Raw genomic sequence first — 141,766 nt, forward strand, 5'->3', positions numbered from 1 at the left:
CATTTGGAAAGGGGAATTATTTCTGCCTATCGGTTCGTAGATAGAGAACTCGGAATCTCACATATTCCTTTGTGTGTAATCCAGTGCCTTCTTTACAAAATCGGGAAATTATAGTAATACATTTGAGCATGGCTAAAGCACACTTAACCAAAGAGTTGCGCAAAGTGCAACTTTAAAATATCTTATTATCCCTTAATAAATTTTAAATTTCAGCAATATCTCAAAATATCTCAAAAAGCAAACAATAACAATAAAACAATAACCAAAGCGCCGTGTTTTCTCTTTCGACGTTGTATAGATGGTAAACGCGAAGAAGTACACACGTTCGAGCTCTGACATTCCAAGATATTATTTTTTTTTAATTGGAACCTTAGCAGATCTAAATTCAGATAGTTTAATGAAATATTTTAATAACTTAGGTAACTCCATTTTTGTTTTATGCGAGAGCAGTTAAACAGAAGCCAATAGGATGGCCGCAGGTAAGAAGGGATCAGGAGGCGTAGTGCCAAATAATTATTTTACCAATTTTCTTTTATTAACTACTAGCTGACCCCGCAGCCGTTGTCCTGCGTGAAATTATATGCTTTGAAATGAAAAAAAGTTGAAATTATATTGTGTCGAAAATGATTTATTTTCGATTTTTCTACATTTTTTTAATGTAGCGCAGCTTAATGAACATAATTTTTTTTATTTCTGTTCTGGTGCGTAAATATACAAAGGAGATGGGTTTCCAACTCGTCAACACGCCACATATATCTGGCCAATTTTCCCTGGAAATTGAATACGTTTGAAATGAAATGGCTGTCCCTTGTATTCGATAACTGCGTCATAATCAGTCGGGTTCCATTACACAGTTTCGGCGCATGAAGATTGTGAAACATAATAATGACAGATCCAACTTTGAGACGCAAATGATGCTGGGGCATACCAAGGCTCTCCAAAGAATTTGGAAATTCCACTGGATAATTTACGGTTTCGTCTTTCTTGTCAAGACGATCGATCGATTTATATGAGCGCAAACCTCCCGAAATTTGACTTTGAATCTTCTAGTTTAAGTCAATAACATCAGCAATTGCAGTTACGATAATTTTGCCAATGTGCGGATAAACATTCGTGATGAGTTCATCTTCCGTTGAAGTGAATTGACAAAAGGGAGGTGAAATTGATATCACACCCCTGGAAGTACATATAAAGTGAAATTTTCCCATCTCCAATTCTTAGCGAATACAATGTAAAATGTCATCGGCAATGTCATTTTTTCGTATCCCATAATTAACGCGAATTTGATGGCTGATATGTCGAAATGATCTTCGCGAAAACTAGAGTAAATATCCTACAAAGCGCTTTATTGCGGTTCACATATCGACCCATTTGATACTGCTGATCTCATATTGTTCAAGGCCAATAACCGCTATGTTGCTTTCTTTGGTGACGTACTTGCAAACGTATTTGATCGATTTCACCAATCTACAATATTCAACATTGACATGAGTTTTGAATGTGAGTTAGGCAAAAGTGCCGAATATGGTACGATCCATGTGTTGTCAACTTCGATGTGTTGTTAACGTCGATATTCACGCCTCTAAATGCTAAATATTCTGCCATTGTCGTCTGGCGAGCGACGCCGATACAGTGAATATCCGTCATTTCCCATTTCCGTTTCCGAAAGAAAAGCACATGAGTAGTGTTTCGTGCATTTATTGTCGGACATACAAACCAAAGTGGGATTGTAAGGTTCCCAAAGTTCATGAACCATATTGGTTTTCACCACTTCGTATAATTCTGGATCTATCTCTGAATCCGGAATTTCCGCTGAAATGATTTCATCAATTTGATCTGGTGTAATCACCATCCGCATCCAAAGAAGAATGTGTGCGTGCGGCAAACCTCTTTTTTGCTACTTAAGAGAATACATTCAGCATCTAACAGCACCATATATACATACATACATACATACCATAGGTTGCTTCAAGATACAGACCGTCAAACATCGCAGCTATTGTTTAAAAAGTCTTGCTGTGATATCGTTACGATCGCTAGCTGATTGACCGCGATCCATAATTCCGCACGTATGTCATCGCATTTTTGGAGTACTTCTTGATGGCAAAAAGAACGCCGACAAATATTAGCGCGACCTCTTCGTGGCTTCGTAACAGATTTCAATCAGTAATTGATCACTTCGTCTGAAACACACATAAAGTTTTCACTGAATAATTTTCAATCATTTTTCCTTTGTATAGCCGGAATAAAAAAGCAAGCGACCGCAATTGAACAATTCAAATAATTTACAAATTAAAATATTGAAAAACAAAACAGACAAAAATTGAAAAAAATGTGTATGAAAAATGTTACTTTTAGGAATTTTCCAATTTTCCGACTTCTCCTCATGAAAAGTATAAGGTATTTGTTTCTAAACCTTTCCCGATCCACAACAAACAACCTTTAAAAATTTCATCAACCGTTCTCTTAGTGTTACTAACAAACAAACATTCATTTTTATATACATACATATGTATGTACATATGTATGTATGTATGTATGTATGTAACGTTTGTATGGGGAAAAGAAAAAGGCTGTTTTTAGGGGTTTTCCGGAAATTATTCGAGTTTTTCTCGCTGTAAAAACCATCTTTGAACTTCAACGAACATTTATGAAAAAGAATTGGGCAAATTGGTCAAGGCGTTATTGAGTTATGAGCGTACATACATACATTTTGGCGATTCATTTTTATTTACATATACATACATATACATAAGTAGATTATATAGATAAATTATATTTTAAAATTTATATGAATATTTATGTGTGTATGTCACCTGAAATGCAAAATAACGTATCATCAAAAAATTCAAAAGTTTTTTACTGATTACGATTCACCACATCATATTACATATGTGTCGCAAATTTTAAGCTTCTGCGATCAAAAATACCCAAGCTATATTAAAAATTCAAAAAAAATGTATCATCAAGTGCTTGATTTCGTTAAACAAAATAACGTATCATCACTAAAGTATGTAAATATAACAGAGTGTTTTCTTGTTTTATATCGAAGTTAGCCTTCATTTATTGTTTATGTTTATTTTTAGTGATTAAGTTCAATGTGCTTTGGTAAGTTTAGGCTACATCGTTGATCGAACGTGGACTACTATATACATATATGTGCATATGTAGTCCTTTGTGAGGCCATAGAAAAGAATAACTCCTGTGTTCGAACTTATAAATTAACAAAACGCTTCCCGCCAGTTCGGTGGGATGTCTGAAGGTATGCGCCCCAAAGTGATTAAGTCCTGACCTTCCTAACTCAAGACAGCCAAGAAGGAAGCGTTGAGTTGTTTCCACCTAATCTTTTTCCATACAGCTTCTGCAGATGGCGTCTGGTAAGACTCTTCTTGCTAGCTCATGTTTCCTGCAATTCCGCTGTGGTCTGGCACTATATCATTCTTATCACAAAGGCACTCGATGCTACTGATAGCGAGGTTAGGTCTTCGATCAGCTCTGAATTCTCTCATTGTTAATGAGTTCAAGGCTGGAATCGCCGCTCTGCTATCTAGTCGATGGTCACTCCTCTGAAGGAGGGTGCACTCCGGAGTAGTAAATCCACTGCTACCTTAATGGCTCCAATCTCGGCCTGGAAGACACTGCAATACTTAGGAAGTTGGAGAAACTGGAGTTGATAGAGAGCTCCTGACAGTAGACCCCTCCACCTTTGACCCATCCATGAAGAAGCTCACTGTAACTTTTCTCCAATGGCTTCTTCCCACTCACAACTCCCTCGGAATATGGGTAGAGAAGGAGCCGCCAGAGTTCGGTTTAGGGACTCCATGATCCAAGTAATCAGACCCGTGCTTTTGTAGGAATTCAGCAGCCTATTCTATTGCAAAGTTTAACAAATAACTAAGAAGAAATGGCAACATCTGCAGGACCTAGAAGCTTTAATTTCAGTAGACTGTTATTACTTTTATGATAATATACCTTTTGAATAATTAGTTATTAAATAAATAATAATTAAACATTATCCTCATTTTTTAGCTTGAAATATTTAAATTTTTTCTGGTACTTATGTACATAATAATAATAAAAATAACATGAAATATTAAAAACTTGCAACTGTTTTTATTTAAAATTAAAAAAAAGTATTAATATTCAAATTTTTAATCTTTATACAAATTTAGATTGATCATACGTTATTTTGTTTCAGAAATGAAAATTCAAAATAACGTAAGACACCTACTATAAAATTTGCTTAATTTTTTCATTATTTTTTTTCTAAAATATACTTATATGTTCATGTTAATTCAGATTTGAAAATTTTGTTTCAATATCTCAAGTGGTTTTCTTTTTATACGGTTTTTTGCTTCTCCTGTAAACCTACGAAAAGTGATGTTACGTTATTTTGCATTTCAGGTGACGATATATACTATTACATTGTGCACATAATGCTTAAGGGGCTATACCAGTTGAATAGTTTAAACTTTAAACGCGTTTTTCTCGAAAGGACATTTTTAAGAATTTCTGACATCCTAATTCAACGAGAAATTTACCAATCGTCTTCAAATTGAACTGACTATTCTTGAATATTTACTTCACAATGACGATCATTTTGATTGGTTGAAAATTGTCAATTTGGTATTAAAAAACGACCCTTTTTTCATAAAAAAAACTAATTTTTTTTCCAAACTACACAGTTTACTAATTTTTGATATTTTTTCAAAAAAAAATAATAATTTTTTTGTTTTAGCTATTCTTCGGATGGAATCATGTCAATCAAATAAAAGAACAGTTTTCTTTAGTTTATATGAGAACGCAGTATTTGAACTTGGGATTTGGCGAAATAAACATTTTTACGCAAGTGGTGAAGATTTTTGTGGGTCTAAAAATTTCCAATTTTTATTCCCAAAAAACTCTTGTTTCAAATAAAAAGTCCTTCGTTCAAGTATGAGATATTGTAGTTTTCAAGTAGCCCGTATGCTTCTCTTTTTATCAAAATAGGTTTAAATATTTTGTCACTATACAACGATGCTTTATAACAGAACTTTCTGTTTATTTCGTGTTCCGTCAATTATTTCTAGAACGTCCGCTTAAATGATATTTTGTTTAAGTAGATAGAGTTTGCATCAACTTCTTTGTAAAATATAGTCGGACGAAAGCATGCCCGACGATTGAAATTTAAGTGTGATCTGCCCAATCCACAAAAATGGGGACCCCACAATCTGCGCCAACTACCGTGGGATAAGCCTCCTCAACACCGCATGTAAGCTTCTATCGAGCGTACTGTGTGAAAGATTGGAGGCCACCGTCAACAAATTGACTGGACCTTATCCGTGTGGCTTTAGGCCTGAAAAATAAACCGCAAAACTATTACGGCTGTGTAAACTGCCGTTGAGCAATACTAAAAGCTCTGTCAGTATCGGAAAGAATCTTTTCGAGCCGTTCGATATCAAACGAGGTTTTAGACCAGACGACTCGCTATCGTGCTACTTCTTCAATCTATTCCTGGAGAAAATAATTCGACCTACAGAGCTGAATAGAGAAGGTACAAGTGCTGTCAGTTCTGGATAAGGAAGCAAGCCAAAAGGTTCTGGCGTCAGCTAAGTCATGTCGTCCGAATGGATGAAAAAATCTTGGTCTATTTGCTTGTTCTTCTATTGCTCATAGATAGGTATGGATATTAACGAAAAACTAAAACATCTAGTAGCTTGAAAATATCCATTGGTATACCTATACATACACCTAGTAAGGTATAAGGATAATATTATAATTATACAAGGTCTGTCGCAAAAGAAACAAGATTGTTAAAAAAAACAACAAAAAATTAATATTTTTCAAAAGTTATATTTTTTTATTCAAAGTAGTTTCCTTGTGCTTCGATACAGCGTTTAGCCCGGTCAATTAGCATTTCAAATGAGTGTTTAAGGTCGTTTTTCGGAATGCTCTTGAGAATATCGGTCGTCGCCTTTTGAATAGCTGAAATGTCCTGAAACCAGTGTCCTTTCATGGGCAAATGAAGTTTTCCAAATTGGTAAAAATCACAGGGTGCCAGATCAGGTGAGTAAGCTGAGTGATTAATGGTTAATATGGAGTTTTTTGTCAAAAAATCAGTGACAAGCGTCGACGGATGACACGGCGCATTATCGTGCAACTGGCGCCAGGACTCTGCCTCACGGTATTGTGGTCGAGCACGACGAATGCGTGACAAAAGACGCTTCATAACACCAAGGTAAAACACAGTATTAATCGTTTGGCCAGATGGGACGAACTCTCGGTGTACAATACCCTCGGAATCGTAAAAACAAATCAGCATTGTCTTTATTTTTGACTTCTGAAGACGACCGACTTCTGATCGTCACAGAGGTCCTCACGACCTTCTTGGAATCGCTTAAACCACTCATGCCCATTACTACGGGATAGGCACTGATCACCATACACTTTTTTCATCATTTGAAATGTTTCAGTAAACGTTTTCCCAAGTTTAAAACAAAATTTAATATTTGCTCTTTGCATTTTACGACCGATGACCAAAAGTTGCTGTCACTTATTGATCGATAACATCGATTGTAGTTATCCAATTGTCTTAAAATTTTTACGAAATGTCAACAAGAGATCAAACTTTTTATTTCATATACCCACCAATAGGTGGCGCCACCAGAAACAGTTATATTTAAAAAGTTCTGTTTCTTTTGCGACAGACCTTGTACTATACGTATAATATATACAGATTAATATACTCAAAAAGTCGAAATTCGGTGATTTGATCAGACGTATATATAAACAAATATTAATATGACCGAGATTTTATACTCTTGCAACATATTGCTAGAGAGTAAAATAGTTTTGGTCGCCTTACGGTTATACGTATCACCTAAAACTAAACGAGATAGATATAGGGTTATACTTGTTTATACATAAATGATCAGGATGACGAGAAAAAGTTGAAAGTCTTCATGAAAGTTGCTACACATGTTCCTTAGCAAAAATTTAGGGAAATGGTCGTATATGGGAGTAATCGGACCACTGCGAAGCGCACAAAAACGCCATTACATGAAACCCTAATTTTTTTTTTGCGGGTGAGGGGGTGGAAAATGCCTTCCGCATCATCGGTGATATCGTCACAGCAGCGGTATGTGCCACTTGCAGGTCACTAAAAACCCCCCCTCTAAGGAACCGTCACCCACCCTGAGACCGCATTTGCATTACTTCAGGGTGGCGTTCCATTTTTCTCATTGAGAGATTGACATTTGCGCAGCTTTTTGATGCGAAGCAAGTTTGCTGCGAATTTCTTGATAATCTCCCAGTTTGCTTCACTCTCCAACACGACGCTGACTAAATTGTCCACGTTTATTGGGCCAACCAGGTTTTCTACGGCGGTGCGTTCTCGTTGCCAACGCACACATTCAAAAAATGTGCGCTCAGCGTCGTCTTCTGTTGTGTCGTTATATAGGCATGACGGCTCTCCGACTTTTCCCATTCTGTGGAGGTACTTTTTGATGTATCCGTGACCGGACAATAGCTGGGTTGTGTAGAAATCGACTTCTCAGAATTTACAGCTTGTCCATAAGTCTAGATCTTTTATTAGCCTGGCCGTCCATCTGCCGCGACTTTCATTCTCCCATCTTTGTTGCCATGTTGTTATTGTATCTTTCCTTATTTGTTGTAATTCGCTCTTGTTATTATCGGATGATTTCTTTAGCTCCGCTTTAGGAGCTTTCTCTTTTCTTGGCTGCGGCCTCTTATGTTGGCCATTAATCGGCTCAGTTGAGAGGTAATCTTCGCTACCTTTCCTGCGGCGTGCTGGATTTGTACCCAAAAGGTTAGTCTGGGGTCCAGTCGTACGCCTAGGTAGTTTACTGCTTCTTCTGTGTCCTAAGAATGTCCGTAGTTGTATGCATGCTTATCTCGAGAGGTATGTGCTTGTTTGTTAGTAGTAGTAGCTCTGTCTCTGCAACTGGAGGTTGTGTGTGTCGAGCCATGCTTGCGTCCGTATCATGATCTGATTCAGCTTTCTTCGCGCTTCTTCTGTATGCCTTGCTGTGATTACTGCCGCAATATCGTCCGCGAGGCCAATTATTTCTAGTTTTAATATATCGTCATAGCTAATGTTCCATAAATCTGAGCCAAGAATGGATCCTTGTGCTGCTCCTGACGTAATCGCTATCTGTCGTGATCCTTCTCTAGTTTCATACAGCAGTTTTCTGTTGCTGAGGTAGCTTCACACCACAGCCCTGAGGTAGTCGGGTTTCTTGAAACTTTTTCGTCGATCATGTCCACCCATCTAGCGCTGTTGAAGACGTTTCGGACATCTAAAGTCGCCAGTAGCGCAGTTCTGTTATATTTATGCCATCTACGCTGCGCTGCTTCTACGCTTTCAATGACGCATTTTATAGCTCCTATAGTTGATCTACCGGGTCTGAAGCCATGTTGTCTAGGGGACAGTCCTCCAGTTTCGTTCCAGGGAATATTCCGGTTTCAAAGATCTGCGAAGGCGGAGGCATGTGCGTCTGAGTTATGCGATATTTTCAGTCCACCCGTGAATTGCTGCCTTATGTTTGCTGTGGGAAGCCTTGGTCATTGATTTTTGACAGGCTCTTGTTACATTAAGCATTGTGTGCTCGAAAATTTTTTTTTGCATTTTTTGGGGAACTGCTAGATGGGATTTGGTCGTCTATTGCGGAGATCAATTTCGAAGTATTTAGCTTCGAAATGTTCCACTTCCGTGTTGCAGTGTTTTTCCTGTACTGGTTAGCGTTTGTTCCAGTATCGATAGTGATCGCTGCCAGTGTAATCCTCCAGGACTTTTCATTTCTTTATTGAGCCTGCCATGCGTTCTGATGATAGAGTAATAACATGAAACCCTATAAAGTGCCATAACTAAGCACTTAAATAAGATATAGAACTGTAATCTGGCAAAAAGGGCTGTAATAGTAAGGAGCACCTGTAGTAATAGGTTTATTGTACTTATTTCCTTGACCACTGCAACTACAATAGCTAAATTAACTTAATACAATTCTTAAAATTTACCAACTGCCACCCGTGTGAAAATGAATGAAATCGGATGATACATACCTAGCTCCGGCCACTCCACATATAACGGTACTGTCAAAAACTACTTAAAGCACGATAAATCAATAACTAAATACGACATAGATATTACATTTAACTTCCGAGAAGGTACGACTGTGCTTTAATATAAAAATGGACGATAGGCGTGGCACCGCCCCTTTTAGGTGAAATTACATATCTCGAGACCCGTCCGACCACCAAATTCGGTAAATGACATGCGAAATTTTTATATTACAGTATTAAAATCGGCGGAATCGGGCTACAAGCATGCCTACTTTCCATATAACACGATTATAAGTTCCACTTGATTCTTTCATTTTCCTGTGTTCAAATAAAGAAGCAATTAATACATATAACGGGATAAAACTTTGCACGAATAATCTTTAGAGTGTTTCACCTTATAACCAAAAAATCTTCAAATCCAGGTAAAACTTTTCAAGAGCCTAGGTACCGAATATTTGGACCCCATTACCTATGGTTGACTTTTTACCGTGAATATCGGCCAATGTGTGAGATATATAATTCAAATTCAGGAACAATTTTTTTTCTTGACAATTGTACATATGTATGTCTTCCTGTCAAAAATGGGTTGAGTGAATGGATTTTTAAACTTCCAGGTGACACTCTTTTTTCACCTCAAAAAAAATTCTCAAATTTTCAAAAATGAAAAAAATAAAAAAATAAAAAAATATCGGCCCACTCCGGGAAAATGGCGAACTTTCAAAAAATGGCGAACTTCCAAAAAATGACGATTTTACCTAAAAAAACCGATATATCGATATTGATCGTGTATTTTTTCGAAAAGTTCATTCAAAAACAAAAATTTAAAAAAAAGGTCCTCAAAAGTCAATTTCGACTAAAGTTATGGCTATTTGAAAATAAAAATGCCTTTTTTTGAAAAATTCGTAACTTTTTTTGAAGTTGGACAAAAAATTTAGAAAAATTCTCAAAAATGTTTTTCAAAGGGTAGAAAAGGATGGATAAGTTTCAGCAAAATCTAAAGGGGTAGGGTTCAAAAGTGGTCGATTTGGTATGGAATACCCCATATGTACATATATAGTTGCTTAAATTCCTATCCTTGGTTGACGGTTTGCATCTTAAGGTATTTCCCTGACCTTGATTCTTGCTAGTAAAATGTTCGGTTACCCACTTACTTGTTTCACTATATAAGTACATAGTTGCCATGTCTATCGACGAAGGGTCGGGTAAATTGCATGACAACTCTTAACGACTCAATCGCTCACTGAGTGTAATATATGTATGTATGTAAGCTAATAGTAGCATAACCACATATTTAATTATTGGTATGTTTGACTGAATATTTCGTTGTATGGGTATTTATTACATACATACTTATGTATGTATGTATGTATTTCGTATCGATTCGTTGGTAACACTTTGTGGTAGGTAAGTCGTTGTCGAAACTTGGAAATACTCTTTATAACCTTTTCTGTACTCTACACAATTAAAAATTTACAATTTAAAAATAGAGGGAACAAAAACCTTTTCCTAGTGACAACATTTATTATTTAAACAAAAGAGTAGGTTCAAGGTTTATGCAAAAAATTGTGAAATTCATTAAAACCAAAGGAAAACTTAACTCCAAATTATTATGTCACAATATAGTACAAGTATAAGTATCAAGTTTTCCGCAGATAAATAATTTTTAAAATAAAGATAAGAACATATAATAACTATTATTATTTGCAAAATCTTTGCGATCCAGTAGTTCAAATTGCCGAATGTTCACTACCTCTATATAGAAATGCTGAAGTACACAGAGGCGTAGTAAAACATATGATTTATAATTCGTTTAAATAAGTATTTAACATTACTTATATGTGTATTCACACATCTTTTTCATAATTATTCATTGGAACTGATTGGATAAATTTCAATGATCAGCAAAATTCTACGATTCTAATTGATTCATCACATTTCTTCTCTAATTTAATGGGTTTAAATTTTTTTTAAATAATACTCATACCAATACCTAACAAACTAAGCTAGTGTGGTCATTCTCTTTTTTTTCCATAGTTATTGATATTTTATTTATTCTACAAACATTGTATAAACCCTGTCCTTGGTATAAATATACATTGTGAACACCTTGAATTGACCGACAAAGATAATGCTTTGACCTTAGTTTTGTTCACTTAATCAAAATATATTCCTCTAACTAAATATATTCCTGACTACACTGACTAAGCTTCTGTATTTAAAAATATTCATATACGCATGTACATATACATATGAGGGTGGTATTTATATAACAATATGCTAGCTGTAACTATTATACGTACATTAGTTTATGGTCCCTGCTGTAAAATGTATAGAGAGCATTCATAGACTAGTATTTTCTTGCGTGCCATATTAGATGGTAGCTGAAATTAAAGCTCAGAGCACACGTTATATTAGTATATAGTATTTTTATAAATGTACTTCTTTTAATTTAATTTAAAACAACGCAAAATCTAGTATATATAGTGAAAGTTAATTGGATTTTTTGATGTGCTTTTTATTAAAACGTTGATATTCTTTATATCGGTTATTTACATAAACGTAATTTAAGTGAACTACCTGTTTATTCACGATTTGTAAATATTCAAATCAAGAGATTACTATTTAAAAATTATTATTTATTTATTTTTTAAAACAAAACGCTAACTACAACCATCTTTTACAACATGCGTATCCGAAAATAATGGATCCGATTACCATGAGGAATAAGAAGAGGTATGTGAACAAATATACTATATGTACAAATTTATATACTTTAAGTGTAATGCAAAAGGCGAAAGTTGCAACGTACGTAGTAATATATGATAATGTATGTGTTAACACAACTATTGCGGAATTCTATAGAAGAAAGTCTACTTGATAACAGCAGATAGCAACCCGAGTTAACATTTTTGGAACCGTTGTTCAAAATATTTGGTAGCATTGCTGAAATGTTTGACAGAAATCATAAAAAGAAACATAAAAAATGAAAAACAACAACGTTCATTACAATTTAAAGTAGTTGTTTGGACAGATTTCATCTTGCCTCGTCATACTGATCATTTATATATTTATACACCGGTGGCACACTAATTAGCACACCCTTACATATTCCAATAGTATTGCTTGAAAATTAAAGATAACGGTATTTTAAGAGATTTTTTTTGCATATTATTAATATAATAAGTGTCAATTTGCCGTTATAAATCACGCATCAGTGAAAATTTAACGGTAGCTTTCAAAGAAGTATGCCTTTATTTCGTAAAAGCTTTCAATTTAAGCTGGCATTTTAATCGGAAAAGTTTTTAGTAAATCGTTTACGTTTAAGGTTGTGACATTTTGCAAATAAAAAGAGATCTAGACGCAAAAAGACCACAAAAAGAGAAGATCCCCTTATTGTTCGGCAGACGCTTAAAGATCCTTTTGCAGCTTCCTCACAAATACGAGCTTTAATGCACGAAAAATATGGCGAAAACATTGCCAGTAAGACTGTTAGACAGCGACTTTTGGAAAACAACCTTCGGGGATGCCAAAGTTTAAAAAAGCCAAAAGTTACACACAATAATCGAAAGGCTCGATTGGTTCTCCTCTTACTTTTTGGAATTCTGTAGTTTGGAGTGACAAATCCAAAGTCAACTTACACGAGCCGGATAGAAGAACTTATGAGCGACGCCCTTCAAGTAAAGAATTGTCCACAAAATATGCAAGGAAGACGGGTAAGTTCGACGGGGGAAGTGTCATGGTGTGGGATTGCTTTACGAAGCATGGTGTTGATCCTATAGTGCAGATAACGGACAAGCTATAATCCTAAGCATACCAGAACTTGCATAAAAATAATCTCGTACCGTTTTAGGAAGACTTACTGTTTTTTGTATACACCTTCGCAGTTTTCCAACAGGACAATGCGCACTGCCATAAGTCAAGGCCTGTAACCCAGTGACTTCAAAATCAGGCAATTCCATTGCTGAATTGGCTCGCCTTATGCCATCGGAAATGCCCTAACGCGAAAAGTAGAAATTGTTTTTGGACCGCCTCTAACTTGTCAGATTGGATTTGTTAACTAGGGCTTCAAAGTTGTAAAAAATGAATTAGTAACATACTGATATCTAAATTCTTTAGACCAAACTTTCTCTAGTAAAGTAGTATCTACGAGAAAAGCACATCGTCTTACATTTTTTGAGATTCAATAGCAAATCATTTCTGTCACACTAAACTATCAAATTGTTTATCGAAAGCTCTGCTAAAATAGTGTATATAACATCCGTATGCTTGTGGTCTCTAAAACTCAATGATAGATGTTTTAGAAATTCAAGTAAATTTGTTAGAGTAGATTGCCTTTTATCCATGCTGAGAAGAAGAAATTAAACCGGTTTAGTTGATACTTAGGTTACCTTCTATCCCCCCCTTCCCCTTTTCCCTTGTCGTGAGATAGTTGCCTATATCTAATAATCATTAGTGGAACATGCTGGTCCCACATGTTGCGTAGACATTTGACTGTAAAAAAATGTCACGTTGGATCCCACACAATTGGTCGATCGCTCACAAATAGGGCCGTACCGATTGTCAAAAAATAAGAGAGCAATGCTTCGAAACACGTCTATGAAATCGTGAAAGATGATGAAATGTGGATTTACGCGTAACGTGGATCGGTTTTCCAGTTGTCCCAAGAAATCTTGAAAACTAACAACCGAAGGCGGAGTGCTACTCACCACGTCAATGGAAACACTTGCGCATCGACTGAAGCAACTGCAATTTTGAAAAAGAGTAAAAGATGAAATAATAGGACAACGTTTGTCGCCACATGACGAGGCGGAATGCATGTTTTGGAGATACCAAAAGTATATATTCCCTAATGGAGAATATTTTGAAAAACAAATAGGGATTTTGGTGATTAAAATTTATTTGTATTCTCTAATTCCGAAATATAAAAGGCAACCTACGTATTGTAATAAGTTTCAAAAATTTAAAATATGAAAAACATTATAAAAAATGTAATCTTTCAAGTCATCAGTGTTTTCTTGTATAATTAATTGGAGCTGTCACCTGTCATCTTAAATTATATTCAAAGTTATGGAGCTACCTCTATAGGTTAAACGAGGATTTGTAGTAAAATAAATTATTAACATAGTTTTCCACAGATTTACTGTTCTTAGCTACTACTTCATGGCATGGCCAAGCTTTCAAGTCATTGACACCAAAATAACTTTAATTGAAATATCGAATTTCGAACCAATGATCACATTAATTAAGAGCATCTATGTTTTCCTCCCTTAATAAGCTCAATTTAAATATCAGACAAACTTGTGGAAAACGTTTCTCTCTAGCATTTAATCATACAATGAATGCCCCTTCTCTATATAAATACAATATAATGCAGAAAACTACAATAGAAGGAATGAGTCAGAGAACTTTTTCACCCCAGTAATCACTTTTTTTAAGTTCATATCAGATTTTTTCTTCTATTTCATCATAAAGACTTGAATTCGGTTCACTTTCAATTTGTTTTATCATATAAATATAAACCCACTTATATGTACATATATGTTAATATAAATTATTTACGATGCCTGAAGATGGACTTCTCGCCTCAGTCTCGAATCTTGTAAGTAAAAAGTTTTACAGTAAATGACATATAAGTATATGTATTAAAAACAATATGTGCATTTGTACATATGTATGTGTATCTATGTATATATGTACATATATATATCACAGTTTAAGAATTTACTTAATAATAAACTATTGTAGCCAAGTTGCAGCGTGGTTCAAATGTTGGAATATGATGAACGTTGCGCTTATGTACGTGAAACAACAACGTGCAGTCGTATGGGCAATTTCGGAAATTATATAGAAATTTTGTACTGCCAATTGAAACCACACAATGATACCGAACAAATTTTATGCTCTTTTCTTCTAATGACTATTTGCATACTAATCTATATTGTGTTGGGATGTACGGTTGAAAATATGTATGTAATTTTAGGTACTATATATTTAATCAATGCAAGTGAAATTTCTTCAGCACAAGATATGACTAACGCATCAGACCCTTTTAACTTTATACTCTAGTTGTACACCTGAAACTAAACAAGATAAGTTTATGAATATGTATATGTGTATTACGGCTCTTAAGATTTTTCGAATATACTGAAAACCGATTATTCGAATATCCGGTTTGTAACCGTTCGTATGGACTGGTCGTAACATTGCGACTATTCCAATAGTTACTCTGCTGCGAGTATATGAGTAAATGAAAATTTGTTTGAAATCTAAACAGCTTTTTTTTTTGCTAGTTTTAAATTTGTGAAAATGCCAAATATGCGCGTATATACCGCAAAGCTTCTTTTAACTGATATACGTAGACAAAATTTGTAGAAGTTGAACGCTTACTTAATCGAATAGTCGCCGACTTACGACTATCCGGATACTGCAAACCGAATATTATTATTCGAATAATGCCCTAGTCGAATACCAGGAGCGCTAAAATATATATATATATACATCTGTATATGAAACTGACCAGGATTACGAGACGAGTTGATTTCCGACCTTCGTTATTTTTATATCTACATCACAAGTTATGCCTCTCTTTAATTTGGTATCTAATATTTGTATTATTATTTTTTTTAATTGAAATATGAAGTTAGGACAGCAAGTATGCACTTTATAATGTAAGATATTTTAAGAAAATTAAATTTGCAGTTTCTTATACTATGCTTGGGGTCAAATCAAATATCATTCTTAAACCAAAGCGACTTTATAGTTACAACGCGGTAGTAGCAACAAAAAAAGCTATAACCCCTTCACAGGAGTATGGCATATACTAGCGGAATACTTTTCTAGCCATGTTTTTTGATATAAATAAACTTTTAAGTCGAATTTTAGTTATCTTATAAGGAAAAAGTACTAAGTATTATCTTGATTTTTATCCGTCAGTTTAGATGGCAGCTATATAAAGATCCGATCTGCCTGGAATACTCTCCAGGGACTAATTCGCGTACATGCACATATGATTTATAGGGTCTCCCACATTTCTTCCGGGTATTTAAGTAAGTTTTATATACCTACATTTTATTAATATATACAATAATTGTGCTTAGAAGTTTCACTTCTATCGACGCATGATGGAATAATAATACTGAGGTGATAGTATTATAATGAAATTATTCATGAACATTTAATTAATGTATTATTACTACGTGTGTGTGCGTACAATTAATGAGCTTATGCGTATGGTACTTATGTAGTAAAAAGTCTCATATCTCGGGACTCGTCTGACCGATTTCGAATAAATTTAGTACGCGGAATTCATAGCACAAAATTTAAATACCATTTGATTCTTTCACTTTTCCAGCGCCTGAGGGAATTTCCCTGCCTTTGATTCTTGCAAGTTGTAAGAGTACAGAATGTTCGGTTACACCCGTACTTGGCCCTTCCTTACTTGATAATATATATATATATCTTACTTGCAAGTACACCTATAAAACTATCTGAAAAAAAAGATATATGTACTTAGTACCTGGCTAAGTCAGGTATCCAGTAGTAGGTATACTAGGGTGCTTCAAAAAAGTTTTTGAATTTTTTTTTCAACTCTTACCCCCTCAAATGTTAGTGATAGACAAACAAAAAATCCTCCCTCAAGCCAGGCGCTGTAGCTTAACTCTAAGGGGTCGCTATTTTTTTTAGGTTCCCATACATTTTACATAGGAATTTTCGTTTTTTCATTCAAACTAAAATTTCTCCAACTAATTTTCGTTTCTCGAAAATAACCTTCACATATTCAGAAAGTTCACTTAAAAAAAAAAAACAAATTTAATTTCTGCTACAAAGTTTGATTATCTCAATTAGACGATTAAATATAGTGATTTGAAAATTGGAATTTTTTCAATAAAAATAAAAAAAGTTTCTGACAATAATAATTTTGTCGCGGGAATATTGAAAGTTTGAATAGCCAACTTTATGAATATGTGATGGTTATTTCTGAGAAACGAAAATTAGTTGGTGAAATTTTATTTTAATGAAAAAACGAAAATTCCTATGTAAAATGTATGGGAACCTAAAAAAAAATAGCGACCCCTTAGAGTTAAGCTACAGCGCCTGGCTTGGGGGAGGATTTTTGTTTGTCAATCACTAACATTTGAGGGGGTAAGAGTTGAAAAAAAATTCAAAAATTTTTTTTTGAAGCACCTTCAGGTATACGCATTAAATTATGGCATATACTGAGTGGGGCCATTTTATATCAAAATTTTAAAAACGTTATTATACTATCGATATCTCTGTGGTTTATTCCATCATGATATATGTAAATGAAAAATATAATTTCTCAAACCCATAAAAAGAAAATAATATAATTTTTGATGTAAGTATAAATACGTTTTCTTTGTACAGTTTTTGTCCTGCTTTGAAAGTCGTTTCAAAAATGTTGGGCCTTAACGAGCATTTAGCTGGTGTTACTCTATTAGCGTTTGGCAATGGATCTCCCGATCTAATTGGCACATTCTCAAATTTAGACGGGGCTGGTCCTATGTTCCCAGATTTGTTTGGAGCTGGTGTATATGTGGTACTTCTTGTTGCAGGCCTGATTTTCGTGTTTTATCCTTTTGAAATACAATGGCATAATGTTCTAAGGGATGCGTGCTTTTTAAGTTTCGGAATCATATACGTTGATTACTGTTGTGTATCGGATGGAGTTGTCACACGCACTGAGTCTGTATGTAAGTGAAAAGCCAACAAACCAGAATTAGGATGTAACCAAATTAATAATAATTAATCAAAGTTTTCTACTTCTATAAGTACAGTAGTTGAAGAAAGGTCTCGCAAAAGTTAATTCTCGAAAAATTAAAAGGCTCGACTAAGTTAACTGAATTTCAGCATTCACATACTTTACAGCTAAAAAGTTAACTTTTAATTTATTTATAGCCAATTCTCATAGAACTTCGCTTCGACATTTGTCTTCACAGAATATTTCGATGTACCGTACGCTTATGTATGAGTACGTTCACATAAAAAATTTTCGATGCGAAGGCGAGCAGAATGTTAGGCAACTCTCATTGTTTTATTTATTAGAGAGGCACACTGAAAGCAAAGCGTTCATTGTGGCTTATGAACTGTCAGGCAAAACGAGGAAAGTTGTGCATATGTGAATGGGTCTTTAACAAGTTAACTTATGAGTTTCATAGTGTACTAATTTTTTTCAAACCAAGCTTGGAATAAGGCTAGTATGTATCAACCAAATTTATAATTCGAAAAAGTTAAATACCCTTGGAACATTTTTTCAAGATTCTACTGTACTTGCATATGTTTATGTAAATTATACGACCACATTTAAACTTCTCTCAATTTAAACTTCTTCTATCCAATTTTTTTAGTGATAATGTCGGTGTATATATTGTATCTTATGGTAATATTTATCGAACTGTTTCTACTCAAACAAACTGTTAAATGTGAGTATATTTTAATAAAATTCGAATATAACAATCATTCGATTTTTCTTTTCATAGTGTTGCAATCGAAACTTAAGGACAGAAAGTACGCCACAGGTAATATTTCCTTGACAATGTTGTGGTAAATATCGAAGTTACATAATAAATGTTTCCGTTTGTGAACATGCTTACACTTGTATACGGAAACAAAAGTAAAGTTTGACAAGCAAGTTGCTCATAAGAAGATTATATATTTCATTATAGATTGTCAGATATACACTACATTCTAGAATCATTACTTAACCTTAAAAAAACACTAAAAATCGGCTTTGATCCCTTCAAGTTTCAAGATTATAAAATGTTCGGTTACACCGCACTTATCACTTCCTTACCTGTTTATATTAGGATCAAATAAATGAGTATATCCGCACACATAAAGAATTGAAAAAAATTATTGCAGATCTTTTATATAAAACTCAGTTTTTGTCGTCTAGGTTGTTTTGACGGTTATGACGATAATGACATTTTTTTCTAAACATATATAACTTACTCATATTAGCGGCAAATCTTGCGAAATTGGAACAATTACGAGCAGAGGCCGGCATAGAAATTATCGATCGTACCTCACGATTATCAATAGATGTAAATAGAACACGAACAATGTCTTTTGATGCAATTTTGAATAAACCCAATAAGGATCTTATGAAACAATTTTTTGAGTCTCTTAATCCTATACAAAAAGAAGAATGGTTGGAGAGTGGGATTGCAGGAAAGCTTTATATTGCCATTACGGTGCCAGTGCTTTTTGTTCTACAAGTATTTATACCTGTCGTAGACTATGAGAAGGAACGTCATGGATGGTCAAAACTTTTGAACTCTATCCAAATTCCTTGGGTACCAATGATACTAATATATACATTATGTAAGTACTGAATTTAACTCTCACTTATAATATTCTATACATTGAATTAGCTAACCTTTGTTTTATCCACAGCTGATAATTTGTTTATATTAGGTATACCGTTGTATTGCTATACATTATTGATTACAGTCCCCATCACTATCTATATGCTTTATACAACGCGAACAGACATTCCGCCTAATTATCACCATGTTAGTTTCCTAATTTGTTTGTATATACATTTTAAAAAACTTTTCTTAAACTATAGATCACAGCGTTATATGGTGTCGTTTGTTCAATTTTAATAATTTACTATTCCGCAAGTGAATCAGTTGAAATATTGCGAGTCATTGGTATTGTGACCAATAGAAGTAACTCATTTCTCGGATGCACTTTACAAGCTTGGGGAAACAGTATCGGTGATTTGGTATCAACTATAGCTTTGGCACGTCATGGGTATCCGAGAATGGGCTATGCTGCTTGCTTCGGTGGTCCATTTTTCAGTAATAAAACTAATGACCTCAGTTTTTCATTTCATACAAATTTCTTTTTTCAGATTCAATTTCTTCATTTGGTGGGGTTTTCATATATGAAACATTTCGTTCTGAAACCCCTATTTTTGTAAGTGTATACCTTCTACTACTTGACTAGGTATGTACATTTCATATTAATAAATAAATCATTTAAGGTCCCTCAAGGTAGTTTGGGCGAAAATTGTGTCGTTTTTCAATTTATAGCAACTATATCAGTGTTAATATGGTCTACGTTAACAAATTTCTCTGCTCGACGAAGCATTGGCATTTTTAACTTCATTCTATATGCAATATTTCTAGTTTTCGTTTTTTTGGGAGAATTGGAAATAATAGAAACTTTCGCACCTGAAAATGAAGAAGAAATAATAGATGAGTGACACTATATAGCACTGAAAAGTCGCTGTCAATATTCTGTATTATGAATGCAAATAAAATTATATTTGTTAACTAAATTCACAAACATGTATATACTTGTATTTTACAAATAACACTATTAACGAAAGGTAAGTTTGAGTGCAGCCAAACCCTAATTATGATTTAGAATTTTATCAAAGGTTTTATATCCATCATGATTTGTTTCGATATCTTTCTAAATGCGGAAATTATACAGTTGAAAATGAATTGAAAACAAAAGACCTTGTGGATATTTTTATTATATGTGCCCTGGTCTACGAAAAGGCGGCTTAGGTGTCAAAACTAGTTTTCTGGGAAAAGCTGTTAAAAATAATCGTCAGTTTCTCGTTATCTCATTAATTGTTCTCCTTTTTTTTTGACACCTAAGCCCCCTTTTCGTAGACCAGGTCACATATACTGTAATTAATCCTTTTCTCATGGTAGATACGGGATAAATATCAAAAAATCTAAATTTTTATTAGTACTATTATTTAACTAATAATTATTAAATATAATTTTCATAATGTTCACTAGCAGGTAAGCGTGGGTGACGCATTTTTCAGTATATCTCATGGACAGATACCATATAGTACGAAATTAGTGTGTAAGAACCCAAACCGATTTAACATTATGTTAAAATCGAATTGTACTTAGCACTCAGGATCATTGCTGTTGCAAAAGAGGTTTGGAAACGAAGATCCAATCCCTTTTTGTGATGATATCCTGTGTATGATGTGATGGTGTCTGTAGGCGAATGTTTATTTTATTAGGATATGCCAGTTTTTACCGGATAGAGTGGTGTGGCATGTTATTATCGGGGACAGAAAATAAGTCATTGCATAATTTTTGACTAAAAAAGTATATATGGGAAATGGCCATAAGTCAACCAAGCTTAGTAGAATGTTTGTACTACTGAAGCCTTACCATGGCAACACAAAAATAACAACCACCTTAAAACAATTTGGTGGTTGGTTGTTATTATTATTATTGCTCAAAAGCAATACTATAACGCCCCAGCCTCTATATTCGCCAGACATAGCTCCGTATTTCCAAAATAAAGAGAATTTTAAAGGGCCGTTTTTTAACAAAAAACGGTATTGCGACGATTGGAAGAAGCGCTGGCATAAGTGCATAATATTGAATGGGGACTATTTTGAAGGCGACAATCTTAATGAATTATTTTTTTTCAAGCTATTTTTTCAGTTTTTGAGATATCGATCTCGTGCATATGTTCTTTTCTCCCTAATAATCTGCTCATTTGTCGGAACGGACAATATCAAAACAGAATTACAGTCATGATTAGGTTTCTGCGAACCTTTTCCGTACATGTAAACGTCATGTGATTTTTAGTCTCAGACTTCTTACCGAAAATTTAGCGGAACCTTTTAAGGTTTTAATAAAACTCAAACGTGGAGATATCTAGAATTTCAGTCTACTCAATTCAGATTTCACTATGGTTTCAGAGGTAAATTGCATCAACTACTTAGAAATCATGATGTCGTCAATTACCTAGATATTGGAACAGTCTATCAATGAATGTTAATAATAGGATGAAGCTTCTGCACAAAAGTTGTTAAACTTGTTTGATTTTGGAACAAATATTGAAGGTGGTTTTTAAGTGTAATGGTTCAAAGGCCGATTTCAGGAAATTCTGTTGCAATATTCATATATATTTTAGAACTTGCGCATTGATACCTTTAAAATTGGTACGAATTAAGCAAGCTGTAACTTGAGTAAAAACTAAGCCATCTTGATGAAGCTTAGTAGACATAGGCTTTGGCTATAATAAATTTGGTATTGTAGATGGGTGAAATTGGACCACTGCCACGCCCACAAAACGCTATTAACGTATAAAGTGTCAGAACTAAGCCGTAAATAAAGATAAAGAACACAAATATAACACAACGAATTACAATTGTGGGCTTGGCCCATCCCCTAATAAGATTAATGTACATATCTTCCAAGCCAATAAATCTATATCACCCACATTCACACAGGACAAATATATTTAAGCACTCTTATGACAATGTTAAATAGGGGAAATCGGATGATAACCCTGTCCACTTCTCATATAAAGTTTTTTTAAAAACTACTAAAAGCCTACTTAAACCTACTACTACTATATAACACAAATTAAAACTCCATCTGATTCTTTCATATTCGATATAAAAGTAAAGCACCGTTTTATAAAACAGGATACAAATTACTAGATACTTAACATGTTGGCCCCAATGACTAGTTGACTTTTAATCAAAAATATCGGTCAATGTGTGAGATATATAATTGAAATTTGGTTAGAATCCTCTCCTGAGAGTATAGTATTAAAAAAAATTGGAATTATAGATATGTAATATAGTTTTTACTCAGTTTCGTCAAAGCTTGTGAAATAATATCTTGATCTACTAGTGTGTATAATATTTCATGCCAAATCTGCAATGAGTTCAGGGGCATAGTGATATTCCAATTTCAACTATGTACCTAAAACATAGTTATTTAAAATCACAAGTCTTCCGATTTTTTAACAAGGTTTTTTATTTTGATTGCCTAAAAACTTATACTTCCAAAGCACTGACAATAGAAATATGGAAATTAGGAAAGTAACTTCTGCGTGGCATGGCGTTCGAATATATCGAAATTAGTTGGGAATAAAATTAAAAGTTATGTGCATTAAATTTTATTATTTATATTCTATAATAGATATGCTATAACAATGCAACTTTAACTTTAAGTCTTTAATATTTTGTCTGTGGTGAAAATAGTCATATGTATATAGATGCATATGGACCATCAAAAAAGTACTTTATGCACAAATTGTTTTCAATTGGTCTTTTTTTATTGAGCACAATCAATTGTCGTTGAATATTTATACTTTTAAATTACAACTACAAGCGGGCAATATACCATAAATAATGTAACCTATCCTCTAGGCATATACATTATATTATAGAGCATATTTAATTTTATATAACACCTATTATTAAATACGACTAAAGTGTGCCCTGTCTTTAGTGGATTCAATTGTTTCGTTTTTCGGGTGGATTGTGTAAGTTCGTCCTAATGCATTAGTTGAGAACACATCTGGATGTCAATCTACTGATTAGCCTTGCTTTCTGCGCAACTATTTCTTCGACGATGCATTCCATGTATAATATCAGGGTATTTCCGAATAGAGCAATGTTCTCGCAAACGGATCAGTGACGAAAGTTAAGAAAAAACTCGTCAATGTTAATTTTGTTGCTGGCGGTGTTTCCACTGGCTGTACTGTATTCCTTGGGTTGAAATACACTCTTCGGCCATTCTCCAAATAAACTGCGAGACGCACAACAGTCGGAAAACGTTCATGAATTGCAAAAGTAAATATCCTACAAAGCGCTTTATTGCAGTTCACGTATCGTTCAAGACCAATAATCGCCATGTTGCTTCCTTTGGTGACGTACTTACAAACGTATTTTATCGATTTCACCAAACTGCAATATTAAACATTGATATGAGTTTTGAATATGAATTAGACAATACTGGTGAATATAGTACGATCCATGTGTTGTCAACTTCGATATTAACTTTTGTAAGTTGATTACTGAATGTTCTGTTATCTGGTGAGCGATGCCGATAGAGTTGATATCCATCATTTCCAGTTTGTGTTTCCGAAAGAAAAGTACGTGGATAGTGTTTCATGCATTTATTGTCAGACATACAAACCGAAAAGATGAACCATATTGGTTTCCACCACTTCGTATAATACTGGATCTTTCTCTACATCAGGAATTTCCGCAGAAATGATTTCATCTATTTGATCTGGTGTAACCATCATCAAAAGAACATTGCGGAAAACCTCTCCTTTGCCACTCAACAAAGTACATCTAGCATCCAACAGCACCACATATACGTTGCTTCAAGATAAAGTCAATCAAACATAGTAACTGTTGTTTGAAAAGTCATGCTGTGACATCGTGACGATCGCTTGCTGATTGACCGCGATCCATAATTCCGCACGTTTGTCACCGCATCCTGGAAGTACTTCTTGCCTTGCCTTGCCTTGGGCGACCTCTTGGTGGCTTTGTAACAAAGTTCAATTTGCAATTGACCTCTTTGTGTGAAACACACGTAAAGTTTTCAGTGAATAATTTTCAATAATTTTTCTTTTGAATAGCCGGAATAAAAAAGCAAGCGACCGAAATTGAACGATTCAAATAATTTACAAATCAAAATATTGAAAAACAAAACAAACAAAAATTTAAAAAAAAATTGTACTTTTTGGAATTATCCAATTTTCCGACTTTTCTTTATGAAAAGTATAATGTATTTTCATTTCTAAACCTTCCTTGATCCACAACGAACATCTTCTGAAAATTTCATCAAGATTGGTGCAGCCGTTAGCGTTACTAACAAACAAACATTCATTCGTTTGTATGGGAAAAAGAAAAGGGCTGTTTTTAGGGGTTTTCCGGCAATTATTCGAATTTTTCTCTCCTTAAGAACCATCCATGAACCTCAACGAACATTTTACAAAAAAAATTATCAAATTTGGTTCAGTCGTATGAAAGTTATGAGCATACATACAGTTTGGCGATTAATTTTTATTTACATACTAGCTGACCCCTCAGCCGTTGTCCTTCGTGAAATTATGTGTTTTGAAATGAAAAAAAGTTGAAATTATATTGTGTCGAAAATGATTTATTTTCGATTTTTCTTCATTTTTTTTTAACGTAGCGCAGCTTAATAAACATAATTTTTTGATTTCTGTTCTGTTGCGTAAATATACAGAGAAGATGGGTTTCCAACTCGTCAACACGCCACATACATACATATACATATCTGGCCGTGTGAAAAACATAGCATTTCCCGATTTCCTTGTGTCCTGTTGATTGTCAACGCAAAGGCAATTTTCCCTGGAAATTGAATACGTTTGAACTGAAATGGCTGTCCCTTGTATTCGATAACTGCGTCATAATCAGTCGGGTTCCATTACACAGTTTCGGCGCATGATGATTGTGAAACATAATAATGATAGATCCAACTTTGAGACGCAAATGATGCTGGGGCATACCAAGGCTCTCCAAAGAATTTGGAAATTCCACTGGATAATTTACGGTTTCGTCTTTCTTGTCAAGACGATCGATCGATTTATATCAGCGCAAACCTCCTGGAATTTGACTCTGAATCTTCCAGTTTAAGTCATTAACATCGGTATTTTTGGCAACTAAAATTGCGCGTGCACTCAAGCAATTGCAGTTACGATAATTTTGCCAATGTGCGGATAAACATTCGTGATGAGTTCATCTTCATCTTTGAAGTGAATTGACAGAAGGGAGGTGAAATTGATATCACACCCCTGGAAGTACATATAAAGCGAAATTTGCCCATCTCCAATTCTTAGCGAATACAATGTAAAATGTCATCGGCAATGTCATTTTTTCGTATCCCATAATTAACGCGAATTTGAAGGCTGATATGTCGAAATGATCTTCGCGAAAACTATGCGAACTTCAGTGGCATGCGAAGTAATTATCGCATATCGTCTGTTTCCAGTGATTATCATGTTCCAGCAAATGCAACTGCTGGCATGCTTCTCAAAAAGTTGCACAAACTCTACCATTCACAATACGCAATGACTTAAATGAAGATGAACCGCGAGACGCACAACACAAAGCGCTTTATTGCAGTTCACATATCGACCCATTTGATACTGCTGATCTCATATTGTTCAAGGCCAATAACCGCTATGTTGCTTTCTTTGGTGACGTACTTGCAAACGTATTTGATCGATTTCACCAATCTACAATATTCAACATTGACATGAGTTTTGAATGTGAGTTAGGCAAAAGTGCCGAATATGGTACGATCCATGTGTTGTCAACTTCGATGTGTTGTTAACGTCGATATTCACGCCTCTAAATGCTAAATATTCTGCCATTGTCGTCTGGCGAGCGACGCCGATACAGTGAATATCCATCATTTCCCATTTCCGTTTCCGAAAGAAAAGCACATGAGTAGTGTTTCGTGCATTTATTGCCAGACATACAAACCAAAGTGGGATTGTAAGGTTCCCAAAGTCCATGAACCATATTGGTTTTCACCACTTCGTATAATTCTGGATCTATCTCTGAATCAGGCATTTCCGCTGAAATGATTTCATCAATTTGATCTGGTGTAATCACCATCCGCATCCAAAGAAGAATGTGTGCGTGCGGCAAACCTCTTTTTTGCTACTTAAGAGAATACATTCAGCATCTAACAGCACCATACATACATACATACATACCATAGGTTGCTTCAAGATAAAGACCATCAAACATCGCAGCTATTGTTTAAAAAGTCGTGCTGTGATATCGTTACGACCGCTAGCTGATTGACCGCGATCCATAATTCCGCACGTATGTCATCGCATTTTGGGAGTACTTCTTGCCTTTCTTTGGGCTGCCATACGTTGATGGCAAAAAGAACGCCGACAAATATTAGCGCGACCTCTTCGTGGCTTCGTAACAAATTTCAATCAGTAATTGATCACTTCGTCTGAAACACACATAAAGTTTTCACTGAATAATTTTTCCTTTGGATAGCCGGAATAAAAAAGCAAGCGACCGCAATTGAACGATTCAAATAATTTACAAATCAAAATATTGAAACAAAACAAACAAAAATTGAAAAAAATGTGTTTGAAAAATGTTACTTTTTGGAATTGTCCAATTTTCCGACTTCTCCTCATGAAAAGTATAAGGTATTTGTTTCTAAACCTTTCCTGATCCACAACAAACAACCTTTAAAAATTTCATCAACCGTTCTCTTAGTGTTACTAACAAACAAACATTCATTTTTATATACTTACATATGTACATATGTATGTATGTATGTAACGTTTGTATGGGGAAAAGAAAAAGGCTGTTTTTAGGGGTTTTCCGGAAATTATTCGAATTTTTCTCGCCGTAAAAACCATCTTTGAACTTCAACGAACATTTAAGAAAAAGGATTGGCCAAATTGGTCCAGGCGTTATTGAGTTATGCGCGTACATACAGTTTGACGATTCATTTTTATTTATATATGTAGATATGTATGTATAGATAGTATAGATATACATAGATTGACAAAATGCATCAAAGAAATTCAATGCTTGTTCAGGAATATTTGTCATGATCTTATTTGTTAGGAAAAAGCAAAAATTTTGCTCGCCACTGCAAATGAATCCATGAATTATGTTTTTTCATATATTCTAACATTTTAGAGGCTTTTGGTTATTAATAAAATTTTAATCTTTTAATATTTATGTGAAAATAAGATGCACATTCGCTTACTCAGCCATTTACATACACTTTCATATAGCTAAATAAAAATATATGATATGCCGAAACCGTTACTAAACAACCAAATTTTATTTACTTATAGTAATAACCACAATAAGAATCGTTCATTTTCTGAATCGGATTTAACAGGTAGTAAAATAAATATATGTTTGTTTTTATAAAGAATATAACAGTACAGAGCTTTTATTAATAGATCCATATAGACTTTCCAGTTGGCTTGGCATCAAATATCTACATGAGTATATTTCCATAGACGATCTTAATATTTTCAGAAGAAAGAAGTATCCCCCAGGTAAATACAATTTACTGAAAATGTATGTAATAAAAGAGGTTTATAAAATAAGTATATACTATTTTCATGTAGAAACAAAGTAAAATCTGTCGCAAAATTTTAAATCTATTTAAAACAATACTACAATATTTACTTAACTACATATATATTGATACCAATACTCTCCTCTTACAGGCTTCCACACCAAAAGCATTATACACCCGCAAACAATTGATGAATCAGGGCTTTCATTTAACTCCCTTGAATCCGAATACAGTTGTCAATTTAAAAAGAGATATTTTAATTCGAAGCCGAGTATTTTAAGACGATCTACATCTTTACATTTAGAAGGATTGATGCAAAATAAATCTGAACACCAAGAGCAATTTCAACCATATACGTTTGAGGACTACAAACTGTGAGTAAAAATGAAAAAAATATCACTCTGGAAACAGTAGTGATTAGCTTTTTATTTTGTCATCAATTCGAAAAATTCTAATTTGCATAAGAGAATGTACGCACACATGGGGAAGGTGTATAATTATATTAACATTTAAAGAGACTACCACCAGTCGCAGACACACAAAAGGACGTGTTTATTTCTTTTGGCAAATATAATTTTTTTTTAATAAACAGGGTTGAGTTTAAGTTGTTCAAGATATATGAGATAATTGTACTAATTGACACGGCAGACGGAACTGTGAGCTTACGCGCTACTGCAAAATTCCTTTATGAATTTTATGTGTAAAAGATATTTTCGGTATTTCTCTTATTTTATCATTTATTTTTAAGGTCCCGTGGCAGTCTTATTAAGAAGGCAGAAAATTTATGTATGAGCGGCATTATCAACATGGAACCAGAATATCGTTCATCTTATATTTCTTATCCAATGGTTAACCGCACCTCAAAAATTTTACCTCGAGAAGCGTTTCGTCTCTTTTCTGACCCTACGGATAAGAACCCTCACCCAGAAGAGGTAAAGAATACTATAAGTAAGAAGCTTATAGTTGATAAAATTACTAGTGAAAACAGTCTACAACAAATTTGTGTTGAAACGAAATATAACACAGCCCCATCTGAGTATAAGCAACAGTTTGTACGATTTCCTATTGAAAAGGCGTGCTCAATTCCACAAATAAGTCACCTGAAAATAAAAGGGGAATTTGGTGGTGTGCCCGAATATAAAGACAGTTTTAAAACCTACGAAACCTACTTAAAGAGCGCACCCATTAAAAAAGGCGATAATTTGCGAATGCCTGGTGCTCAAGAAGTTGATGTCGAAACAAATGCGATTTTAAAATTTACAGAGCATCGCGCGAAATTAAAAGATCCCACCGAATTTACATCAAACGAAAAATTACTGAAAGTCAATAAGCATATAAATCTATGTGGTCAATTCTCAAAAGATCTACCAGAATATTATGAAAGTTTCCGCGATCCTCAGATCAAACATATGCCTGAGCGTAGCAAATGTCGTGAACCATATTTACGACTTAAAGGTAAAATTGAATTTAATCCTGAATATAGAAACACTTTTTTGGATTTTCCTCGTTCACGCCCCGTTATTCGAAAACCAGTTTCCACATTACGCTTGTCAAACGCATCAAATACATCAAAAGGGGCAATTACGAAAAATATCAAACAGTCACTACGCCCAAAATTGGAGTCATGTTCAACAAATGTACACCCAAAGCATGAAAACCAGCTCTCAGATATCATCATAACACCAGAATATCGTCGTGCCAATTATCAGTATCAGATGCGTGAACGGACGCCAGTTAGGAATCTAAACGAGAAAAAAGGTGGCGATTTTGAAGTGGGTCGTGAATCAAAAACCAAATTTGTATCGATTATGACAGATCGAAAAAACTCTTTTCTTTCCACGAAAATGGCTGGTAAGCAGAAGCGACGTATTTTGTCTAATCGATTAAAACCCACTGAGCATCAACAAGGAACAGGTTCGGAAAAAGAGGTCCCTTGTGCAACGAAAAATGCCCCAAAATATGGTAGACGTGCTTCCGTACTTCCTAATTCATCGGTATTCGAGTCCTCTGTTTCTGATCAGGCAACTAGCGACAACCCCTTTGTGGTGTTGAATGAACCTTATAAGCAGTCTCCCTGGACGAAAAAGTCGTGGTATGAATCATAAACATTATTCAATAACAACAACGTTTATGAAATATGTGTAATTTTTTGTTTTCTTAAAAATACAAAGTTCTTTGTTATGGAGTCAAGATTCAATTAAACAATTTATGGATTCACAAAAAATCTGTATATAATATATTATTATTGTACACACACATAATAGGAAGAAGTAAGAGGTATCGGTTGCTTATGCTTCCGTTTTGGCAGTCACGTTTTAATAATGCATTTAATATTTGTAAAAGTTATTATCTCCTCTTTGGTAATACTTACTTTTAGGATTTACATATATGTGTAATGAAGAGGTTCATGTTATTATGTTCAATGAAATTATTTAGTAATTATTAATTCCAAAAAAGCAACACGTATGTATATTTATATGTACAGCTGCAACAATAGCATTAACTATGGCAGTTTTGTATAAATATATTTAGCAACTTTAAAAATATAAATGTTTACTTTAAAATGTTCTGATAAGTCAGTAAAACTTATCTAAACATCAAAATGTTAGTAAAATATGGAAAATAAAGGCAAACTTCAGCTGCAAGCACGTGTTTCAAAGAAACATTCAAATAGCAGTGTTTCAGAAATTATTTTAACTTTTAACGGAAAAATACGAATATATGGCATTTTAACAAATAAAGTAAGAGTGAGTAAAATATTTTTTATTTGTGGTATTACTAGGATAAAATTTAAAACACATTTTGTTATATGGGGCTTTAGTGGGTCGCGGCATACCCCGTACCAATGGTAAAATATTATTTAATTCTTTTAAAATCCTCCATTTTCCAGGAAAATTATTTTAAAATGGAGGAATTAAAATTTTACAACTATGTATATTCAAAAGCCTCTTCGAAGAAAACCAGGAAATAAGGTGCTAAAAAAGAAAAACAATCGCCAAGTCGGACCCTTTTCAATCGGCTAGGCAGATAAAAGCTAAACTAAATCAAGTCCACTTAATATTCTTTATAAATTAAATGATACTCCCAGGATCTGATTCGGTATTCGGTGACTGTTAAATTTTTCTCTTTTGGTTTTATTTACAGTTTTAATACTTAGAATAATATAAAGAGCATTTCCTATCTTTTTCAAGATTCAGAGTCGGTAAATAAATAATGTTCTTCAATGTTATTAGGTACATACCCACATACATATGTTTATGTTTACTCGTGATTTCCATAGCTATGGTTCATATTATATGTAACAGATAACCAAATTTATTTCATATGATTATGAATTTCATCTTATTAAAGATCTAAAGTCCACCACTAAAACACCCACCTCTTAAACTAATTATTACTAAATGGTGAACCACCCCAAAACCGCACCTATTTTGATTTTTTGCCCTTATTTTCTGATTTTTAATTGTCATTTATTTCATTCTCAACCATTTTTTTTAGCAAACAACTATACGAACTATTTCCCTTTCACATTTACATTGTATACTCCACATTTTTATCAATTTTCGGCATTCAGGCCCAGTGTTTGGTTTTTCCCATTTTTATACTCTTGCCACATGTTGCTGCAGAATATAATATAATCAAATAAGGCACCAATTAATACAATGGATAAAACTTTTCATGATTAGTGCTCTGAAGTAAGCCATCTTATGACCAAATATGGTGTCTCGGTGTTTTCATCTGATGTCGATACACCTTTCTTGAATTGAATTATGATATGTACGCGTATTTATATCTTAGCAACACAATTATTTTGTTTACTGTCATGATTTTATTTCCTCATATGTATGTACATATTTTTCTCGAAACAATTTATGCATCTAGACGTTTATTGGTGCTCTTATTTATCGTTGGAATAAACTGATAAAGAGTCCGTAAAATGTGTTCGAAGGATCAATACAGTGAGATGAAAGATAAATTTAAACCACCCAAATTGAAACAGCCAACAAGCAAGTTAAAAAGAAGGAACAGTTCTCAAATTATAGTTAACTTATTTTTCATTATTGTTTTCAGCTACACGAGCCCGTTGCTATGAGCAATTCCTTTGGCAAGAGCTTTACAACGAATATATTCGTTACAATGACCGTTTAGTTAATGTAAAGCCGGACAAAGCAAATACAGAATATTTTGATGAATATTGTAAGAAGGTTCCAAAGGAAGATATGGCTAAAAAGGAGCGTTTGATTAACGTTTACCCGTTGTACAGCACTAGCGCGATAACCATGTGGAATAACAATGGTGATATAACAAGAGATTTTAAAAAGCGTTACATTATAACACGCCCGGTGCAAGAACAAGCTGAACAATTCGGATAATATGAGCGTCTAGAGTCAAACTGTATTTTTAAATAATAAGTTAGTATATGTATGTACATATACACTAACGCTTATATGGCTCATATGTTCACAAATTGTCTTTCCCAATTTCAAAATTTAAAACTGGAAAATTGTACACGATTAAAACATAGCTTAATTATAATTTTTACCTTAACTGAGTCAATGATGCTCGTTACATATGCATGTACATATGTATGAATATAATTTTATGGTAAGAGCAACTACTGATTTAAACAAACTCCAAATTATTTCTACTTAAAGAGTTGAAGAGGTATACATACCATTTTTATGTTCATGTGAAATCTGGTCTCTATCAAGAACGATAAAAGACATATTATCCTTATACAAATCTACTATCTATTATCTAGAAGAGGAAGAAATTGTAATTTTTCTGAAAAATATCTTGCCACATGATATCTAATGTTTTTCCAAATGGATATAAGTATTAATAATAAAATAATTCGCTTTTGTTTCTTTTGTACTAGATTTAGAATTTTAGTGAAATTTACCACTTTATATAAGACAATTAGTGTCTGTCTGACATCTGTTTGTTTACCACGTTTGTCTAATGATTTATACCATGGAAAAAAATTAACAACGCGTTAGTTTGAAATTTTGCGTTCAAAGCTAATTAAGGCCAGTAGCGGAAGTAACCTTTTAGAGTAATTTCCAACATCCAAAGTGAACGTTTACAATAAAACCAACATGGCCGCATCTGATGAGTAAGGGTGCCGAGAAATCAAAACGGTTTGCGGAAAACAAAAAACGCTGCAATATATGTATTTACGTATACTTTGGGCATTTTTTAGTATTAAACGTTGTCAACGACGATATCAACATGTAAGATTTCAGAATACACTTGTTGTAATACCATTTATTTCTTAAATTAATTTGACTTGGCAACCGTTCGAACTAGTCACTTGGAAAATAAAAGAGACAACTGATCATTAATGCGACGCACTAGTTGTTGTTCTCGCACTTACATAATTCCAAAACAAAAATTCACGTTGACGTGTCTGTCAAATTTCTTCAGTGTCCAAAAGCAGATAATTAATTTTCTTCAAAGTGCATTTAATAAATTCTAAATAATTTGGTTCGTTTAGAAAGTGTTTCATAATGTACATATTGGGTAAGATATTTTAAATAAAATTACTGCTAAAGATACCCTTAATATAATTAAAGGAGTGTTTTTTATAAAAGCCGGTTGAGAACTTTCACGAATGACTTCCTCTACCACTTGCTGAGAACTCGTTTACCGGCGGCATATCTGCTTATATACATACATACATTAAACTAAAATTTTCAAAAAGTAAATAATTATATCTTTTTAGTACTGGTATACGCTGCGTTAGCGTTGTCTTTAAGTGCGACAACAATGGGAGCGCGTACTGTACAAGATTATCTAGGACAAAAAGACATTAACCGTTTGCAACGAGTATTTTCTGAAGGCTTAAAATCGAATGACTTGCAGGCCATTTACTACTCTTCCTTAAATCTTAAGGACTTGGATATCAAAGAATCAGCGGATTTATGTTCCAAACTGCAGAAACTTTACGAAGATTCTAAATTAAATGTAAGAAATGAACTATGTCTACTATCATTAATCCATTTATATATATTTTATTGCAGGCTTATGAAAAAGACTTTTATCTAATTGGAGCAAGAAAGAATTTACTTTGCAAAGAAAAATTGCCTGAAGCATTTTTAGGGAAAATTTATTCATCGTTTAAGGCAAACCCTAGTTCTTCCCAAGAGATTTTTTATAGAGTCCTCAGCCATAAGCTTTTGGGGGTACAAATTGAAGAACAAAATACCGCATCCATTTTAAAAATACTTCAAGATTTGTTAAAGAAAGATGATTCTATAGTTAGTCTTGGGTATGCATTTCATATTGCCAGCGAATTGGGTGGTGGTGCAGCATTTGTGGCAGATCGTGTTGAAGACGCAATTGTTCAAGGTGATGAAGTTGATGGAAAGATGTTACAATTTGAGGGAGGTCTTAGCATAACTGCTTTGGTTGTGACTGGAATATTCCGAGTGACAAATATTTTCAAAAAACCAATACCCCTTGATTCAGAGCAAGCAGTCAAATTTGCTACCTATTTCCTTAATCGCCGTTCCGTACAATCAGCTAAAGGTGCTCATGTCCTAATTGAAGCATTGAAGACATTAAATAGTGCTGGGAAAAGTACCCCAGTCTGTATTCAACTGATTGGAAATGGACAGTTAGATTCTGATGATCCAGTACTGAATGTGGCCGTTCTGGATTTGTTGGGAAATCCTATAATACCTCCACCACAAAACATATACGGAAAAATACTTTTAAAAAAAGACAACAGTGTTCTTGCTGAAAAAGTTCAATTAACACCAAAATCTTCAGACAAAAGTATATTTGCAGCCCAACTATCTAACTATAAACCAACTCGCGGTATATATTCCGTAGTTATCAATGTGGACAATACGTTCACACAAACAATGTTTTTCAAAGTTCTTGGCCGTGTAAAAGTACACTCTTTGGAAATTGGTGTGGCTGAAGCCGACACAAGTTCGTCTGTTAAGAAACAAAGTGTTACGTATCCTCAAACTCTACCTGAAACTTTAAAGGCCGATAATACTCAAAAAATACTACTTAAAACAGTTCTCACTGATGAAAGCACAACGAAGGTAGTATTCATACACAATTTGGATGGATTTAATATTTTAATTTTATTATAGGTAATAACAGTTCATCAAGCCTTCGTTCTTATGTTTAATGTGGAAACGGAAGAAGAAATAATTTTCGTTGCCGAACAAGACAGTAATAAAGCTTACAAATTTGATATGGATGTAGGATCGCACGGAGCTGATTTTAAATACAAATCTGGAAATTATGAACTCCATTTAATCATAGGGGATTCATCAATTTCGAACTCGTTCAATTGGCATGTGGCGAACGTTGAATTGAAATTTCCCCAAGAAACAGGTAATATATAAAATTATATATAAATTCTTGTTTATATATTTCTAGTTTTATTTTCAGAAACATCAATGAAGCTGCCAATCCGTAATACGCTTCCAGAGATAGAGCATATGTTTCGTCCTCCTGAAAAACGACCTCCGCGTTTTGTTTCTGATGTTTTTACCGGTCTGTGCTTAACTCCGCTGGTATTATTACTAATTTTTTGGGGAAAATTGGGCATGAACTTGTCTAATTTTACTTTCGAGCTCAGCACGTTAGGATTTCATTCCGGGTTTGGTGGCATACTTGCACTATTTGCAGTTTTTTGGGTAAATTTGAATATGTTCCAAACTCTACGTTTGCTTATCCCCATCGCAGTATTCACTTTTATTTGCGGCAACCGTCTTTTACGACGTATATACGCACAAAGATTAGGAAAGCCAACATCATCTTCATCGAGTAATGCTTCCACCTAAAATCTACACTTAATTTCAAACTAAAGATATATAATATTTGCACAACGGAAGGCGTATTGTATACGTTCCGTTTTACTGTCATGTTTTTCGCATATACATATGTAATTTTTATTTGAGGAAAACTAAATAAAGAAAGAATCACAAAAATGTTTTTGTAGATGATGTAAACATTATTTGGATGAAATTTAATATACATATTTTATAATGAAATTTTAATAATTAGTTCAAAAATTGTTTTTATGTACAGTAGAACTCCAATTATCCGAACTCCGACTATCCGAATCGCCGATTATCCGAATCACAAAAAATTGTCCAAAAAAAGTCTAAGCGCGCTATTATTCTTCCCCCCGCGAAGCCAGTGTTTGCGCGTCAAGTCTTGACTTGACTTGTCTGAACTTGCCGTTGAAAAGAAGAAAATGAGAAACAAGAATATGGAGAGGATGATGATGAGGAAGATGCGTTGTCACTAGAGGAAATAAGAAAAATGATTGTAAAAATGCCTGGTTGTACAGAAGTAAGTGCTGAAGATGTAGGAGAGTGGATGGCTTGTGACACGTCTGACCCTAGTTTTCAAATTCTCAATGACGATTAAATTGTTGTAAGTGTGAGAGAAGATGTTGAAGTGGAAGTGGAAGAAGAACTTTCTGCTGATGTTGAAGTAGAAGCTGGACCATCAGCTAGTGAAGCATTTGCCGGCCTCGAGACTGCTTTGAAGTGGATGGAGCGTCAGCCCGAGTGTGACCACTTGCAACTGCTCACCGTCAAGCGAATGCGTGACCTGGCTGCCCGAAAACGGTTGAAGACTGCAAAACAGCTAACATTGACGTAGATGTTTAAAAAACAATGATTTTTATTTCTAAACTTGTACATAAGTACATTTTATTTATATTTGAAACATGTGAAAATTTCATGTTTCATTCATTTAATTCAATAAAAAAAATAGTGCAAGATCAAAACGTAGCTTTTATTCTCTCCAATGGCAATTTAAAAAAAAAAAATCCGATTATCCGAATATTTGATTATCCGAATGGGTCCCGGTCCCCATTAATTCGGATAATTGGAGTTCTACTGTATAAAAATTAGCATTTATTAATTTTTAACGCTCTATGGTTGATTTCTGTAAAAGAACCTTATGTGCCACGTGATATTTTTTACACAACCTCTGAAAGAAATCCTTCATTTTCTTCAGTTACAATAGCATCAATATTGTAGAATACAGCGTGCAGTGAGATTACGAAACAAGATGCGCCTATTAAAAAATAATAACATTGATACTTTCCTGCTGTACCAGAGAAGAAAATTACCTAATGTCCAAAACAATGCGGCACCCGCACCTGCCAAGTACAAAATTGGCACAGAGGCAAAATTAATAACCATTATTTGATGATTAGTTCCCAGCTGCTGTCCAAAAATAGTGATAGGTATTTGAGCTTTCTTAATTTTATGGCATCCATATACCACAGCACCCAAAATTAGTAGTAATAACGGCGATGTGATTCTTCAGATTAATTGACAATTAAAAAAAAATTAAAAGCATATTTTTTTTACAACAAACTTACAGACAGTATATCATCAGTAATACAAATATAAATATGTAATTGCTTTGGAAGTAACTTATATTGCGCACAAATCGATTCGTTAAACGTGGCATACTCGCTGCTGTTTTGAAATTTGAAGTATTAATAAATTCAGACCATGGACGTATATATTTCCTTGTCATCTGTATGAGATCCATTGGGCTTGGAATTTTTTGAAAGTTAGTGAAACTATGGAATATAAAAATCATAGCTAACATACTTAATATAAATGTATTTATAAATGACATGTACCTGCTAAAATCCAATTGCAGTTTTTGTTGCTCATTGGGAACATTCATTTCGCCACTAATTTCAACTTTTACTTCCTCTATTTTAGACATTTTGTATGTTGATAAAAAAATCGTTTTAATTTGAAGAAGAACTGCATAAATTTATAAATTTTACGTTCTCGGCAAGTTTGATGTCAATGGTTGGTTATACAAAAAAAAAAACACTATAACGCAATATTGTATTGCTGACGCAATGTTTTGTTTTGTTTTTCTTTTGTTATACATCATTCTTATTCTTCATAATCGTTAGATAATGAGTAATAAGAAATAAGTAAGTTTACAGTTTATTGTGCATTAAAAGACGAAATATGATTGCTTTACAAGATTTTTAATTTTAATAATGTATGTCTCGGATTAATTTTCTTGTTTTCCATAAAATTTGTAAACATGTAGGACTGTATTTAACACATACAGAGTTGCCAATACAAATAAAATGTTAAAAAAAAATGTTAATGTGGCTGTGCACCGAACGGTAAAATTTTTAACCAGAGGTAAAGAGATCCCCAACTCTCCTGTCACTGGAAATGTGAGAACCGCTCACCTACCTAATTTTACATTATAGTAAATTATTTACATATGGATAAGGAAGCGAAGCAAATGGGTCTGGTGGTGAACGAGGGCAAGACGAAATATCTCCTGTCATCAAACAAATAGTTGTTGCACTCACGACTAGGCTCCCACGCCATAACTTTGAAGTTGTTGATAGTTTCGTATATTTGGGAACCAGTGTAAACACCACCAACAATGGCAGCCTCGAAATCCAACGCAGAATAACTCTTGCCAACAGGTGCTACTTTGGACTGAGTAGGCAATTGAGAAGTAAAGGCCTCTCTCGACGAACAAAGACCAATCTCTATAAGTCACTCATTATTGCCGTCCAGTTATATGGTGCAGAGACATGAACGATGACAACATCTGATTAGTCTATGCTACGAGTTTTTGAGAGAAAGGTTCTGCGGAATATTTCTGATCCATTGCGCGTTGGTCAAGGCGAAGCTGTATGAGATATACGAAGACATTGACATACATAGTTCAACGAATTAAAAAACAGCGGCTACGCTGGCTCAGTCATGTCGTCCGAATAGACGAAAATATTTCAGCCCTGAAAGTTTTCGACCCAGTACCCGCCAAGGGAAGCAGAGGAAGACCTCCGCACCGTTGAAAAGACCAGGCCTCGCTTGGAATCTCCAATTGGCACCACATAGCAAATAGGAGAAACGACTGACTATAACCGCGTAAGCGGTGTCTAAAGAAGTAAAGAAGAAGAAAAACAACTTGTGTATTGTAGAGGATAAAATTTAGTGAGGTAAATAGAAAATGTTATGTGAAAATATTTTGGTAATTTTCAAATAATTACATTTATCTGTTGACAACATAATTGCCAATTAAGTGAATGATTAAGGAGGTATTCTAGTCTAGGATTTTGAAAAAAACCCGATTTTTTTTTGCATATTTTGGAACCTTGCAAGGATTTTTCAAAATTCGACTTATTTTCGGAGATACAGCCGATTTTGTGTCATGGCGTCCGTGTCTCCTAAACTTTAAACGCGTTTTTCTCGAAACTACCTTTTTTGAGGTGGTTGACATGATATCTCAAGTTCTACTGAACCGATTTCTTTGAAATTTGGTATATATCTTCTTTAAACAATGCTCTATCGTGTCTGCCTTGGATTTCCAAAAATTTTGATTTGAAGTATTGTATTTTTAAAAAATTCGAAAAGATCGAAAAAATCGGGTGAAGTCGACGCCATTTTGTTATTTATTTTTTATTTTTTTGAAAATGGTCAACCCGATAACGACATCCTTCCTAATGAAGAATCTTCTTGTTTTTTTTGTGTTTTACGTACCGTTTTTTTGAAGCCCCCACTCCACCGGCCCGTTACTCGACGAATTTTGGTTTTTTTTTTTGCAATTTTTTTTTATATTATTAAAATGTCAATAAAAAAACATATAAAAAAATGGATAGTAAAAATGACAAATGAGAAACCGGTGTCTACGCTAGTAAAGAAGATACTATGTATGACAAGATGTATAACATTAGTCTTTCAAATTCCAAACTCGAATAACAATATTGGATTGATTGAAATTCTAGGAATATCATACCTATAGAGACAAAAATGTGAATTTCCCCTGTCCCTATATTTTTCCTCCTCTTCCTCATATAAACTAAGAGTTCACATCATCCGCAATAACATTTTAAAAATATCTATAAAACTGATGTGAAATAAGAATTGCAGCAGTATTCCGAAATAATTAGTAAAATGGAACAATTTTATGCGCATATGCATGTTATCTAAAATGAAGTGATGTGCTTAAAAAGCAAATTCACGAAATCAAAATATTTGTATATCAGTAATATAAGTTTTTGTAGTTATTTAAAAAAAATTATTTATCGTCGTTCGCTTCGTTGAAATATGAAGATTACATTAGATGGCTTCTTCCTGAAGTTCAGTCAATACAATAAATTTTGTGAAATCGACGTTATTTTGCTTTACCCATTGAATACATTCTTCATGTTTAATTTTTAGATTCCACTTGATCATCAACCTCATCTGTTGAACCCGTTTATTCAAATCGCCGACTGAGAATTGAAACCGAAAATATTTAATAAAAATATTTATTTTAAAGATCTAAGCATACACATATAACTTAATGTTATTTACATTTCGAAAAACCGGATTCAGCAATTTAATTCCATTTCTCATTGGTAAAGTCATGGCTTAAGAATGACAAAATAAGAAAAGCACCATCTTCAACGATAATACTCTGCTTTAACACTTAATTGATAAGGAAAGAAATACAAATCATGAAAAAAACACTTAGGGTCAATAAAAACGCATAACCAAATATAATTGAAATAAGATTACAAGAGCAATTTGTTTATAAAGATAGAATATTACAGCCATTTTTATTTGTTTCGCCACGTGGTGTACCAAAAATTTACTTTCCATGATATTCATGGTTAATTAAAAGAAAGTAATTGGCGTACTCACAACCCGTCATAAAGCATCGTAAAACCATAAAATTATAAATTTTTACACTGGTTTAAAAAATTGTTGTTGGATTACATACAAAAAATTAGTTTACACATTTACAATTCTCAATTCTATGTTTTCGGATCGTTATAACTTATAACTTTATGAGACTATGTGAAACCCCTAAATGTGAAGTGTCGCTTAAGACCTTTACCTTCCACTAACGGTAGAAATAAGCATAATAATAAGTAGGCCCTTTTAATAACGAGTATTTCCTTCTTTAGCCTCAAAAACTGCCGTGATCCTTCAAGGCATGGAATTCATTAGGACCTCAATTGATTCCCTTATAACGGGACCATATACACCAATATTGTATAGATGTTTTTGTTTCCAATCTAAATAAACGACGGCATGACCCTGTGTCATCGTGGAAGATTAGGCGGTATAAGGATAATGCTCTTCAATTACGGGTTCTAAAAAATTGTCGCCGCTGTCGGATATATTGGTGCATTTAGTATACCATCAACAAGGTGCAGAGCTCCCAAACATGGTTCGATAAGCAGCCCCAAATCACTTACCTTTGGGGAAACTTATATTTTTTAATACACAATTATCCTTGAACGTTTACGCTTACCTTTGAACGGAGTAAAGCAAATTTTGTGAGATAAGCAAATAAAATTTGTTTTTGTCAGACCACATAATCTAGTGCCACTCATTCTAATCCCATTTTTGGCACTTTTTAGCCCAAGAAAGTCGTACAGTCTTCATTTTGTGTTGGCGTTTTCCATATCTCTAAGCCATCCCCGTATGGTTCGACACTTTAATCCAATTGGTGAAGATTTTATATCTCCGCCCTTATAGAAAGTAATCTGTTCTTTCAGTTGACTTTCGAGGACGACCTGATCCCTTTTTACGCTATAAAACGTCACTATTCTCTTTTTTGTTGTAAAAGACGAACAATAGTTGAATGACTACAACCAGTTCCAGCTGCTATTTGCCGAGATTCGGAATTTTGAACAACTTTTCAAATACACACCCAAAACACCACTATAACTCAACAATGTTCAGCCAATATCATAAAAAAAAAATGTATTTCTTAGCCACCACATATTTGCTACAGTATGTGGTCAGAATTCCAGAACATGGCCTGCCGATACCTCACAGAAATTTGGAAATTCTCAACAAATCTTTGGTTCAAGCTGCGTCGTCAATACCAATAGAAACTGTGCATGCTGATATTGATCAATGGCCCGATCGTTTGAGAGATATTTCTTTTTTTCTGTACCTAAAGTGGATAAAATCGGTTCTTAACTTCTCCTAACACTATATTCCTCCATCATTTATTTTCTGTTTGAAAGTTTTGAAGATGTATCGCAATATTTATGGTAACTCCACTTAAGGGGCTATACCAGTGTAACGCAGTAAAAATTAGGCGATTTCGTGAATTTTTTTAAAAGAAAGTATGAACTCGATTGAACGTTTCGAACTTCATTGGACGTAATAAGGTATATTTTAAGAATTGTTTACAAAAATGTTGGAAAATAACGGAGTTATGTGCAGATGGAGGTGCCAAAAAAAGTACCCCAACTGCTGGCATGATTCTGACCGAAAAAAATTCAAAAGGTTTATTAAACTTAAAGAAAGAAAGTATCGGGAATTTATAAATAAAACCTAATTTTTTCAATCATCATCCAAATTTATTTTATCGCCTCAAAGTAACATCATAGGCATATAGGCACTTTCCGGGATGGCCTTCAACCCTCGCGTCGAATTTGTTTTGATGTCTACAATGACCTACAAGTTTTCAAAAATATCTACAATTAACAAAATGCAACAATGCAATTTTGAAAAATGTCGTTTTGATAAAACGCGTTTAAAGTTTCACTTTTATATGCCATCCAAAAACTTTTCAAGATACGACCCGATTTCAATATTTTCGGAAATACAAGCTATCGAAACAGCAGAAAGTGTCACACTGGTATAGGCCCTTATTTGCAAGATAACAGATTTTTGTTTTCATGTAACTCTCCACAGTTAAATTATTGAATTGAGACAGGCGACGCGTGCACATACAATATGTATATTAAACAGATAAAATACATAACTAGCTATATTTATAATTTTATAAGTATATGTATATTTATAAGTTCAATTACACATTTAACATTTATAATTTTACTTTAAATTATATTGTTATCCCAACCTCATATATACATATGCATATTTGATTTAAACATAATTAATTTTATTTTAATTAAAAAACAAGTACACGTACCTAAAAATAATTGTTAATGTGTCTACATTCCACAATATATCTATATATCTGTTTATATTTATAGTCAATTAAATTTGTTTAATGTATGCATGTTTGTATGCTACATGTTTATGTGTTTCTACACATGTACAAATGTTAATATGTACTTATAGTATGTATGTACGCAATCAAACCTTAAATTCAGTAGATCCAACGACAAAATTCATAACAGGTATTACATTTGGTTTATCCAACTATATCATACTTCAAAATATATTTATATTTTTATAGTTCCCACTAGTTGTACATGTATTTCGGATAGAGATGAATACATTATATGTATTTTACTTATATTTTTGAGAAGGTTTGCCCTTGATGATCTACAAACCAATCTCTCGCATGGCACTGCGTAAACATGAATTCTTCATACATTCTTTTGGTCCAAGTTGTTGGCTTAGAGTGCCACGCAATATCATCAATATAGAACGAGCCGCCACTTGACAATCATTGTTGTTGCCACAAATAGAATCGACCTCGGCCAAATAGTGATAATCACAAGCCATTTGCGAAGTTCCCTATAAAATAACGGTTAAGAATGCCTAATTTACATATTTACTGTTTCCTAACACTTACACATAAATAACAGATCTGGTGTACTCCACAAATGGGCAAGAGGTTTTGATTGGTATCCCCACTTAGAAATTCAATACCACTACAACGTTCTGCCATTGCTTCAATTAAAGGACACTTATTTGATCCAATTACGTAGTTTTTATTGCCCAAATATGCATCGTTTAATGTCTCATAAAGTCCAGCACCGACATCCTTGTCGCTATCGTCGTTATCACTAAAATTATTGGGTAACTCCGGATAACGTACATAACCATTAAATTTCTTCTTCAGTTTTCTTAAATTTTCCGAAAGATCACGATTTTTTAAGCCGGCCTTTTCATTGGTAGAATAAGCACGGCTGTTGTCTGTCATCGTTTTCGTGTTAATCTCCTTTGTTATGTCATTTTCCGAGGATATACTGTTAAAATAAAAATGTACATCCATACATTCGCTCAATTAATGTAGGCAAGTTTTTTTATATGAATTTACCTATTCATTTCCATATCTTGTTCAGCCGGCTGTTCCTTCTTAACTGACAATCGTTTTTCTAATCCATTTTCACCACTATCGTCCGGTTCGATTACATTGCGCTGTAAATGATCATCAGTTTCAACATATTTCCTCAATTTTTCCAAAGCACGACGCATTTTTTCCAAACTGTACGCTGTAGCTAAACGTGAAAGCACATGATCCTTCAATCGCCTTATTTCATCAGGATTTGCTATACCTACAACAACAAAAAATTATATTGATTCATATAAAATACTGATGTTGTCTTCCACCCAGCTAACCTTCATGTGCACCTGTATATTTTATGGTTTCATCGATGATGAAGTCTTCAATCGATTGTAATTTTCTATCCATATTTCTTATTTCTTTAATATTTAATTCTCGTTTTTTCTTTTCCTCTTCCTTTTTATCATCTTCCTCCTCACTAGAATACAAAGAAACACTTAACTCAAGAAAATTGTGATTTTAAATTTTGGAAAATGGAAACGGAAGGAAAATAGGATAATGTTACAAGTTTACAAATATAAAGGTTTTCAATTGACCTGTGCTTTTAGGTTTCTTTTTTTCATGCATTTTTATTGTGGAATACGAAATGCAGAAATCATAAACGGATTTCATTTAAATACCATTATATAATAATAGGTTGTCAAAAAAGTCTTGTGGTATTTTCGCTAGTTGGCGCCGAAAGCGCGTAGTTCTAGTTTTATTCGTCTCATCGGGTCATGCTATACCTTTGTGGAAAGCTCATTTCACGCGCTAACGTGTGTTTGATTGATTGTCGTTTCTTTTAAGTCGTTCGTGAGTTATAGCGTCGCAAACATGGAGCAAAATAAAGAAAAAATACGGCATATTTTACAGTACAACTACGATAAAGGCAAAAATGCATCTCAAGCCGCCAATAAAATTTGTGCAGTTTATGGACTCGATACAGTTTCCATTTCCACCGCACAACGATGGTTTCAACGTTTTCGTTCTGTTGTAGAGGTGGTCGAGGATGCGCCACGCCCCGGAAGGTATGTCGTCGAAAATAGCGATAAAATCGCTGAATTGGTCGAAAGAGACCGGCATAGTAGCAGCCGTAGCATCGGTCAAGAGCGGGGCATGAGTCATCAAAAATTCATTTAAATTTCAATAAAAAGAATCAATAAAAATACTGCAAAACTTTTTTGACAACCCATTATATTACTAATATAATATTCTACATATAAGAACATACTATTTCCATTCTTTACCAAAGCTGTTTGGTGATTTGTAATGTTTTGTTTCATGGATTTAAGAAAATGGAAAAACTAAACATTATTTTTTCTTACTTTAGACCATTAGTAGATTTCTTTTTGCGATCTATCCCAAAATATGTTGACCAGTCTATGGACTTTTTACGTCTCAGATTACTAATGCGTGCTGATGGAAAAGGGTCATTTCGAAGAAATTTCTTTGCGATAGTTAATTCTCGCTTTTTCTTTCGGTTTTCTAGGTCTTCTTCTTCGAATTCTTTGATAAGGCGAATTTAGAGCATTTTAAAAGTTTCTTTATTATTAGGGTATCACTTTAAATTTAGAAAGATCTCACCTTCTTCGTCTTCCTCTTCACCTTCTTCTTCTTCTCGCTCTTCAGATTCAGTGCTTCCCTCATCCTCTTCATGACTCTCATGAGAGCCATGACGATCGCTGCGTTTTCGGTGCTTATGTTCTTTTTGTGTATGGCCAACATGGGGACTATCGTGATCATTTTCAAAGCTGTGATGATGAATGCTGTGTTCGTCTAACAATACCGTTACATTTTCTTGTTTAGACGGAACTTCCAATAGCGTACCATTTCCAATAGTTGGCCCTTTAGGAGAATCATGGATAGAAGTTTGTGTTTGTTCATCAGTGGAACGTTTCTTTTTCTCTTCGCTTGCTGCAGACGAAGAAGACCCAAACAATTCGCTCAACTCTTTAGCCACTTTTTCATCAGTTTTTCCCAGATTCATATTTTCACTGTAAGACGTTTTAGTTGAACGTTTCGCGACTGGAAAGCGTTTCTTACGTTCTGAATATGGTAACCATGGAAGTACAGGATATGAGCGTTTCTTTTGCATTAGCATATAGTAGGGAGGCATTCGCATGCGTTTTTTTTCTTCGAGGCTATTGTCTTCAATATCATTCTCCTGCTGTTGATATTTCTCCCATAGATTACGCAATGTTTCTCTAAAGCGATCTTCGCGTTCAAGTTCCTGGGCATCTTCGATTTCACTTAAGAACTCTTTTGTTAATTCAGAACGTTCAGGAACTGTAATGCTTGCAGGAGTCTTTTGGATCTCACGTTCTCGAAATACCGAAGTGGGTTGAAAGTCTGAAATTGTTTAATACAGTCTTTAAATCTTCTTTCAATATATACACAAGGTTGTATGTATAGGATGATATGATAAATTCACTATTCAATAATAATAATAGGATTTAATACTAAATAGAAATATTTGAAACTCTGACTCATGTCCATAATTCTACTGCACAGTTTAAATTATTCAGGAATACTTTAGTCACTTTTTTTAGATAAATTTGCAAACATGCCAATAAAAAGATTTTATAATTTCTGAAAATATCTATTGTTCGACTGCGACCAAATTTACCTTTTCCCTTACTTGTTTCGCATAGTTTTAAATTATTACCAAACTTAGAGATAGGTTCGTAGTCTGAAACATATCATTTTGTTACTTGATTTAAGCGTATTCCTTATCGACAAAGCTTTCCGCAAAGTAAAACATAAAGATGTTTTTCAATTGACCAAAAGTTTAGAATATTTTAAATGAATGTAATAGAAGAGGGTTTGTCCGGAAAGTAATAGGACTGAGTCGATTTAAAGAAATTATTGAACCAACCCTTACAATTCTTTAAAAACTTTCGAAATAGGCTCCTTTTGTGTCGATGCAGCGCTGCCAACGCGATTTCCAAGTATTGAAGGCGTCACGAAAGGCAATCTCTGGAATAACCATAGACAATGAGCATCGTTTACACTTTGGATTTGCTCATTCATCAGTGACCTCTTACCAGCCTTCCAAAACGGCCTGGTGCCACCGAAACACACTACTTCGCGCGAAAATATTTGTCCTGACTCTCCAGGTGCTCGGAGACAACTATCCTGCGGCTCGTTCGTTAGCTGGGAACGCCTTCTACCGAATCCAGTCGGTGCGCGCACGCTCCGAAGTACAGTTGCGGCGGATAAAAGTCCTTACTTTCCGCACAATATATATTTTTCCCGTAGTTCCTAGGTGGAACATAGGGCCTCAAATCCGCACAAACCCTGTATATATACTTTAAGGCCAACTACAATAGCTTAATTCAATTTATCCTATTGTTGTTGGAGAAAGTCTGAAATATAATAAGTGATTGTATGTGAGGAACCTTAACGAAATCTTTGCACCATTCAATTAGCCGTTGACCTTTTAATTGCATGAAGTATTGGCAAAAAATATATAATCTCGGGTCAATACTATCTTATATATACCTTGGTCCTGGCAAGTTACAAGAGTATGAAATGGTCGGTTACACCCGAACTTGGTCTTTCCTCATTTATTTAATATAAAGTTTTGCTACCACCTGAAGGTATTTTCCGAGGTTTGATTCTTGCAAGTTGCATAAGTAAATGTTCGGTAACACCCTTCCATACTTATTATAATTTCTCTTTGAAACATGCCCCAGTTTGCGCGGGAAATTCTAAATTTTAGGAGATACTTATATATTTCAAAGTGGAAGTTTGTTTGAAGGGAGATTGATCACTATCTCTGTGAATAGAGGAAGCTTCCCAACTAATTCTGGAGGAGAACTAGGGAGAGGATAGAGAAAGGTCGATTCTCCTTAGGGACGAATGGGTTGAAAAAAGTGTAGGAGCGCTATTCTTAAATCGGATAATATTGTGTTATTTGATTTTCGGGAACCTCAAAGTGGGTTCACGCATTGAAATCCCCTGACCACAAAACCGATGGGGATAGTTGGGAAAATAAATCGTTTAGATGAGTTTCGTTAAAAATGTTACTTATTTAAAAAGATCTTAAGCTGATCTTCGGGAACTCATCTCAAAAACAATATTTTATAGCGACCTTTATATCTCTGAACAGGATCCTCTGAAACTAAAAAACCAAACAGATTTCGTGAAAGAAATGTTAAATTTAGTCATGAATCGAAGGAATAAGCAAGATAAATTTTTTTAACAACATAGTGGTTATTCAAAAAAAAAATTCGATGTTTGACCAAAATTTCGATCTTAAATTTTTTATAAAAAAAAATATTTATCGGTGAAATAAATTAATCTTCTTGTATTTGAGCAGTTCGTGTTAAAATTTGAGACTAATCAGTTCAGCCGTTTTCGAGTAATGTTGGTCACCGACTTTGAAATCACCATTTTGAGAAAAACGCGCTTAAAGTTTGGAATCCACTTCCAAGCACTCTTAAGCGCTTTTTTAAATTTGTATTCTTAAATATATATATATTTTTTTTTAATTCTAACAATATATAACCCTTTAATATGATGCATTTCACTTCTCTTTCGTATGGATAACATAGACTAGAAGAGTTTGTGCGGATACAGTTTTCTACTTTTAACTGTTTGTTTGTTTGCTTACAAATGTTATTGTAAGACTCGAAACCCGAGGTAATAGAAATAAAAAATCTGTCCGCCTTCTCGAAGTCGATTTCTCGTTTCGAAAATAAAGTTATTTTAAAAACCTTAATGACATTTTTGGAAGAAATAAGGGATACAAACCCTTAAGGAAATAAATGATATTTTGCAACAAGGTATAAAAGCCACAGATTCATACGCGAAAGAGTTTCTCCAATGGAAGTAACTCTATTATCATATATCCCTTGTCATCTGATGATGTCTAATAAAGTCTTTTGTATTTGGCAAATATTTTATGATTTATTGTAGTCGAAATAACCTACAAGAAGAACAATAAATTTGAGTATACATCGTAAAATAAAATGTTCATGTGACTTATGTTTAGATATAATAAAAAAAAGAATTAAAACGCAGTTAAAATACATATTTGAAGATTATGATTTTTTTTGTTCGCATATTTTTGCGTTTTTGGTCATATTATAAGCGTTTGTTTTAACATTTTTCATTCTCTGCTCATCAAAGAGCAAAATCTAAAATTTGTATTCAAGAAACACATATCCCAGCTACTCCCAGCAATAATATTTACTTTCTTAAGTAATATAGCGGTTATTTTTCAAATTTACATAACATTCAAACCATTAAGGCGTTTGTATTTTAATAAAAAAAAATTTTGCCAAATGAAATTATAGATTTCAATTTCAATCAACAATAGATCTTAAAATCCAATGACACAACACCTTGAAAGCTGAGCTCATCTACTATTTCCTCCTCTAATAATTGTTTCGAAATAGAGCAAAACTAGAAAAATAGATCATGCCCTCTACGTGGTTGAGAGTTTATAGGGTGGCTGCTATGGAACATACATATGTCATGAATTTTTTCGCCACTCCGATATTCTTAACAAGAAGAAGCAATTTTCAATCTGGAAGGATAGGTATGGTGTGGACGTACTGCTAATTTGCTGAATTACATTATAAGTGATAGTTCAAAGCCAATAATTTGCAAGAATCTTATTCTATTGAGAATTTTGATGTTATTTAGAGGAGGAATAGAATCTTCAAATAAGGAAATATGTATGTAGGGTCCTCTCAACTTATCATAAAGCATCGTAAAATCTTAAAATCATAAATTTTTGCACTATTATTAATTATTTTTAAAAAAATTGTTATTATACTATTATAAATAAAATAGCGTGCAATGCTCGATATGTGAAAAATATGTCACAAAGAACCCCACGCTTTTCTCACAATAATGCAGGAATTTTTCCTTCATTATTATTGTTAGTTTATACAAAGAATTATTTTTCACTTTTTAGTTTGATATGTTTTAAAAGCGTCTTTTTTAGTTTTTTTAAACTATATTTATTTTTAATTTTTTGAGAAACCCCAAATTTGTAAAAATATCAACTATGACATGTAGTATTGGTTAAGTAAATCGATAATTAGGCAGCATTCAATATCTACTCGTAACCTTTCATTGACTAATTGTTATATTATTTGCGACCAAGTTCTATTGACGACTTTACGAATTACTACTTCTTAATCGAATCATTTTTTCTAAAGCTTCACTATTACATGGGGTTTTACCTGTCAACTTTGAACAGTCTAGTTCTTCAATTTGAATACCGTCCAAAGATCTACAACGACTAAGTGCTACATAAGCATGTCCAGCAGCAAACAGTCGAGAGCCCAGATAAATTACTGCATGATCTACTGTACAACCTTACATCTTATGAACGGTCGACGCCCAACTCAGTATGCTATTCAAATGTCACCAAAACAAGTTTTATATAGATGTTGCATACTTTTAAGCGCATCTTTTTGGTGAGCTGCTTAAACTTACTATCGGCTTCCTACAGTGTCGCTCAAACATTCTAGGTTTCAGTACCACTTAAAAAAGCTACAAACAAACATACATACAAGTGAAGCTAATAAACGCGTATTAAAAGGGCTAAAGTAGCCCAAATTCATAAGCCGCGATGGAATATACATACATACATATATTCATAGGTACTCAGAAACGGGATGAACATCAATCAATTATAATTGATAATTATGAAGGTATTCAAAAAGAGATACATGAGAGGTTTGTAGATAAATTGTGGACATAAAATTTCTTATTCTAAAAATATTATATACATATGTATGTATGTTCGATATATCCTAAAGCATTGCACTAAATAAATGGAGATATAGTAGGGTTTACTATCTTTATTAGAATAAGTACATATAGTATTTATAAACACCCAACTCTTTTTTTACACGGATTTGAAGTTACACGGCTGAAAAAAAACATTATAACAAATTTTTAATCTCGTACGGTTTTAAAATCACTGTCTTGTAACTATGTTTGTTTTTACCACACTTAGCACCATTGCTGGAATGAACACACATAGTAGTAATTGGGAAGTCCCCTTATTCGATAAGTTCGCACGATATTTACATTGCTGAAATGGACATCTCAAGCGATGATACCGAGTTTAGTCCAGTTCGTCGCAAACAATTGCGCTTGTTATCAAGTAGCGACGAATAATTATGTACCTATGTAAATAATTTTCCTTATTTCTATTCTAATTTTTCCGTTCTTAATTCTGGATTAACAGGACATTTCTTTTGTTTTTTGCTCAATCTACCAATTTTTCACCAGTATGAATTATGTATTTTAAGTTTCAATGCTCAATAAAATGCCATACGAACATACAATTTGTATGCATATCTGAAATTTTATAATTTTCAAAATTTTTACACGGGTTTCCGAAGAGTATAGATAGTTCTTTATTTCATCTTACACGGTTTTCAGATGACATAGAACGTATCCCCCATTTTCCTATAGGAAATGCCTCTTTTTTTACATGGTTTTTTTACACGGATTTCAGAGGAACGTGTAAAAAAAGAGTTGGGTGTATATTATATTATTTTTTTATTTTACTATTTATTTTGTAAAAGCGTTTATTTACCATCGATCCAATAATCTTGCTCGGCACCAGTGTTGAAAGCACCATTAAAGTAGTATTGTTGTAAAGGTGGTGCATTTAATGGATATTTTCCGACATCCCGATGATGTAACTCGTCCACTGCTCCCTGTAGGGAATAAGGTGACCGCTGAACCAATGAAGCACTTGCCACACAAAATAGTTGTATTAAAATAATAAAATAATTAGCAACATTCATTCTGTATGCAATTATTTGCTTAATTCGATACTTCTTTCTGAAAGCTATGAAAGACTCTTTGAATACCTGCAATTAGATAAATGTGTATAAAGTTTATGTTATTACTTTTATTTGTGCTTAATTTTGTAACGTAGTTATTACGCAGTTCATACATAGCATTTCAATAACATAAATCAAAAGTAATAGTCATAAGGTTATACATACAATTTGACTTTATAAGCAAGCATCGGTCACGGTACAACAAAACAAAGAAGTCTGAATGCTTAACATAGCGAGATAGTACGGGGCTCTAAACCTGATTTTTCCATGAAAATCGCATTTTTTTTGTATTTGTCTCGTAAGTTACAAGAGCTACAGAAAAAATGTTCATGACAAATTTGTAGAAAATTTGATTTGCTACAAAAAAGGTTCGAAGTCAAAAACGCGTTCATTAATACTTCTTGAGATATTCAGCCATTTAAGTAAGGCTGTATGGAATTTTCATAGCTTTTTTATTACATTCCATCTACGAAAATTCTATAAAGCCTTACTTAAAAAGCCGAATATCTGGAGAAGTGTTAATGATAGCGATTTTTGCTACAAGTTTGTCATGAACATTTTTTCTATAGCTCTTGTCATTTACGAGATATATAAAAAAAAATCGAATTTCGTGGAAAAATCAGGTTTAGTGCCCTGTACTACCTTCCCGATGTGAGTTACGACTTTGTTGCACTGGGCACTTTTGTGGAGTGAGCAATTTTTAGAAATATGCGTCTAAAGTCAAAGCGATGCCATAAAATACCTCTGATCTGTAGGAATTTAAAGACAAAAGTCACGATTGTAGCCTATTTTCTATGGAAAATTTTTACATGCTTTGGTCCAGTTCTTAATGTTAACATTAAGGGCCAAAATTTTTAGGGAATTTTTTTAGGATATTTCCAAGGGAATTTCGAGACGAGATTGAAAAATATTAATAGTTAAAAAACACCCTAGTACGTATGTATATGTTTTATATATGAATTTGGAAATTCTGTTTGGCACAAGTAGAAATGTTTTTGATGCAAATTAAAAAACAATTTTATTCAAGAATTAAGATTATAAAAGCTTCGGTAACAAATTATTTATAACGTTACATACATAAATAGGAAGTTAGATATGGAACGCTGTAGCTTGTTCAATCTGAATGTTTCATTTAAACTGAAGTGCAAAGATATCACTATATCAGATATATTGGGGTTAAGATAAAGGTAAGATAGGGTCTTCCTCCTAATTTCATTAACTTTTAACATTACTCAAATGTACCCGAGATCATGTCTCCATAGTCCGGCTTCCCCATTTTCTCAATTTAACATAAGAATGTTTTAACCAATATGCAGCAAATTTAGGAATATCGGTCGAGAAGTTACTGACATATAAAATTTTACCTAAAGGTAGGCAGAGTCACGCCCATTCTCTAATTTTTATACCGATTCCTATGAAGCCTCAAGTACCATCTTAGAAATTTATTGCCTCTTACCTAAAGTTATCACACTTATGTATAGCAGTTTTCCACATAAACTTTGTATGATTATCATCCGATTTCACCTATTTTCACACTCTCTGGGGAAGAGCCGGTAGGAAGAAATAATACACTGAATACGGTACATTAAGTTTGTCACGAAGTTTGTAACACTCTGAAAAAAGCGTTGGAGACCCTATAAAGTACATATATAAATTACCGGCGTAACGAGCTGAATCGATTTAACCATGTCCGTCTATATACCCTTGAACTTTTCTCCCCTGGAAGCTGGTAGGCTGTGACCTACTAAATCAAATTCTTGTTTGGAAAACTTTGATATTAGACAAGACAACTTCACGAAATTCGGCAAAGTTTATTATTCAAGACACCGTTACAATCTATAAATTGTTCAGATCAGACTACTATAGCATATCACAAAAGCAATATAAATACATATATGCTATAAAGTAATGCAATAGTTTCGGTGCAACCAAAGGTAACGTTTTTTCTTGTTTTTATGTGTATACATAGGCATGTACGCATGTTTTTTTGAATGTGATATGAATAAATAGTATATAATAGTGTTTTTATATAGACCTCAACTAATGGTCATATCTCTTCAGAAAATATGGAAGGCATAAGATACAGCGATTGTCCGGAAAGTAATAGGACTGGTTTTCTTCCGCCGCGACCATAGATAACTTGATACGAGTCTCTTTGGTTCGAGGGAGAGCTGTCAAAACTCGCATTTTTTATAACATTTGCCAATGATGCCACTGCTGAAAAATATTAGATTGGGCATTTTATAAACAACTTTTGTGCATTTTGCAGTTTCCACATTACCACTGAGGTATGCAAATAGCGCGTTACCGATATTTTTTTGAGTGCTCGGTTCCCCAATAGGCCTATATCACTCATATATATCAATAATTTTACGCACTACTGACATCTAATTTTACAAAATTTTAACAACGCAATAATTTTGGCAGTTCGTTTTAGCGCTGTTCTTCTGGTATCCCGCCTTTTTCATTAACTGCTGAGTGACGGGACCCTGATTATGTTTTGTTGCCTGCTCAGGAAACAGATCAGGGTTCTCTGCCAGCTGACAAGCGAGAGAGCAAGAAAAGAGATTCTGATCAATTTATCTATGCCGCGTCTGTACTTCGGAGCGTGCGCGCACCGACTGGATTCGCTAGAGGGCGTTCCTAGCTAACGAAGGAGCGGGTGGTCAGTTGTCTCCGAGCACCTGGAGAGTCAGGGCAAACATTTTCGCGCGACGTGTTTCTGTGGTGCAATCCGAAAATGCAGCGTTTGTTAGAGCAGAGGTACGCAATTAAATTCTGTGTGAAACTCGGTAAATCTGCGGCAGAGACGTTTGATATCATCAAGCAAGCTTACCCAGGCCTATTTGGAGGGCCGGGAAGAGGTCTCTAAAGGAGACTGCGCTGGGAGAACTGTGTCTTCGACAAACACCGACAATGTGACTCGTGTGCGAAAAGTTTTGCCTGAAAAAGGTCGATGAAAGTCAAGCATTTTGAGACGACAGAGCGGATCCAAGCAGCTTGCACCTCGGCTCTCAAGGCTATTCCGGAGAATGCCTTCCGTGACGCCTTTAATGCTAGGAAATCGCGCTGGCAAAATAATTTATTTCACTAAGGGAGTTTTTAATATTTTCAATAAAAAGTACTAATATTATATTAATAAAAATTGGTGCGAATTTTGAAAAACCAACATTTAGATACATATGTACTTATATAGTAGATATTTAGGTATATTACTGTTGATTGCCGCATTCCTCTATTCAATATCTTATTATATGGTACACGCGCTAAGTTACCACCAGCCATCACGTTTGACGTTACTTCGGAATCTCACTAATTAAATTCCTTTGAATTCTTTATGGGAAATGTACATACATACATACATACATACATATGTTCGTGCAAGTATGGTTTGTGCATAGTTTACATTGTTGTACTATATACGTAGGCATACTTATGTATGTACGTTTATTGGCATTAAACGGAAGATATTCCTCAGATTTTAACAATAGTAAAAATATCTACCTACATACATATGTATATTCATTTAAATCATAACTTAACTTTTGGTGCCAACTTTTGAAGAAGAACATTTTCTGTTTTTAACATTTATTAACTGACGAAACTGTGAATGAATTAAATAACATTTGTTCAAAATATTTGTATTATAATCAACCTTAGGTTAAGGTCAACCAGAGAATTAAAAATCATAACATAAGTGATATGAAATTTAGACCACGGCCTAGATCAAAATCATACATATTCAGCGTTAAGCCACATTTTATTTAAGAAAATATGTCCTTTTGAGTTGATTAAATATCAAACATTTTGACCAACACGAAATGTTTAAAGTGAGGGGAAAGGCGAAATCCATATTTCAAGAATGTATCTTCTATATTGGCGTAGACACCGCTTACGCGATTATAGCCGAGTATAGTATGCTCGACAATATCTTCTACGTAACTTTATAAAGATAACTGACCTACATATTCGATATAAAACGTCCTAGTTTAATAAAGTCCTTGTATGTAGTATATTACACGAGATTACGTCTGAAATTCCATAATACACATATCTCACAGATTGACCATTAGTTTCGATGAAAAGTCAGTCATAAGTATATACTGGAATAAACATAAACGATATCTGGGGGCTTGAACAGTTGGGGTCGGAACAATTTTTGGACGTAAGATGGCATGTCCTACAAGTTGTGAAAGTATGAAATGCTTACGCCCGAACAGGTTAAGCTTTACTTGTTAATATAAACAAAAATGGTATTGAGGAGGTGTTTGTACACTCCACACATATTGCACTTTTTTCTTGTACGTTTTATAAATATGTATACACATGTACTTACATACATTCTTACATATGTGAATATAATTAGAAAATTTAAGATCTTTATATTTTAGACAAACTCTTTTTACTATTAACCCGGAAAACGTTACAAACAAACTTTTCATATATTTATATGAGCGAACATATGTATGTATGTATATACACTTTTTTATTAGACATAGGCAATTTGTATCCAAAGTGTATTACAAACACACATACGTATATTGTATGTATTACCTTTTTAACGTTTTTAAACGTTTTCTATGATTATAATATGTAAATATAATATTAAAGACCTCTCTCAAACCTACACTCGTTAAACGGATATACAAATTATAACATTTGATTGATTTCTTAATATTTCGATTTATGTGATATAAAATACTTCGCAAAAATATTAATCAGTGTGTTATCATGATGAAAAGGATTTCGCAAATGTTCCACTTTTAATAAGGCAAAAAATATTACTCAATAATTTACTCACCCAATATGAACAATATCCTGCAAATTGTATCACTTTTTTTATTTATTTTTTTCACCTTTATGAGAAATGGGAGTATACGTCAGCAGTCACAATTAGTCAATATCCTTACTGTTCACATTCTAAAATGGTATTCGTCTTCGTAGATACCGCATTTTATACCTTATACAAGTATAATTATACATAGATATGTATGTATTCACTTGTAAATCGCGCCGTACAGAGCCCTCGTGAAAGCTCAATCACTCGTTAGTGCTTTCGATTCATTATTACGGCGCTTTTGTATATCGACTATCAGCTGTTCCTTTTTATTTTGATTCTTTTTCATACCAATCATTGTAAACAAATTTACACATACATACATATAAGGTGTAATCAAAAGCATACTTACTAATCCCGAATACCAAATTAATTGATTTGTTTAACAGATGTTTTGGTGGATTATCCTAAAATAGATGTCGAGATTTTGGGAGGGTTATAAAAGATTTGTTTCACAACTGCGAGTAGCTGCTAGCTATCAGGATGAACAAGAAAGCAAGTTACTCTCACAAAGAGCGAAATAACGCAACGGTAAAGAAACATAAAACTAACAGAAACTATCGAAATTAACAAGAAAAATCAAAATGTTGTTTTTATTATCACATCATATCAACACACATCATATCAACACGTTTCATCATATGGCAGCAGCTTTTTTCTGCTAATAGAAATTTCACCAGCAGAAATCAAGAGCTCTCCCTGCTTCTTACGATTTCAACCTGTGCTCTCCTCTGCCAGTTTTTTGGATTAAGAGACGCTTTTCCAGCAGAAATTTTACAAACTAGTAATATTAGCAGTCTAGGAACGAACCTAATATGTACTAGCTACTCCACCGCTTTTTCTGGTTAAGAAACGATTGGGAGGAAATTGAATATATAAATTATGATAGTAAAGTTGCAAGAATCCAACTACTTTTGTATTTTGCCAAGATTTTATGTACGTATGTTGACATTCCACTTGAGTTTAATGTATGTATATTCCTTTTTTTTTATTTTTACCTCCTCATATTTAAGGAATAGAAAAGGAAAAATTATTTTGCGAAATTACAAAAAATCACACGTACTTTCCATTGAGTGGTCATAATATCATCTTCATATTTTAAACAACCTAAAAATTCTCAGCGATCTTTGCAACACCAGAACACAAAGATGGGTTAGCTTGCACACTGAAGGGCTTTTCAATTTGAGTTTGAGTTATGCATTGCCCAAATAGGCAACCAGGCAACTAAGATAAAATGCTTACAATGCAACAAGTTAATAACATTGTTTGAGAACTAATAAATTCTCCAGCGATACGCTTATATAAACATGTACTACATATTAAATATGTATGTATACAGGTATCCCCTCAATTTTTTTACAAATATAAACATATGTATGTAGTATGTGTGTAGGTACATATATTTACCATCGAAAATCTTGAAGTTTTTGTCACTTCCTTTGTCGTTATACGTATGTATATACATACATACATACATATGTGAAAACTGAGGCGAACAATTTCCAAACGAGGAAAAGCTCACACGTTGAAATCATTCCGTATATTTTATAGTTTCCCGAAAGCTATGCATGCTTCTGTCCTGCGCAATTGCCGTGCGACGTCTTTTATTGTTGTATGTACATACTTACATATGTATGTGTATATAACATGTGAAATTATGTGTAGACACATACGAGTATTCGTATTTTTAGAGTAAGAGAATTGCTTCTTACTTAATCATTTCAGAGACACCTGTTACGTGCAAATTTTTGCTATCAGAAACTTGTAATCATTTAATTTTGATAATTAATTTGTTACTTTTGAGGTTATTTTTATAATATTGAGAATGAATATTTTTTTTTTTTTGTTACATACATTTTATTTGCAATCTATTTCAGTAAATAATAAGCAAATTTGATAACAAAACCATAATTTGACTTATATTTTTGGTCTCCCATGAGATCAAAAATAATATGTAACAATATGTTCTAAATATAAATGTTTATATACAAATTTTAATTATACATTTAATTTCGTAGTAACATATATAATTAAACATTTACTTAATTCCTAAATGGGAGATCTAGAACATGTTGTCTTTTAAGTCTAATAGTTTCATTACTATCATCTAATAACATGACTGCCAAAGGATTGTCATGATAACTTATCCTGTGCAAATATGCTGAACTAAATCTTTTAATTCCATCTTTAACAAAAGGTACATTCAGATCTGAATGAATGGCTTTATTTGCTATGAACCAAGGCGCGTTTGTAATTAATCTTAAAGTTTTCGATTGGTATCTTTGTAGAATTTCAATATTTGAATTACAAGCAGTGCCCCAAAGTTGCACACCGTATGTCCATATAGGTTTTAGTATAGATTTATATAACAGTAATTTATTTTCATCCGAGGCTGGTTGTAGCTCTTCACTGGGGGTGTTTTTTACGTGGCGGGTCCCAAACCCAGCGCACAACCCTTGTAGGGAATGTTTCGCCTTCTCACTTTAGCTCGCCTTCGAACGGATGTTCTTAGGCTACCCAGAGGATACTTGGTCAAAGACCGGAAGTAGTGAGCTGCTTGAGCCATGTGTAAAAGAATCGTTTCTGGCCACTCCCAAGTTAATGGCGATCAGAGAACTTTCCTCACTTGCGTGAACTTCTACACATGACTCCATCCAGAATTGATTTTCAAGATACAGTAAAACCTGTAAAGTTGGACACCCTTATAACTTGGACACTCGATCAAATTGGACAAAAAGTTCTGTACCAAAATAATATAGTACAAACTATCCATATATTCACTGCTTAATTTGGACACTGTCTATTTTGGAAGTTGGACAAAATTTGTCTAAGTTTTTAAACAGCAAGCATTAAAATGCCTTATATCTTGTACAATACATTTAATATGTATGCATATTTGTATGCTATTTACTTACATAAGTACTAAATATACCTATGTATATTACACACAAATTTTGTATTTCGGCATCAATGAAATTTTTCATACGTTGCAATGCCGTTATTTTTGCAAAATTATGTATGCATGTATGGAGTTATCTCTGAAAATTAAAAGTGAGATATTGAATGAACCGGCTAATAAAAGCCTATCTACTCGTATAAGGAAATTGGCAGAAAAATATGGAGTTTCCAAATCAACAATCGCTAATATTAAAAATAAAACGGAACATATTACAAAAGAATTAGAAAGCAACCCCGATCCGAACGCAAAAGAAAAACACGTATAACTGATTTTGAAAAAACAAATGAGGGAATGAAATCGTTTTTTGAAAAATGCAGGTCTAAAAATATTCCGATCAGTGGCCCAATAATTCAAGAAAAGGCTAAGCTATTGGCTTCTGAGTTACAAATACAGAACTTTAGAGCAAGCAATGGGTGGTTAGAATCTTTCCGCTTGAGACATAACATTCAATTTAAAGCTTTAAGTGGTGAAGGGGCGAATGTAGATCTTAAAGCTGCCTCAGATTGGAAAGAAAAACTACCAACACTTTTAAAAAATTATTTACCTGAGAATCAGTTTAATGTGGATGAAACTGGATTGTTTTATCGTCAATTACCTACTCGAAGTCTCGTTGCAAAAGGCGCAGTTTGTGAAGGAGGTAAACTGGCAAAAGAAAGGCTGAGCGTATTGTTTTGCTGCAGCAGTTCAGGAGAAAAGTTAATGCCGTTGGTTATAGGTAACGCTGCGAAGCCGCGAGCTTTTCACCGAAATAAAATCGACACTCAAAATTTTATTGTGCAATGGGTTCACTATAAAAAGGATTGGATGACAAGCATTGGTCCAGCATTGGCTCAGTTCTATCAATGACCAAATGAAGAAGCAAAATAGAAAAATTATTTTGTTAATTGACAACGCTACAAGCCACAGTTTAATAAATGAATATTCAAATGTGTTTGTAAAATTTCTGCCACCAAACCTAACGGCAGAAGAATTTCTGTTTTGGATGCTATTCGATGGTTGGTTTCCTCGTGGAACGAGTTAGACCCTCTTGTGATAAGAAAATGCTTTCAACATGCTGGATTTCCTTGCCACGATTTACTGGAATGTCCACCGCAAGAAAATCTGAATTATGGAAGTTTGATAAATCACAACTATCCTGAACAATATTAAAATGAATTAGTATCGGCCATAGTTGTGGAAAATATGGAAAAATCGATAGATACATATATGTACATGAACAGGTGGGTGATTCCCATGAAACTATTTTTAAAAACGTGGTAGAGGATTTAAAACACATCTCCCAAGGAACTGCTTCAAGAGAAAGTGAAGATGAGTGCACTGAAAACTATAATCTTCCCACTGCAAAATAAGCTTTATCAAACATGAACGAAGTCATTCTTTATGTATCAGCACATCAATCAACTTTGCTGCCGGAGTTTTTAAAGTTAAAACGAAATTGGAACAAAATATAAGCTTATCAAAATTAAAACAAACTGAAATAGATGCATATTTTTCTAAAACATAAGTTGTACATACATATATCCGTATTCTAAAATGTGTTAATTTTTGTTTTTCTATTACACACTTATATATTGAATACAATGTACGTTTTTATACTCTCGCAACAATGTTGCTAACGAGAGTATTACAGTTTTGTTCACATAACGGTTGTTTGTAAGTCCTAAAACTAAAAGAGTCAGATATAGGGTTATATATACCAAAGTGATCAGGGCGACGAGTAGAGTCGAAATCCGGATGTCTGTCTGTCCGTCCGTCCGTCTGTCCGTCCGTCCGTCTGTCCGTCCGTCCGTCCGTCCGTCCGTGCAAGCTGTAACTTGAGTAAAAATTGAGATATCATGATGAAACTTGGTACACGTATTCCTTGGCTCCATAAGAAGGTTAAGTTCGAAGATGGGCCAAATCGACTCACTGCCACGCCCACAAAATGGCGGAAACCGAAAACCTATAAAGTGTCATAACTAAGCCATAAATAAAGATATTAAAGTGAAATTTGGCACAAAGGATCGCATTAGGGAGGGGCATATTTGGACCCAATTGTTTTGGAATAGTGGGCGTGGCCCCGCCCCCTACTAAGTTTTTTGTACATATCTCGGAAACTACTATAGCTATGTCAACCAAACTCTACAGAGCCGTTTTTTTAAGGCATTTCCATATACAGTTCAAAAATAGAAGAAGAAATCGGATAATAACCACGCCCACCTCCCATACAAAGGTTATGTTGAAAATCACTAAAAGTGCGTTAACCGACTCATAAAAAAACGTCAGAAACACTAAATTTTACGGAAGAAGTGGCAGAAGGAAGCTAAATCCAGGCTTTTTTAAAAAATTGAAGATGGGCGTGGCGCCGCCCTCTTATGGACCAAGAACCATATCTCAGGAACTACTAGACCGATTTCAATGAAATTCGGAATATAATGTTTTCTTAACATCCTGATGACATGTACGAAATATGGGTGAAATCGGTTCACAACCACGCCTTCTTCTAATATAAAGCTATTTTGAATTCCATCTGATGCCTTCTCTGTATAATACGAGTATAAACATTAGGAACCAATGATGATAGCGGAATAAAACTTTACAAAAATACGGTATTTGAAAAATATTTAAATGACGAATAATGAAATCTCGATTATCACTTTATCATGCGAGAGTATAAAATGTTCGGTGACACCCGAACTTAGCCCTTCCTTACTTGTTTTAACTAGTTTTTAAAATAAAGTCAATAAAATAAGAAAAGAATCATTTCTTTATAACATGGACACTCGCATAAGTTGGACAAAAAGTGATGAACCGCAGGCGTCCAACTTAGACAGGTTTTACTGTATAACTGCGATGTATGCCCAAGTAGCCAATAAAGTTGTTTGGTTTTTATTTTTAATTGTTTATTTTTGGCTTGTATGTGCTGTTTCCAAGTTAATCGTTTGTCCAAGTGCATGCCGAGGTATTTAACGCAATCACTTTTAGGAATAGTATTACCATTTAAAAGCAAAGGAGGGCAGTCGCTTCGCCTTAATGTAAATAAAACGTGTACGGATTTACTCACGTTTGCTTTCATTTTCCAGCAATCTAACCAAGTCTGAATCTATACGACAATAGAGCAGTGTCATCAGCATAAGTAGCAATTAATACATTTTCAGTTTCTGGAATGTCAGATGTAAAGATGGTGTATAGTACAGGGCCAAGAACGCTTCCCTGTGGTACTCCTGCATTAATGAATTTTATGTCAGACGTATCGTCATTTATCTTTACACAAAACGACCTGCTTGTTAAATAGGACTAGAGAATTAGATATACTTGAGAGGAGAATACTTTTTTTAATTTGTATAGTAGACCATGATGCCAAACTAGCATCAAATGCTTGTTGTATGTCTAAAAACGCAGCTGAACAATATTCTTTACGTTCTAAAGCATCAATAATGTGATTAATTACACGATGGCATTGTTCGGGAATACCATGATATCGACGAAACCCAAATTGGTGTTCAGGTATCACCTTATTCTCTTTTAGTATTGGCAAAAATCTGCGCGAAAATATTTTTTCAAATATTTTGGAGAATAAAGACAACAAACTGATTGGTCTATATGAAGTGATTTCGTTCTCAGATTTAGCTAGTTTAGGCACCATCACAATTTCAGCACATTTCCACTGGGTAGGGAAATGGTTAAGCCTTAAAATAGAATTAAATATAAGTGTTAGCAACATAATTCCTTTTTTAGGTAAGCATTTAGCTACTTTGGCATCAATTTTGTCATATCCTGGGGCTTTCTTGTTAGACAATTTCTCTAGTTCAGTACGTATTTCAGCGGGTGTAATATGCTTCAGTGGTAAAGGCATTTGACATGCTATGTCAAGGAATTCTAATATTTCAGCATCATTGTTCCTGCCACTGTTATCAAAAGGAGAGAAAGTTGTTTCAAGATATTTACTAAATGCATTTGCTTTACTTTTATCTGTTCTACACCAAACGTTGTTACTGTCTTTGATAGGTACATTTCTTTTTTTAGGCCGTTTTATGTATTTTGTAGTATTCCATATCCTATGGTCTTCATTATTTCTATAATTTAAACTCGCAATATATTCGGATATCGATTTATTTTTGAAATCAGCTCATTTTTCTTTCAGCTCCTTTGTGGCTTTGTTTAGAATAGTTTTGTCAGTTGGATTTCTGCTGGCTTGCCATTTTTTTCGTAAACGTCTTTTATTCTGTATTAATGCTCTAATTTCTGTAGACACATGAAATGAGTTGTGAGGCGAGAATTCATTCCTCTTTTGGGGAGTAGCAGCAAAAGTAGCTTCATAAATTAAGTTTGTAAAACCTTCAACTGTATCATCCAGTTCAGCTGAAGTTTTAATAGAGGTGTTAACTGTGGGACGGCATTTCAAATTCCTTACGTACAGCTGCAACCGAAACCATTGGTTTTCGGAAAGAGCAAAAGAACAGCTTGTACGACAAGGAGTGCCGTGTCGCAGCGGAGAGAAAACAGGCTGCCTACCTCGCAACGTTACGATCGACCACTACACGTGCGGAATGGGATAGATACCGAGAGTTGAAGAGGGAAGCGAGACGCATTTGCAGACAGAAGAAGAAAGAGGCCGATATGCGTGAGTACGAAGAGCTTGATAAGATGGCCGACAGGGGTAATGCTCGAAAATTCTACGAAAAAATGCGGCGGCTTACAGAAGGTTTCAAGACCGGAGCATACTCTTATAGAACCCCCAAAGGTGATCTAGTCACTGATGCCCAGAGCATAGTTAAATTATGGAGGGAACACTTCTCCAGCCTGCTGAATGGCAGTGAACGCACAACACCAGGAGAAGGAGAACCCGATTCCCCCATCGATGACGATGGAGCAGACGTTCCATTACCCGACCATGAAGAAGTTCGAATAGCAATTACCCGCCTCAAGAACAACAAAGCGGCAGGTTCCGACGGACTACCGGCCGAGCTATTCAAACACGGCGGCGAAGAACTAGTTGGGAGCATGCATCAGCTTCTTTGTAAAATATGGTCGGACGAGAGCATGCCCAACGATTAGAATTTAAGTGTGCTATGCCCAATCCATAAAAAAGGAGACCCCACAATCTGCGCCAACTACCGTGGGATTAGCCTCCTCAACATCGCATATAAGGTTCTATCGAGCGTATTGTGTGAAAGATTAAAGCCCACCGTCAACAAACTGATTGGACCTTATCAGTGTGGCTTCAGACCTGGAAAATCAACAACCGACCAGATATTCACCATGCGCCAAATCTTGGAAAAGACCCGTGAAAGGAGAATCGACACACACCACCTCTTCGTCGATTTCAAAGCTGCTTTCGACAGCACGAAAAGGAGCTGCCTTTATGCCGCGATGTCTGAATTTGGTATCCCCGCAAAACTAATACGGCTGTGTAAACTGACGTTGAACAACACGAAAAGCTCCGTCAGGATCGGGAAGGACCTCTCCGAGCCGTTCGATACCAAACGAGGTTTCAGACAAGGCGACTCCCTATCGTGCGACTTCTTTAACCTGCTCCTGGAGAAAATAGTTCGAGCTGCAGAACTAAACGGAGAAGGTACCATCTTCTATAAGAGTGTACAGCTGCTGGCGTATGCCGAAGATATTGATATCACCCTGGAAATCCAACGCAGGATAACTCTTGCCAACAGGTGCTACTTCGGACTGAGTAGGCAATTGAAAAGTAAAGTCCTCTCTCGACGAACAAAAACCAAACTCTATAAGTCGCTCATAATTCCCGTCCTGCTATATGGTGCAGAGGCTTGGGCGATGACAGCAACCGATGAGTCGACGTTACGAGTTTTCGAGAGAAAAATTCTGCGAAAGATTTATGGTCCTTTGCGCATTGGCCACGGCCGAATATCGCATCCGATGGAACGATGAGCTGTACGAGATATATGACGACATTGACATAGTTCAGCGATTTAAAAGACAGCGGCTACGCTGGCTAGGTCATGTTGTCCGGATGGATGAAAACACTCCAGCTCTGAAAGTATTCGACGCAGTACCCTGCCGGGGGAAGCAGAGGAAGAGGAAGACCTCCACTCCGTTGGAAGGACCAAGTGGAGAAGGACCTGGCTTCGCTTGGAATATCCAATTGGCGCCACGTAGCGAAAAGAAGAAACGATTGGCGTGCTGTTGTTAACTCGGCTATAATCGCGTAAGCGGTGTCTACGCCAATTAAGAAGAAGAAGAAGAAGAAGTTAAGTACTATATTTTGAGTTAACCAGTTTTGAAATATGCAAATATTACTTTTGTTGTTTAAAGCAGAATATTTTCGTGGTTTAACATTGATTAATGTGTTGTAGCTGACAATAATTGGCTTAGTTCTTCTGAGCTAACCGCATCTAAAAGCTGAGTTGGGATACCTTTATATACAGCAAAATCTAAGAGGTCAGGAATTTTCAATGGATCACTTGGCCAATAGGTTGGCTCACCACTTGACAGAGTTTTTAAATTATTCTTTATAATGCATTTGTAAAGCTCTCTACCCTTTGGGTTTAGAATACGTGAGCCCCACCAGGGATGCTTAGCATTGTAATCTCCTCCTACAAAAAATCTTGGACCGAGACCACTAAATAAGCTTTCGTACTCAAAAGCAGATATATTGTGTCTTGGTGGTGAGTACAAAGCATAAATACATATATACATCATTATTGTTGGTTTTAACTTTTATTCCAGCAGCTTGTATTGAAGGTGTTTGAATTGGTTCAAGAACAACATAATTGATAGAAGTTTTAATTAAAACAGCACAACCAGCATGAGCCCTGTTACTGGGATGATTAGAAGTGACTATATTATAATTTTTAATTCGTAAAAACGTTTTATTTGTGAAATGTGTTTCTGACACTAGCATAATGTCAATATAATTCTCATTTAAAAATATTTCAATTTCTTGAGCGTGACGGGATAAGCCATTGGCATTCCATATTGCTAATCTTAAGTTCATTTGCATAACTTATTAATAAGTAGAGACATCATGTTAAGTAGAGTGTTTGTTAATTCTATTTGTTTTGCTAGTAGCTCTTCAATTTTTTTCATCGTAGTTTGTTCATTTTTCTCATTTTGGTTATCTGTAACATTACCTTTTAATACATTAGCATAAGTCTGCTCAGTGTTGTTATTTGTCACATTGTTAGTGTAATTTGATTTAGGTAACCCATTACCTAAGCTAGGGAAGTTTTGTTGATCTATATGTTTGATCTCTTTTCTAATGCTTGCAGAAAGCGGTTTATTTCGAACGAGTTGTTGGTATACAGCGCAGCCTTTGTAATTTGCTGTATGGTTTTGTAAGCAATGTACACATATAGGTAATGTGTCTTTGGATTTAGTACATTGACTAGTAGGATGCATTAAATTACACTTAACGCATTTATACGGTTTTTTACAATAAGTTTTGGTATGCCCAAATTCCTGGCATCGATAGCATTGAATAATGTCATTAGTTTGACGGGGAGCCTCTACCTTAATGATAGCATTATTTAAATGTTTAAGCTCGTAAATTTCCTTATTGTTGGCGTTGGGCTCCAAATCAACAAAGAACATTGATAACGGTTGCTTAGTTATCCTGCTTTTAATATTACTTACATTTCTTACTTTATGACCTAATGAAGTAATATTACTTTTTATTTCATCCAAAGCAGTGGAAAAGTGAATACCTTTTATGACTACTCTGTATGATCGATCTTTTATGACTGTCTAAATATTTTACAATTTTTCTGTAAGAATCTATATCATTTATGATAACTCTAATTTGGCCATCATTTAACGATTTATATCTAAAATCTTTTTTGGCAATTACGCTAGCAATAGAGTTTATCATTTCACTTATATTAAAAACACCTGGTATAATCAACGGCGGCGGTTTTGGAGCATTCAGCACTTCTGTTTCATGCACTGTCACATCCTCTCAGCGATCGGAAAAGTGTTTTCATCATCACTTAGGAGGTCAAATCTATTTGGATGTATGAGAATTTGTTTCTTCTTTTGATGGACTTTAGGAGACTCATTGTTTGAACGTTTTCCATTTTTGATTGAAATGCTTTGCCATTTATGTTTTGCATATTCGTTGTCTTCATCTTCTCCTGATGCATTCATTTTATAATGCAATTCAGGTAGATTCAGATAATAACAATCACTCTCACTAATATACTATATATTACACAGGATAATACACTTGGAAACAAGCGAGTAGCGCGACTGATCAACACAATATATTGCAATAAAATATTTTATGAAATTGAGAATGAATATTTGAAGCAAATATATTTTAAAACTATTTATACATATGTATGCATGTACATATGTACATATATGTGATATATTAACTTTCATATATGTATTTATATAAACTAGTAAATAATGCGGACATGAATATTCATACACAATTGTAGTTGTATTATTTAGAATCTCAATCAATTTATTTAGAATCAATCAAAACCGTGTACAAATTGGACAAAACTTTTAGTAACAATTTAAGAGCCAAATTCAAGAAAAATTAGCTATAAGTAAGTATATATGTATGTATGTACATATGTAAAATTTATTTCTATGTGTAACCTTATATTACACATTTAGTAATTATTTCTGTATATATTTTATATTTTTATTAACCCAAAATAGCTCCGATTATTGGACTCCTTTAAAATAGCATTTCTATCACTATGAAAATCACGTAAATGAATTGTTTCATGTTCTTTCAGGTAGATAAGACCGCTAGTGTGGCAAGTATGAATCTTGTGTGGCATGTTCGTTGGTACAGTATTTAAACATTGAAGAAATGGCTTATGACCATGAAATATCACAAATCCATTCTGATCATGAGTATTGTTGTAACAAACCTGCGCGTATACGTAATAAAGGCCCGTTTCATATACTGTTAATACGCCATTTTCCACTTTGAAATACTTATCGACGTCAATTTCATTTGGCCAACTGGGATGACCAATATAAATATCGCCGGAAAAAGCTATTAAACACAAATAAAGCAATGATTAAAATTACATGTGTATTTTGCTTGAAATACTGGAGACTTATAAAAAAATCTACGCAACAGGTTACAAGACTATAAAAAATTTTGAATTATGCAAACAAAATAAATTCTAAATACAAATTAAATATTTGTAACGCTGTATAAGCTGTATATTAAAAGTTTGTTACCTATGAATGTACATACATACATACATATGTATGTATATCCATAAATACTTACAATCGATTCTAATGCTGGCAAAACGGTCTGGGATTTTGTGGTTCAAATGAAAGTGTGCGGCGGGAGTGTTCGCTACAGCTTCTATTTGACGCGCGGACTTAGCTGCAAAAAAATATGTAAATATGGAAAAAAACGTCAGCTCAAGCTAGTAAATTACAGACATTTGTGTACTAAAATGTAGTTTTTCATAGGAACGAATCTTTCATTTTTGGATAAAGGAATCCACCAACTTAACCTTAGCAACCTACCTTTTTTAACAATCGAATTTTTATACCTTCGGTGATTCATTCCTCTCCTTTGAGATTGTTTTGAACTTTTTTGTTCCATTGGTGAAATATTTTCTTCATGTTTACCATCTGATAACTCTTTGCGTAAAAGTGGCAGTCTAAAAATTATATTATATGTATATGGGTATTATATTTTGAATATGTATATGCATACATACATAAGTATCGTATTAATAATATGTGTTTTATAATATTATCTTCGGAGGACGATTTTATAAAATACTTCCAGTTTTAATTTTTTAATTGCGAAATACCTATGTACATAAATAATGTGAGCAATAGACTATTTGACATCATAATTATCCCACTCTGATATGTTATGGTATAACATTGGGTAGTAAGCTGCCATATGCTATTCCACACCAGTAAACAGTTTCGACTATATAATACCGCTATTCTGAATGACGACTAAAGTGCGGAACACATAGAGCGCGACAGACTGCAAACTACATCTGTCAAATATTAAAATACACACGTTCTTATGGACACTGTTATTTTGACAGCTGCACGACTACACGACTGCAGGCCGACAGTTGTCGTTCTCGCTAACTTCAATATCCTCCTATATTTGCCAACGACAGTAGAGTTGACAGTAGAATGGAAGATAGAAAGAGGAGGTAGAGTGGTGATGCCACTAATATGTAAAATGTAAAATTATTCACAGCTCTAACAAACTTGACGTTATTTTGCAAATAAAAGCATAAAATAGCTCTATTATATCATTTGTAATAACAATTGATAATTTACTTATTTTTTGCATACAAATTTTCACTTTGAACAAAATATTAAAATTCCATTGAAGTGCAAGGTATTAGTATGGCCACAACGAAATTGTGTACATGCAAAATGGACAGCTGTGTTGTTTTGTGTTGAATGTTCATGTAGTAAGAAGCACAACGCCATTTTCAGTTCACTGTCGTGCTGCTGCAGTCTGTCGCTGTCATTGTGTTCCGCACTTAATGCCTCAGTTAGTGACAGACGTGCCGCCCTTCCGCAGTGACAATGTAGTTTTTGTTGTTCTCTTTTGATCAATAAATGAAAACTCACCACCGCTTCCACCGTCCGTAAAGCAGACATTTGAGCAAATTAGATCTCTCATTCGCAGGGTTGTCAGTTTCGATATTTTGTAGTAATTAAAAATGAACTTGATTATATATATTTAAAATATTCTTAAGTTAACTTAAAATTACAGTCGAATACAATTATTTATTAGTAGTATTTTTAATAATTGGGTTTTAGTTTTAATGTTTTACATTACATTTACCAATTATAACTGGAAACTACTGTTTTTGTCAAAGCGCAGAAGTTCTATGAGAATCAGCCATAACACTAGACTAACTACTGAACTTAAATAAAAGCAGCAGTGGCAAAATACTGTCAAAAATTCCTCATGCCCATAGATTTTGTATAGCGCATATTTAAGCGCGTTAAAAACTAAAGATGGCTACAGAAAACGAAGAAATTGTAATTCTTAAGAACTAAAGTTGGGAGCTTCCACTTTCCAGTATACAAATTTATCGATATAAAACTTTGCACGAGTAGTGCCTTTCAAGTGGAATCAAATCTATTCTAGCCCCGGATACGGAATATGTGGACAGCAGTTCCTATTGCAAACTTCTTATCTAAAGTAGCGGTAAACCTGTCAGATAGTACATGTATTATTAAAACTCTAAATGAGTTTTTTCCAGCTTTGATACTTGCAAGAGTATAAAATTTTCGGTTACACCCGAACTTAACTCTTCCATACCAGTTTTATTTTGAGAATTATCACATCATACCTATATTTCTGATTCTAAAAAATAATACAACTCGTTATAAAAGTATTAAATTACAAAAATGGGCATTGAAAAGTAAAATTTTTTTGATAACCGAATTACCCATAATAAAAAACTTGCCCTCTCATTTTCATTAAAAAAAACTTTTTCCCCGAATTTCAATAACATATGACCGATATTTTTGATAAAAAGTCAGCCATACGCTTTGGGGTCCACATATCCGGTATGTGAGAGTCACCAGTTATGGATCGATTTTGATTATAATCCAATTTCATAAATTTTCACATATTAAAAGACACATTAAAAGAATTGTTATGAGCGGTTATCATTGGAGGTTTCATCATTGTAGCTTTAGTGTTTTAGGAGATACATAAGCACATATGTACCAAATTACGGGTATTATGGCATTTTATTTGGTTTTCGTTTAACGCCATTTTGTGGACCTGGCAGTGGTCCGACTACGTCCATATACGAACGTGTCCTCACTTTTGCCATGGAATACTTGCACCAAGTTTCACTATGATGTCTTAATTTTTACTCAAATTATCGCTTGCACAAACCAACGAACGGGCGGACAGACAGACAGACAGTCGCTCGGATTTCAACTCGTCTCAATATCCTGATCATTTATACATATGTATGTACATATACATATGTATGTACATATGATATGTATGTACATATGTATATGCACACCTAGCGAAACAAAAAAAGCCGCAGCAAGTGTTTTTTGCAAATTCATTGTAAACGGTATTAGGTTTTGCTCGAATTCCCACAAAGCGGGCAATCAATCGGCTCTTCAGGGAAACATTTTAAACATTTTGCTTAACATTTCATTAACTTCAAAGCATACGCTTGTGTGATTAACTCTTGTAATTCGTGTTTTCTTTTAAATAAAACAAAATTATGCCTAAACAAACCAAACTTTCTTTGTCACAAAATGGTTGATCAAAAAAGCACAAACCCAATCGTGACCACAGAAATGAAAGAAAAGCGTTTAAGTTCGGTTAAAAATAAACTTAACTGGCTGCAAACCAAGTGAAACTGTAATTATTTCCGACTAGTTGAAGTTTAACCTTATTGAACCTGATGGTTATAAAGCAGTTCGCCACAGACGCGATGCTGATGAATAAAAAAAAACTTTAAAGGAAGGGGCGATACCCAGTTTTGGAACCCCTAAACTAAAATGATCCAATCCCGGCAGTGAAACTTTACAAAAAAATAGAGTGCTTCATTTTTTGTTTCGCTGGGTGTTTACACATACAGTACATACATATTTTAAGTGGGAATGAATGTGATTTTAACACGTTAAGGATCAGGACGAAATATTAATCGGCGTAATTTGTATACTCAATTATTCCTGCAAGACAATATGTATTACTTAAGTAAGCTAATATAATTTACGATAGAGGACGTTCTGCAATGAAAATCGTTTATATACCTACCTAAGTATCACCATATTCTTAGGGTGATTAAGGACATCCATAGATTTATCAGCACGTTTTCTTAAGCCTATGATTTTAGATTTCTGATCGTCTTTGCTAAATAGTTCTGATTCAATGGCACGTGGATTACGCGCACTGAAACTGTAAATGAATATTTTTTGTTTGAAGTATGGATAAGTTAAAAAAGAAAATTTTGTACCTTGTGTTATTTTTTCGTGAGGCATTGAATTTGGAAAAATCTTCATATAAATCGCTATCATCTGATATTTCCATTACGTTTTCATCATCTCCATCGTCATTTCCTTTAGAATCGTCATTAATAATGTAATTTTTTGCTTCATCATCTTCATCCTCGTCAAAGTTCATAATGGGTAACTGGCTTCTAAACTCAGTATAATCAAATTCATTTTCGTAATAATCAACATCCGCTGTATATTGTTCATCTCCTTGGCTCAATTTTCCTCCACCATTTTGTGATATTTTTGGTTGATCAATAATTACGGTATCGTACTAAATTATTTTCAAACATAAATATTTACATATGTAAATAAATGAAAGCGCAGCTGTTAAATAAATGGGATATTATTTTCGGACCGAATTCTATAACGAAATGAGCCTAACAATTACATTTTGGTGGGTAAATTAAGGAAATTATATATACTGATAAAAGTATAGTAAAATTAAAATTGGTCCGACAAGATGGTATTCAAACAACGCAGTTGTAGTTGTTATAATCCTTTAATTCTACGCTAAATACCATCAAATTTTCGACTGTATAACCACTATATTCGAGGAAGTTCTCCCACATTCGTGACTGCGCACAGAGAGGAAGTCCTTGACTTCACCATGTCCTCGAAAGTGATTGTACTCATGGTCTCGAACTCGAAGGTCTCTAGGGACTACGCCTAGTTTGCTCACTTGGCTCCCAAGACGAATATTCTGTTTATTAAGTCCAGCCGGCTTTTTATAGTAATACATTGAGAGGCCGTCGATTCGTTTAATCCTGATCATTGTCCTTCCACCCATTATTAGTTTTAATTTGCATTAATTTAATTTAATGCAATGTTTATTTACATATAATTACCTCATTTCCATAATCGTCCAAATCGTCCAAATTCGTCAGGCCCAGACGTGCTTGCATTTTCAATATTTTTTTCGTCAAATGTTGAACATTCGCTTCAATTTGAGAAATACGCCGAAAGTGAACATACTGAAATAAATGTATAGTATATACTACATATGTACATACATTTATAAAGATCAATTCTTTTAATACGAGTATTGTTTGCTGTTAAGATAACAAATTAAATGCACGTACTCTATTTCATAGAACTCTAATTATACATAAATACATTCCATTGTAAATCACTGTTAAATAAAGTTTTTATCACACGAATTTTGTGATGAGTATTCATTATGTTGGTGTACCCTCATTAACAATATACATATGTACATTTAATAATTATACTCTTGCAACCAGTTACTACAGAGTATTATAGTTTTCTTCACCCAACGGATATAGTATCACCTAAAACTAATCGAGATAGATATAGGGTTATATATATGTATATAAATGGTCAGGATAACGAAAAAGTTGAAATCCGGTTGACTAACTGTCTGTCCGTCCAACCGTTGAAGCTGTACCTTGAGTAAAAATTTAAATATCTTGGTACAAAAAAAAAATTCGAGTTTGTAGAAACCCCCTAACAAGTTTAATGCACATATCTTCAAAACCACTCAAGCTACAACAAGCCAGGGAAATTCTTTGAGGTGTAAAACCAATCATATGAGGTAAAGTCAGCCGGTTGTTCGAAAATTCTGATATGTATTAGTTATATAGTGGCTAGGCCAAGTTTATATATTTTAGGCACAAGGATACAATGTTATGAATAAAACACGCTCTCTCATTTTCATGGGGATTACTCACATATTGGCCGATATATTTGATACAAAGTCACCTGTATGTTCGAAAATCTTTATATTAAATATATGGGGACTAAGGGAAGTATTGGTCCGATTCAACCCATTTTGACATACAGACATACCATTATAAAAGAATGATTATCCCTTAATTTCAGTTATATTTATCCACAATGACCGAAATTTTCGATAAAAAGTATAGCTATCGGGGTCCATATATTCGGTACCTAGGGGCTTGAACGGTTTTTATTGGATTTAAACAATTTTTGATCATAAGGTAGCACACACTAATTACATTATTTGTACAAAGTTTTATTCTGTTATATTAATTGCTTCTTGATTTCTGTACTGGACTGAACGAATCAAGTGGAATTTAAAATTGTGCTTTATGAGAGGTAGGTGTGGCTGTAGTCCGATTACGTCCATTTTCACAATGTAACATAAGAATGTAGGAACAATGTCATATACTAGATTTTGTCGAAATCGGTTTGGTCGGGTCCCGAGGTATGGGATTTCACCAAAAACTGAGCGGTGCCATGCCCATGGTTCAATTTTCACGCATGCTCCCATACAACTTTCTTATATCATCTCTTTGGTAAAATCTAATGCCTCTGGCCTATTTAGTTCTTGATTTATGGCGTTTTTAGTAGTTTTTAACAGTACGGTTATATGGGGAGTGAGCGGGGTTACCCTCCGATTTCATCCATTTCCGCACTGTAGCTTAAGTGGTTTTGGACAAACTCGAAATTTTTTTTTGTGCTAAGGAATCCACATACCAAGTTTCATCGAGATATCTCAATTTTTACTCAAGTTACAGTTTGCACGGACGGACAGACAGTCTCCCGGATTTCATTTATATATATATATATATATACTGTGCCCAAAAAATAAGGTGACATTGTATTTATTTTGAAAATTCTTTATTTACTCTTCCAAATCAATTTCATCCCCTTCAAAGTAATTCCCTTCCGATGCAATGCACTTATGCCAACGGATTTTCCAATCTTCGAAACACTGGTTGTAGTCACTTTCCGGGATGGAACTCAGTTCCGTCTTCGCTGCGGCTTGAATCTCCTCTATCGTATAAAAACGGTGTCCCCGGAGCGGTCTTTTGAGCTTGGTAAACAGCCAAAAGTCGCACGGCGCCAGATCAGGTGAATACGGTGGTTGCGGAACGATATGGGTTGAGTTTTTGGCGAAATGATCACGAATTACGAGGGCAGTATGGGATGGTGTGGAATGGTCTTTCCACAATTCCGGCCTTTTTAGGCGGATAGCGTTACGCAAACGACGCATAACGTTCAAAAAATATTCCTTGTTGACTGTTTGACCGGTTGGAAGGAATTCATAATGTACAACACCACGATAATCGAAGAAAACAGTCAACATGACCTTGATTTTTGAGCGACTTTAGCGCGATTTTTTTGGTCTCGGCTCTCTTTTGACACGATATTCGCTCGATTGATCGGTTGTTTCGGGGTCGTAAGCATAGATCCAAGTCTAATCGTAAGTTATAATGCGTTTCATGACACCCTGGTAGTCGGAAAGCATCGTTTCACACACTTCAACGCGACGCCTTTTTTCCAAAAAATTCAATGTTTTCGGTACCAGTCGAGATTTGACGCGCTTGAGGCCCAAAACATCCTTCAAAATGGTATTGGCTGAGCCTTTCGATATGCCAAGTTCATCAGCAAGGTCTCTAATTGTTATTCGACGGTTTTTCAACAACAAATCTTTGATTTGTTGAACGTGAGCTTCGTCGGTTGAGGTTGATGGTCGCCCTGGACGCTCTTCGTCTTCGACACGTTCACGGCCGGCTTGGAACTCACTATACCACTTGTAAACATTTTTTTTAGACATAGCCTCATCACCAAAGGCTTTCTGCACCATCCTGAACATATCCGCAGCAGAAAATTGATTGATTCCTCTATCTATCTCGATTAGTTTGAGGTGATACGTAAAACCGTTAGGTGAACAAAACTATAAGCAACTATGTAGCAACTGGTTGCAAGAGTATAAAAAGAGGCCGGAATTATGGACCGACAACCTTTTGAGTCAATTAAAGACAATAAAAGTGAATCGCTACGCGTTTTGAAGGCTAATAAATGTATCGAGGATTGGCAACACGTTCGGACGCCATCGATTAAATTATGAATTTTAAAATTATGAACAAAGTCGTAGTATTTTTTGCTCATTTGAGAATTTGTATTTAATAATTATTTTGCATTTTCCCTTATACCCCTAGAATTAATGTAGAAACCCACTTTACCATTGGAAGGTTTCGAAAAAGGCCTAGAAATAATAAATCCACTCGACGTTCGGAGCGCTCGGAGTGCACAACTCAAACTTTAAAGGCGTTTTTCTTAAAACACATGTTTTAAAAGGCCCAGAAATAATAAATCCGCTTGACTTTCGGAGAGCTCAGAGTGCACAACTCAAACTTTAAACGCGTTTTTTCTCAAAACACACTTTTTAAATTGGCGGACATGATTCCGGTCGAACTACTCAACCGATTGTTTCAGATGATCCAAACATGAGGAATCGTGTCCGCCAGTGAAAAAACCATTTCTCCGACAGATGTCATCAAAAAATTCCAAAAAAAAAATGTTCATACGAGTATACTCCACGATATATGTATGTATCTCATGATATGTGAAAAAAGTCCTATTGTAGAATAAAAATGTCTATGAAAAAAAGTAAAAAAACATGCCAGATTACCCTACTGACCCCATAGGTATTACAGCTGAAGAGAGTAACGGGCAAAGCTATTAAATAAGTTTTTGAAGATACCGGGTCTTAATATACTTAATCAATTAATTGATAAACTCACCATAAAACCAAACAAACATAAAAAGAAAACCACAGCAAATGTGCCGAAAATTATCCGCTTAAAGTTGAAGCCTGGTTGACAATGTGATGTGGTGCTCAAGCGCATTGTAGTAACGCTATCCGCTCGGCGGGACGTTGATAGAAAGGGCTTAAGTGTTTCCGTTGTCATAATTAATATATAATATAATAATGCAAAGCACAAAAGCAACAATGTTCTTACTTCACATTAAAAGTCCATTTACGTACTAATGTTTATAAGTTTTAACACTTGCAACCCACTAATTATGCCATATATTGTATGTATTGTTTCATAATTTGATAGTCAATTTATCTATTTCTATAATATAATAATAATAAAAAATATAAAAATGTCGGAACCAAGATTCACGTTGTATTTTTATGTGTTTACATACAATGTCTTATCAACAATTTTGAGCTTCACAAGATTCTTCTATCACCGAAACTATCAGTCTTTGACATATACATATGTAGCATATGAGTCTGAATACAAGCTTAATATATGTACAAGTATGTGCATCCATACATATGGCTCAAATTTATCAGTATATGATGATGAGATCGGCAAAGGCCTATTACAAATACAAATATTTTGGACTACTCATTTATTTAATTTGCAGCTGTTTAACACTCAGGAATTGTTGTTTTTATTGCACTTGTGTTGTTGGAAAGTACGACGTCCGAACTGCTAAATACTTCGCTTAAAACTGAATGGAATCTCTTGAGTACATTCACTTCCTACGTAAAGAAATACTAACATGCATATGAAGATAGGCCTCTGTTTATGTATTCTCATAAGTACACTGCAGTGAAGCATTTAAATAATAAGCAATAATAAAACTAATTTACAATTAGACTTTTAACAAATTCGTACTATCCAGAAAACATTAGATGTCAACGTTGTAGTGCAATTAATTATATCAAATTTTTAAATATTTAATTTAAATCTTTTTATTTTAAGCATTCGATATGTATGTACATATGTACTATATCACTATAAAATATTAGGATGCTAAAATATAGAGAAGCTAATTTATGACTAGTGAATTTCTCTGAAGGGAAATTAAAAATGTACATATTGATATTTAACTATAAGACATGCATACAAATACATTATATGACATAAGTATGCTATCGCTCCAGAAGGAGTGTGATGTTTGCTCACACAGGTATGTACACATTAATACAAAATACTATACAGTTTATGGTATATATAGTACATTTATTATATGTATGTATATATGCATGTAATTGATTGCAAAAAGCATTAACTTATCCGGAGTATATACATACATACATACGTATTTGCATATGTTATACGTGCATGTAAATATTATTATTTCATATGTTTTAAACATTTTTCTAAAGTTAGAGCATAAATTATAAGGTTGCAGAGCGAATAATTCATAATACAATTATTTTCAAAGGCTTGAGCTGTGTATTATTTTTATTTTATTTTTTTGCTTTGCTCCCATAAAATTAGGTCCAGTATACAAGTACTTTGTGAACAGCGACCGGCGACCATCAGAAGAAAACGCTCCTTTGATTGACATATGCATGTAAATATTGTTTTCTTGCTTATATACATACTTATGTATAAAGCTATTACATATTTATCACTTCTATACTCAGGAAATTAAAAGGTTTAAAAACGTATCATTAACCAATGAAAGAAATATCATTTACTCTCTGGAAAAACAACACATTGAACCAGAGATAACCCTAAAATAACGGTAGTATTTTCGGATTATTAAGAGTATCTAACTCGAAAATATTATAATAATTAGCATCCGAAAATAAAGCGGCAACTTTGCGACAAATTCTCACTTAAATTCCAAAATTAGTACAAAAGAAATAAAAAGGAAAACGATTTTATTTATTAATAATATTTATATCCATTTTTACAAGCATTAAACAACGCGCGATAAGATATTTTTCAGAAAAATTACAATTTCTTTGTTTTCTGCACCCAATTTTACTTTTTAACGCTCTTTCAAAATATAGTTTTTTCAACGCTCACCCTTGCCGCCTTGTTTATTAAGGTATGAGTTTTATTTAGGGATGTGGAAACTCCATTAAAGTGGTAAAACCGCTGTCTTCAATGTTATCAAGTTTTCTTTCGAATATTTAAGGCCAGTTTTATAATTGTGATTGGGTCAAATGAAAAATTATTCTCAAAACTTAAAATAAAATTATTTTTTTGGCGGTGAAAAACTGAAGATGGAATACATTAGGGGTATTCGCTTGCTCTTGCAAAATTGCAGATTGCAAAAATACTATACCAAAATAGACAATTGCAGGAGAGCACCCATTACAGAATCTAGTGATATATGTATGAACGGCTGATTCGATCAATTTATTGTGAATGACTATTATGCATGGCTATTGTGAATTGGCGCCCCTTCTGCATACATTTTTAACAAAAAAACTGTAACAAATCTTTATAATTTAAATAGAATTTATAAAATCTATTTAAAACTTACCCTCCTCAACAATTTAACGACGTAATATGTCTTTATGTAAAATGACAGCTAAAACAGGGTTGGAATTGTATTGTTACGTAACATTGAACGCAAATATACATGGGTTTTGGTCTGACATATTTCACAGCCATGGCAAATAATTTTCTGCGTGTTTTTGTTGCTGTACCAGTGCACCCAGAGGAAATAGTACATATATGCAATTCTTGCACCATGCAAGAGCAAGAGAATACCCCTATTATATATTAAAATATAAAAAATGCAATAACTCCCCTGCAAGACGGGTAGCTGTTAGCAAACGTGTAAGCGGCTTGTTATTGTTCACTTTTGCATTCGCTAAAATATTTGTTACTTTTGTTCAGAGAGTGGGAAAAAAGTAACACAAAGCTATTTGATGTTCAATGGTTATCTCGCTCTAACCAATGGCAAATATCGCATGCTGCCTTGTTCTAACAGAATACATGCATTTGTTAGCAAATCTCTTCACAGTATGTTACGGGTAACAAATTCTTTTGTTAGCGCATTGCTTACCTATGTGTTATGGATAACAAAAAGTATTTGTTACCCGAATATCTGTTAGTGTTATTATTTTCGTTATCAGTTTGTTACCTATAACATATACGCATGTTAGCAAGAACAAGCAGTAACAAGATTATCTGTTACCCATTTGTTACTTCCAGCAAATTCAATTCTTTTAAATAAAATTCAGTTTTTTTTTATTATTTCGCTTTATTTAATAATAACATCACAATAATCAAATATTTACTTAAACTAATAGCGAGCTCCACGTAATGCTCGTCCTCCAAGTCACCGGTGATGCGGCTAATTGAATGGTGCGTCTTTGTTATACGCATCCAAACGCTCCAAATGATTTCTGTAATATTAAAAATTGTAATTACTCACACGACATTCAATTCACAATGCTTACCTTTTTCTCGTTGTTAATCTTTTTCGTTTACTCTATATAAAAGAAATTAATAACATATATAAATGTATATAAGAAATTACGTATAAAATATCAAATAATGAAATAACGAACTTACCTCTTTAAAAACCAAAATAAACTGTGCTTTTCGTTTTCTTCTTCTTGAAAAATTGGGCATTCGTCTCTCCTATTCTAGCAAGTTAATATTACAATATGTTTAGAATGTCGATAGTTTTTCTCTATCTTACTTACGTATTTTCCCATTCAATTGATAATTCCAGAAAATGTAACAGTGTTAGTGAACAGCTGAAAATGTTTCAATATGTTTGTGCAATCTGTTACCTCCGTCTTGCAGGGTCAGTACTAATTCAAGCTAAAAATAGTAGCTCTAAATAGTTCTTATTGCGCTCGGGAACGGGAATATTTTTCTTACACAAAACTTTACCCTTCATAAAAACTGTGTAAAATTCATTGTTTCTGCAAAATCAAAGTTCAAACTTCTGAAACTTTCATAAACGCTTATTTTAAAGATCACAGTCTATTTTGGGGAGGATGGAGTCATGTGTAGAAGTTCACGCAAGTGAGGAAAGTTCTCTGATCGCCATTCACTTGGGAGTGGCCAGAAACGATTATTTTACACATGGCTCAAGCAGCTCACAACTTCCGGTCTTTGACCAAGTATCCTCTGGGTAACCTAAGAACATCCGTTCGAAGGCGAGCTAAAGTGAGAAGGCGAAACATCCCCTTCATAGGGTTGTGCCTGGGTTTGGGACACGCCACGTAAAAAAACACCCCCAATGAAAAGGAACAAGCCTCGGATGAGAGACCCCCCTTTTGATGACGACCATGGCAAACGAAATAAGGACTACGATGTCAGGGCATGCACCTGGAATGTCCTGACCCTTAATTGGAAAGGTGCCGCTGCCCAGCTGGTTGATATCCTCGCGAAAATGAAGGCTGACATCACCACCGTCCAAGAAATGCGATGGACGGGACAAGGACAGAGACGAGTAGGTCCTTGTGACGTTTACTACAGTGGCCATATAAAGGAGCGCAAGTTTGGTGTTGGATTCGTGGTGAGAGAGAGACTCCGTCGCCGAGTACTATCATTCACTCCGGTGAATGAACGTCTAGCCACAATCCGCATCAAAGCGATGTTCTTCAACATATCGCTGATTTGCGCCCACGCCCCGACGGAAAAGAAGGACGATGTGACCAAAGATGCCTTCTATGAGCGCTTGGAGCGCGCTTATGAGAGCAGCCCCCGCCACGATGTCAAAATCATGCTTGGCGTCATTAACGCCAGGGTGGGCAAAGAAGGTATATTTGGCACTACGGTCGGTTCATTCAGTCTCCACGACGAAACATCCCCAAATGGGTTGAAGCTGATTGACTTCGCCGGGGCCCGAAATATGGTTATCTGTGGTACTAGATTCCAGCACAAGAATATACATCAAGCTACCTGGCAGTCTCCGGATCGAAAAACCACCAACCAGATCGATTATGTTGTGATAGACGGAAGACACGTCTCCAGTGTTCTAGACGTGCGTACGCTCCGAGGACCAACCATCGACACGGACCACAATCTTTTTGCAGCCAAGATTCGCACCCACCTCTGTGCAGCAAAAAACACACGTCAACAAACACAAGGAAAGTTCGACGTCGAGAAGCTGCAATCACAACAGACAGCAAAACGATTTTCTACTCGGCTCGCACGAGTGCTCTCTGAGAGCACTCGTCAGCAACTCGGTATAAGGGAACTGTGGGACGGTATTCCAAACTCCTTACGTACAGCTGCAACCGAAATCATTGGTTTTCGGAGAATGCAAAAGAACAGCTGGTACGACGAGGTAGAGGACGATAAGCTGGTCGACAGGGGTAATGCTCGAAAATTCTATGAAAAAATGCGGCGGCTTACAGAAGGTTTCAAGACCGGAGCATACACTTGTAGAACCCCCAAAGGTGATCTAGTCACCGATGCCCAGAGCATAGAGGACGATAAGCTGGCCGATAGGGGTAATGCTCGAAAATTCTATGAAAAAATGCGGCGGCTTACATAAGGTTTCAAGACCGGAGCATATCCTTGTAGAACCCCCAAAGGTGATCTAGTCACCGATGCCCAGAGCATACTTAAATTATGGAGGGAACACTTCTCCAGCCTGCTGAATGGCAGTGAACGCACAACACCAGGAGAAGGCGAACCCGATTCCCCAATCGATGACGATGGAGCAGACGTTCCATTGCCCGACCATGAAGATGGATTACCGGCCGAGCTATTCAAACACGGCGGCGAAGAGCTGATAAGGAACATGCATCAGCTTCTTTGTAAAATATGGTCGGACGAAAGCATGCCCAACGATTGGAATTTAAGTGTGCTCTGCCCAATCGATAAAAAAGGAGACCCCACAATCTGCGCCAACTACCGTGGGATAAGCCTCCTTAACATCGCATATAAGGTTCTATCGAGCGTATTGTGTGAAAGATTAAAGCCCACCGTCAGCAAACTGATTGGACCTTATCGGTGTGGCTTTAGACCTGGCAAATCAACAACCGCCCAGATATTCACCATGCGCCAAATCTTGGAAAAGATCCGCGAAAGGAGAATCGGCACACACCACCTCTTCGTCGATTTCAAAGCTGCTTTCGACAGCACGAAAAGGAACTGCCTTTATGCCGCGATGTCTGAATTTGGTATCCCCGCAAAACTAATACGGCTGTGTAAACTGACGTTGAACAACACGAAAAGCTCCGTCAGGATCGGGAAGGACCTCTCCGAGCCGTTCGATACCAAACGAGGTTTCAGACAAGGCGACTCGCTATCGTGCGACTTCTTCAACCTACTTCTGGAGCAAATAGTTCGAGCAGCAGAACTAAATAGAGGAGGTACCATCTTCTATAAGAGTATACAGCTGCTGGCGTATGCCGATGATATTGATATCATCGGCCTTAACACCCGCGCCGTTAGTTCTTCTTTCTTCAGGCTGGACAAGGAAGCACAGAAAATGAGTCTGGCAGTGAACGAGGGCAAGACGAAATATCTCCTGTCATCAAACAAACAGTCGTCGCACTCGCGACTTGGCTCTCACGTCACTGTTGACAGTCATAACTTTGAAGTTGTAGATAATTTCGTCTATTTAGGAACCAGTATTAACACCACCAACAATGTCAGTTTGGAAATCCAACGCAGGATTGCTCTTGCCAACAGGTGCTACTTTGGGCTGAGTAGGCAATAGAAAAGTATAGTCCTCTCTCGAAGAACAAAAGCCAAACTCTATAAGTCGTTCATAATTCTCGTCCTGCTATATGGTGCAGAGGCTTGGACGATGACAGCAACCGATGAGTCGACGTTACGAGTTTTCGAGCGAAAGGTTCTGCGAAATATTTATGGTCCTTTGCGCATTGACCACGGCGAATATCGCATTCGATGGAACGATGAGCTGTACGAGATATACGACGACATTGACATAGTTCAGCGAATTAAAAGACAGCGGCTACGCTGGCTAGGTCATGTTGTCCAGATGGACGAAAACACTCCAGCTCTGAAAGTATTCGACGCAGTATCCGCCGGAGGAAGCAGAGGAAGACGAAGACCTCCACTCCGTTGGAAGGACCAAGTGGAGAATGACATGGCTTCGCTTGGAATATCCAATTGGCGCCACGTAGCGAAAAGAAGAAACGACTGGCGCGCTGTTGTTAACTGGGTTATAATCGCGTAAGCGGTGTCTCTAATTAAGAAGAAGAAGTTTATTTATGGATTTCAAGTTTATTTAATGTTCTATTGTATACTAAATTGTAAATAATAGTGAATTCACTCTTAGCCTGATGAGAATAATATGTATTTTTTTTTTTTTAATTTTAAAACTATTTGTATAGGGCTATGTTCGTAAATGCATCATGACTTGCAGCATAAGCAACAGTAGCAACACTGCAAGTTTGACGTTTGATACTTCTTATACAATTTTTGACAATTTGCAAATACATTTGTTTGCATTTTTGAACGCGTATGGTACTAAAATGGAAATTTTGCTGAATCTAACACTAGACGAAATTTGTGAGCAAAGAAATGATAGATTTTCTTTAAATTTAAGAAAAAGAAGGGTATTGAAGTCAAAAAGAAAAATTTGTAGGTACAAATGTTTGTCTTTAAAAAGAAAAATACCTAAAAACAAATCATTTATTAAAACAATAAAGTCGTTTCCCGAGGACATATTCAAACGTACTCTCAGCAATAACTGCGTCTCCGCATTACGCGGAATTTTCACTAAAAATTTAAAAATAATAATTTATACAATTATTATTAACATAATTTAACTAAATTTCAATACAAAAATTAAAATAAAACAGTTTTGCACTTTTCGTCCGACATCGTAGTTAAATGCAGTAAACAATTTTTTGATAGAAATTATGTATGTATGACAGTTGATAGAAGTGTTGCTTTTTTGAACGCTTGATTATTGCAGTGTTGCAATATTGCATTTCTGAACGTTCTGTTTGTTATGCAATCGTCATGATGCGCGTCATGATGCATTTACGAACATAGCCTAGCTGTTCCCGTATTTTTATTCAACCTTTCTTTATTAACAGTAAATTGCAAAACCGAGTTGCACGGCTTTTGTAAACGAGAGGACCTCATCTGAACGCCGTCTTTATATGAATTATGCTTTAATTCAACTGATACTACATAATTTATAAGAGTGCAATGCAAATGAACACTCACCATCGCTTCTATCGTTCGTTACATGGGATATCCGCGAAAATTGGATTTTTCCCATAGGAAATGAGCGTATTGCTTTCTTACAACGCACGGTTGCCAGTCTCGATATTTTCTAGTAATTAAAAAACTCAAACATTCAAATTTTTTACAAACTTACCCGAACGTTACACGATCAACAAATTGCTTCAACTTGCAATACTATCACACTTTGGCAACATTTTTTCAATATCCCGGATTTAACACGTTTAAGAAACTTATTTTCCAGTTGCAATACACCACATTTTTCGAACCTGAACGCGTCAATGGCAAGCTGAGAGCATTTACTAGTGAAACTATTTTTTATCATATGAAAAGCTGTTAAAGCACACGCGTATGCAAGCGATATTTGACGCAATTATTTTAATTTTGTTTTAAATTTTTCTAGATTGAATTTCAAGTGTTGATATAAAATTATAGTAAAAAACAATATTCTGATATCTTCCTACTAGGTTCTGCTGGTTTTCCATTTCATTACTTTTTCATTGTTTTTTCTTTGTGAGAATAACTGTTAATCTTTTTCTTCCTGGTTGCTGTTAAGACACAAGGCTAGCAGACAAAAAAGAGATCCTTAACTCATCTTTCAATAGAAATGAGACAGCATCTGCAAAACCTTAAAAACTCCAGAATTTTGTAAGTTATTAGTTGACAGAGTTCAGGAGGTTTTGACGTTTCACAACTGAAAACAAGGGACGGACAGATTGAAATCCTGCCCAAAAATACGTAAATAGTGAGATTTGTTGGCGCCGGTCAAGACCAATAATAAAAAATGTAGAACAAATAAAATGCAAAATGTAAATATGTTTGATGAAACATTTTGTAATGTAGCGCAGTATATTATTAATTTTTCATTCAAAATTTTTTAAAATATTTATTAATTGAGAACTAACCAACTTAAATGGGTTTATTAACTATTGAAAGTTCAAAAGTCAGTTATTTTAACATACCATAAAAATATTTAAATAGTTTCTCACATATTAAACAACCACTAATGGTAATTTATAATCGTAATAGATGTTTTAATTTAAATTATTATTATTGATGTTTTTGTGCGAGAATATATTGCCTTGACTGTTGACTACCATAAATGCTGTGCCGCCCCATTGGGTAATATTGCCGTTGATAAGATTAACGCGATATTAACTATTACGTGTAGGGACGGAAAGTAATCATTACATATCAGATATTTATTACCGACAGTTCCTACCATTTATATGAAATGAGCGTAGTTCAATTATTTTTTTTAATATTACTAACACAATTTAGTAGCATTATCCATTATTCAAAAGCCGATGACGTGCTAGGATGTGGAGGCTTTATAAAAAGTCATGCAGAAATTGATTTTTCCAAGGTAGAAGTAAAGTTGTAAGTAAAATCAATTGCACCATGATGTTCACATGATTTGTCACTTTACTTTTGGCTACTAACCTATAACATTTAAATAATTTACTTTTAATTAGATTGACAAAACAAGGCTCTTTAAAGGATAAAACCGATTGTTCTCCTTCAAATGGATATTATTTTTTGCCTATTTACGATAAGGGTGAATACCTCTTACAAGTCTCGCCGCCTCCAGGTTGGAGTTTCGAGCCACAACAGGTGGAACTTAATTTTGATGGAAGAAATGATATTTGTAGTCAAGGCAAAGACGTGAACTTTGTGTTTAAAGGTTTTGGTATTACTGGAAAAGTAGCCCTTGCTGGTCGAGATAATAGTGGTGTGCAGGGCGTAAGCGTTCATTTAATTTCGGAAGCTGAAAGCGAGGAACGTCTTGTTGTGACTAATACATATGGAATTTTCTCCTTTACCCCCATAATACCAGGAAAATACAAATTGTATGCTACACATCCGAGATGGCATTTTTCAAAATCGGAACACAACGTTTTAGTGGAAAGTGGCAATACTGAATTGCCAGATAATTCATTGGTTGTAGGAGGTTTTGATGTACTCGGGCATTTTAATTCGAATGGTCAATTGATCGAAGGCATTAACTTGGCATTATTCAGAGAGAAAGGGGTAAGATTATATTATTGTACGTGTATGTGATTACCTAATAATCTTGATTTAACTTAAAAGCAACAACTTTCATTATTGTGCGACCAAGGAAGACATGTTGAATTATCAGTTAATAATTTAAATTATGAAACACATTCGTCTTGCCAAACTTCAGTGGATAAGAAAGGTAATTATATATTCAAAGGAGTTCCACCGGGCAAATATTTGGTGGAACCAACTGTGGAAAATTCCACAAATAAATTACACATAACACCAATATTGATAGAATTGGAAGTGGACAAAGACACACTCTTCATAAGAGACGAATTTAAAGTAAGTTTAACTTATTTTGATTTATTAAATGGTAATAATAAAACTGTTTGTTAGATTACTGGTTTTACTGTAGCTGGGAAAGTACGTAATTCACATATTGGATCACCTATAGAAGGTGCCTTAATAATTTTGAATGATGAAGTTGTAGCAAAATCGGAAATAGATGGTAGCTATACGTTGGAAAATATAAAGCCTGGACATTACAAACTTCGAGCAGAATACCCACACTATCAGTTCAGTGAACGAGAAGTCGATTTAAAGATAAATACAACAAATATTGATGCTATAGTGCCTATAGCTTTCGAAGTTTGTGGAAAAGTAGTTTCACAAAAATCGTATGTTGTTGGTATTACAAAGCATTCATCCGGTTTTCACACAACGGTTTCGAGCAAACCTGAATCTGGAGATTGGTGCACATATTTATCAAGTGGAAAATACAATATTGAAGTCCTGACAACAGACTCAGATAAAACCAGTGGTGTACAATTTTTCCCACTACAGCAACAAATCGACGTACAATACCAACCGCTCAAGGATATTTTATTTTCACAACTACGTGCGACTTTGTCTGGAGAAGTAAAATGTCTTCCTGATGCTCCTGAGGCATGCACTGCAGCAGAAATTACACTGCATTCATTAAATTCAGAAGGGCAGCGAACAGGGCAAGTGGAAATGTTAACAGCAAAAGGTAATTATTTTGAGAAAAAAATGTAACATATGTAATTTACAATTATATCCATAAAGGTGGCAAGTACTTATTCAAAGACATACTTCCGGGTGCGTATGAGTTAACTATAAGTCAGGAGAACTTGTGTTTTGATTCCACAACGGTCTTTGTCAACGTTGCTACAGTTACACAAACTGCACCACCCTTTCTTCAAAGAGGGTATGAGGTTACTGTAATTTCGAGCCATCGAGCTATTGTAAGGTGAAATGAAATGAATGGATTTGATAAAAACCTAATACACACTTTTCTACAGATGAAATATTCTTACACAGGCACAGCAGTTTCCGTTCAGCAACAACAGTTATCAGTAGATACTCTGAAATTACTTACAGGTGTGAACACATTTTGTGTTCCTATATTCGGGACATACAAATTTAAATTGGAAGGTTGTCATTTATATGATGACAATCTACCTAAAACGTTTAATACTGCGGATAAAAAACCGGTTATAGTTACTGCTATGGCCCATAAAATAGGTGTGCGAATACTTTCTTCAGAGGCAAATATAGATACTCTACGTTTAATTGTGGAATCGAAAACTCTTGGCAAGAATGTTATAACACCATTCGCTGAGACTCATAAAGTGGATGGAAAATATGCATTCCGATATGATACTCACTTGCAACCCCAAGAAATAATACATATTACACCACAAAGCGATTTGCTACTTTTTTCTCCTCAAACTAAGGAATTAATAGGAAGTAATGATTGTGTAGACATTGCATTTAATTTCATCGCTACACGAGGCTTAATCATAAAAGGAAAAGTTGTGCCTGCTCTAGCAAATGCTACAATTATTTTAAATCATCCAGAGAATCCAGAACTGGCTGCACAAATTTTGCATAGCAATATTAACGGTGAATTCACATTTGGACCTATTGACGAGAATCTCAAATATGAATTAAAAGCTGAGAAAGAGTCATATGTTTTCTCCGAATTCAATTGGGAGACATCTTCATTTCAAGTGCATAAATTATGTGAGATTATTGTGAATGTCAAAGATGATGATGGCAAAATATTAAGTGGTGTTTTACTGTCGTTAAGCGGTGCAGAAAGTTATCGTAGGAATTTGATTACCACAGAAGAGCCTATTAATTTCCATTCACTTTCACCATCACGTTATTTTTTACGACCCATGATGAAAGAATATAAATTTGAGCCTTCATCGAAAATGATTGATATCAAGGATGGGGAAACTCTTAAATTACAATTTATGTAAGTATTAAAAATAGAATTTAAAAAAGTTAGTATTTTAGTTTGATTGCCTCAAATATTGTTTAGCGGAAAACGAGTGGCGTATTCCATTTTTGGATCGATAAATTCGCTAAATGGTGAACCTTTCGGGCAAATAAATATCGAAGCCTTATCTGACGAAAATTGTCAACATCAGCAAGAAGAAACCACAAGTGAAAATAACGGGCAGTATCGTTTACGGGGACTGCAACCAGGCTGTACTTATGTTTTAAAACCCAAAGATGTTGATAGGCCTGATTCAAATATTGCACGCTCAATTCCTGAAACTCGGATCGTAGAAATAGCGCAAAGTGATATACGCGGAGTAAATTTTATCGCCATAAGTCCTATAAAATTCGTTGATGTAATAGTACGTATTAGTACTACCCTAAATGATCACTATAAAACATTTAGAATTTTGATGTACCGTAAAGGTGCATCTGATTCACCGATTTACTCGCAACGTATTGAAACTCCTTTAAACATGAAATCAAATTACAATCCTGGCATTATGGTATTTCTTCCGCGCATACCGCTGGATGGTAAGAGCTACACAGTGGAACTGAAATCGACGCTTTCCGATAAGACTTATTCTTATATATTACCATCGGAAACATTTGTGGCAGAAACTAGCTCTATATTTATTGAAATGAACTTCAAACCAGAGGTTCGCACAGCTGAAGCGGATTTGAACCAAAATTCAATTTCAGCTCTAATTTTAGTGGCTTTAGTGTCAATTGCTTTCTTTAAACAAGATATTGCTATGGACTTCCTAAATTTTGTTTGGAATAAAGGAAATGACATAGCTCGGGGTTTTGCACAAAAGCAGGAAAGCAGCAGGAAAAAGGAACTACGTAGTGTGGAACCAATAAATCAAAAAAAAATTGATAAAATTGCTGATCAAATAAATTCAGTAACCAAAAAAAAAGCTAAAAGAATATAATCCTAACCCAGTATCAGTCGTTTGCAGTACATAGAATTATTTTCGATTATCTAAATAAAATATTGACGCAAATTAAGTGTTTTAAATTTATTATCCAATGTATAAAAATAAAAGTACACTTTTAGACAAAATAAATTATTTAGATCAAACCACTAATCGTTTTTCATTAAAAAAAATTAAATACTGCTTAGCTTTAGTTAGCAAATATATATACATATATATATATAGTACTTAAGTTTAACGATTATATAAATAACACATTAATAAATTATTTTTAAGTTTAGTGAACAACGTGTTCTAATGGCTATACATATGAACATATATAAGTTAATTTAGAGTTGTTCGTACATTCGGGTAATCAGTTTAATATACGTTTCGTTTCAATATTTTTTGAGCCATCTAGATTACTATGTCTAAGGAATTTTATATACCTACGTTCCGCTTGTAAATTCCCTTCATTTTGAATTTCCACATTAATGCTAGGATTATTAACTTGACTTTCTTCTGAACTGCCGATAATTTCATTTTCATCTTGAGTGGCAGCAGCACCGCTGGATTCTTCTGGATCTTCCGGTGATACCGGATCCGAGGAATTTTGCTCTATAAATTTACACTCTGAGTTAACCGCAGAGCATTCAGTGAATGATTTCGCCCGACCAAGTTTATTGCGAGCATTCATGTATTTTTCAAAAAACCCACGACCCAAAATTCGAAAAGCCATACCGCTAAGTGGATTAAGTCGTGATCGAAACTCCATCTCACAGATGAAACGTCGTCGACAAGCCATTGAATCCAGGCCTAAGAAGTCAAACATCAATTCGGCAATTCTGAAAACCGAAATTATTGTAAATAATATTTAAAAATAAGTAAAACCGAATAAATCTTATATGATAACCTAATTTTGCCGTTTTTGCTGATAGAAACGGTAATGCCTCTAACCAAGATCAGCGAATGCATGAACATACCTATCCTCGGTTTTTCCTAAATATTGTTGACGTTTCACTCTTGTAGAGTAATTCACACTCCTACGACCGACCCTGTGAGTGTCTGCTGCCGTTGGCGGTACTACTTCTGCAGTAGCCGTAATATCTTGGGAATACGATCCAGCGTAGGCAGAATAAGGATCAACAGAGTCTGAATTGGAAAATGAATGATCGAATTGGTGCGAATGATCGAAGGAATAAGGCACATGATCGTTAGCAAATGCAGGCCTATGGAATAAGTATGAATCGTCTTAAACTTTTTGCATTTGAATTATTTTGTTACAACTTACGGCGGATGATCATAAACAATTGTGGGGGAGTCATGAACGATACCGGTAGAACATTTATGAGGCCAGGCATATCGTAAAGCTACGAATATCGCACTGCCAACGAAGAAGCCCACAACAATAAGTTTCACTTTAACCCAATAGGCAATAGCCAAAGCATGCCATCCCCAAAGGTACCCTGAAAATAAAGAAACATACATTTAAATATTTGTATATACATATCTGGTATCTTTGATCTTAAGAGTATTACTTATGTATGTATGTATACATATTTTTTAAATTTATTGCTAAATAGTAATATCTAACCGATTCCTAGTGCAATTGGCAAAAATCGGCCAATGTCGATCCTTTAAAAACTACCTTAGTATTTATTAATACATTGTTTCGTACTGCTTTTCTATTCCAAATAAAATAAATACTTAATTCGGAATTACATATTGTAGTTATTTCTTTCTGTAAATTTTAAAATAATGTTATTAATTACTGTTATAACATAACACTAAACTTAGTTCTTATGTTAAAAGGAAGATGCAAATCACAATACGTATGTACATACATACATACATATATGCAAATTTCTTTCTTTTTATTAATAGTCAAAAATTAATAAGATAATATTATAACGAAGAAAAAAACATATTTTTGAGTTTTCTCCAACCAATTTGGAAATCAATCGCTATATACATATGTACGTATGTACATATGCATGTATATACAAGGTCAGTCGCAAAAGAAACAGAACTTTTTAAATACAACTCTTTCTGGTGGCGCCACCTATTGGTGGGTATATGAAATAAAAAGTTTGATCTCTTGTTGACATTTCGCAAAAATTTAAGGCAACTGGATAACTACAATCAATGTTATCGATCAAAAAGTGGCAGCAGCTTCTGGTCATCGGTCGTAAAATGCATTTTGAACAAAGAGCAAATATTAAATTTTGTTTTAAACTAGGGAAAACGTTTACTGAAACATTTCACATGATGAAATGTAATGTGCATGAGTGGTTTAAGCGATTCCAAGAAGGTCGTGAGGACCTCTGTAACGATCAGAAGTCGGTCGTCTTCAGAAGTCAAAAATAAAGACAATGCTGATTTGTTTTTACGATTCCGAGGGTATTGTACACCGAGAGTTCGTCCCACCTGGCAAAACGATTAATACTGTGTTTTACCTTGGTGTTATGAAGCGTCTTTTGTCACGCATTCGTCGTGCTCGACCACAATACCGTGAGGCAGGGCCCTGGCGCCTGTTGCACGATAATGCGTCGTGTCACCGGTCAACGCTTGTCACTGATTTTTTGACAAAAAACTCCATATTAACCATTAATCACTCACTCTACTCACCTGATCTGGCACCCTGTGATTTTTACCTATTTGGAAAACTTCATTTGCCCATGAAAGGACACTGGTTTCAGGAAATTTCAGCTATCCTAAAGGCGACGACCGATATTCTCAAGAGCATTCCGAAAAATGACCTTACACACTCATTTAAAATGCTAATTGACCGGGCTAAACGCTGTATCGAAGCACAAGGAAACTACTTTGAATAAAAAAATATAACTTTTGAAAAATATTAATTTTTTGTTGTTTTTTTTAACAGTCCTGTTTCTTTTGCGACAGACCTTGTACATATGTAGATGTCCTGCAGCGCTAAAAAACTATTCGGAAAAGTATTTTTTGGCAAAATTTGAAAATATTACTATCAAGCGGAACGATTGGTTAAGATATATGAATCAAACAAAGTGAATAGCAGGCGTCCAATTGAACCTCTTGACACAGTCATGAAAGTTCCAAAGGTTATCATTTTGGACACTTTTCACGTGATTTGTTTGCGGTACTATACGTTTTCGATTAGTATCGTCGAATGAACCTAGTTTTTTTTAATATAGTCTCACAAATATTAGTTTCCATATCATATATCTTAGAAACATGCAATTCAGGATTTGCCTTAATAAACGCAAAATACTGTAGTAAAGACTCTGTGAAATTTCGAAATAATCAAGTCTATACATTGTAAATATATATCATATTCAAATTTTAAATTAATATTTCCAAATAGTCAGTCTAAATATAGCCGATCAATTCAAACTGCTTAATCTGTGTATCTTTAAGCGCATTTACCTCAAAACAACTTTTTCTTTTCAAATTCTCTGGAGTTGTATTCTGTATTCTGCATATTTTTCTCTGTACAATGATTCTTCAATATTCAATTGATAAATCTATATGTATATTTAATGTATATGATAAATATAAATCATAGAAAATTTGAAAAGATTTTATACTGTATTTGGCGGTCACACTACGTATGCCCGGAACTTAACTTAAACTTATCTTCTGATTCAACATTATCGGTATGATCTATGATAAAAGATCTTAGTACGACTAATTTAAATATTTTAAACTTTAACGCAATTAACAAGTGAAAAAATAAATACCTAGAATGCCTTCCAATTTAAAGTGACCGATGCCGATGTAAATTAATCGGTCGGGCTCTATTAAATTTGTTATTAAATGATTAGTATATTTTTTTGTATATTTTATTGTTATGATGTTAATGCAAATACTTGTAAACGGCTCATTAAATTTTTTTTTCATTTTTGCCATGGTTATTAAATGCTTAATATACTTAAATATACATATTTATGTATATAAATTAATTAATTCAATTAGTAAATATTCTTTTTTATTGGTTGACAAACTTTCAACATATCATATCAGTAAACATCGTAACATGTTTACTTTTTCTTATCATATATTAAAAAGGTACCACTTCACTTTCACCTTTCACATTGATACCAACAACTAATATCAAGTCTCTCATGTATTCATACTGTAGATAAATAAATTTGTACCGATTACCTGTGATTTGCTCTATCTTTGATAAAAAGATTTCACATGTGTAGCCATAATAAATAAACATGCACGAAAGTAAGCTAGACCATTATTGAAAGTGAAAAGTGATAATTAATCAACAAGACCGCTTAAACTTTTCCTAAAACTGGTAATCGTGACACAATATTTATAAATGTAACCACGGAAACCATCGTGGTCATCACACACATTGTGAAAAAAACTATTACGTGAGTGAAAAGAGTTAAAATATATTTTTTGAGTTATAATTAGTAAGTAAATTTTGAAATCAAAATATTAAAAAATTAATCACGAAGTAAAAGTCGGCGACACTGAAAATTAAATTTTGCACACGTCTTTTTCTACCCAAGCCACTGACTGGTCAAACTCAAGTACAAAATGGAAAACTTTTTATTTGTCAAGGTATAAATAGCTTATAGCTGCCACGCTAATTACTACTAAGAACTGCTCACGCCCTTCCAATGTTTTCTTAAAATCAATTAAGTAATTTCTTACATAATTTATGATGATGATGATATTTCCTTGTCCTAGCTTCGAACTGTAAGTCTGTAATATGGCTTCTATATGACTGGCTTCCTTCAATTTTTAACGAATTTTCTCCGTGCACCATTGCAAAATACACAACAAGAATTAAACCCAACAATATAATTCTATTCATTTTGTTAAATCACTATCAAACAAATCATACACATATAACTTTCAGAATCTCTTATAATTTTACTAAGCCTTTACACAGATTTTCATCCAAAATGCAAAGGGCAACAGTTACCACTTCACTGACATCCGGTAAGGAAATGTACTTTGTTTTTATATCCGATAGCATTAACGTGAAAATATTTAAACCACAGGTGATAATTCCGCATCTAATTGTTAAGCAAATAAAACTTGTTCATATGTACGTGTTATCACTTTTGCGATCGCGATTCTGTGGAAGCCCTAACAAAAGCTACGCAGCGTGTACAACTCATCAACGATCCACTAAATGTTAATAGGTATATTCGTTTTATGATTTGTATTGATATTGATTTCGCTCTGTATGTAAGTATAAAACATCGACTAGTTAAATTTAACGCTTATTGAGTGAACGAATACTATATATAAGAAATACTGGCAATGGTACTTATTGCTTATTACCTGACTCTTATATAAAATAATTTTCGTCCTTTATACTATATATTTTTTACATTATTTATAACAACTATGTTTTGCTTTGTTACTTTCAATAATGTCGTAATCGCATGTTATATTTTATAATGAACTAGCGGTCCGCCCCGGCTTCACATGGATATCATTGAATCAATCATTTCAAAAGTTATATTTCCCTGTAAACGATATTTGTTATATTATGGCAGTTGGTCATGAGTAAAACATTATTTTCGTGGGTCAATCCCTACTAATTCGAAAGTCTGGCCTTGGGACTTGTTTAAAATTAAAGCGAAAAATGTTTTTACCGGAAATTGAAGCCGTTTAAATGAGATTGGCAGATCACTTGGAATCTTCGGTATATGAGCTAGTTGACCTGCTGCTGGGCCGGTAATAATTGTTGCTACAATTAAATTGTCCTTGAATTTCTTAATAAGCAGCCTAGTCCCGTTGCACAAGCTTGGAGGACTTAAATTCCTCAAAAGCATAATTGGAATTCCAATTTTTAAAGCCAATTTATGTGGAGGCAGTCTAGAAGGTTTGAGGTTTAATGAATTTAAAAACTCCTAGAGATAATGAGTCATTTATTTCGTTGACACTGTCATACCTGGGTGACATTATTGCCCAAGAACACAACCATTGAAATTCCTTTTCGTGCAAATTCTCGATACTGCACCTATTAAAATTTCTAAACTATTGACTATTTGGCCTAGAGACTCATCCAGAAGAATATTACAATTGCTGCTTAAGTTTGGAGTGGAAAAAATTCCTTGCCCAAGCTTAAGGATTGCTGTGTTAAATCACTGTCATGGATTCCATGAAGATGAACTCTCATATTCGTAATTCGTTATTTTATATTTTCAAACGAAGTCCATAAGGGCGACGGTATTAAGCATGCTTTGATGATATCTGCTCGCGTACCTCTGTTAACGACATAAAGAGTCTGTCTGAAATCTCCAGCAAATACAATAGCTACCCCGTTCATGAGAGCAGAGGAGTTTCTAAGGTCTTTTCATTCTATAACTCCCGCCCTTATCAGTGTGTTGCAGATTAGCTAAATGTTAAATAACATTATCTGTTTAAATTTAACATTCTCTGTTATAAGCAAGTAATGAATTTTTTTTTTAATTTACGCTCTGTAAGTCGGTTAAAAACGAATATTTTTTGATTTTTTTTACAAACCATCTTCATTGGATTACCTTCAAAGTGGTTCAGGCCATTTTTCATTCAACCAAATTTTTAATTTCAGACAAAAATTCAATTTATTTTTAAATTGTAAGTCGTTAATAATATATTACAATATTAGCGTTAATATCAATTAAAGTACGACGTACAAATTTATTAAAGGAAGTATTCTTTCTGTAAAGATTTTGTAGACTATAATACATTGTACAGACATACTTGTAACTAAATAATCAAATGGTTTACATCACCGCATCAAATTCAGTGTATTTTATAGTCTAAACTTTATGCAATACTACAAAACTTATTAATGGGGTCTTGATTTCATACAATCCTTGCAATCTAACTATCGATCAAATCACCCTTTAATTAACCGAGATTCGCTTAAATTCTCTGCATTTCTTAGCGGGGCATATCGACAGGCATATATGATTTCTAAATATCCTTATTGGAAGCAATATTGCCGATGTATATAGCAATATACATAATATTTAGCAATAAATGTCTAGATATTTATCTTGAACTGTCATTTTGGTAGTTAGACAGACCTTTTATAATTATACAGAAAATTCGGAGTGGCAACATGTATATAAAGGTAGGAGAGATGAAATGCCAGGGTCTTATAGCCCTGACAGACGAGCAAAATTATTGCACCTTAAGCAACGCTAATACGCATTGAAATTTTATTGTGACAGACGGCAGACTTGTGCATTTGGACAGCTGATAGTGAAATTTGTTTATTTATTAAAACAATAAGTGAAATGAAAGTGTGTGAAAAAGTGAAGAATATTGGAAAAATGGATAGCAAACTGTGCGTTGTTTATTTTCTGCCATCTAAAAATATTAAAATTTGTTTTTGTTAATATACTTGCACATAATTTAATTAGCAATATAAAAACTGTTTACCTCTGAAGCTGTAAACACAAACAAGGCGGTAGATTTCAAGCGACATCTGTCAAACAATAGCAAAAATCTGTCATTTTTAACCAATGTTGCCTACTAAATTCAGCCAAATGCACGAAATTCTTGTGCATTACAAACTTGCATTCACATGGGTCAAATGCACAAATAAATGTAACTTAAGCCCGCTAATGCATATTAGCGCTGTCATCTGTCAGGGCCGTTTTGTTGCGTAAACTGTAATTTATTTTGGCAAACCTTTAAATATAGTAAATAGCTACATATTCATGTATATGTATGATTAATATTTTAATGTTAATTTTTAACATATTTAAATATATGTATTCCATAAGCATAAGACTCCATCACAGGCAATACGCAAAGTAATACAGTTAGTATACAATAAACCCGTAACGGGGCATCTCGACAGGATAAAATCTATGTCTTACTAACTGTCAAATCTATTGCTATTGCCATTGCCAAATCTGTATGTGGGCATTTGTTATCATAACATAATCATTTGAGCTCTTGAAAAATTTATTTTATCACATTGCGAAATGCCGTCGGGTAAGTAGCTGATGTAGCGCACGTTTTGAGCTCTTGAACTCCTTAAATCTTTTATGTGGAAAACAAAAAAAGGATAAAGATCCTTTTGTTTACAAATGTATTTCTGGGAAAAATAAGATAATAAGAAAAGGAAAGATATCCTTTTTTTACAAATGATTTTTTGGGAAAAATAAGAATTCATATTTTTGGACTACTATATAATAATTGTGGCATAAATTTTATATACCAATTAAAATAATAAATTTAAAATGAGCAATGATATTTGGATTTTTGCTAGAATAAGTTTATTAAATTTAAGATTTCGATTTTTCCCAACCCAATTGACATACTTTTTCTGTAAATTAACAATATTAAACTAAATATTAATTTTTTGAAAAAATGTTATTTTGAAAATGTACTTTATTTTTATAATATAACATAACCTCTTAATACTCGCTCGTCTAATTTTCATATTACCGAAATGAAAATTGCGTCGACATATGTGCAAATGGGATATGTTGCCTCTTCGAAATTTTCATAGAAATGAAAACTGCGTTGTCAAACTGCTGAAGTGACAGCTTATAGCTTAATTCATAGATTTTATTCTGTCGAGATGCCCCGTTAGCAATGTTGCCAGCAATACAGACTTTTAGAAATCATATATTGGCTGCCGAGATGCCCTGTAAGAGTAAATTTTGGTACAAACGTAGATCTTTAGTTATTTGGAAGTAGTCAACAAAAAAGTATAAATACATATATATATTGTTGTATTGTAAACACTTATTGTCAATAGAATTATATTTTATTACAAAACCCAGAAAGATGTCAGAAGCTGTCGAGCACATAAAATCCTTAGATCCTCAAGCTCCGGTAACCAGAAAAGGTTACTTGATATCTATAAAAAGCGGGGAACCGATTGATATAAAAGATTGCGATGTGGTTTGTTTATATTTAATTTCAATTTATGTATGCATGATAACAACGCGATCTTTTATGCAGCATGGACGATGTCGTGCAGTTACTGATTTTGAAAAATTAAATCGCATTGGAGAAGGCACATACGGTATAGTTTGTAAGTATAATAAACATGTAAATATAGGGACGTGCTATTTGAATGTTTATTCACAGATCGGGCCAGAGATTCTCGAACAAATAGTATAGTTGCTTTAAAAAAAGTACGAATGGATCAAGAAAAAGATGGTTTACCTATCAGCGGATTACGAGAAATAATGATTCTAAAAGCCTGTAGCCATGAAAATATTGTAAATCTCATTGATGTAGTAGTAGGCAAAAGCTTAGAAAGGTAAATATTTTCTAAAATATTAAAATTATACTTATTTATTAAACTTTCGGAAAGCATATTTCTTGTAATGGAGTACTGTGAACAGGACTTGGCATCATTACTCGACAATATGGTGCAGCCTTTTTCAGAGTCTGAAGTGAAATGTATTATTTTACAAGTTTTGCATGGATTGGAGTATATGCATTCCAGATATATAATCCATCGTGACTTAAAAGTGTCTAACTTGTTAATGACTGACAAGGGGTGTGTTAAAATAGGTATATATGTCGTTATAATCGCGCGCTAATTAATAATTTTAAATTATTTACATAGCTGACTTTGGTCTTGCTAGGCTTTATGGTGAACCATCTACAACTATGACACCACAAGTAGTAACTCTTTGGTACCGTTCACCAGAATTATTATTGGGATCGCCAATCCAAACAACGGCTGTGGATATGTGGGCTGTCGGGTGCATCTTAGGTGAACTTTTGTCTCATAAGCCGCTGCTACCTGGTAGTACAGAACTTGGGCAATTAGATTTGATAACAGATTTGCTTGGAACTCCATCGGAAAACATTTGGCCTGAATTTCTTAAAATGCCGGCACTTGAAAATTTCACACTTAAACAGCAACCCTATAATAATTTAAAACCAAAATTTCAATATTTGACTGCAGCCGGATTACGACTCTTAAACTTCCTATTCATGTATGATCCCAAAAAACGTGCTACGGCCGAAGAATGTTTGCAGAGCAGCTATTTTAAGGAACCACCATTGCGTAATTATGATTTAAGAGTTTATTTATCAAATAAAATGTGAATTTTGTTTACAGCGTGTGACCCAAAATTGATGCCCACATTCCCTCAACACCGCAACCTCGCACAAACGAAACAAACAACTGGGCAGCAAACTAATATTGAGCTGCCAACCATATCGGCAATATTAGGTAGCATATTAAAAAAACGTCGTGTAGATTAGACATTTTTAGTACCATATATTTGAATAATAAAGCAAATAACTTAAATTATAGGATTTATTACAAATAAGGCCGGTCCATTGGTGTACGTTTAGCACGCTTATCGCGTGATCTTGGGAACCAACGATGCTTTGTAGTAAAAGTGAGTTGCATAAGCTCCTGACGAGCTATTTCCGGTGTTTTTGTTTTGAAAGCACTAATTGTAGTTTCGTTGTTTTTGTCTGCGATTAATGTTTTATTCTGGTCATTGACGGCATATGGAATTGGTTTGGAACACTCATATGGAAAATCTGTCTCAGGATGCCATGCAACACAAACGGCCCCGTCGTTCGTAATTGCCACCTTATTCACCAAACTATTCCCACCTAATGCATTTTTTGGCGGAGTCTTTCTTAATGCAAATATGGAAAAGCCACGAACAAACGGCGAACACATTTTTAATTAATCTAATTTCGTACCCTTCTTAATAAAACTATTATCAAACAGCTGATTATTGCAGATGCCCAGGGTAATTTTATTATTAAATATCGATAACCATTGTTGGTGAAACGATTATAATTCTCAATAGACTTTTGTCCTGAATTCAGTGAATTGGTTTGTTAAGTCTCTAATAATATGTACAAGTGATTTAATAGTTCCATTATAATGAAAATAATAAAACTAGTAGTCGGAACAAGCAGAGTTAAAAATGGAAGATTCGCATATTAGGAACGTATGTTCAACTTTAACTTCAATTATCATTACGTGCTCTGCTTATAAAGACTATTTCGTGTTCAAAATGATAACGTGCTTCATAGATAAGTGAGAAGCAATCTATAAAGAGATTTTTGGTGTTCAATTGATATTATTTCATAAAAATTATTTTCATTAAAAAAAAACAATAATGTTTTCTGAATGACACGCTTGGCAACCTTTATAATTCAGAAGAAAGTTGGTTTGCTGAATTCTGCTGAATAGATATAATTCAAAAAGCCGTCAGCAGCAATCATCAACGTCGATTTTCATAAGCTTCGGTTGGATTTATTACGTTTGCTGAGATATTTTAATCAATCAAAGAATCATCAGCAGGAATAAACTTGTGGTGGATAGCAAAGATACTGTAATTGGTGGCATTTGTGAAATAACTATTATTTTGATTTGAATAATTAAAGTCATACGAAAAATGGATCCTTTTACCCAGGTAAGTTACTCGTGTGTATTAAAGTAAAAATGTATGTGTGTATAGAATTTCAATAACTAATTATTTTAAATTGTACATAAATGCACAACTTTAGCGAATTCTTGAAAAGGCAGAACAACGTAGTAGACTTTTAGGTATAAGTAAGGCAAGTAAACATCCCCTTGTCGAGAGTGCCGGAGAGTTTAACACTGCCAAATCCGTCGAAGTCGGTGATGTGGAAAATAGAACTCAACAAAAACAAACATTCCAAACACAGCAGATAACTGTTCAGCCTGTTGTAGCGGCATCTTTGCAAGCTACATCACATAAAGGAACCAGCGCAAAAAGTGAAAGTGGTTTAAATTGCAATAAGTTGGAAGTTATTGAAAAGGCTGTTAATAATACAGCGAGTTTGTCAAATACGGAGCAAAAAGTTCACCGTCAGTTTTCGGCGGTGAATAAAGAAAATATAGATTTGGGAATTGAAATCAATATAGTGACAAATAAAAACATGGAGGTAATTTCCTAAAGATCTACGAAAATGATTGGATATTAAAAAAAATTTTTTATTAGGTTGAAGTCCAAGTAGAAGAGCAAAATATTGTCAATAATGATGTCAGCCACATTAAAACAGCATTGGAACAAACGACATCTAAAATACGAGATACTTCACGAAGTCGTTTACAGCGCCTTGGTGCACTTTATGCCAACCCCAATGACCTTTCATCGCCAATACACCGAACTGAGGGGGATTTCCATTCTGATTCTCCTGTTGATGAATGTGACGGGAAAAGTACTAAACGTTCCAAACAACGTTTAGGAAAATTAGTCGAACTTGCGAGTTCTATCAATCAGTGGGAAGATGACACTTCTCATCACGACCCGCATCCACTAAGTTTACAACCGCCACCTAAGCCAGATTTACCAAGTAGAAAAATTTCAAATGTACCGGTAGCTAATTTACAAGGTACGTCATTATCAAACAATACATATAAAGAGGGATATGAACACACATCAGAGAAGTTGTCATCGAAGGAAAAAAAACCAGGGAATACCACACAACCGCCTTGTAATACAAAACAATTGACATGGGATCCCCTGTTGTTTAATTCACTTGAAGCCCAGGGATTTCAAAGACGTAAATCATCTGTTGTGAAACTTGCTTATGACTACACAAAAGATGAAAAAAGTGAGTCGATAGAAAAACAAGGGGATGATGATGTAAAAAATGCTGCACATCAGCCTAAAGTGGCTAAGTTGGCCAGCACGTTTTCGAAAATTTTGGAGGATAAATGTAATATGGTTGACCATAAGGAACGTAAATTCACAAATGTTAATATTGGTTTAGTTTCTGGACGAACGGCTGCCTTTGAAAAAAAAGTTAGCGCTTGTCAAGAAGCACAAAGGCCACAAAAAGATCCGACAGAATTGTCGCTCAAGGAACGTATGCAATTATTTGAACGGAATAAAGGGGAAGCCCTTATTCCCAAAGCTGCTCTCGGAATGGCTCCGTCTATAAGCAAAATTCAGAATGAGAACATTGTGCAACATAGAGGAGATGGTGCCAAAGGTGACAAAAGAAGATAATAATATATAATATCTAATAATTATTTTATATGTTACAGCAACTAATGCCGACATTTTGTTTACTAATGGAAATTTAAATTTGAAAACATTGAAACCCAGCAACGAAAGTAAATTGCGTGAAAAAGTAGCTGCGCTTGTTTCAAACACATCTACCATGGCAGAGAGCAAAATAAAATCTGATATACAGAAGCAACGTAAAAATGATATGCAAGTTATTGCAAATCGTTTTCACAAACAAAAATATATAAATGAAAGCAAAGAGAATATATTGGAGGCATCTGGAACTAAAGAAAAATTGCTTAATTTTCACAATACGAAAAATACCACCATCGCACATCCCCCGTCACCACCACCACCACCTCCGATGCCCATAGAAAGTTTGACTATGAAAAACAAACGGCATTCTCGTGAGAACATTAATTTCTGATTTCATTTCATTTCTATAAAACTTAAATGGTTCTCTTATTTGCAGCTAGCGAAGTTAATGACGAGGAAAGCAAACGCGCACGCAAAACTGCTGTAAGTCGTCTGTATCCGGCACTATCAGATTTGGAATCGAGAAACTTGGCATCGGAATCGAATAGAGACAGTGGTGCCACTACTGCAATTATGTCTGACCACAGTACCGCAGATGAACATGGTCAGATGCTAACTAAAAAACATGGAACTAGCGACTTAGATAGTATGAATGGAGATGGAAGGTGGGCTGATCGTCTTTATTCATGTTTGCTATGTTTGATGTGTATTGAATGAACATCAGATAACTAAAAAGTTTGCTTTACAAAGATTAGCTAATAATTTAATACAAAATAGGCTCAATATAATTGTCAACTAATAAACTTTAGTTAAATTGAAATTTTGCATTTCTTTTCTATTTATAATATTACGTTATTACTTATAGTGACATGTATTCAGAGGAGGCAGATGATAGCAGCATAGATATCTGCAACATTAGTTTGGGGCGTGAGATAATGCATGCTGTACAAAAGAATGACGATCACCAAAAAAAACATCAGCAAGACAAACAAATGGAGGTTTGTATTTTGACAAAAATAAATTTTCATAAAAGCTTTAAATTAATGTTCGTTAATTGAAATAGCAGATATCTTGTGGTGATAACGAATATTTTGGCTGTGAAGATAGCTCATTGAATTCTTCTGAAACTTCATTGGGTATTAACGATTACTTAGATGAAGCTTTGGAAGAAGATGGCATTGATGACAACACACAGGGAAGCTGTGATTATGCGAATGAATCTGAAAGTATAATTCATCTGTCAAAAGAAGCAAGTACTTTCCAATAATCAACGTTTTTATTTAATAAATTGTTTAATCTTTAGAATAAAGGGACAACTGCTTCCAATAGCTTTTCTTTTCATAAATCATCAAAAAAAGACGAAAATTATAAAATTGCAACAGAAGAAAATAAGATATCACCAATTCCAAATTCAGCAACCTCTTTGTACGTGACACAACCGGTAAAATCTGAAATGAGTATCAATCGCGAAAACGAGAACAATATCGTCACCTTGGTACATACAGTCAGTTTTTACAGACGCCAACAGAGCGATAATGTGATTATATTTTTTTTTTATTTTCCTAGAAATCTAGGGTCATTCTTGCATGGGCAAGAAACACTTACTAAAATATATTCATATTCTTACCATTTACTTTCCTTACAGAGCGCTAATTCTACTCCAATTCGAAAGGTGAGTAAAGAAAGGAAGATCTTACGCTCCGATATCAGTAACGCTACCTCTGCAGCACTGAAAATTGAGCATAAAAATAATATAAAAGAAGTCAAAAACGATGAAACGTACCTTGTTGAGAAAGTTGAGACACAAGTCAATAGTTCACAAGACGAAAAAGATACAGATGATACTCACTTGGTGGAAGAAAAAATCAAAAAACTACTGGACGAAGTATGTAAACAGCAGACGGTGATTGCACAAACCAGTCAAGCATTGAACTTATGTGCTGCTACTATTGAATTTTCGGGATCAACTGAGTCGGTTGAGGGCGAGCGGCATTTACTTGTAGCAAGTAAGTTAGTTGCTGTTGTAGCTATTTTTTATTTTGTAATTTTTAAGAATATTTAAAAATGTTCTCATTTACAGCTCATCGCCGTCAGGCCTGTTTAGATGAAATACAACGTTTACGAGTAGAGAAGTGCTTGCGCCCAACAGGTTCATTACGAGATAAAGGACGCCTTACAGTTAAGGAAATAACTATACCATTACGACAAGACTACATACGCAAACTAGCTGCGGACACCATTTCCGGCCATCATTTGGTTTGTTTACTAAAGTACAATGAATATGTTTTGGCCACAAAGACAGTACCCACTCTTCCTGGCCTTCTAGCCGTTAAATTCCCTGATGTTTTAATAATGAATAACGTTTATGCAGATTTTAGGGTATGTTGTAGATCGGCATTCATTGTTAAAATTGTATATTATTTTATCCATGTCTTTGCTATGTCAACATCTAGATTACCCTAGAAATTTACGGTATGACTGCCCAGCGAGAAGTTTTGCCACACGAAGTAAAATATCATATTAATTTGAATAAAAAATGTGGCATAAAAACCCCTAAAAAGAAGGGCAGTGAAAATCGCTTAGTTATGCCTCCAGTACAAAGCCCTGCGGGGCCAAACGTCGTGCGCACGCCGGCATTGGTGCAATATGGTTTTGCCATATTTTCTTTACGTGAGATACAGCGGACCTCATGGACCCTAACACAAGTATGGTGGATTTGTATTGTTGCAATATTTTTCTCATTTCTGCTTTTATTGAATTTACAATACAGGTTCTTGGTGTAAGTCCATTGGAAGGAGTTGTGCATATGAAAGCTAATTGTGAATTATCTGTTTTGGTGGAACATCGCGGTTTTCTAACGATGTTTGAAGACATTTCTGGTTTCGGGGCTTGGCATCGACGCTGGTGTTATTTAAATGGAAGTGTACTTAATTATTGGAAGTACCCAGATGATGAGCGTAAAAAAACGCCTATCGGCACCATCGATTTGTATGCTTGTCATACACAGAAAGTAACCGTAGCGCCTCGTGACATATGTGCCCGTCTTAACACAATGTTGCTCGAATTCGAGCGACCCGCAAAAGAAACAGACGTAGAATCACTCATTATTGTTCCAAATGGCCGCAACACAATTGTGAGATACCTGCTTTCAGCTGATACGAAAGAAGAGCGAGAACTTTGGTGTGCTTACTTCAATAAAGTCTTACTGTTGCTGCGCGCTTGGGGACCGCCGCAGTGATGATATATTATCAACTAGTAATTGTTGACTTCAAATTACGAGACATAAATATTTATTAGAATATATTTTTTGAGGATATCAATTTTCGTTCATATATTTTATTTTATTAATTTTTCCGAGGTCGACTTTAAAATGTTTCATCAAAAGTGAATAGGAAAGATCGGATTCAATTTGGTAATACTAGTGCTACAATTATGATAAAAATATAAAATATGTATACTGCGGAGGATTTTAAATGGTGTTATGCACTTTCACTTTTTAAACCTTCAGTTAAGTTTTCTACTGTTTGAATAGGTAAATAGTATAGTATATTATTATTATTATATATTTCTATCTTTATATTTCGTATAAAGAAAATTTTTATATTGCTGCAACGTACTGCTTATCTAAAAATGTCGAAAAACTAACAAATTATCTACGTTTAGTTTTATGAAAACAGCTATTTGTCCTTTGCTGTTTTAAATCGTTTAGTATTGAATCGTATATTATTTGTCACACATATTCGCATATATGTATAACTTACACTATTTTATATGTATGAACTTATTTATACTAATAATTAATAAAATTTATGTTTATAACTATAAACTCTTTTTATCTTATGTAAAAAGTTTTTATAAAATAACGTAAGCCTTTTCAAACTTACTATATAAAAAATATTTTAATTGACAAAAATCATACGTTGATATATTATTGGAGATGTTACCTTTATCATTGATCACATTTGCCTTCCGGTAAATTTATGAATTTTTGGATATATAAAGTGAATGCTTTCAAATCGTTGTGCAGTCAAAGTAAAATGAAAAAGGTGTGTCTCGTTGTCATACTTCTTGAAATGCCGTTGTACTGTATAATGTAAGCTCTAACATGTCATTACACATTTTTTTCCTCACGACTTGTCTTCTTGTTTTGTTTATTTTTTATTTTTTTTTGGAATAAAGGCGGTCGTAGTCGCTATCTCGAATGCATTGATACTACTCTTGAATGTTAGGATGCTATCTGGTTAGGCAATGTCGAGTTCGAAAAATCTAATATGTATGTACATACTTATACTTACACACCCCAGTAACTTGTTGTCCATCAGGATATCACCTGAACAGAGGTATTTACTGGTGAAAACCGTTTGATACTAAGCGACTTTAATTCGCACCACAATCTTTGGCATTCGTGCATGTCAAATGATCGTAGTGGGATGGAGTTCGCTAGTGGTGGTCTGATAAATAGCATAACCTGGCGACCTATGCTAACCTTCGCATCAGACTGTCTGCCCATAATTAACTCGATCGAGAAAACTCGATTTTTTTTCTCTGGACAACCGCACCTTGTTTAACAAAAGCGAACTGTTTGCAAATATCAATTCAACTTGGACTACTGTCAAGGACTTGTCTTATTCGAAGAGTTATGTCGATTGGATTAAAATTCAATTCGATGACCATGCCTCCTCGGACCCAAAAAAGTGCGTATACTATTTTGACCTGCAGTTCACATTGCACTTGCCTTCATGAAAATCCTTTGGTGGCCCAGCTTATGAAATCTAGGAAAGCGTCAACGAAGGAGAGTCTTATCGTCCGATAGCTCTCTTTGCCCCAGTAGTGATGGTACTTGAGGCTTTCACTTATCACCTGAGTCTACTAGACCATCAATATGACTTTCGCAAAGTGCGCAGCACTTAGCGTCATAAACGTCTGATAGTTCATCACATGAGTTAAAAACCACCCTGTGAGAAGACGATCTTCGTAGCGTTGGACTTGTCAGAAGCTTTTGATAAAGTCAATCATACAACGCTACTAGAGGCTCTCGAACTGTTCATTTTTAGGTCGAAATTCTAAATTAAGAAGAATTAAACCGCTAGTTTCTGAAGGGTGGAGTCCCTCCTAATTGCTGTTTAACTTCCATATTTTAAAACTTCTTTAAGACATACACATATTGACGTCAGATAATGAAATCAATGGCATGTGCTCAAAAATAAGCGGCTATATATCCGACCTTTATCGCTGCATGTGCTCCTTTACTCTTTATACCCGGGATAATGGGATGCCCAACTTATTCCAGTGTGAGAGCGCCTCAAAATAAGCGTTTTTTATAACATTTTCCATTATGGCCAGATCGAACAAAATAAGAATTTTTGGGCATTTTAAATTAAAACACCCAACATTTATTACGATTGCAAATTATTATATATTGGACTTTTAATATATGACAAAACTACTTAAATGCTTTTTTAATGTTTTTATGGTATACTAAAACAACTGACTTTCGATCTTTCAATACAATAATAAGGTGAATTAAGCCTGTTAGTTCTCAATTATTAAATGTTTTTAATCATTTGTAATTGAAAATTTATTCCATTATGCATCAAATTACAAAACATTTTATGAAATATATTTAAATTTCGCATTTTCTTTGATTTTCATTGTTTTAAATTTTTATTAGCGATCTTGAACAGCGGCAACAAATTCCTCCGTTCACATATATTTTTGGTATAATTTCAATCTGGCCGTTCCAGTCATTCCAATTACAAAACGTCAAAACCTACCCAATCCAGTCAACTGTCAAAGTTCGGTAACCAGAGATATTCCTGTCGGTAACAGTGACAGGAGAGTTGGGGATCTCTTTATCTCTGCTTCATACGTTCGCGATTACTGCCAAAGTATATAGCCGCAACAATACCATCAAGTCGACAGCCGGCAGCTCGTTGAAAAAGACAAAGTAAGGTTGTTGGCACAAGGTAATCAGTCGAACGGTCATAAACTATTCCGCACCCTTATGTTCTCCTTGATGTAGTGAAACGCAGACGAAGAAGCTTCACTCGTGTTGAAACATTACACTCGGGACAATTACAGGATATTTCTGAATGTCTTCAGTTAACGGTTAAACGAGTATAGAAGCAACCTCACTCTATATAATAAGGAGATTAGGTCTGCTAAACAGGCTAGCTTTAGGAGATTCTGTGTCACCTCCACACCACACCTCCACACCAGAAGCGGCTCGACTGCACAAGGCGCTGGCTAGAGGCAAGACTGACACAGAGCTAGCAATTAAAAGAAGCGACGGGACTTTTACGACCAGCGCGGAAGAAAGAGCCATAGAGCTTCTGCGTGCTCATTTCCCGGAGACTATTCCGGAAGACCAGTGTCTACCCGTAATTGAACACAGGCCATCCCGCTCCGACTGGGCTATCGCGAAATAAATATTCACCGCGGACTCGATCAAGTGGGCAATGGTCTCGTTCGAGAAGTTCAAGTCTCCGGGAGGGGACGGTATCTTCCCAGCGCTTTTACAACAGGGTGAGCAGATTCTGCTGCCACATCTGTTTCGGCAGCTGAGGGAGAGCCTCGTAATGGCGTATATCCCTGAGGTATGGAAGACGGCTGAGGTGATCTTCATACCCAAAGTAGGAAGGAAGGACTACTCTCTGGCCAAATCTTTCAGGCCAATTAGCATAACTTCCTTCCTACTAAAAACTATGGAAAAGATCATAGACTATGAGATAAGATCGAAGGCGCTGAAGATTGCACCACTGCATGCTGCTCAGCATGCATACAGAGCGGGAAGATCGACTAATACGGCTCTGTACCAGTTAAATTCGGAGATAGAGAGTTCACTGGAGAGTGGGGAAGTGATGCTATGCGCCTTCCTGGACATCGAAGGTGCCTTTGACAACAAATCTCACAGGAGTGTAGCCAGGGCACTGGAGAGAAGGAATGTGGCAGCACCGGTGCGTAGATGGATGGAAGCCGTACTGCGCACCAGAATTGCTGAGACTTCAGTAGAAGGGACAAGGATTCGTCTCGGCACAACAAGGGGCCGCCCACAGGGTGGAGAGTAGTCGTGGACGACCTGTTAGCACTGCTAACGGACAATGGAATCCGCTGCCAAGGGTATGCGGACGACATTGTAATCATAGCCAGAGGTAAATTTGAGGACACTCTCTGCGACCTGGTACAACGAGGTCTAAACTTGGCAAAGGGGTGGTGTTGAGGAGTTGAACTGAGTATCAACCTCTCAAAAATGACCGTAGTTCCGTTTACGAGACCCCAGCTGGTCTCAGGAATCTCACACTTGGTGGTAGAGAGGTCGAGATGACTAGCAGGGTCAAATATCTTGGTCTTACGCTGGATTTAACTTTGCGGTGGAAGCAGCATGTGAACCAGACCCTGGTAAAAGCAACAAAAGCATTAATGGTGTGCAATCGGCTGGCGGGAAAATCCTGGGGCTGTAAGCCAAGGATCGTATGGTTGTACACCATGATTGTGCGACCGATAATCACGTATGGGGCGGTGTCCTGGGCCTCAATAGCGTCGAAAGCTTCGGTAGGAACCCAACTATCGAAGCTACAGCGGCTAGCTTGTGTCTGCATGACGGGCGCAATGCGTACTTGCTCAACGTCAGCTCTGGAGGTCCTGATGGAACTCACACCTCTGCATTTGGTGATCGGTCAAGTAGCCAAGCACTCACTTCTGCAAATGACAGCAGAGGGGTGTGGCAAATGTAAGGTTATCTCGTCGCAGAGGATGGAGGTGATAAGTGGTAATATTCCAATAGCCCTCCTCCCGAAGGACAGCATTACCAAAACAATTAACTTCACGAAGAAGTTCAAGGTTACCCTCGGCAACAAGAATGAGTGGAACGACTCTACTCTTGAGCTAACGCTGAGGGAAAGCACGTTGAAGTGGTACACCGACGGTTCGAAAACATCGGAGGGAATTGGGGCAGGGATCGCGGGTCCACGCACCAAACTCTCCATACCGATGGGTAGCTTTCCGAGCATTTTTCAGGCAGAGGTCTTTGTCATAAGTCGATGTATAGAGATAAACCTCCATCGCAACTACCGCAATGAGTGAATAACTATACTCAGCGATAGTCAAGCGGCACTAAAAGCAATCTCCTCCTACGAGATCAAATCGCTACTCGTGCAGGAGTGTAGAGAAAAGCTGAACAGCCTAGCTGAACGAAACCAGATGCACCTAATTTGGGTGCCTGGTCATAGAGGTATAGCCGGCAACGAACTGGCTGATGAGCTTGTCCGCTCGGCAGCTTCGACCAATATGGTAGGGCCCGAACCATTCACCGGGGTGGGCCCCCATACCGTAAAGGAGCTGCTCCGTAAGGAAGAAAGAGTGGGAAGGGAAAGGAATTGGCAACGAGCGCTTGGTATGCGACATGCTAAGTTGCTAATTGGGGGGTACAACCAGAATAGGTTTAAATCAATAATGAACCTCCCAAGGAATAAACTCAGGCTACTGGTCGCATTCTACAACGGCCACTGCAAGCTGAATAGGCATTTATTTAACATGGGCCTATCATCTTGTGCCAACTGCCGGTTTTGCGACAGGGAGCTTGAAACCCCGGAACACCTGCTAACCGACTGCACAGCAGTCTGTAGACGCAGGTTAAAGGCCCTTGGATCCATGTTTCCGAATAGGGATCACATCGCCTCACTAGCACCCAGTAGGATATTGGACTTTATCAATATACTGGGGCTTAGTGAGTCCCTGTGAGTTAGGAGAGGGCACAATAGACCTAAGGTCGCGGTGCATTCCTCAATTATTTATCTATCTATATAACGGTTAAACATTTGCATAGCGAGGCTTGCATGCTTCCCATCAAGGAACTAATGAACTCCTCTCCTTGCCGCTACTAGAATTAAATCCATATCATTCTTAGTTGGCCCTAACCTTCTAAAGGCGGGTGTACAAATTTGACACCTGTCGGATTATTAGTTTGTAAATTATATCATTTTGCGTAAAACGACTTTTGTTATTGTGAAAAAAAAATTGACAAAAATAAATTTCTCGTGTTGATAAAATAATGATGAAGGAAAATACACTTGAAATAAAAACTTGGCTTGATGGCGACTTTCTGGACACTGCTTCAGGAAAATCAGCCGTCAAGGGTTGGTATGCTAAGTTTAGACGTGGTGAAATGAACAGCGAAAACGTTGAACGCCCAAAAGAGCTTGTTATCGACGAAAAATCAAAAAAGGTAAGACCATCAACAGCGACTATTACACAGCGTTATTGTTACAAGTCCATGAAAACGATGGAAAAATTCCATGAATTTGGCTTAGAATTGTTTCCACCATATTCTCCAAATCTGGCCCTAAGCGACTATTTCCTGTTCTCAGATTTCAAAAGTATGCTCGCTGATGAGAAAATGTCGTCGAATTGCCAAAAAAAAACAAACGTGTCTTACTAACAATATTATTATTAACCAATATTTAATCTGTTCTATTTTTTTTTATTTTAAAACTAATTTAACACTTAAATATGCATTAAACCTACAAACAAATATACATTTTACTCGTTTATATTTCGGAACAGACATATCCTTTCATTTAAAATTTGTCTTTTTGAAAGACGAACAAATACAACGTTAAAGCTTGCAAATATGTGAAGATCAACTTCAGGTGCTCGTTTATCATTATATAATAAAAGCAAATAAATATTTCTACGTACTAATGTCCTTTAGCTTCTCAGTTGGGATGATGATAACGTCTGAAGACTGCACTTGCACTGATTCGGCGGAAACTGTGAATTCTGGCGCTGCATTTTCTCGATTTGCATTTTGCCTTCTCAAATCCGGTTTTATGAACCCAGTAATTAATGTGCCTAACACTAGCATAATAGACATAAAAACATCGGCTGGAATATCTCCGTAGGAATAGAATAATTCTGAATATAGAGACGTGAATCCAATACCAAATACTTGGGCAGCTGCATTAAGCAAACCGGACGAAGTACCTTCGGGTTCAGGATATGTAAGCTCTGCGGCGAACTCGAAACCAACTGGCAAATAGCCGGTCATGAAGAATCTGAAAAAATCGAATAAATTCAATTGTTGATAATAAAACCAATGGCAAAAAATCTTAGATTCAAGATTTAAAAAAATCCTTAGACGGTATTATTTTAGCTTTTTATCTTTTTTCGCATGCATGAATTTTGAAATTTAATATTTTGTATATGTATATTGTTGGTAGTAATACATTTTAACTATTAACAATATACACAAACTATTAAATTTCAAAATTCATGCATGCGAAAAAAGAACATTTATACTATATATGTAAGTCTTCACATGACTCATTTTGACCCAATAAATAATTATTTGCTATTGTTATAGCAGCCATATTTATTGAATTATGATATTGAGTTTTTTTAATTCTGTTTAATTCGAGTTATGTAATATTATTGAATTATGGTGTAATATATTCAGTAAAACTAAACGTAGAACGTAAAATATATAAAAATAATAAAGTCAAAATAAATTCGCAATTAAGTATTTTTTAACACAAGTATATCTAATGGTTATTGTAAATCTTAGCTTTTTTATTTATTTTTATCTATTATATTCAATTTTGTTATTTAATATATTAATTTCACAATCTTAATACATATATATGTATAATATCTTCTTGGTAATAATCAGAATTAGATGATTTTGTGAAACAATTTTCTATTCCCCGTACAAATATTCAACATATAACAACGACTGCAATAATGTTATCGTCTACATTATTGTATGTGGTGTTTTCAACATAAGCGTTGGCGCCAAAGGCAACACTTTTTGGCGTACCCAAATCCACCAGTTTTGAGCGGTGCATTTTTTACCAGCAAGCATTAACGCCGTGCGACATCCCTGAATAAACGGGAACTTTACGGCAAATTTTCACTTAAATCCTAAGATTAGTACAATAGAAATAAAATGCAAAACAAATTAATTTATCAATAATACTAACATCTATTTGTTTTTTAGAGCAATTACAATTTCTTCGTTTTCTGCAGCCAACTATTCGCTCAGCGTTGCTTATTTAGGTATGCGTCAGACAAAATCTACGGAAATGAGAAATTTTTGACAGTAATTTGCCGCTGCCGCTCTTATTTTGGGACGGCAGTTAGTCATAACTTTATACATTTAGAAAAATCATTGTCAAATAACATAGGAATACACAAAACATTGTTTACATAAAAACAATCCCATGTGAGATAACAAACATATGCACCAGAAGAGATAGGCCTTAAAATAGTATATATAAGAGATGACGATACTGATATAAAACCAGAATAAAAAATTCCCATTCAATTACACATCTTTTCAATCCTCCACCCGCGGTAAGCTTTATAGAAATTGTATTGATTATTAATCTTTATTTCTTCGAGCCGGATAAAAAGCTCGAGCCAAAAAGTCCTGTACAAAGAAGCATATAGGCAAATCAAACATTCGGTCTTTCGAACCGGATGAGAAGCTCAAGGTTAAAATAAAAAAAATTCCAATATAAAGAAGCATACAGGCAGTATTGGCCCAAACGAATCAATAGAGCTTAAAGCAAATCTTAAGCCCTGGTATTATTAGATGCAGGAATAAATTAGAAAAATTCTCGGATGAATTCAGATAATGATGAAATTTTATCGAACTTTTCGCGGAATATGTCCATGATAGGAAAGACATTAGTGAATCGAATTAACTGAATTTCCTAAAACCAGGTGTACTTATGTACATACATATCATAAATGTACGTTCAAAAAGAAGCATTCACTGATATTTGACATTTATTGCTCTACAAGTAGTTTTCAGATATCTTAATGGTGTGCTAGTAATATAAAAAATGATATTTAATATTGCAATGCTCTGAGGATTTGTAAAAAACATAAATAATGATCTCTAAAAGATATCAAGAACATATTCGAATACAAAATTCATAAAATGAATTTGTATAAGATTTTATTTTTCCAGTACTTACCCCAAAAGTCCAGCCGTCACATAGACCACAGCGATATTACCCGTTTCTAAGGTAAATGTAAATACCCACATGCCAACCATAGAGAAGGCATAGACAGCCAAGGTGGTTTCTCTGTAAAAATAATTTCAAGATCATCAAATAAATATAAATTCGCAAAATAATAAATATTATTTTGTAATTACTTAAATTTGCGCATTTGGTCCAGGACCACACCGCTTACAACAGAGCCGATCATGCCCGCAAGAACAATAGTCAAACCAATGCGACCAGTATCAACTTCATGTCCCGGATAATATTTGAGCACAACCTAGAGAAATATATTTGTATACAAATTTTAAACAATCAACGATTATATAAAATATATCAATTATTTTTCATAGCCCGGTAAATAAAATTTAAGAAAAGCTAATTAATCAAATTACTACTTAAATTAAAAATATAAGCTTACATTTTTGTAAAAAATTAATATTGTTTTGATGTATATGTACATAAATTTGATTACATAAAAAAGTATTTTTATACCCTGAACAGGGTACATTAAGTTTGCCACGAAGTTTGTAACACCCAGAAGGATACTTCGTAGGCCTTAGTGGATCTAACGCCCTTGCATCTGTCTGTGCATCAGTCTACATATAAGCGAATTAGGTCCTCAGTTCTTAAGATAACGACCTGCACACGCACTTTTCTCGCCAAAAAGCTTTCACCGATGTGGGCCAACTTGGGACATAGCTGCTATAAAAACCGGTCGATCAAAATCAAGTACTTGTGTGGTAAACACAAACCATCATCACGAAATTTGGATTATTGTTTAAGACAATATCCGAATTTAATGTTTAGATCGAAACACTATAACTTACATATAGCTGTCGTAAAAACTGACCGATAAAAATCAAGATTAAGATCTTGGCAAAAGATATTATTTCCTTACTAAGTAACCTTAATTCGACTTGATCAAACTAGGACTAGAAAAACGCATTTCGTTGGATGCAAATCGTTGGTCGGTTATGATTTCAGATTTATTTAATATGTATGTGTGTGTATATGTATGTACCTACAAGTATATACATATGTATTTGCTGTGAGAAATGCATCCCTATAGCTTTGGTAACACTTTTTTGGAATATTTATACGATTGGAATTTAAATGTACTCTGTCCAATCCCAAAAAAGGGAGACTTTACAATATGCGCCAACTACCATGGGATAAGCCTCCGCAACATCGCGTATAAGGTTCTATGAGCGTATTATATGAAAGGTTAAAGCTCACCGTCAACAAACTGATTGGACCTTATCAGTGTGGTTCTAGGCCTGGGAAGTCAACAACTGACCAGATATTCCCCATGCGCCAAATATTAGAAGATACCCGAGAAATAAGGATCGGCACACACCACCTCTTCTTCGATTTTAAAGCTGCTTTTGACAGCACGAAAAGAAGCTGCCTTTATGCCCTATGTATGAATTCGGTATCCCCGCAAAACTAATACGTACACAGCAGACGTTGAGCAATACCAAAAGCACCGACAGGATTGGGAAGTACGTCACCAAACCGTTTGGCACAAAAAGAGCTGCAAGACAAGGCGACACCCTATCGTGCGACTTCTTTAATTTACTGCTGGAGAAAATTATTGCAGAGCTTAATCGAGTAGGTACAATCTTCTATAAGAGTGTACAACTGCTGGCGTACGCCAATGATATTGATATCATTGGCCTCAACACCCGCGTCGTTAGTTCTTCTTTCGAAAGAAGTAAAGTCCTCTTTCGACGAACAAATACCAAACTCCATAAGTCACTTATTATTCCTGCCTTGCTATAAGTTGCAGAGTCATGGACGATGACAAAATCTGATGAGTCGATGTTTCGAGTTTTCGAGAGAAAGGCTCTGCGGAAGATTTATGGTCCTTTGCCAAAAAGCAAGTTATATGTATGTATACAAATGAGTAGTCGTAGTAGTAGTAGAAAAAAGTTACAGCTGTTCAAAAATGAGTGAAAATAATGAAGAAATTCACTATATTCACAATTCATTCAATACAGCTTTTTGCACGGTCCAAAAGCATGTCGAACGAGTGTTTTAGCTGGTTGGGCGATATGGCCGCCAGTATGCCGGTGCAAGCCTTTTGAATGGCTTCTACGTCGGTATAACGCTTTCCTTTCATTAGCAAATGCATTTTTCCGAAAAGGAAGAAGTCGCACGGTGCCATATCAGGTGAATACGGGGAGTGGTTAATGGTTAAAATGTGATTTTTGGTCAAATAATCGGTCACAAGCGTTAATCGATGAGAGCAATTTTTGGTTGTCAGTCAATTTCTGCGGAACAAACCGTGCACATACCTTTCGTAAGCCGAAATGTTCGGTCAAAATGCGATAAATCGATGTTTTGATCGATCTTTTGGAGATGTTCAATTCCATTTCCATGAATTTCAATGATGATTTCAGCTGATTTTTGATGATTCGCGCACAGTTTCGATGGAATTTTCGGTTATAACGGTCATTTATGTACTCACGACCACTTGAAACGTTGAATATGTAATGGTTCTGTGTGGTCAGAGTCCGGAAACATACTATTCGGTGTTCAAAATATAAAGATTAACAAGTAAGGAAGGGCTAAGTTCGGGTGTCACCGAACATTTTATACTCTCGCATGATAAAGTGATAATCGAGATTTCATTATACGTCATTTACATATTTTTCAAATACCGTATTTTTGTAAAGTTTTATTCCGCTATCATCATTGGTTCCTAATGTATGTACTCGTATTACACAGAAAAGGCATCAGACGGAATTCAAAATATTGTTATATTGGAAGAAGGCGTGGTTGTGAACCGATTTCACCTATATTTTGTACATGTCATCAGGGTGTTAAGAAAATATTATATACCGAATTTCATTGAAATCGGTCTAGTAGTTCCTGAGATATGGTTTTTGGTCCATAAGTGGGCGAGGCCACGCCCATTTTCAATTTTTAAAAAACGCCTGGGTGCAGCTTCCTTCTGCAATTTCTTCCGTAAAATTTTGTGTTTCTGACGTTTTTTGTTAGTCCGTTAACGCACTTTTAGTGATTTTCAACATAACCTTTGTATGGGAGGTGAGCGTGGTTATTATCCGATTTCTTCCATTTTTGAACTGTATATGGAAATGCCTGAATAAAACGACTCTGTAGAGTTTGGTTGACATAGCTATAGTAGTTTCCGAGATATGTACAAAAAACTTTGCAGGGGGCGGGGCCACCCCCACTTTTCCAAAAAAATTACGTCCAAATATGCCCCTCCCTAATGCGATCCTTTGTGCCAAATTTTATTTTAATATCTTTATTTATGGCTTAGTTATGACACTTTATAGGTTTTCGGTTTCCGCCATTTTGTGGGCGTGGCAGTGGGCCGATTTTGCCCATCTTCGAACTTAACCTTCTTATGGAGCCAAGAAATACGTGTACCAAGTTTCATCAATATATCTCAATTTTTACTCAAGTTACAGCTTGCACGGACGGACGGACAGACGGACGGACAGACGGACGGACGGACAGACAGACATCCGGATTTCAACTCTACTCGTCACCCTGATCACTTTGGTATATATAACCCTATATCTGACTCTTTTAGTTTTAGGACTTACAAACAACCGTTATGTGAACAAAACTATAATACTCTCCTTAGCAACTTTGTTGCGAGAGTATAAAAATATACCAATTTAACTGATAACACAGAAATCGAAGCCTTTTTTGTCGGTTATAAATAAAAGAATTTGCTAATGAGTCGAGAAGTAATAACCTTTTGTGCTACTATATACATAACCTGGGATTGATGTACACAATATTTAGTGTGACTTTTTAAATGCACATACTATAGATTCAACTCCAAATAAATAAAAATAAAAATAATAATTGGGCCAAACATAAGTTAGACCCACAATAACGTGCCGATAGTACTAGTGAATAAATGGAACCAAGAAACCCCGAATCGATGCTTCGTAAATGGAGCCATTACGCTGCTAATTGAATGAGGTTTATGTTCAAAGTCTGATATCGTCAACCATAAAACTTATTATTGTTACAAACATACACTATTAACAAAGAAAGCCTGAAACTTTTGGAAAAAAATATTGTAATATTGGCCACTTGCGACGCTATTTCCGGTGACCCCTCGGAAAAAAGATGCGCCCGCGTTGGCAGGATAACTCCTTACAGGATCATCTAAAGTGAAAATACGTTTTTTAGTTTAAACTTAAACTTAGAACGTGGACGAAGAAAAGAACTGAAAATTGAATTTTTGACAGACATTTATACAAAAAAAACAAAAATTTCAGTGAAAATTATTCGCAATTTTTTTCAAATAGTTGTAATCGAAAAAAAACCTTCATCCTAGTCTTTAAGAATTGTATCTAAAGACCTGTGTAAAATTTCATGAAGATCGAGTTTCAGTTAAGTAGTTCTCTTGCGCACAAGTTCTCAATGCTGTATCTCTGAAATTATAACTACATAGGATCAACTTGAAAATTTAGGACAATATTCTACAGGTGTTGTAAAATTTAGTTAGACAATAAAAAATTTCGATTTTTTGAAACCCTTAAAGCTCATGTAACCCCTTAACTGTTATTTGTTTAATTGATTTCTTTGGATATTGTCTAAGTATTAAATATTATTAAATTTGAACTTACTGGGTTAAGCAAAGTTGATATCGCATAGAAAACGCCGACATTCATGCCGTAGGAAATTAAAAGCAGTATATAATTACGATTAATAGCCAAATTCTTCAACGATCGCTTAAAAGATGCTTCAGACTCTGTACCAGCTGCAGGAATTATAGATCGCTTTGGATTTGGCGGCGTCGGCGGCTTATCCCTAAAAACTGAACAGTTAAAAAATTAAGTTAAGAATATAAGCTTATTCCATAAATATATGCGTTAGTATAATAAGTTTTCGAGTAAGAAAAATTAAAGTATTTTCATATAAAGTCGTAAGGTTCGTGTTCCCACAGAATATTAAACAATAAAAAGTGCATACGTCTAAAAATGCAAATGTTTTATAAACTCGAAACATGTTGGACAAAGGTATAATACATATAATAGTTTAGTTTGTAAAACTAATCTTGAAATAGAGTTATATGTATTCATCAAATTGATATGTATGACGAGAAGAGTTGTGTTTCGATTGTCTGTCCGTCTTTCCGTGCAGGCGAATCAAGAGAACTTGATCATTGTCACGCTTCCAAAACGCCGTCAATGTAAAAATCTTAAAGTAAAATTGAATGCACGCCCACCCCTTATAACGATTATGTTAAAAATTACTAAAAGTGCGATAACTCATTAATTAAATACTTCAGAAACATTAAATTACACTGCTAAGATATGTATGTATGTGTTCGTGTTTGAAGGCTTCATAAAAATCAGTGTAATGATTGGATGATGGGTCCCACTTAGGGACCACTTTCGGTGCCTTCAAGGTATGCCATATCACATCTAAAAACTATGAAAATGTGGCAATATGTGGTTGACTTAGTACGATGTACATTAGAGCGGTTTGATTTTTCTCTTAAAATGCGGAAAATGTTCTAAGTATCATTTTGAACAACTTTGCCTTAGAGGTCATAGGTCTAAAATCGGTTTCGAGTAAGAGATTTTTAAGGCGAAAATAAAAAAAATCTGAATAATCAGTTGTAAGGGTGATATGTGTTATAGTTGCTCGATCTTACCTTTACGTAGAACATTTCCCGCATACGCGATTTTATAGGAAAAAATCGACCCGATCTCATGTTCAAATGCATGTATATCGGTTAATTTGTGAGGTATCTTTATGAAACTAAGTCAGTTTTTCTGTTAATAACTTATCGTGATGCCAAAAATGGATAAAATCGAGTCAATCCTTTCCCTAGCCCCGAAATACCTAATATACGAATTTCAATTTCGGTCAATATGTAAGATACCTTAGCAAAATTAAGTGAACGTCTAATATAGGGTATATTACAGTTTAATGCCGAAAATTTGTGAAATTGGTCGCCCTAGTCTTCATCTACTACATATAATTCCAGGAGACATTATGTTGAATATTTCGGTCACTGTGATAGTTGTCTACATAAAATTGTGTAGAAATTTGTTGTCGAACACTGTTTACCGGCTTTCTACCTGACTTGAAACCGTTTATGTTGATCAAAATGTGTGATATTTTAATGAAATAAAGTGAATATGTTTTCTTAAACACAATGCAAATATTTCCCATTTTTGTTGACTTCTTTCTTATTATTAATAATAAGATATTATTAATATTTTAATTGCAGTCATTTTGATTTTGTTTATATTTCGTAAATCCTATTTTAATTAGTTGGGTTTATTTTAATATAAACAAATTAAAATGTAGGAATGGACATGAATGGACCTGAATGAGCCTATGATTCAAAATGAAAATAATTCACCATCTTGGAGCTTTACAAATTGCGAGAGCATAAAGCTTTTTTATTTCAATTTCAATCGCAGAGTGCTTTGAGTTGTAGGCTTATCGTAATAAAATGTCTTGAAGTTAGTTTCGAACTTTGAATTTTTTTAAATGCGACTCAACAGAATGCCAACGGGCATTTTTTCGTCTAATTCCAGCAGACAAATTGATGTCTTGACTTGTCTAAATTTTAAAATTATTCCGTTATCAAAAACTTTGTGACTTTGTATACATTTCACATCCATTTCTTATTATCGTTTACAGTATTCATCTAAAAAAATGCTTCAATATACCGGATAAGGCATAATGCAGGAAAAAAATTGTATAAATAAAAAGTGTTTAATTTCATTAAATATTTTTATATAGAAGTATCATCTTACAAAATATCATCAGCACCATTAAAATGGTTGTAAAGCCTGCGAAACAGTAGAACATAAATAATAAATCACTCCCGATTATTTCTAGATCATCCGAGTTTCCTACTAAAATTGGAGGGAGCACAAAACCAACAGCAATGCCAAGCTGGAAATAAATAGTAATAGTTAACGAAAATAATATTACCAAATATAGTAACAAAATAAAAATATAAGGACGCATATATACATATTATACGATATTTTATAACAGTATCTGTGATTATACATAATTGATTCTAAATGTGTAAACATATTTCCTAATTGCCTTAATTCAATTATGCATACATGTCATTTTGAGTATAACATAGTGTATGATAATATCTAGATCTTCATTCCTCTAATAGACTTTGTACTATGAAAATACGTCGCTATGTATGTATGTCTAATTGAGCTAATTAGATTGGTTGTTATATAAAATCGCGGTCACAAAGCAAAATATTGTAATGAACTAAGTGAGTCTATGAATATATTATATGTATATTTCGCCAGCTTTGATCGTGACATTGTGACAGTATTGCGTTTCCTTGCTCGTTTTATTGTGTATTATTTACAAGCAACCGTTTGGAAAACATCCCAATTGCACACGTCGCGAGACTATAGAAATAGTGCTTAAGAAATCAGCATTAGTTATTAAGTTTTGGTTAAGGAGCTAGCACTTATACTTAAGTAGAGGGGTATACAGTGAAATTCCTCATATCCGGACACTCACCGTAACAGGGTCTTTTTCCGGCACAGCTGTCCACATATGGGAGAGTGGCAAAAAGCTATGTTTAAAATGTGTTCTCTGACTCTAAGGGCTGGAACTCCGAACTATACATATTTCTACTGAACTATGTAATAAAAAATAAAATACGGCGCCAACGCAAGTTAATTTGTTTGCTGTGATACTTTTGCGTGTTGTTCGTAAAAAACTGTAGCATATCTTCACAAATTAATAAAAATTAAAAAACAAATTGTACAAAATTTTGTTTACATATTTTATGAAGTCTTGTCTGTTTATCAGAGATAATTTAAACGAAATATTACCTAAATAGTGCCCATGTCCGGTCATTAAAACATACTTTTGTCCGATTATAGGAATTGATTTTGTATGGAAATATTAGTGAAAACGTTGTGTTCATGAAACTTGTCCGGCTATGGGAAGTGAACGTTTATAAGGACTATCCGTCATGAATATTAAGTTTGCCTTATACTAAAATGTTTAGATATATATATATATATATATATATAAACGCTCAGCGTAACGAGTCAATATAGAAATGTTCGTCGTTCGATTAGGCTTTGAGATATCGATCTAAAACTATATAGGCTTCCATTTGCGTTATTAACTACCTAAAAGTGTAGAAGGGAATACAATTTTAATCAAAACTCGAAAATAATAATACACTTAGTCTTTCCGTTTTTAAATGGCCTATAGCCATTTTTTTTTTGAAACTTCGCTCTAGATTTAGAAAAAGTTACCTAGATGTGAAAAATCCAAAACTAATCGGTTATCTCTTAAAACTGTCCTGTTATTATCAGCATGGGATGTCATGTTTGTCTATATGAATAAAGCTCAATAAACATAAATTTCAACAGCATTTTTCAAACAAATATTTACATTTGTTTACAGACCTGTACAAATCTTTTTATACTTATGTACATACTAACTATGTTCACTCATTGTAAATGTGTCTGCGTAAATTGTGTAACCCGGTATAACATTCATGATCACTTTATCTAGAAATATCTCTATGATGACATCTATTTTGAATACAATTTTCTTTTCGTAAATGTCGTATGATTATGGATTTTTTTAAATATTTTTTTAAATAAAATTCAAGTGCTTTGAAAATGCAATTGAAGGAATTAACATTTACTCGTATATTTCGTAGGTTATTTGAATTTTTTAAAAGTGTACACCACGAATTTTTTTGAAGTTTAAATTTTTGAATTCTGCTTTGAAGCGAGGTTATGTGTACAAATACTCAAAAATAAGTAAGGAAGGGCTAAGTTCAGGTGTAACAGAACATTTCATGCTCTTGCAATTTGCAAAGATCAAAGCCGGGGATTTTAGGGTAACTCCAATACACATATTGTAACGGATTTCTGGATAAATCGTCTACTTTGTAACTCACTCTTGAGTTCGATTGTTAAATAAGAGTCCCAATTTAATGGCTATACACTTATCTTTATTTCTAATTGCAATTACTTAACGCTTTACTACTCATTATCGGGAAATTCATCGTCGATTGTATTTTGTTCTCGTGTCGGTTAAGCGGGACGTTTCAAAATCCTGGATATCAGTTATATGAGGACTAAGGCAAGTTTTCTCGCGATTTTATATACATATTTCAGGCACGAAGATACACTGTTATTAGAAAAAAACTCTCTCTCTCTCTCAATTCCTTTAAAACAACTCACATTTTGGTCGATATATGTACATATGTCGTATAAAGTCAACTTTAAGTTCGAAAGTCTTTATATTAGGCATATGGGGGCTAAGGAAGTACTGATCCGATTTTCGGCGCTAGGGTATATTATTATCAAAAAAACATTCTCCCAGATTTCAATAACATATGTCACAGATTAATCGATATTTTACCACACATTCGGTAAGTGGGTGCTTGAACAGTTTTGGTTCGATTTTAACAAATTATAGACGCGATATGGCCTACCTTAGAGGTACTATTTGTGCAAAGTTTCTTCCCGATATATTCTTATAACTTTATATACTGAAAGGTGAAAAAATTAAATGGAATTTAAAATTTGTTTATATGGGAGGCTTGTGTGGTTTTAGGTTTCTCCCATTTTCGTACTGTGACTACTGTGAGATACAGCCGATTTTGTGACGAGGCGTCCGTGTTCACTAGAATTGTCTCCTAAGCTTTAAACGCGTTTTTCTCGAAACTACTTTTTTTGAGGTGGTTGACATGATGTCTCAAGTTCTACTGAACCGATTCCTTTAAAATGTCGTATATATCTTCTTTATACAATGCCCTATCGTGTCTGCCTTGGATTTGCAAAAATTTTGATTTGAAGTATTTTTAAAAAATTCGAAAAGGTCGAAAAAATCGGGTCAAAAAAAAATTTTTTTTCAAGTCGACGCCATTTTGTTATTATTATTTTTTTTTGAAAATGGTCAACCCCATAACGACATCCTTACTTATGAAGAATCTTCTTGTTTTTTGTGTTTTAGATCTCTATAACGGTTGAAATCACGTCAACCAGGACGCACCGTTTCTTTTGAAGCCCCCACTCCACCGGCCCGTATCTCGACGAATTTTGTTTTTTTTTGTGCAATTTTTTTTATATAATTAAAATGTCAATAAAAAACATATAAGAAAGTGGATAGTAAAAATGTTTTTCATTTTTTTATCTTAGTTTAAAAAATGCCTAAAATTCATGCGTCTAGACTAGAATACTCCCTCAAAAAGATCATTTTCTAAGATATCCAGGGATTTTGTAAAGCTGTGTAGTAGCTTTCGTTTCAATTTTGAAACATACTGCAATAATCAGTTTTGCGTATTTATTTCCTACAACATTACACTATCACTTCCGCAACTAAAATTGCAATATTCGTTTTGAAATAAATTAAATATACGCATTATGTCATAATTGAGTTAGATAAATAGTACTTACTTGATTGCCAAATACTCCCACGCTACACGCTGACGATACTTGATGAGGCCCAAACCAAACGGCGGCGATGCGTGCTGGCAATGACAATATGCATACCTTTAAATGAAATTTAAATATCACATTTTAGCTTGGAAAATAATAGTTACAAGTAAGGAAGGGCTAAGTTCGAGCATTACCGAACTTTTCATACTCTTTTAGTTATATGGGGCTAAGGCGAGCTTTCACCTGATACCTTTATATGGGGAGTGAACAGGTTTATCTTCAGATTTCATCCATTTTCACATGGTCGACAAGAGCCCTGATAATACATATACATTAAACTTATTAGAGGGCGTGGCCACGCCCAATTTTTCAAAATTTTTTGATCACAGATATCCCTTGCTACAGTGATCCCCTGTGCCAAATTAGAGTTTTATATCTTATTTTCGTGCTTAGTTATGGCACTTTATAGCGTTTCGGTTAATGTCGTATTGTGGATGTGACAGTAGTCCGAATACGCCCATCTGCTAACTTGTAATTTTTTGACAGGGAACGCGCATATGAAGTTTCAAGTGCTGAACACATAGAGCGCGACAGACTGCAAGCGACATCTGTCAAATATTAAAATACACACGTTCTTAAGGACACAGTTATTTAGACAGCTGCACGACTACACGACTGCAGGGCGCCAGTTGTCGCTCTCGCTAACTTGAAAATATTTTTATATTTGCCGACGACAGAAGAGACGACAGTAGAGTTGACGGTGGAGAGTAGTGATGCCATTAATATGTAAAATGTAAAATTATTCAGAGGTCTTACAAACCTGATGTTATTTTACGAAAAAAGCATTACATAGATCTGTTATATCATTTTTAATAACAATTGATAATTTAAAACAAAAATATTTACCTATTTACTTATTTTTTGCACAAAAAATTTCACAACTGTGAGGTGAACAAAACTATTTTAATCTGTAGCAACATGTTGCTAGAATATAAAAATAGTGGAAATTAAATATCGATGTCCTAGCAAAGAATTTCTATCATCTCAAAAATTTTGAATATAGCAATAAATGTAACAAATTATGTATGGATATAATATTTTGTCATGTCATGTTAATACAAACCTGGGCTAGCGCGACAATAGTCTGACCAATAAATGTGACATAAAAAAGATCCGGTTGTACAGAAAATACTTTAATCCATGAGCCAATACATGTGCCAACAATGCCGACCAATGCTGTTATCCGCAGCCCCTGAAAGTAGCAAGTTAGATAGGGTTCACATACGAAGAATATTGTTGCTCGTTATTGGAAAATTATGTTTTGCTGTTGCCCATTGAGTTCACACTCCTCATATTCTTGTACGCATCATATACGTGGGGTACAAACATATTTTTCACTAGCTAATTTTGATCTATCATTTTTTAAAATTGCATATTACACGCATAAAGAATTATATGTATATACATATATACTATATGTAATGCATACATGCAAGTATGAATACAGTATATTACACACAAAAAATATATGTTAAAATTCTAGATTCCGAATATGTGAATAAAAATACAAGCAACTCGGAGCTCTTCGTCTTTCCTCTTGGCCCTGCGACAAAATTTTTCGTGCATGATAATTTAACTATAAAGTTAAATTCATTTTTTATTTAAATTAGAATAATTAATTTTGTCTTAAATTTATAAACAGAAAAAACTTTTTATTCAATTAGTAAAAGTGAGTTGAGTAAATTTAAGCGGATATTTAAAGAACACCTGTGAACATTTAGTATGCGCAAAATAAAACAATGTTAGGAAATTATTGTTTTTATATTATTTTATATTGCACAATAATTTTAAACTGTATTAGTTTCGCAGTTTTTGGTTCAGTTTTGCGTTAATATTTCAAATAATAAAAAAATTGTTGACACCTTTACATTGTCGAACAGCAGTATTGTAAGTTTTGTGTTTAAGGTTTGGATGAAACTGTCTAACATTGGATCTTAAATCTATTTTGAATAAAAAATTGGATAGATAGATAGATTAGATAAAACTTAATTAGCTTTTCACAGTTACTTTTGAATATGTCACTAATGACTGTTTATTTGTTTTTTTCGAGGTGTGATGCGTGCTTGGACCAAATAAAATATATATTTTTCTACTTCTGTTTCATTTCCTCTTACCATTTTATCAAGAAACCAACTTCCCGGAAAAATTAGTGGTATATAAACTATCATGTATATCATTGAAGTCCAATCCACCCACTTATCATTAATGCCATAATATCTGAAAATATAACAATAAGTTAACAGCAGTATGTATAAAATATTATGCGTTACAAATTGTAGCTGTGTATGTTTCAATATTGTACTATTTATTTATCTACATATGTACATACACTTATATATAGATGTACTTACATACATAGGTGTTTGTGTCAATACAAACCGAAAAATTGTTCATCAAATGCCAAGGAATGTAATAATTACATTTCAATAACATAAGATAAATTTTATTTCCATAATTCGTAATTTTTTTTAGTTTTTGAGAGATTTGTATACATACATACATATGTAAGTATGTATGTTTAATCAATAAGCAAATGTTTTTAAAATTCATGTTAATTGAATGAGCGATTAATTCAAATTGGAGAACATTAAAGACCCATTTAATATACAATATATACCGTTTACAAAAGAAAACTTACTTGACAATAATATTGTTGATAATACTGTATTGGATCCATTGAGCCGCATTTGCACCCGAGTAAAACACAAACAGGAATAGAACGACCCAGCGGCGTTTATAAAGTTTGATCTCTGCAACTAAAGAATTCAAAATATTTGTATGTAGTCCATTCCTATAAATATGCGCTATAAGTAAAAATGTGAAGATATTAATTGCAGATTTACATACATACATATGTATGTGTGTACATTACATACTATGTACATACATATCTATATAAATAAAAATGAATCGTCAAACTGTATGTACGCGCATAACTCAATAACGCCTGGACCAATTTGGCCAATCCTTTTTCTTAAATGTTCGTTGAAGTTCAAAGATGGTTTTTACGGCGAGAAAAATTCGAATAATTTCCGGAAAACCCCTAAAAACAGCCTTTTTCTTTTCCCCATACAAACTTTGCATACATACATACATATGTACATATGTAAGTATATAAAAATGAATGTTTGTTTGTTAGTAACACTAAGAGAACGGTTGATGAAATTTTTAAAGGTTGTTTGTTGTGGATCGGGAAAGGTTTAGAAACAAATACCTTATACTTTTCATGAGGAGAAGTCGGAAAATTGGACAATTACAAAAAGTAACATTTTTTATACACATTTTTTTCAATTTTTGTTTGTTTTGTTTCAATATTTTGATTTGTAAATTATTTGAATCGTTCAATTGCGGTCGCTTGCTTTTTTATTCGGGCTATCCAAAGGAAAAATTATTCAGTGAAAACTTTATGTGTGTTTCAGACGAAGTGATCAATTACTGATTGAAATTTGTTACGAAGCCACGAAGAGGTCGCGCTAATATTTGTCGGCGTTCTTTTTGTCATCAACGTATGGCAGCCCAAAGAAAGGCAAGAAGTACTCCCAAAATGCGATGACATACGTGCGGAATTATGGATCGCGGTCAATCAGCTAGCGGTCGTAACGATATCACAGCACGACTTTTTAAACAATAGCTGCGATGTTTGATGGTCTTTATCTTGAAGCAATCTATGGTATGTATGTATGTATGTATATATGGTGCTGTTAGATGCTGAATGTATTCTGTTGCGTGTTGCCGCACGCACACATTCTTCTTTCGATGCGGATGGTGATTACACCAGATCAAATTGATGAAATCATTTCAGCGGAAATGCCTGATTCAGAGATAGATCCAGAATTATACGAAGTGGTGAAAACCAATATGGTTCATGGACTTTGGGAACCTTACAATCCCACTTTGGTTTGTATGTCTGGCAATAAATGCACGAAACACTACTCATGTGCTTTTCTTTCGGAAACGGAAATGGGAAATGACGGATATTCACTGTATCGGCGTCGCTCACCAGACGACAATGGCAGAACATTTAGCATTTAGAGGCGTGAATATCGACGTTAACAACACATCGAAGTTGAAAACATATGGATCGTACCATATTCGCCACTTTTGTCTAATTCACATTCAAAACTCATGTCAATGTTGAATATTGTAGATTGGTGAAATCGATCAAATACGTTTGCAAGTACGTCACCAAAGAAAGCAACATAGCGGTTATTGGCCTTGAACAATATGAGATCAGCAGTATCAAATGGGTCGATATGTGAACCGCAATAAAGCGCTTTGTAGGATATTTACTCTTGCAATTCATGAAAGTTTTCCGACTGTTGTGCGTCTCGCGGTTCGACTTCATTTAAGTCATTGCGTATTGTGAATGGTAGAGTGTGTGCAACTTTTTGAGAAGCATGCCAGCAGTTGCGTTTGCTGGAACATGCTAATCACTGGAAACAGACGAAGGACAATGCAATAGTTACTTCGCATGCCACTGAAGTTCGCATAGTTTCCGCGAAGATCATTTCGACATATCAGTCTTCAAATTCGCGTTAATTATGGGATACGAAAAAATGACATTGCCGATGACATTTTACATTGTATTCGCTAAGAATTGGAAATGGGCAAATTTCGGTTGATACTTCCGTTTTGTCAATTCACTTCAACGGAAGATGAACTCATCACGAATGTTTATCCGAACATTGGCCAAATTATCGTAACTGCGATAGCTTGAGTGCACGCGCAATTTTAGTTGCCAAAAATACCGACGTTAATGACTTAAACTGGAAGATTCAAAGTCAAATTTCGGGAGGTTTGCGCTCATATAAATCGATCGATCGTCTTGACAAGAAAGAAGAAACCGTAAATTATCCAGTGGAATTTCCAAATTCTTTGGAGAGCCTTGGTATTCCCCAGCATCATTTGCGTCTCAAAGTTGGATCTGTCATTATTATGTTTCACAATCTTCATGCGCCGAAACTATGTAATGGAACCCGACTGATTATGACGCAGTTATCGAATACAAGGGACAGCCATTTCATTTCAAACGTATTCAATTTCCAGGGAAAATTGGCCAGATATATGTATGTGGCGTGTTGACGAGTTGGAAACCCATCTTTTTTGTATATTTACGCACCAGAACAGAAATCAAAAAAATTATGTTTATTAAGCTGCTCTACATTAAAAAAATGTAGAAAAATCGAAAATAAATCATTTTCGACACAATATAATTTCAACTTTTTTTCATTTCAAAGCATATAATTTCGGCTTCGGGGTCAGCTAGTGTAACATATTTACAAACATCTCTACGTAATTGGTAGAAGTTTATTATTTCCTCAGAAATGCATAATAGTGCCTTCAAAGTAGTCAGAATATTCGATATTTTTGCTACTCTAGGGCCCAAGGGTGACGAAGAAAATTTAACTCTTAAATAAGTTACCACAAAACACTTCTCACTTTGACTCAAAAACTATTTTTCGACTGAACTAACAACAAAGCAGTGATTGCTATAGCTTAGTGAACGTGAGCCAGCTGTGAATGAATACCGATTATTCTGAGCTTCCCTCCCCCCAAAGAAGCGTCACGAAATACTTTAACGACTCCTAAGTGATGTTATTGATCGACGCTCTCGAGAAAAGCTTTAAGGTACCCGACTACCTCAGGGCCGTGGTGCGGTGCTACCTTAACAACAGGAAACTGCTGTACGAAACTAAAGAGGGATCACGACAGATAGCGGTCACGTCAGGAGCAGCACAAGGAGCTATGACGCTATATTAAAACTAGAAATGCCAGATGAATCGTATTTAATAGGCTACGCGGACGACATTGCAGCAGTAATCACAGCAAGGGTTCCAGAAGAAGCGCAAAGAAAGCTGAACCAGGTCATGATACGGACGCAAACATGCCTCGACTCACACAGCCTCCAGCTCGTTACGGAGAAAACAGAGCTACTGCTGCTAACAAACAAGCACATACATACCTCTCGAGATAAGCATGCACACGACTACGGATATTCTTAGGACAGAAAAACCTTCTGGGTACAAATCCAGCACGCCGCAGGAAAGGCAGCGAAGATCACCTCTCAACTGAACCGACTAATGGCCAACATAGGAGGCCCCAGTCAAGAAAAAAGAATGCTCCTAATGTCGACAACAATCAGCGTTTTATTATACGGAGCTGAGATATGGGCAGATGTGTTTAAAAAGGAAAACCGGCGTAAGGTAGCGGCCAGAGTGCACCGCATTGCAGCCCTCAGAGTTGCATCAGCCTACCGAACAGTGTCCGACCGAAAGCCGCGGCAGGTGGACGGACAGGCTTATAAAAGATCTAGACTCATGGACAGGCCGAAAATTCGGAGCGGTAGATTTTTACAAACCCAGCTGTTATCCGGTCACGGGTACTTCAAAAAGTACCTCGACAGAATGGGAAAAGTCGAAGAGCCGTCATGCATATATTCTTCGAATATGCACGCTGGCAAGGAGAACGCAGCGCCGTAGAGGACCTGGTTGGCCCAATAAACACGGACAATTTAGTCAGCGTCATGTTGGAGAGTGAAGTAAACTGGGGGATTATCAAGAAACTCGCTGCACTCTTGTTACGCAGCAAAAAGCGGGACCTGGACGCAGGTGCGCAGATGTAAATCTCTTAATGAGAAAAATGGAACCCCCCCTAAAGTAATGCAAACGCGGACCCAGGGTGGGACGACGGTTCCTTAGAGGGGGGGTTTTTAGTGACCTGCAAGTGGCACATACCGCTGCTGTGACGATAGCACCGATGATACGGAAGGCATTCTCCACCCCTTCAGCCGCAAAATAAAAAAAAAAAAACAATTTAATTAATTATATTGTTAGTATAGTATATAGTATATTCAATCTCTCCATATTAACATTGCGCCATATGCTATATTTAGCTTTTGGTAAAATTTTGTTGCTACTTGATCATTTAGGTTCCTGGTAAATCCAAATAAATTGATATTTTAAATTACCTTCCACATTTCCTGCATCCGAATGTTTACTTCCAGAAATTTTTTTCAGATGCAAATCTGTCTGATTTGTGGTCATTTTAGTTTCGGTACGTTTTACACTTGATATGTATTTAACTGATTTTTGTTGCTGTTAACCAATGGTTCCCTTATGCTTAACATTTATTGATTGTTGAAGAAAGGACGGTTAAACGTTGGTCGGTGGTATTCCAATTTTAAATAGATATGTTTTCACTCTTTCTCCTACTTTTAGTTATGTCTTTGCGACTCAAATCATTTCAATCTTCGTGAAGTTTTAAAAAATTATTTGAGAAAATTCAGGCTGAAATGAAAAAAAGTTGTAAAATTTTATTTGAATGTGAAATTTGTTCCGAAATCCGTAATTTAATTGCAAATGAAATTTGTGCCATGAGCCTTGGCATGATTAAGTGTGTGTATGTAAGTATGTACATATACAGACATTGAAATGCAGTTTAGAACTATAATTTTGCATATGAGAGATCACGCTTTATGATTATGCCCTACTGAACCCTCTCAACAATTCTTTAGTAGCGCGAAATTGTGTACTTATATACACGTCAGATAGTTTTTTCAAATTGGATGCTGCACATACTGGACCGTATTCTGATTGAACATTAGGCTAAGTTCACGCATGAAGACTTTACACATGGACTCTTTTGTCGCTCATTGTTGGCAAATTCTCTTTTTATGTCGCTACCCAGCGGGATAATGGTTCACCGCTTACATTTTTCTTTGAAAAATACTTCGAAGAAAATTCGATGTAGAATTCTTCGATACCAGGTAATGCATAAAAGTAAGCTATGCGGAACCTCGCTTACATTTTTCTTGAAGAATACTTCGAAGAAAATTCTATGTAGAATTCTTCGATACCAGGTAATGCATAAAAGTAAGCTATACGGCTAGATTCTACAGTGTTCATATTTACAAATCAAGTAAGTACATGAAAAACGACAAATACAAATTGATGGAATAAAATTTATAAGTAAATTTTTTCATTATTTCGTCAAATCATCAAGCAAAAAGTTGGTCGTGATCAGGTGAGCTACTATTTTAATTAAAAATTTTGTTTATTTTTTTGTGTTTAAACTTAGAATAAAAAATAAAAGAGTGTTCTCGAAAAAACAAAGGCCGTTTCTTCAAATCTCGTTGCTTGGATGAAAAACGAAAAGAGACTCAGCCACAAAATTAAAAGCAGCATACTAATTCGAACAAAAAGGAACGAGAAAGGAGCTCGCGCACCTTTCTTCGTTACGACGTCGTTCGACCAACATCTCCACTTTCGCAGCATCCCGGTTCTTTCCGCTAGTTACCCGCGTGTACATACATACATTTAACGTTTTTTAAAACCTGCTGTTTTCAACCTTTGATCATTTTATATACTCTATATATAATATGTATTTAACGTTTTTAAACTATTTCAATTTGTAATAATTCAGTTCAGTTAAACACATTTTGTTATAAGAATTTTTAAGTGCATTTCGCAAAAAATAAAACCTTTATAACGATTGTATTGAATCTAGTGCGTTTTTCTTTTAAACAAAATGTGTGAGTGGCCTATAAGGTGAGTTTTTGTACGTTAACTGTGGCATCAAAGAATTCTTCGTTAACTATGACATCGAAGAATTCTCCGTTAACTTTGGCTTCGAAGAATTATCCGTTAACTGTGGCATAGAAGAATTCTTCGTTAATTCTTCGCATCGAAGAATTCATCGTCCCTATGGTAAGCGAAAGAGGTGATCTGTTACTTTTCGTAGGACATCGTCGTGTTAATTTTCATCGGTCGCAGTAAGCGATACAATCATGCTGCATCGTTTACCTTGCTCGCTTACCAATGTCTACCATATCCCGCTGGGTAATTGCGTTCACATGAGCGAAACGAACCCGGCAACTTGAACCGGACAATTTACTGCATTCCTTTTCTAATCAAATTCTTGTCGTGTCATGTACGCGGTGCTCACAAAATTTTTTTGTTATCTAATTTATATCCTTATTCATATTTCCATTATGCGCATAAAATTCAAATTTCCAAACGTATTATAAATATTCATTTGAAACCGAGCACAATTGCAACCATGAAAAGAATTTCGAAATGAATACGAAAGCCAAATTGCGTGGCAGTCAACTGCTACAAGCAGGAACCGTACCACCTGAGCACCAACGGTATGGCCCCTTTGCCTTTCCACGGCGTCCGCTCGTTTACAAAAACCGAATAGTGCGACTAAAGGGTCCTTGTTCGAACGTGCAAAGTTTGGGATGCTATATTTCCATCCGGTATATGTAGATTTAGTATTAAAATTTAGTGATATCTGTGTACCTTTCTTCAACACTGGTACGATGAATATAGTGATTTTGTAGTAAGAAAGCTAAGAGTGTCTATTATCGAAATTATGAGGAGATAATATACCAAGTATGATTGTATTTCATCGTTGAATTCTTATGTAGTTATTTAGGCATTCCTTACATATTAATTGTCGGAATGCATATTGTACATAGGCACCGTATTAAGATGTGCATGACTTATAAAGAAGATTTTGGTAAAAACATCAATTTTTCTGTGGCAACACTTACTAAGGGTCTATGTTAAGATGCATTTATATTGTAGAAAAGAGTTCATACTCAGTGTTAAGAGTACAATACTAATATATGATAAATATGTAAGTAATAACAATAAATGTAATTAGTCTCGAATGTGGTTGATACGCAAAGGGAACGAATTAAAAATGTTATCTACATAAAATCACGTGTTCCTTTGTTTATCCGGGGTAAACTCCTAAACTACTGAACTGATGTTAGTAAAATTTAGCACACTGTGTCACTTTGATCCAGGTTAAAAATTGAATAGTTTATAACTTAATTATTTGAAAAGTAAAAACAAATAATAAACAAGTAAGGAACTCTTGCAATTTGCATTAATCAAAGCCAGGGAAATACCTTAAGTTATGTATGTATATATAGTTATATGTAACTTATACACTGACTGTCGGTCATAAGGTTTGTTGTAAAAACGAAAGTCATTATACATACATATGTAGTATATGATTTTATTTATTAACTCTAATATATATGTATGTCCATATTAAAAACTGTTCCCGGGGTTCATTAAGGTACCTAACATACAATCATCAATCATATGGCGTGAAGTCAGTTATATGGGGACAAGTATATTTCAACTCGTCTTATCGTCTTGATATAACCCTACATCTTCTCGATTAGTTTTAGGTGATACGTACAACCGCTAAGTGAACAAAACTATTATACTCTGTAGCAACATGTTGCAAAAGTATAAAAACATATTTCTGAACATAAATATATGTTCAAAATAAAAAATAAAACAAGTAAGAAAGGGCTAAGTTCGGGTATAACCGAACATTTATTGCTTTTGCTTTTTGCAAGGATTAAAGCCAGGCCATTCAAGTGTTGGCAAAACTTCATATTAAAAAATATTGCGAAAGAATTCAACATTCATTATTCGACGAGGAAATTATAGCCTTAAATGAGATATATACAACATAAACCAATCCCAAGAGACGCCAGAAGATCGAAATTATATTACGAAAATGAGAGTAAGACCAAAGTCTAGATTTACTTTATTCATGTACAGGCCTATACCATTAATAACTCACTTTAAGGTTTGTTAGAAGAACGGAAATTATTTCTGTGGTACATATAAACAATTTCACATATTTCCGGCGTTAAACTAAAACATATCCAATATTATATGTTCAGTAAATTTTGCTAAGGTATCTTACCTATTATCAGTAAATATACGGTATAAGACCAACCGGAAATTTGAAAATCTTTTATTAGGTAAATTTATCATTTACGGATCATTAAGATATCTCAATTTTTGCTTGAGTAACAGCATGCTTGGACAGAGTTACCGACATAAGTACAGTCAATCAAAATTCAACTCGTCTCGTCATCTTGATATAAGTATACATACTATATAATGCTATATACTCTATACTCGATTATTCTTAGTTGATACAAATAACGGTTAGGTGAACAAAACTATTATACTCAGTCGTAACATGTTTCAATAGTATAAAGATCAAACCTCAGCAATCACTAGAAGCATTACATGAAACAATGCAAGATTTCTGGTGGTGAATGTACTCATTTCGACTAATTTAATAAAGAAATGGTTTTCTTGCAGCAGACCAATCTTCAGAAGACTATATCTTCCCATTGATTAACCTTTCGCCATGCCTATATTTCACTTTAGATTTCGGAAATTCATTATTTTTACTATTGGCAAATATTAGTACCAACCATTTTCAAAATTAAACCTCAGGAACAATCCATTCTTATACCGACAGTAACCCTTTCACCTCTATTAATAATTTGTTTGAATAGTTTATTATAATAGTAGTTAATGTATACCATAGTAACAGCAACGCGAGCACGGATCTAATAGTATTTATATACAAAATATTTCATTACCAGAATTAAATTTATATCCCTTAAAAATTCACAAGAATTAGGGTACGCAGGACACTCCTTTCGAAAAAAATATAAGTACATACATATATTGAAAAAATATACATGCATATGGATGTATATTGAAAAAAACATTTTCATTAACAGCGATAAAATGAGCATATTATTTCAATACATAAGTTAGTACAACAGCTTATCGATGAAATAAGCCCTCAATATAGGAACATGTGGAATGCGAAGAGTATGTACATACATACATATGTACTAAGTATGCATATCTTTGATAGTCGTTAGATTTAGCCTCTCTCGTATAAGGAGGTGTACAATGATTTTATTGCGGTTATATAGTACATATGTATGTAGCAAAATGTACATACGTCAGTTACCGATTTGATATGCATCAATCTATTACTGCATTCATTCTTACATATACACATACTGGCACTTACCTTCATATGCATGTATGTATGTATTCGTATTTAAAGCCATAAGGTGAAACACCTCAGAAAAATAGTGAATTATTAATTTGTGTTTTACGAATATGTATGTGATATTCAAGATTATAGTTCATAATTATAATTGTTTTATTTAAGTTATTGTATAAACATCAAACAAAATTAAACTCATTTATGTAGTTAGATCTTTGATATTGGATCTAATTAAATAATCTACTAAGGTGCTCAATTAAATTCTGCAACGAATGGCTTGCAATGACATTAATGGAAATTGAAATCTGTACATGGAAATTCGTTATAATTGATATAATTTGCAGTCCGACGTTACCCGAATCATCCACGATCACTTAATGGTGTTACCTGGTAGACGTTTAAATGCGTACTAAATAAAAGGTACATAAGCATTATTTAACGGGCTATATAAATTAAATATAATCAGCTTCGACACGTCTTATTGCCGATTACAAACTTAGAGACGTGCATACGTATGTAAAGCTTAAAACAGAGTAAATGTGTATTCTTATAATGGAGAAAAGAGAGACTACCTGTATATGCATGTGAAAATTATTATATTTATCTTACAAACAAACAACAAACGTACACACAAATATTAAATATTTTGAAAGAAATGCTTAGATTTTCACTAGGTAGGTCGTGGTTTAGGGTCTGGCGGCATAAAACTTATGTTACCCTTGATTTTTCGGATAATATTAAGTCATACATATGCATATACATATGTACATGCACGTTTGGCTAAGTAACTAGCAGAGAAGTAATTGAAAATTATATAAATACATAGATATGTACATATATATAAATATACATACATACATACATATATTCTAACTGATGTTATGTATTCAAATTTGAGAAACTTGTGACAATAAAATAAATAAAATATGAACGTTTAATTGTTTATAGTTTTATTAATAAAATGTTCAGTTTCTATACCATGTGAACATTACAATAGAATGCAATCAGTTTTTTATACAAAACTCCAGCTTATAAACAAATTAGGGCCTTAAAAAATGTGGTTGCGTTCTTTCTCTATGAGTCGCATTCTCTGAGTTTATATAAAAGCTTATATGCAAACGAATATAGTATTAATTTATGTGTCAACCGGTAATATTTGGATCACATTATTTTATTTTTAACAAGCTGCTTTAAAATCTGTTTTTCAGCGCCAATGTTACTTTGATTTAACTTTTTGTATAAACTTCCGATAGATATAATATACAGTTTGAGTTTAAAGCTTAAATTCGAAACTCATCTAGTCATGGTATACCAACAATTTGGGGCTAAACACAAAACTAATTCACAATAATAGTGAAGGTGATTAAGTCTCAGTATGTATAAATCTAAATATGTATAATATAATATGGTAAGTAATGTCCCCCCTTTAGAGGCTAAGTAATACGCAATAGATCGTGCTAGATAAAACTTGGAACAAAGCACCTAATCTAACACGGTAAGCACATTTTTTTTAACTTTATACTTTAACGAATTTAAGGTACTATTCTATAAATTCTTACCTTCTGTTATCTGCCTAAGTAACCAGAACAGAGACCCAGGCTGTTCCTTATTACTTATGGTATACACAGAAGAACTTTCAGTTTTTATAAAATAACGGAAGTCTGGCTTTCGTCGGATTTCGCAATCTAATTTTTTTAATTCAATTATTTTTATAAAATAAGAAAAATATTCACATATTCTAAAAACTAAATGTATCTAAGTATGTTTTGTCCGTTTTTTTTCTGTTACATATGTATGCATTTATGGAGGATGTTAACTAATCAATATATGTAAGGGAAGCAGGTGTTGTTCAATTGCATTATGAAGGATAAGTGGCGACCACTTCAAACATATACGAGAGTACACAATGGAAAGTTTTTAAGAGAACAAAGGACAAGTACGATTATACGTACATATGTATGTACTTATGTATATCATATACACGTACATATGTACATATGTATATATGCATATATGAATTATTAAGAACATGTATAAATTTTTTTAATCTTTCCCTTAATATTACTGTCCTGGATTACTGCACCCGAAAAGTTAAAATTGTCACTGGTTCTTTTAATACCATGCACATAAAGTCAGTTAACGCAAGTGATTAAAATGTAAGTTTAGATAGCTTATCCATTTAGCATTTAAATTTGAGGTATTTTATTAGGTATGTTTTTATATATCACATTCATTTAAAGAAATATTGCTTTCTCGATGGGACATTTACACATATGTATGTATATGTTTTTCAATTATCCTGTAAAGCTAGATAAGGCTAATTGAGGAGCTATTTATCTAATCATCGATCAAAAATTTGTTTCTTATATACATGCATACATATATGGGGTTCAGGGAGAGTTTTCAACCGATTCATTCTAAGAACATATGTATGTAAAACGTTATAAGAAAAACACACTCTCTATGCTTTATTAAGATAACTCACATATTGGTCGATATACCTAGTATGTAGTACATATGCAGTATAAAGCCACCCGAAAGTTCTAAAATCTTTATATTTTTTGATACACAGAGATACTATTGACATGTTGTCATCATAAGCATCTTATATCTATCTCTATTAGCTTAAGGTGATACCTACATCCGTTAGATGAACAAAACTATTATACTCTGTGGCAAAAGTATAAAAATTGAGCTGAGAGGTAAATTTTAAATTTCTAAGTCTTCCATTGCATAACTGAATTTTTCCAAACGAAATATTACGCTTAAAATTTTAACGCTTCCGAAAAGTACTTAATGTCTCCATTAACCCGATTTAAGCAACCCCTACGACCATTAAAATTTGTGTATCAATTCAATAATAAATTTTCATGAAAACAAATGTTGTATTTTTTGTTGCGCAATGAAATCGTGTGTTGCTTAAATCAGCTGTAGGATTGATATATGTAATTCGCTTCAATATCTACACTTGAACATTCAAAGTATGCATGTACATATGTATGTATATAGTTTATAAAATTAAATATTAAATTGAATGATTGAGCGGAAGCGCTAGTAAATCTCGAAATGTTTAGTATTTCTATGATGTGTGAACAAGTAAATTAGAAACTTGTGAAATTTGATTTAAGTGATTTATATATTTTTTACAGTAATATGAAAAACGTAGTCATTTAATATACATATATGTATCTTGATAATCTGCCAAAATTTTATTCAATCAATTATGAACGTTAGGACTCTGACAATTGTAATGGATATTATTAAAAAAAAAAAAAAAACAATAGTTTGGATACTTTCGTTGCCTCAGCGAACTTATCAGGCAAGACGTTGACTTTTGGTTATTGGCGAAAATATTTTGTTAGTGAATGATTTTACTAATGCACATATACAGCTACCGAATTCTGTGCATCTGAAGACGACGAAACACAGAGTGTATATCAAATATTTTCGGTGTTATTAATTGTTTCTATTATCACTTAAATAGTAGCCCAAATCACTAACACTTTATAATTATAAATTCGTAGAGAGTATACTTAGAATTTGGAAGAATTTGTCGCTGCTGCAATAGTAACTAACATTGTGCAACATTATTCTCGATTGTCGACGTCGTACTAAAATTTATTCGCATGAGCCTAACTATTTGTATTCATGCTTTTGGCGCCACCTACAGAGCACCGGGCAAATCTGTTAAAATAAACTTATAAAACGAGTATTAATGTGAGTGAATGGAATGAGCTGTCAAGCGGAAGCCACTGATTTCACCGTAAGGCCACAGATGAGAGAATTGTGTTATATTAACTTTTCTTTGGTCCAGCAGCAATGTCAATAAAAGCACAAAACAAATTTAACACTCTCGAAACCATGTTGAGCAGCATCTTTTTAGGGGTTGATTTTCCGAAGCTTTGTTCGTGAACTTTTCTGTCTAAACAAGAAATATTTCTATGAGTGTGAGAGTAAAATATTGTGAAAGCGGTAATTTTTCTGTCAAATTGTTTGTTTACATTTTTGCCTTCGTTTACCTATTCTAAAATTTAAAAATGAATAGTTAGATGAATTTTAAATCTGATT

General features: G+C 34.5%; 12 protein-coding genes and 1 long non-coding RNA gene across 30 annotated transcripts; 6 read left to right on the forward strand and 7 right to left on the reverse strand.

Moving 5' to 3' along the window:
* Positions 1–11,395: 11,395 nt before the first annotated feature.
* Positions 11,396–30,679, forward strand: LOC120781237 (putative sodium/calcium exchanger 7). Of its 4 annotated transcripts, none has more exons than XM_040113378.1 (10): positions 11,401–11,793; positions 15,994–16,106; positions 17,446–17,771; positions 18,426–18,500; positions 18,558–18,596; positions 19,039–19,401; positions 19,474–19,592; positions 19,649–19,883; positions 19,937–20,001; positions 20,069–20,379. In XM_040113378.1, exons 3-10 carry the CDS (start codon positions 17,477–17,479, stop codon positions 20,288–20,290), a joined length of 1,413 nt encoding a protein of 470 aa, XP_039969312.1. In that variant the 5' UTR covers positions 11,401–11,793; positions 15,994–16,106; positions 17,446–17,476; the 3' UTR covers positions 20,291–20,379. The 4 variants fall into 4 exon arrangements, with proteins under 4 accessions (XP_039969309.1, XP_039969310.1, XP_039969312.1 ...); XM_040113377.1 differs by having other exon boundaries at positions 15,999–16,106; XM_040113376.1 differs by lacking the exon at positions 15,994–16,106 and having other exon boundaries at positions 11,400–11,793.
* Positions 27,744–33,243, reverse strand: LOC120781241. The gene is made up of 3 exons (XR_005706037.1): positions 32,824–33,243; positions 32,596–32,678; positions 27,744–27,911 (listed from the first exon to the last, which is right to left on the reverse strand). It is a non-coding gene; the product is annotated as an uncharacterized LOC120781241 (long non-coding RNA).
* LOC120781240 lies at positions 31,457–32,817 on the forward strand. Its single transcript, XM_040113380.1, has 2 exons — positions 31,457–31,927; positions 31,992–32,817. Exons 1-2 carry the CDS (start codon positions 31,858–31,860, stop codon positions 32,291–32,293), a joined length of 372 nt encoding a protein of 123 aa, XP_039969314.1. The 5' UTR covers positions 31,457–31,857; the 3' UTR covers positions 32,294–32,817.
* A 95-nt stretch (positions 33,244–33,338) lies between the features above and the next one.
* Positions 33,339–35,879, forward strand: LOC120781236 (dolichyl-diphosphooligosaccharide--protein glycosyltransferase subunit 2). Its single transcript, XM_040113374.1, has 5 exons — positions 33,339–33,443; positions 33,646–33,887; positions 33,944–34,978; positions 35,030–35,276; positions 35,334–35,879. The coding sequence occupies exons 1-5, from the start codon at positions 33,431–33,433 to the stop codon at positions 35,726–35,728; spliced, it is 1,932 nt and encodes a 643-aa protein (XP_039969308.1). The 5' UTR covers positions 33,339–33,430; the 3' UTR covers positions 35,729–35,879.
* LOC120781239 (prenylated Rab acceptor protein 1) lies at positions 35,760–37,985 on the reverse strand. Its single transcript, XM_040113379.1, has 4 exons — positions 37,558–37,985; positions 37,288–37,494; positions 37,033–37,226; positions 35,760–36,977 (listed from the first exon to the last, which is right to left on the reverse strand). Exons 1-4 carry the CDS (start codon positions 37,644–37,646, stop codon positions 36,880–36,882), a joined length of 588 nt encoding a protein of 195 aa, XP_039969313.1. The 5' UTR covers positions 37,647–37,985; the 3' UTR covers positions 35,760–36,879.
* Positions 37,986–42,937: 4,952 nt separating this feature from the next.
* On the reverse strand, positions 42,938–56,686 carry LOC120781233 (DNA ligase 1). The gene is made up of 8 exons (XM_040113371.1): positions 56,553–56,686; positions 51,499–51,778; positions 45,516–46,280; positions 45,257–45,437; positions 44,228–44,370; positions 43,926–44,163; positions 43,458–43,854; positions 42,938–43,399 (listed from the first exon to the last, which is right to left on the reverse strand). Exons 2-8 carry the CDS (start codon positions 51,710–51,712, stop codon positions 43,205–43,207), a joined length of 2,133 nt encoding a protein of 710 aa, XP_039969305.1. The 5' UTR covers positions 51,713–51,778; positions 56,553–56,686; the 3' UTR covers positions 42,938–43,204.
* An 11,305-nt stretch (positions 56,687–67,991) lies between these two features.
* LOC120781263 (protein eiger) lies at positions 67,992–77,739 on the reverse strand. 3 transcript variants are annotated; one of them, XM_040113420.1, is made up of 8 exons: positions 77,559–77,739; positions 77,016–77,351; positions 73,350–73,475; positions 72,465–72,775; positions 72,266–72,406; positions 69,007–69,143; positions 68,759–68,860; positions 67,992–68,515 (listed from the first exon to the last, which is right to left on the reverse strand). In XM_040113420.1, the coding sequence occupies exons 2-8, from the start codon at positions 77,181–77,183 to the stop codon at positions 68,145–68,147; spliced, it is 1,356 nt and encodes a 451-aa protein (XP_039969354.1). In that variant the 5' UTR covers positions 77,184–77,351; positions 77,559–77,739; the 3' UTR covers positions 67,992–68,144. The 3 variants fall into 3 exon arrangements, with proteins under 3 accessions (XP_039969354.1, XP_039969352.1, XP_039969355.1); XM_040113418.1 differs by having other exon boundaries at positions 77,428–77,739; XM_040113421.1 differs by having other exon boundaries at positions 77,634–77,729.
* Positions 77,740–86,372: 8,633 nt separating this feature from the next.
* LOC120781204 (nodal modulator 1) lies at positions 86,373–90,542 on the forward strand. Its single transcript, XM_040113320.1, has 7 exons — positions 86,373–86,552; positions 86,648–87,203; positions 87,264–87,515; positions 87,570–88,203; positions 88,260–88,438; positions 88,496–89,457; positions 89,524–90,542. Exons 1-7 carry the CDS (start codon positions 86,407–86,409, stop codon positions 90,416–90,418), a joined length of 3,624 nt encoding a protein of 1,207 aa, XP_039969254.1. The 5' UTR covers positions 86,373–86,406; the 3' UTR covers positions 90,419–90,542.
* A 32-nt stretch (positions 90,543–90,574) lies between these two features.
* Positions 90,575–95,307, reverse strand: LOC120781206. Of its 2 annotated transcripts, none has more exons than XM_040113324.1 (4): positions 95,051–95,307; positions 91,692–91,866; positions 91,384–91,629; positions 90,575–91,245 (listed from the first exon to the last, which is right to left on the reverse strand). In XM_040113324.1, the coding sequence occupies exons 1-4, from the start codon at positions 95,211–95,213 to the stop codon at positions 90,777–90,779; spliced, it is 1,053 nt and encodes a 350-aa protein (XP_039969258.1). In that variant the 5' UTR covers positions 95,214–95,307; the 3' UTR covers positions 90,575–90,776. The 2 variants fall into 2 exon arrangements, with proteins under 2 accessions (XP_039969258.1, XP_039969259.1); XM_040113325.1 differs by lacking the exon at positions 95,051–95,307 and adding an exon at positions 94,544–94,633.
* LOC120781205 (cyclin-dependent kinase 10) lies at positions 94,676–100,634 on the forward strand. 3 transcript variants are annotated; one of them, XM_040113322.1, is made up of 9 exons: positions 94,676–94,764; positions 95,292–95,341; positions 95,404–95,547; positions 99,145–99,265; positions 99,326–99,398; positions 99,455–99,629; positions 99,684–99,886; positions 99,942–100,388; positions 100,443–100,634. In XM_040113322.1, exons 4-9 carry the CDS (start codon positions 99,149–99,151, stop codon positions 100,586–100,588), a joined length of 1,161 nt encoding a protein of 386 aa, XP_039969256.1. In that variant the 5' UTR covers positions 94,676–94,764; positions 95,292–95,341; positions 95,404–95,547; positions 99,145–99,148; the 3' UTR covers positions 100,589–100,634. The 3 variants fall into 3 exon arrangements, with proteins under 3 accessions (XP_039969256.1, XP_039969255.1, XP_039969257.1); XM_040113321.1 differs by lacking the exon at positions 94,676–94,764 and having other exon boundaries at positions 95,261–95,341; XM_040113323.1 differs by lacking the exons at positions 94,676–94,764; positions 95,292–95,341; positions 95,404–95,547 and adding an exon at positions 99,014–99,069.
* On the reverse strand, positions 100,581–101,088 carry LOC120781207 (39S ribosomal protein L42, mitochondrial). Its single transcript, XM_040113326.1, has one exon. It carries the CDS (start codon positions 101,019–101,021, stop codon positions 100,647–100,649), a length of 375 nt encoding a protein of 124 aa, XP_039969260.1. The 5' UTR covers positions 101,022–101,088; the 3' UTR covers positions 100,581–100,646.
* Positions 101,089–101,748: 660 nt separating this feature from the next.
* Positions 101,749–106,606, forward strand: LOC120781234 (anillin). Its single transcript, XM_040113372.1, has 12 exons — positions 101,749–101,766; positions 101,861–102,262; positions 102,319–103,315; positions 103,371–103,739; positions 103,805–104,033; positions 104,234–104,366; positions 104,432–104,617; positions 104,672–104,905; positions 105,014–105,374; positions 105,449–105,747; positions 105,822–106,073; positions 106,139–106,606. The coding sequence occupies exons 1-12, from the start codon at positions 101,749–101,751 to the stop codon at positions 106,604–106,606; spliced, it is 3,948 nt and encodes a 1,315-aa protein (XP_039969306.1).
* A 6,293-nt stretch (positions 106,607–112,899) lies between these two features.
* Positions 112,900–141,330, reverse strand: LOC120781269 (feline leukemia virus subgroup C receptor-related protein 2). 10 transcript variants are annotated; one of them, XM_040113452.1, is made up of 11 exons: positions 141,232–141,330; positions 132,813–133,131; positions 128,484–128,601; positions 127,960–128,062; positions 126,909–127,037; positions 125,804–125,899; positions 122,147–122,288; positions 119,996–120,186; positions 115,529–115,653; positions 115,347–115,457; positions 112,900–113,420 (listed from the first exon to the last, which is right to left on the reverse strand). In XM_040113452.1, exons 2-11 carry the CDS (start codon positions 132,886–132,888, stop codon positions 113,057–113,059), a joined length of 1,455 nt encoding a protein of 484 aa, XP_039969386.1. In that variant the 5' UTR covers positions 132,889–133,131; positions 141,232–141,330; the 3' UTR covers positions 112,900–113,056. The 10 variants fall into 10 exon arrangements, with proteins under 10 accessions (XP_039969386.1, XP_039969387.1, XP_039969385.1 ...); XM_040113453.1 differs by having other exon boundaries at positions 141,200–141,310; XM_040113451.1 differs by lacking the exon at positions 132,813–133,131 and adding an exon at positions 139,258–139,383 and having other exon boundaries at positions 128,484–128,649; positions 141,232–141,301.
* Between the last annotated feature and the right edge of the window lie 436 nt (positions 141,331–141,766).

The sequence above is a fragment of the Bactrocera tryoni genome, unplaced genomic scaffold (assembly GCF_016617805.1).
Source record: "Bactrocera tryoni isolate S06 unplaced genomic scaffold, CSIRO_BtryS06_freeze2 scaffold_517, whole genome shotgun sequence".
Classification (NCBI taxonomy): Eukaryota; Metazoa; Arthropoda; class Insecta; order Diptera; family Tephritidae; genus Bactrocera; species Bactrocera tryoni.

Bases quoted from the DNA above. Each gene is read 5' to 3' on its own strand.
- LOC120781237 (XM_040113375.1), top strand. From the start codon at position 11,762: ATGGATCCGATTACCATGAGGAATAAGAAGAG. The intron at 11,794-27,687 runs GTATGTGAACAA...ATTTACTTATAG, and splicing joins ACCATGAGGAATAAGAAGAG to TAATAACCACAATAAGAATC. The intron at 28,295-28,668 runs GTGAGTAAAAAT...TTTATTTTTAAG, and splicing joins ACGTTTGAGGACTACAAACT to GTCCCGTGGCAGTCTTATTA.
- LOC120781240 (XM_040113380.1), top strand. From the start codon at position 31,858: ATGTGTTCGAAGGATCAATACAGTGAGATGAAAGATAAATTTAAACCA. The intron at 31,928-31,991 runs GCAAGTTAAAAA...TATTGTTTTCAG, and splicing joins CAAATTGAAACAGCCAACAA to CTACACGAGCCCGTTGCTAT.
- LOC120781236 (XM_040113374.1), top strand. The intron at 33,888-33,943 runs GTAAGAAATGAA...ATTTTATTGCAG, and splicing joins ACGAAGATTCTAAATTAAAT to GCTTATGAAAAAGACTTTTA. The intron at 35,277-35,333 runs GTAATATATAAA...TTTTATTTTCAG, and splicing joins GAAATTTCCCCAAGAAACAG to AAACATCAATGAAGCTGCCA.
- LOC120781239 (XM_040113379.1), bottom strand. From the start codon at position 37,646: ATGTCTAAAATAGAGGAAGTAAAAGTTGAAATTAGTGGCGAAATGAAT. The intron at 37,495-37,557 runs GTACATGTCATT...TATATTCCATAG, and splicing joins CTGCAATTGGATTTTAGCAG to TTTCACTAACTTTCAAAAAA. The intron at 36,978-37,032 runs GTAATTTTCTTC...ATTTTTTAATAG, and splicing joins CGCATTGTTTTGGACATTAG to GCGCATCTTGTTTCGTAATC.
- LOC120781233 (XM_040113371.1), bottom strand. From the start codon at position 51,712: ATGAATGTTGCTAATTATTTTATTATTTTAATACAACTATTTTGTGTG. The intron at 46,281-51,498 runs GTAAATAAACGC...AAACAATTTCAG, and splicing joins GCAAGATTATTGGATCGATG to ACTTTCAACCCACTTCGGTA. The intron at 44,164-44,227 runs GTTAGCTGGGTG...TTGTTGTTGTAG, and splicing joins ATATACAGGTGCACATGAAG to GTATAGCAAATCCTGATGAA.
- LOC120781263 (XM_040113420.1), bottom strand. From the start codon at position 77,183: ATGACAACGGAAACACTTAAGCCCTTTCTATCAACGTCCCGCCGAGCG. The intron at 72,776-73,349 runs GTAATTATATGT...AAAATAATTTAG, and splicing joins TGGACGATTATGGAAATGAG to TACGATACCGTAATTATTGA. The intron at 72,407-72,464 runs GTACAAAATTTT...ATTCATTTACAG, and splicing joins TCACGAAAAAATAACACAAG to TTTCAGTGCGCGTAATCCAC.
- LOC120781204 (XM_040113320.1), top strand. From the start codon at position 86,407: ATGAGCGTAGTTCAATTATTTTTTTTAATATTACTAACACAATTTAGT. The intron at 87,516-87,569 runs GTAAGTTTAACT...ACTGTTTGTTAG, and splicing joins TCATAAGAGACGAATTTAAA to ATTACTGGTTTTACTGTAGC. The intron at 88,439-88,495 runs GTAAGGTGAAAT...ACTTTTCTACAG, and splicing joins TTTCGAGCCATCGAGCTATT to ATGAAATATTCTTACACAGG.
- LOC120781206 (XM_040113324.1), bottom strand. From the start codon at position 95,213: ATGAATAGAATTATATTGTTGGGTTTAATTCTTGTTGTGTATTTTGCA. The intron at 91,630-91,691 runs GTAAGTTGTAAC...CTTATTCCATAG, and splicing joins ATTGTTTATGATCATCCGCC to GCCTGCATTTGCTAACGATC. The intron at 91,246-91,383 runs GTATGTTCATGC...TTCGGTTTTCAG, and splicing joins TTAGGAAAAACCGAGGATAG to AATTGCCGAATTGATGTTTG.
- LOC120781205 (XM_040113322.1), top strand. From the start codon at position 99,149: ATGTCAGAAGCTGTCGAGCACATAAAATCCTTAGATCCTCAAGCTCCG. The intron at 99,266-99,325 runs GTTTGTTTATAT...TCTTTTATGCAG, and splicing joins ATATAAAAGATTGCGATGTG to CATGGACGATGTCGTGCAGT. The intron at 99,630-99,683 runs GTAAATATTTTC...ACTTTCGGAAAG, and splicing joins GTAGGCAAAAGCTTAGAAAG to CATATTTCTTGTAATGGAGT.
- LOC120781207 (XM_040113326.1), bottom strand. From the start codon at position 101,021: ATGTGTTCGCCGTTTGTTCGTGGCTTTTCCATATTTGCATTAAGAAAG.
- LOC120781234 (XM_040113372.1), top strand. The intron at 104,618-104,671 runs GCAAGTACTTTC...TTTAATCTTTAG, and splicing joins TAATTCATCTGTCAAAAGAA to AATAAAGGGACAACTGCTTC. The intron at 104,906-105,013 runs GTGATTATATTT...CTTTCCTTACAG, and splicing joins GACGCCAACAGAGCGATAAT to AGCGCTAATTCTACTCCAAT.
- LOC120781269 (XM_040113451.1), bottom strand. From the start codon at position 141,286: ATGTTGCACAATGTTAGTTACTATTGCAGCAGCGACAAATTCTTCCAA. The intron at 127,038-127,959 runs GTAAGAGGAAAT...TGCTACTTTCAG, and splicing joins GTTGGTTTCTTGATAAAATG to GGGCTGCGGATAACAGCATT. The intron at 122,289-125,803 runs GTAAGTACTATT...ATTTATTTCCAG, and splicing joins TGGGAGTATTTGGCAATCAA to CTTGGCATTGCTGTTGGTTT.